The sequence below is a fragment of the Vulpes vulpes genome, chromosome 1 (assembly GCF_048418805.1).
Source record: "Vulpes vulpes isolate BD-2025 chromosome 1, VulVul3, whole genome shotgun sequence".
Taxonomy (NCBI): Eukaryota; Metazoa; Chordata; class Mammalia; order Carnivora; family Canidae; genus Vulpes; species Vulpes vulpes.
Window position 1 is genome coordinate 26,927,377 of NC_132780.1, and position 143,673 is coordinate 27,071,049.

Consider the following 143,673-nt stretch of genomic DNA (forward strand, 5'->3'; position numbering starts at 1 on the left):
GGAGAGAGGTTAGGGCTGAAAGCCACACTTAGAAGTCAAAACTGACATGCCCCAGTTGAAGTCATGGAGTGAACGAGCTCTGCTGAGGAGAGGGAGCATCAACTGAGGTCTGGATTCTGAATCACCCTCGCCTTTAGCATTATAATAGTGGCATTAAGAGAAAGGTCACGATCCATAAGAATCATGGAAACCAAGAATGAATTCTTTTCACAGAATATGCTCAATGATATCCAAAGGGTATTAGCAGTAAGTAGCTGAACTAATCTAATTCTTGGGATCTGATCTAAGCTACCTTTGGTGTGATAACAGGTTTCTTGGAGATGGGTATCATACCCGTGCACAACTGGTATGGTCCACTTCACAAGCTTGGGTACAAATAGAAGCATTTCTCAGTGATGTTTTCAATCACGTGTGTAGCATCCATACTTTGCTATTAGTGAGGAATTTAGTAGTTCCCTTTTGGGCCTCCGTCCCTGCACCTTCTCCCTTTGTCCAAAATCCCAAGGTGAGATTGGGTTTGCACATTCTCAGTCCAAAGGGCAGAGGGGTCCACCTCCAATTCCAAGTCTGAGGGGAAGAACTAAACGTGCACCCCACCCACCGTCTCCACAGCTTCTGTCCCTACAAATGGCTGGCTGTGTACAGATCCGCCACACTTGCTCACTGCTGTGGGGGTCCTTGTGGCTTCCCATGCTTAGACCTCAAGGTTATGCTAAAAAGAAAAGCACAAGGACATCAGGGTGGTTGAGCCTCTGCCTCTGGCTCAAGGCATGACCCCAGGGTCTTGGGATGGAGTCCCGCATCGGGCTCCCCGCAGGAAGCCTACTTCCCCCTCTGCCTGTGTCTCTGATGCTCTCTCTCTCTCTGTGTCTTTCATGAATAAGTAAATAAAAACTTTAAAAAAAAATAAAAGAAAACCACAGACTCAAAATCGAGTCATTCGTGTTAGAGTCCCAGGTCAGCAAACCGAGAGTTGATGTTTGACCAGCCTGCAGTTTGGAGCCTCCAGAACTGTGACTTTCAACCAGCCCTAGTGGAGTGGCCTGGTCAGCACGAAGGGCAATCCCTTCTGTTCTCCCTTGGAGGGTTCACCTCCCACTAAAACAGTGTGTTCCTTGCTGGTAATCTCTCTCCCTCCACTCCCTCTGTGCCTTTCAAAACCTCTCCTTTTCTGCAGCCCCACAGAGCTCCCCTCTGCTTGCTGGATGGCATACTGCCTGATTCATGAATTGTGTCATAGACCTAATTAGATCTTCTAATTTGCTTGATTGAATTTAGGATGGGAAGCAAACTGCTGAGAGCATTCGGGGCCAGGAGAAATGCAGGCATGGTGCCCCATGCACCCTTGGAGTCGGCTATGGTTCTCACCACTTCCAGAGCTGGTGTTGGTCTCCCGATCTAGGGTTGCTGGGACAGTCTGGACTGACAGGAGCTCTGGGTTTGGTCCTCAGTTGGGCCGTCGGATGTTGGAATCCCTCTCCCATTCTCAGTCTGTGCTCACCCTAGCAATGGGGTCTGCTGATTTTGTGCACAGAATTGCTGGGACCACTGCTGGTACACACAAGGGCCTGTTAGGCACCAGCCCAAGTTGACTTCTGAACCCCAGGCCTGGGTCTGTGTCAAACCCCACGGGGGGACTCTTGCTCTCCATCTATTTGGAATCGGTCCACAGTCCCTCCTCTGTGGGGTCCACTGGTTCAGGTCTATCCTGGAGACCTGGTTCATTGGTCGCTGCTGCTATCCACAGTTTACTTCCTGTGTTACTGTGAGTTTCTGCTGGTGGGCATGAGGGGTAGAGCCTGATGGCTAATGGAGATCTCAGAGGTCAAAAGGCTACAGAAATTGATGGGCAAGAGTCAAGCCTTCAAGAGCTGTCAAAGCGCTCCACACCCAGCTCAGAGACTTCTGGTTGGCCATGGAATGGGTTGAATTGGCACTACGTCACCCACCAACCTTCAGGAAACTTCTGTGTGGCAAGGTACCCTGTGAAACACCACCAATCCCATGCCTGCGGCACGTCCCTCTAAGGGGATTAATCTGGCTTCAAGAAACTCAAAGGCTTAGCTAAAAGAAAAATAATAAATAAATGATTGGATAGAGGAATTAATGAATGAATAAAGAAATACATAAGTAAGATCCTTAAAACACAAAGAGTGAGGCATGCCTCCTTCTGGCACAGCTGCTTATTTTACATCTCAGAACTCTGGTTCTGGAAGCAATGTGTGAATATCTGCAAAAAATGGCACAATCTTACTAAATTTGTGTTTTGTCCTAAATAACTTGGCCTGGTAACTGTCAGGTTTGGGGCCCCCAAAGCTGAGGCCAGACAGAGTCTGAGCTGCACCCCATTTGCCGCTATGTGTGTCTGGACAGATTTATGGGTTTATTCCATTTGTGATCGCCACTTCTCAGGGGAATGACAATGCAGAATTCCAATGGCCATTATAAGGAGCATTCTGCATGAGCTAAGATTCTTTAAGAAGTGTACCGGAAAGCAAAATTTTCAAAATTCCAAAAACAGCTTCATGGAAAGTTTCTCTTCCAAAAGCTGGTTTTAAAAAAAAAAAAATTAAAGAGGCACAACAGATCCCTGATAGGGAAGAAAGTAAAACCAATGTCATTGTCAATGCTTCCCCATCCTCTACATTTGTTTTTTTTTTTTTTTAAGCTTTTATTTATTTAATCAGGAGAGACACAAGCAGAGGAAGAAGCAGGCTCCCTATGAGGAGCCCGATGTACGACTCGATCTCAGGACCCCAGGATCATGACCTGAGCTGAAGGCAGACACTCAACCACTGAGCCACTCAGCCGTCCCCCATCCTCTACATTTGAACACTCGTGTACTTACCTCTGTCTAAACTACCTTTAACACACATAAACAACAGTCCAATGAGTTAATGACCTTGCTCACCACCCCCACCCCCTTTAAAGGAGGCCCCCATGAACTCCACCTGGAGTGGATGGGACTCCGGAAGATTCTCTAGTAAACTTCTATTTATTCCCTTAGACAGCCAAGACAAACCTAAAATTAAAATATATTTATATATTCCAACACAGTTGGTGGGTCATGTCAGTCCTTTAATGTTTAGACCAGAAGCTAATTCTTTGAGGAACTGAAAACTTAGTATCTTCCGAATCATTATAAGACTAGAAATGCGGCCAGAGAGGCCCCTGGGAGTCCATTACCCCCGAAACCTCCCCCATTTAACTCAGAACACTTGTAAATTATGGGCCTTAGGAAACCAAATTCCTTCTCTAAGGAGCTTGCATTCTTTCCCTGTGACTTTGAGATAAAAATATGAAAAGTAGGAACCCCAGGGAGGTAATCCTTATCAGAAGTAGAACAAAAGGAGGAAAGGTTATTTGAAATTTAGACAAACGAAAGACCCCATGGCTTCTCCGCAAATATTAATAGAAAAAATTTAGCCACCTCAGCAGGTGACCTTCACTTACTCCACCTGCCAGAAAAATAGCTGGGATCCAACTGTTCTTTTATAAACTGGAGAGTTTTGCATCTCACAGTCTTCTTAATGCTAAAATTTTTAAAACAATCAGTCTATGGTTTTTTGTGTGTTTATTGTAATGTGTGACATTTTCTACCTCCAGATGGTTATTACCAAAATTAATGTGTAAAAGAGCTCTATTTCACAGGCTTAAAGAAAACCCTGTGCTTATACAAGTTTGGTTTTCATAAAAATCCTCAAAAATAAAATAGGAATTTAATCCCAATGAATTTCAGGTTCATATGATCTAGGAAACATTTGGTATTAAAGCTAAGTTATCGTCCCTGGTTTGATTAAAATAGGCATCGAGAGTCATCAGTTTTGGATCTAATGCAGACACACCCCTTTTTGGTCTACCTGGTTTATTAGCCAAATGGGTTCATGCTATCTGTGTTGCAAAATTTGTCAGCCAAAAAATACCTTGGAGTGATGGCTGATTTTGTCTGATGTCTTCTGAAATTTTCATGAGTAATTCAAACATAATTTTTGGAAGCAAAAAAATCTACGTGGATGTAATGAGTTTTTAAGTGAACTTTTTAGCAGTAATTATGTTTGGTGGCATGTGTACTTGAAGATAGTCTCTGGGATATTTTCCGTAATCTGAAACTGTACAGCTTTGCTAAGTTAAATGATGGGAATTCACTGAGTGCCTAGATCATTTCCAAGTAGGATAAAATAATGAAATGTCAATTCCTTGAGCTAGGATTCTCTACTTTGGGGTTCCTCATTACACAGAACCTAAAAATAAACTTAGGTCTATTAGTGAACATTTTTCATGCTTTATTGAAGGATTGTGCTATGAACAAGTATATGTTTCTAGAAATTATGAAGTGTATTTCTACAGTTCCCAATCTAAATAATTCTGGGTGCAGACATTTCACAATGGCTTACTACTTCATTTTCACTAGAATTCATTTCTGAGGATTAAGAATTCTAATTTCTATATGTGGCTATGGCTACTAGAAATACTAAAGGAAACAACTCTGTATATAAGGAAGGTAAGATAGGTTTTGGGTAATAAGAGATATGAGAATTTTTATTAAAAAAGAAAATAATTTTGTCCTAAAGCACTGCTGGTTATTTAAAGAGAGAAGATATGGGAAAAAAATGAATGCAAAAAATAATAATAATAAGTTGTAGAAGGTTTGTGCAAAAGGAATCTTTGAAAGGACATCTTAATGTGTGATCAAGCTAGCTAAGATTAACATAAATCTATTTTTAAAGAATTTATTTAAAAATTAATTTTAATATCAAAAGAATATTGGTACAAAATTAGAATTTGGGTTTTTTTCTCTGTTAAAAGGATAAAGTTTTCTTAGATTACTTGTTAGGTCCTGATAAGAAATTATAAACAAAAGTTTTTCTTTACCTAATTTAATCCACCTAGAGAAACAAAGATTCCTTTTTATGGCTATTTAACTTTCTGCTTTTGTCTGAAAAGTCTTTAACGGTCACCTTTGGTTAGATGGGTAACCAAGTAACATGTCACAGTGACCTATGACCCTACGTGACCAAGTGTTTTAAAACCTTATTGATATTTTTGACAAACTTTCAAAAGCCCAAATTCTAAATAAAGTCTTTTTTGACCTTTAGCTTTGAGTTTTTCTAGGGATTTCCTGCAACATCTCAAAGATTTGTTTTGGCTCCTTAGAAAAAGGAAGCTATTCAATGAGATCCGCTTACTTGATAGGTTAAATTACATGGAAAGCATAGTCAAATAAGAAGAAATACTAAGCCTTCTTTATACTGTGCCTGTATAAACGTTCCAGGAACCATGCAAAATTTCTGGAAATCTGTTATGTTCTAATATAATAATAGCTTGTAATTCTAGTTAGTATCTTAAAATGTGCGTCCCCCCAAAATAGCTGAATTTCCTCTTCATTGGCCTCACAATGAACCTCAACAGATCTTGAACCATGGCCGTCTTGACATCTTTAGTCATTTGCATTGCTGTCCTCTGAAGCTTTCTCAGAAGCTCCCTGCAAATGTGTCTAATCTTCAGAGAAATTCATGGGAGGAAATCTGGCACATAGTCTAGAATACAGATGTCTGACAACCGTCCAGCCAAATAACTGAGCTGGGAGGAGCCAAAACTGCTCTGAGCATCCTTGAAGGGACTGTACCAGGTCCTCTGCACCCCACTCACCAGACAGCGGCTGGACTTCAGGGACTTCGGCCTTGAATCTGAAAGCATTGGGACAAGGCTCCACCTGCTTCTACAAATGCCAGAGGTCCTCAAGGCAAACTGACAAGGAAGAGGAGTAGCAACATGGAGGTAGATGGCTTCCCCCACGACACTAGGTCACAATGACAGGCTTTCCTCTTCTCTTTCCTCCCTTTACTCGGAGGATGCCATTGTCTGCCTCCCCCCAACCACTGATAAAGGGTAACTTCACCTTCAGACTACCGGAGGTGTCCTCTAGAACCCCTCTGTCCCTAGGGGATGTGGTCTGTAGAGTCTGTCTGTCTGCAGGTGGCCATCCTGTCTTGCACATTCCACTGTCTACACGGCTGACACATGGCCAGGCAATGCCTCTTGTACTGTCTAGCGGTGCCCCCAACTGCACAGGTGCAGCGAGACATCTCACTGGTCCATTCCCCCAGGTTTGCAGCACCGAGTTAGAAAAAAACCTACCAGAAGGCATGCATGACTCAGGATTCACTTCCTTTGGCCCTACTCTCCTGGTTAGAAATAAGACTGTGACCAGAAACCTCTCAAACAGATTGCAAGATGCATAGTCCAGATTGGCAGGACTACGTGCCCAATAAAGACCCTCTGACCCTGGCCAGAACTGCCCTCGATAATAAAACAGCTCCTGGTTATCTTTCCACCAGCAAGGAGCTATCTGTGCTGTAGCCAACACTGCCTGCTGCGCCTGGATTAACACTCCTGGGAAAGCTGAATCTCGGTTATGTAAGAACACTGAGCAAGCCACCGAGCAAGCCACTGGACTTTAGAAAGTAACTCCTTCAGCAAGGTCTTTCTTTGACGTGATTGTGATCGGTTTGGGTCTTGGGGACCATGGCTCCAAAGCAACCCCCGACGTTGGGAATGTTCCTACTTGTAATAATCACAATAATCTCCCTGGTGCCTTATAGTCTCTCAAAAGCTTTAAGTGCATATTCATGACCTCTAACCACCAAGCACATGATCCCCCCTTACCCCCCGAGACGGCAGCATCGGGAAAAGAACAGAGAGGACAACCGACCCAACAGTAGTGAACCTGAAGTCCTGAGCTGGGATTATCACAGAGAAGGAACAAAACATTGCATCCCGTGAACACCCCGCATGCCAGGAGCAGCAGAAGTGGCAAGGACCATGGAGCAAAGCGGACAGTGGTGCTGATGCCTTCACATTGGTCACATCTCGGGTTAGCTGACAATCTGATTCAAAGGGGGGATTCGTAAAAAGCCAACCCTGAGACCAGAATAGAGTCACTCATGGGGGCACCTGGGGGACTCAGTGGGTGAAACATCCGCCTTCTGCTCAGGTCATGATCTCACAGTCCTGGGATGGAGTCCTGCATCGGGATCCCCGCTCAGCGGGGAGGCTGCTTCTCTCTCTGCTATTCCCCTCTGCTCATTCTCTCTCTCTCTCTCAAATAAATAAAAAAAAAATATATATATATATATATATATATATATATATATATATATATATATAGTCGCTCATGCCAGGGTCAGTTTAACCCCCCCCAGCAATGTGACCTTTAGCCAGCCAATCTGGAATTACCTGGTCAGCACTGGGAGGTGACCTACTGATAGATCCCTTCTAGTTCCCTTGGCAGGACCAGGTAGGGGGGAACCTTGCCCAAAACAATCCGTTCTGTACTAATTGTTTCCTTCTTCCTGTCCCCTCTCTGCCTTTACAAACTTCATTCCTACACAGCCTGATGGAGCTCCCCTCCCTGCCGAGACGGGCTGCTGCCCGAATCATTCAAGCCACTTGGATGCTCAGGTTTACTTGGATGAATTCTGTGTGTCAGCGGTTATAACTCTCCTGGGCCGCGTCTGTGTGGTGGGCGTCCCACCAATGCACAACAGGGCATCCGTGGCCAGTGTTAGTCATCCACACAGCGCGGGCAGGTGCACGCCCCTCGGGGTCCGGTGCCTGGGACCCCGACAATCACTGCACATGTGTCTGTCTCCAGAGGTCCACTCAGGGTGCTCTCTCCACTCACGGCCCTGAGCGCGTCACCAGATCCATGAAGCCACGTGAGGAGGGTGCTACCAGCCACTGCGGCTCTTGGGGAGGAGGGCAGTGGTCACAAGCCCACAGGCAGCTTCTAGAATGAAACAGATTCTCCCCTGGACACTCCGGAAAGTAATGCCTCTTGCCCACACTTTGGGTTTAGCTTAGTGAGACCTATGTGGGATCCCTTAAACCTCAGAACTGTGCTCCTGTGAGCCACTAGGTTTGTGGGAATTTGCTGCAGCAGCTGGAGGAGACGAATGCCTCTCATCTTCACATGATCAAGAGGCCACGGAGGGGCTGTTTGCAGAGCGGAGGATGCTCTGAAGTCAAGTGACCATCGTCATCAGCGCCCACAGCTTCTGGTTTCCAACACACGCACCCATGCTTACATTGAGGTGTTTGCAGTATCTTTTCTTTTTTTTTTTTTTTTAACTAAGTCTTGAAAACAATAGAATGGGTTTAGAGGTGAGGTCCCAAGATCACAGGTTTCAACTTCTTATCAAAAGCCAGAACTGGTATTTGCTTCAAGGGTTCCTGCGCTCCTGCTGGATCTGTCCCCCCCACCCATCATGACCGCTGAGCCCCCAGGGAGGGCTACCACCTTGTTTTAAGAATATCTCGGGGAGAAGTCTTCAGCCAATCTGCGCTCCCTCCGCACTCGTCTTTGTTATTCACATATTCCAGTGGACACAGAAGAAGCGTTTGCTCAGCTGAAATGGGGAAGTGCTGCATCCTAGGGGGTGGCAGCAGCCTTGCTATTGCCATGACAATATGGATGGTTCTACAAATACCAGTGGGGTGGTGGAGTAAGCGGTGCCCTCAGTCTGAAAGGGCTGCTTTCTACACTCACTTAATGTGGAAACTCCTCAGACTTTGGGGGGGCGAGAAACCAAGACGCAGCCTCTTACAAGAAGCATAGTTTGATGTGGGAAGCAAAGGCAGGAGAGGGATTATTAGAATCCCTTCCTCCCTACCACCCACTGACTGCCTTGGACACAAGCAGGGGACCCTCCTCCAGGGACTCAGCTGCCTCAATGTGGACACTCTGCTGAGGGCGAAGGGAACCTTAGCCTGACCCCCAGGACCCTGGGAGTCTGCTCTAGCACAAAAATTCCTTTAGAAATTCCCTTTATCTCTAACCCCCCCCCCCAAGATACATGTTGGTGATCATCTCCCAAGCACAGGACCCACCGATGTACACCTGAAGGGTCTCCTGACTCGGGTTTTATTAGATGGAACAAATGACTTTTTCCAACAATAGCTGGTCCTCTCAGGGTCCTGGAGACCTTGCTTCCAAATTCCTTAGAGACTCACACTCTCCCTTAACCCCCCTCCCAACTTGACCACTCCTTGTGACCCCAGGGCAGCCCTCTCTGCTCACAGGTCCTGTCCCCCTGCTTTAATAAAACCACCTTTTCACACCAAAGACCTCTCAAGGATTCTTTCTTGGCTGTCAGCTTCAAACCCTAACTTACATCCTACATCAGTTTACCTGAGAAATTAAGGGGCTTTTTTCAAATGTTTTGAATACACAATGACAGCAATGAGCCCCTACCTGAGTTTAGAATGCAAAATGTGGGGAATATAAGGGAAAAATTGGTGGTGGGGGGGGCATCCCTAGATGTTCTCGGGGGGGATTGTCATTGTTTTATTGGGATATTTAGGCTGAGCAGAGTGTGATCCATGAGGGGTGTAGGAGTGCTGCTCCATCGGTACAGGTGGTGCCAGCCATTTCAGGGGATGACCCAGAGGGAGGAATAGTCAGGAAGAAAGGGTATCTCAGTCAGAGAGAAATGTTTGGAGGGCTGGGAGTCCAGAGACATAGTCAGGAGATGAAGGCAAATATTGAATCAGAGCAAAACAAGAAGAAAGACAAAGGGAGAGAGGATGAGATGCAGAAGGAGGAAGAAAACAAGAAACTGTCCCCCACGTCGAGTGCTGGCCCTCTCCCAGCAAGACGGACCAGAGAAGGGCAGTCTGATGGCACCAGGAGGGGCCTCACATGTGGGGTCAGGGCATAGCCAGGGTCTGGGGGGTCCTGGTCGCCCAGAACCAGTAAAGCAGCAGAGAGAGGAGACCTTACACTGGCACTCCTGCGGCCTCTGAGAGCGTGACCTGCATGCCCAGTGCTCAGCTCACCCTTGTGTGGAGAAGCCAGGGTGTCCCCAGCTGATCCCTGTCTCCTTAGCACTTGTGTGCATCAAAGGGACAAGCCTGGGGTCACCTCAACGGACAGGGTGGTCACAGAGCACCCACAAACAGCATCCTTCCCTTGGAGACTTGGGAATTTTTTTTTCTACTCTCCCAAATTCCCTTCTTATGGGGGCCATTATTCTGTAAACCCAACAGCATCTCCCATTGGGAGCAGTGGACAAATGGCATTGGGACTTGGCCCCCAATCAGCCATGGGTGAGCTCTGGACCCACTTGTCATTTGTGGGACATTTACCAAGGAAGTAAAAGCTTGCTTTTATGGTTTTCCCCTATAGAATGGGAGTAATGGTGATTTAGAGGTGGTCTAAATGAGGGACACATGTAACCCCCCCTCCAGGACATAATAATGTGTGACCTATAGACCAAGCTCCAAGAGGCTTAGCTATGGCACCATAATGAGTTTCCTATAGTTGCTGCAACAGACTGTCACATATCTAGTGACTTAAAACCACATGAAATGTCTCATCTTATAGTTCTGGAGGTTAGAAGTCGGACATGGGTCTCCCTAGTCAAAATCAAGGTATTAGCAGGTCTGTGCCCTTCTGAAGCCCGAAGGGAGAACCTGTTTCCAAGCCTTTCTGGATTCTGCAGGCTGCCTGCATCCTGGCTCCTGGTCCCACATCAGGGACCTCTGCTCCTGCCTCTTCCTTCCCTTAAAAGGACCTTCCTCAGCCTCTGGGCTGATTCTGGGCCTGTCATAATCCCACACTGCTTCCAAGAATTCATGGGGACATTGTCGGGGCCATTATTCTGTCTTCAAGGGGTATGCAAACAAAGTGCAAGAATCCTGAGGCTTGAGACAGCAGAAGCACAGGCCTGGGTGGGAAGAACTGACATGGGGTGGAAGGGGCAAGCCTGTGGTCCTACATGGGATGCGGTGGGGGGCCCATGGGGGCATCTGGGGTGACATCAAAATGGACCAAACAAGAAATATGGTCTGAAACAGTGACTGGAAAGCCAGTAGAGAAACAAGAATTTCTGCCAAACGTGGAAGGAAATGAAGCAAGCAAGTAGAAAGAAAGAAAGAAAAGAAAAGAAAAAAGAAAAGAGAAAAGAAAGAAAAGGAAAGGAAAGAAAAAAAAGAAAAAAAAGAAAAGAAAAGAAAAGAAAAAAAGAAAAGAAAAGAAAGAAAAGAAAAGAAAAGAAAAGAAAGGAAAGAAAAGAAAAGAAAAGAAAAGAAAAGAAAAGAAAGAAAAGAAAAGAAAAGAAAGGGGAGCTAAGACAGCTCAGGACTGGGGCTGAGTGGATGTATGAAGTGGGAAGGAACAGGACGGAGAGCCCAGGACAGGGGCAGACCTGTGGAAATAACCGCCCCCCGCCCCCCCCCCCCGGCGGAATTAATGATTCTCTCTTGTCTCATGAAATCCCCTCCCTGCCTCCCTTGCCCTGGTGGTGTCTGTCCGTCTGCTGGTTTGTGCTTTCCTTTCGGGAAGCACCTTTTGGACCACCCCCCACCCCCCCATCCCACCCTGTTCCTTGCAAATCCCCCTTTTTTGCCTGCAGGAAGCAAGGCTGCATCTCTTGGAAATCCAGGAGCCCTAGTGTGCGTAGTGTGCGGGCCCAGGACGCCCTTGGGGGCGGGGGGGCGGTCCCTGCACGACGGGTGGTCCAGGCGGGGACTACCTGGCCGGGAAGGTGCACATGCTCCGACCGTAGTCTGGGACCGGGAGATGCGGGGCGTCCGGTGCACTTTCCTGAAACTGGAGGCGCGAGCCCCCGGGGAGCAGCTGGTGCTGGCACCTGCACGCCTCCTGCTCTGGGGTGGCCCGGAGCACCGGCTCGGGAAGCAGCCCCGGAGGCCGTCCTTCAAAAACATTCTCTTTAGCATCGTCTGCATTGATTTGCTCTTTTAAAACCGGTGAGGTGCAGGTGTCTTCCCGGAGAAGGACATATAGGGGAACGCTGCCCGGGGTGCTCCTCGAAAGGGTGAAGCGTGAACAAAGGGAGCTCAGGAAGCTCTTCCGCCTTCCGTGGTGTTCCCGTCACCGGACATGGGGGGGGGGGCAGGTGCCGCGGGGGCCCTGGCACAGCAGCCCGTGTGCACAGCCGGGCGGGCCCCGCTCACCAACCTCAGTGATGCACATCGCAGACCCCGACCCTTATTATCAGGGGGACCACGGTTCAGAACCGACCTGTTAACTACCACCACCATCAACCACGTGCCCAGCCCAGGGCCGAAGAGTGGGCATCAGAGGGAACAGGCTTGTCGGCTCTGAATCCAAGCAGGAGAGACTCTTCCCTCCAGATACACCTGTGATGTGTGCCCCGCCCGGAAGGTGGGCCGCCCAGCCGAGAATGGGGAGCAGGTGCGGCAGCCGGGCCCCACAGCCGGGCCCCACAGCAGCCAGGCCCTGCGCTACAAGCACACAAAAGTGCTTCCTGGATCCACCATCCGGCACTAACCACAGGTTCCTTGGGGCGGGATGGGGAGGGAGGGGTCCTGAGTGAAGTGACTTGGACCCCACACCTTAACCACTCAACAGGGGGAAAACACTGGCTTCCAGCAGCGAAATCCAGAGATCTTGTTTCTCTTCCTTGGATTGTGATTTTTATTAGTGTTTCTTTAACTGACTGTAGCTCTCCTCCCAGACTGTAAGTCAGTGCCCATAAATCTTCTGACATCTTCAGAAAGGTCCCAGACACCTGTTGGATGTGGAGACCCACTGCTTGCCACCCTCCTTCCCAGGGCAGGTGGTTTCTGGCAGGTACAGGGCACCCAGCAGGGGTGTAACAGGGAAGGGAAGAGACCGGAAGGCAGCAGGTGAAGGGCATGACCAGGTTGGCATCATGTAGGTCCCTGGAGATCCGCCCGACCCGCATATGGAGCCCCCACCTCAGCCCGGCCGGGGACACGGGCATTTGTTCACCAACTGGCAGTGGGTCAGCTGGGAGGCACTGCCAGGCTGTGAATTTAGTACTCAGACCACATGGATGTGGACAGAGGCCTCCTGAGGGTCAGGAGGGGATGCTGGGCAAAGAGGAAATGCAGGTAGAATTGGGACCAAGCTCATAGGCCAGACGCTGTGTTGGTGAGTCACCAAAAGCTTCTGCATGATCCCCGGGTCGTGGGATCGAGTCCTGCATCGGGCTCCTTGCAGGGAGTTGCTCTCCCTCTGCCTATGTCTCTGCCTCTCCCTCTGTGTCTCTCATGAATAAATAAATAAAATCTTTAAAAAAAAAAAAAGGTTTTACACAACAGCCTATGATGTGCATAAATTCTTTAACTTGGATTTCGAGACATTAGCCATATCTAATGCTTGGCAACAGGGTGCCAGTGTGCTCTGTCATCCGGTTACCGTCCACTCCAGTGAAGGCGACACTGCTTCAATCTCAGGCATGTTAATAAGATTTATAAATAGCAGTGAGGGAAAGCACAAAACCTTCATCACTTCTTTTCATGCATGAAATAGAACAAGAAGTCTTTTTTTTTTAAGCATTTTTCTAAAGCCTTCCAAGGAACGATGTTCAAATTGTGTCTCCTGATAAGACAAGATCTCATCCGAGTCTGCTAGCTGAGCCCTCTTGCAAATCCTCTCCAGATTCGGCCTTTTTCAGTGGAGACTGGTTTTTGCTGGAAGCGGCTAGATTTTGGCAGTTCCACCCAGGGAAGGCAGAGTGCAGGTATGAGCCTGCCCTGCCCTCTGCTGGACGCTCGGGCCAAGGTCAGGCAGGGAAATTCATTGTCCCTGTTGATGAAAATCATACAGGAACTTTGGGTGGAGAGTAGAGGGAGGCTGTTACAGTTGCACAGTCTCTCATCTTGAGAGGCAAACAGAGGAGCTCAGTGGTGCATTTGGAGCTGGAGGGACCATAAGACTTTCAAGGACAGCTCGGTTTCAGCTGGGCCTGTCCTAGTGGTGCCATCTTGGGCATGTTGGTTGACTGCTCTAAGCTTCAGCCTCCTAATCTTAGAAATGGGATAATCCATAAGAACATCCCAGGATTACAGAGTAAAATGTGGTGCAAATTGGTTTATTAGAATGTTTAATAAGCGTTGGTTATCATTACTCCAACCTCCTTAAAAAGGCAGAAACTTGGAGCACTTGGCCAAGGGTCCCAAGGTCATCTATCTGCTTAGGGACAGAGGAGGGGAAAGTCCAGGCCAGAACCTTCCACCCTCCCCCAGTCTCCCGTCTTGGGCTCCAGTGAGCTCCCTGGGCTCTCTATTGCTGCCTCCACAGACGCTTGGCCTTGACCATCTGCCTGAGCAGCCGCGTTGCCCCAGCAAGGAGATGTTACCTCTCTTGGGCAGGGCAGTGCACCAGGGGTGCCACAGGCTCTGTTCTACAGCGACCCATGTAAAGCTAGCCCAATTCTTAGGGTAGGGAGACATTCCCATGCACCCTGCACAGTCGGTTTGGAGCAGTGGGGTCCAAGAGCAGGGACCATCAGCTGATGGAACTTACTGAACCATACAAATGTTCACTCGTTTACTTTATATTCATTTATTCACAATATTTATTAACAGCACTTGCCAAGCAAATCTTCTTGGCGCTCATGTTGATGGGGCTCCAGATGGCTTCTGCTACGCCCTCGCACACCTGCTGGGTGGACTGGTTCCCCTTTCATGTGGTTTGTCACAGCCTCAGGACTGTCTGAAACCCCCCAAGGCCTGACCAGAAGATCTGTAAAGTGAACGGTCCCTCCGTAAACAAGTGAAGCAGCTGAGAGTTCATGTTGACTTAAACCATATGCCACCCAAGCCACATACGTGCTAGCATGGACCATCCAGGCAGTGTCCCAACAGCAGGGTTGTGCTTTCAATAGATCCCATAGGCACAGTGAGCCCAGCGCCTCGAGCCCTCCCGGCACCTGGGCATTGCACAAAGATGGATCTAAATCATCACTACTCGTGGTTTGGGTTGGAATTCCAGAAATAATCCCAGCTGGGCCACCTTCAGCCAAATTTAATTTTTCTTGTCTCCAGCTTCTCATCAGGCCATGAGAATGATAATTTTTACCTTGCAAAATAATGGTAAGAAATAGAGACCGTGAGTGTCAAGCCCCTGGTTGCCCACCTAGAATGGGCACTAAATAAGTGGTAGCCACCTGCTATCATTTCTCACCCACACAAAATAGACACGTGGACTGTGTAGCATAAGCTCATACACATATACACTGGTGCAGATAAAAACATCCATGAGAATTTCTGATTTTTTTTTAATAAAAGTTTTACTGACACTGGAGAAGAGGAGAGAATATGCACTCTTGAGATTTTAAAGGGTAAATATGTTTACTTAACCAAATGAAAAATTGAAAAGACATTGCTGTTGGGGCATGAAGACAGTGGCTTTCTCATCTCTTGAGGCAAGGGAAATGTATTTTATGGAAAGGTGTAGAGATAACCACTATGTAAAAATGATATTTAAACTTGTTTTAAGGAATAAAATCAATGTTTCCCCTCATTTGTCTTCTTCGGTATCCTGAGGAAATAAAAGAGAGATCTCATCTATGGGAATATATTTTAGTTTGACTGACTTACATTGTTTGCAGTGTAGGACCTTATAAGCGTGCTGTAGAAATCCATTGCTCCTGACACACTTAGAAGTCATTGCCTCATCACCCCCAAAAGAAGGTGTTGTGCAGGAGCACCTGCTACTTTCAGATGGACAAGTGAAGGCAGAAGGGAGTTATGATGACTGCAACCTCATGCATGAGGTCACAGGGACAGCCAGCCTATGATTTCAGGGGCCAGACTGTATGGTTCTAGCACTTCTCAGCTGTCTGATCTTGGGCAAGTTCCCCCATCAACCTCAGATGATGGTGCCTCAGTTTCCTCTACTGTAAAATGGAGATGATAACACCCCAACCTTATTTCAAGATTAAATCAGTTAAGACCTAGCACATCATTGCTATTGTTTTTGAAATAATGCTCTTGATTTTACTGATATTTTAAAGCCCCTTCAACTCAAAGTAGATGCCAATGCCTCTTGGAGAAGTTACTCTTGACAATACAAAAACTCTCTCAATCAAGAACACAGAAAACATGTAGCTGACATCATGCTTAATGCTGACATAAGGAATGCTTTCCCCTAATGCTGGGAAGGAGATAAGAATGTTCGTACTCACCAATTCTACACACTGTTGTATTAGAGGTTGTAAGTATTGCAATGAGAAAGAAAAAAAGGGAATAAAACATATTTATAAAAAGCATAAAGATAGGAAAGGAAAAAATATAACTGCCTCTGCTTGCATGTGATGTAATTGTTTACACCAAAAATCTTAAGGAATCTACAAAGCAATTATCATAACACACAGGTGAATTTACTAAGGTTTCAGGACACAGAGTAAATGTACAACTTGCAATTGTATACCTATATACCATTAACAAAAATTGGGCAATAAAACTCACAAGAACCTATATAATTTTATACTACTACTAAATGTTTTGAAATACATAAAGCTGTTCAGGACCCATTCACTGAAAACTATAAAACACTGCTGAAATTAAAGAGGTCTCAACTAATAGAGAGATATATACTATGTTCATGAATTGGGAGATTCAATATTGTTAAACTGTCATTTCTTCCCACATTGATCCATTGAGTCAATTCATTACCAATCAAAATCTATGGAGGAAAAAGTAAGCTAAATGTTTATATTCATGTGTTTTAAAGATTTTATTTATTTGTGTATTTATGCATTTATTTATTTGCCAGAGAATGAGAGAGAGAGCACAAGCAGGCAGAGCAGCAGGCAGAGGAAGAGAGAGAAGCTGGCTCCCAGATGAGAAGGGAGCCCAATGTGGGACTTGATCTCAGGACACTGGCATCATGCTCTGAGCCAAAGGCAGATGTTTAACCAACTGAGCCACCCAGGTGCCCCAAATGTTTACATTTATATGGAAATGAAAATGACCTAGAATAACTCAGACAATCTCAGAAAACGAAGAAAATCAATGAAGAAGTTGCAGTCTATGCTTTTTCTTACTATTGTACAGTAAACATGAGGTATAGTATTTAAGGATAAATAGATCATTAAAGTCAAATAGAAAGTCTAGATATATATGGTTAAGGGATTTTTGGCAAAGATATCAAAACAATTGAAAGGGGAAAAAGAAAGCCCTTTCAAGAACTGATGCTGAAACAACTGGATCTTTGTATAGAAAAAAAAAAAAAAAAAACCACCTGAACTTCTATCTTACAGCATACACAAGAAGTATTTCCAGATGGATCAAAATTTGATTAAACCTAAAGCTATAAAGTTTCAAAAAAATCTAGGAGAATATCTCATGAGGTTACAGATTTCTTAGACCAAAGCCAGCACCAATCTTAGAATAAAAAACTGATCAATTTGACTTAACATTAACAAAGTCTGTTCTTTTAAAAGACAACAATAAGAAAAGAAAAAGAAAAAAAATTTTGTCACATGTATGTCTGACAAAGGACTTCAATCCAGAATATATTTTAAAAAGTCTCACAAATCAATCATCTGAAGATGAGTGTGTTAATATTTTTAATGGGCTAAACATTGGACAAGCACCTTATAAAAAAATAAAAGAAAGGTTAAAAAGCACCTAAAAGTATGTTCAATAATCATTGGTAATCAAAGTGACTAAAATCACAGCAAGATTCCATTACACCCCCACAGGAATGGTTTAAAGAAAGTCAGGTAATATCAACTGTTGGCAAGGATGGGAAGCAATTGGAGCTCTGCATAAATCTTATACATGAAATGAAACAATTTTGAAACTTCGTTGGAAGTTTACTTTAAAGTTCAACAGACGCTATGATTTGGAGTTTCCTCTAGATCCTAGAAAATTTACTCAAAATAAATATAAATGGAAGTCCACAAAAAAGACTGATACAAGAATGTTTGTAGCACCTTTATTCAGAATAGCCAAAAACTGGACACACAACTCAAATATCCATCAATAAAAAATTGGACAAATAAATATATATTTAATTTTAAAAAATGGAAAGCCAACATGGGTGAATTTTAGAACTTGACATTGGAGAAATGAGGCCAGATATACATGAGTATATAAATGTATGATTTTATTTAAATAAAGCTTAAGAACAGGGATAACTATTTGAGGTGACAGAAATCAGAATTATAATTGACTCTGGGAGAGGAAAGACTTGCTGCGATGTGGTAATTTCTTGGTGACGGAAATTCTCTATATCCTCACTGTGGTGGTGGTTGTCTATGTACATTTATATGTGTTTGTCAAAACGAATCAAAACAGGCACATGTGGTTTGTGTATTTATTATATGTGAATTATCCCTTGATTTTTAAAAATTTTTATTATTGAGATAAATATTACTAAAATAAATAAAAATTGACATAGAATGTTATATTTATCTCAGGTACACAGTATATGGATTTGATAATTCTACACATTACTCAAGGCTCACCATAGTAAGTGTAGTCATCATTTATCACCATACATTATTACAATATTGATTATAGTCTCTATGCTGTACTTATCTCTGTGACTTATTTATTTTATAACAGAGTTTATACCTCTTCATTACCTTCACCTACTTGGGGTCTTTCATGATTCCATACAAATTTTAGTATGATTTTTTTTTCTAGTACTGTAACTGTAAAAATGCTATTGGTAGTTTGGTAGGGATTGCATGGAATCTGTAGATTTGTTTAGGTAGTATGTCCGTTTTTAATAAAGCTAATTCTTCCAATCCATGACAATGGGATATCTTTCAATTTGTTTGTGTCATCTTCAATTTCTTTCATCAATGTCTTATGCTTTTCAAAGTATAGATCTTCACCTCCTTGGCTAAACTTTTTCCTAGGTATTTTATTCTTTCTTGGTGCAGTTGTGAATGGGATTTTCTTTTTCTTAACATCTCATTCTGCTACTTAGTGTATAGAAATGCAAAAGATTTCTGTATATTAATTTTGCATCGTACAGCTTTATTAAATTCATCTTTAGTTCTAGTGCTTTTTGGTGGAGTCTTTAGGGTTTTCTATATAGAGCATCACGTCATCTGCAGATAATGACAATTTTACTTCTGCCTTACCAATTTGTATGTCTTTTCTTTTTCTTGTCTAATTGCTATGACTAGGACTTCTAGTACTATGTTGAATAAGAATGGAGAGAGTGGACATTCTTTTGTTCCTCATCTTAAAAAAGCTCTTAGTTTTTCAACTTTGAAGATATGATGTTAGCTGTTTGGCTTTTCATATACGGCCTTTATCATCTTAAGATATGTTCCCTGTAACTCAAATTTGTTGATTTTTTACATGAATAGATGTCATATTTGTCAAGTGCTTTTTCTGCATCTATTGAGATAATCATATGATTTTATCCTTTCTTTTGTTAATGTTGATATATCACATTGATTGATTTGTGAATACTGAACCATCCTTAACATCTCTCTAATAAATCTGACTTGATTGTGATGAAAAATCCTTTTAATTTTCAATTCAGTTTGCTAATATTTTGTTGAGGATTTTTGCATCAATAGTCATCATGGAGAGTGGCCTGTACTTTTTTGTTTGTTTAGTTTGGTTTTTGTTTTCTTTGCAGTTCTATGCCTGTTTTTAGTATCAGGGTAATGTTGCCTTTGCAGAATGAAGCAGAGGTTTTCCTTCTACCACTGTTTTTTTTGGAATAGTTTGAGAAGGATAAATATTAATTTTTCTTTAACTATTTGGCAGAATTTACTTGTGAAGCCATCTGGTCCTGGACTTTTGTGTGTTGGGAATTTGTTGATTACCAATTTAATTTTGTTACTAATAATCCATCTGTTCAGATTTTTACTTTTACCTCATTCCATTTATTTTTTTTATTTTTTTCTCACTCAGTTTTAGAAGACTGTATGTTTCTAGGAATGTATCCATTTCTTCTATGTTGTCCAACTTGTTGGCATATAGTTTTTCCTAGTATTCTCATATAATCCTTCATATTTCCATGGTGCTCATTGTTATTTTTTCTCTTTCATTTTTTAAATTTTATTTATTTGGATTCTCTTTTTTTCTTGGTGAGTCTGGATGAAGGCTCACCAATTTCTTTTTAAAGAACGAACTCTTGGCTTCATTGATGTGTTCCATTGGATTTTTTAGTCTCTATTTCATTTATTTCTGCTCTAATCTTTATGATTTCCTTTCTTCTTCTAGTTTTGGGCTTTTTTCATATTTTCCTAACTCCTTTAGGTATAAGGTTAGGTTATGTATTTGACATTTTTCTTCGTCCTTGAGGCAGGCCTGTATCACTATGAACTTTTGTCTTAGAACTGCCTTTGCTGACTCCTCAAAATAGCTTTTTTTTCTGTGATTTTTGTCTTTTTCTCTCATTGAGGACATATTTTTCTGTCTCCTCATTTTGTCTCACTCTCTGTGTTTGTTTCTATGTATTAGATATATGTCAGCTACATCTCCCAATCCTAAAAGTAGTGGTCTTGTGGAGCAGGGATCCTGTGGTTCCCAGTAGCGCGCACACACATGGTCACCAGAACCTACCCCATGGGAAGTGCATGCACCCTCAGGCTATCATTGATGTGAGCATGCTGCTGGGTAAGGCTGGCCTTCAGCTGGCCTGGTTTCAATGAACTGATTCACTTGCTTGGGTGCACTGGGCAGGATTTGCCACCTCCACTGTTGAAAGGCCTGGTTGGAGCCATCATGGGCTCACTGATGGGTGAGCTCAACCTAGCTGCCTGCATCAGCTAGCCTGTGTGACCCCCGCAGGCACACTGAAGGGCAGGGCTTGCTCCTTGTGCATCCATCTAAAAGGTCTGGCTACAGAGGCACAGGTACTGGTGTGTGGGGCACACCCCCACTCCCCAGGGCAAGACTTCCTTTGGAAATGCAGTGGTCCAGGCTGGAGTTGCCTGATGGGTGTGGTGGGGCAGGAGCTGTTTTGGAGGAAGTCTGAGAACCAGGCAGGTTGGATGGGAGATCATGGGGGACTGCAAGGGGAATCCGGGGTGGGCACATCATGCTGGTGAGGTAGATGGAGAGTGTCAGTGCTGGCTCCTGCAATTGTCCAGCTCTCCAGGCTGGGGGAGGGCAGGAAACATGACGCCCACCAGCGCTTTTGTCCTGGAGAAATCTCCTGCAGACCCCTGCCCCTCCAGCACACATGCAGAGATTGGTCAAGGAACCTGCTTCACACGTTCCCCGGATGCTTTTCAGACTGTTGCTCTTGTGCTGTGTCTCAGGCCCAGGTATGTAGCGTGCCCACTTTCCAAGGGCAGGGACTCAGTTTCCCATCACTCTCTGGCTCTCCTCAAAGCTAAGCCCAGCTGGTTTTTACAGCTCCCAGAGTTAAACTTCATGGGTTTTCAAATCCAGACATTCTGAGGATTGTTTTTCCCAGTGCAGGTCCCCAGGGCTGGGGTGCTTGGTAGGGGGCAGGACCCTTCTGTTTTTCCGTGTTCATGATGTTCCCTGCTTGGGATTCATCTCGGGCTGAGGTTTTGGTTCCTGGCCAGGTGTCTGCCCTCTCACCCTTTGGGTGAGGCGTCCTCTCCAGCCCTAGCTACGGAAGCTCAGGTCTGCCAGACTTCAGACTGTGTGTCCGTGGGACAGGTGAGCTCACGGTCCTCCTGCCCTGTTCTCTTGCCTCTCCTTCTAAGACACTGATTTTATAAACAGGTCAAGGCCAACCCAGTGAGATTAGAATTTTATAAGGCCTCAGTTTCCCGGGTCCAGTAGTTTAAAAAATAATCAGATGAAGCCCCCACTCCTTGTCAAAACCTTCCTATGGTTTGTCCTTGACTTTAAGACAAAACCAAAACATTTGCTGTGATTTACACGATGAGCCTGATCTGGCATCTGGCCTGTGCACACTCATCCCCAGCCACTCACCCTCACGCCCACGCTATCCCAGACACCCTGGCTCAATGTCCCTGCACACCACCCCCCTCCACCCAGCACACGCTTACCCCACGCTGTCCCTATTACTTTGTGAATTAATTCATAGTGATGAGGCTTTGTTTTTTTTTTTTTTTGAGGCTTTGTTTTGAGCTGTAAAAATATATTACAGATGTTCTGAAAGCATCGTCTGCTTATTCCTGAAAACTGTTCTCTGGGTTGCCATGGACACACTTTCTGGTCCCCAGGACATCGAATAACAAAAATGAGAGCAGGGCTCTAGGAGCAGAGAGACCTGAGCTTGAATCCTGGTTCTGCGACCTCCTGCCTGCATGACCTTGGGCACGACTCCTCTTCCTCCTCAGTGTCCTCATCTATGAAGCAGATATGCCCACTTCATAGGCCAGGCTGAAGGAAATAGTGCATAGTACCTGTAAAGCAAAGTCCAAAGTTAGCAGAGAACAGATACACGGAACAGCAGGGCAGACAGCAAGGAAAGTGGGGGAAATCAGAGCCAGTGATCAACCTCTAACTGGACTAAGAACAAAAGACAGAAAACAAGTAAATAAGGTCAGAAATGAAAGAGGAGATGTGACAACTGATGTCAAAGGAATGAAAAGGTTGGAAGAGGGTGACAGCAGTCTCCACACTGTGGCATCGTGACAGCGGAGGGTTAAGTCTGAGCCCCAGGAGGACACAAGGACCGAAGTCTCAGGAAGTGGAAGTGTCAATCAGCACAGGAAGGAACTCTGCAAAAATTGGAGTTCCCCCCAAAAGTGGCACAGAAACCCTAGGGCTTCTTGGGTTCTAGGCACAGCCTCTTGGAAGGAAAGTGCTAGATGCACCTGTGCCCCCTGCAGGGAGCAAACCCCTAGGGCAGAGTCAGGAAGGGGTGTCCCCAGCTAAGCCCAGGCCCGCCCCCCTCCCCCGGGGTAGGGGGAGCACTCTGAAGGCAGAGACAGGGCTCCAGGTGCCCCCTCCAGGCCTGGCACACTGGCGTCTCCGTGATGGGCTGTGAATGCATCCCTGCTGGCTGTCCCCAAGGTCACGGACAGAGTGGCAGCTGCCCGGAATCTGCTTTCTTCAAGCCCAGTTTCCTGCACTGATAGAAAAACGGGAAACAATTTCAAATATAAGAGCACGTGCTCGCCCTGAAGGCTCAGCGGGCACAAGGAAGCTGGTGTGTGGTGTAACGGCCGCCGTTTCTAAGAAGTCTTTTTGGGGGGGATTTTCAGCATGTGTTTAGGTTGCAGACGTCTGGCTTCCATTTCCAGGCATCTGCAACCAAACAAGCTGGGCTGCTTCTGTCACTGCCTGAGGCTGACCTGAGGCAGGGACACCACCAGCTGCAGGGCCTCGCCCCAACTCGCAGGGCGAGAAGAACCCCGCGAGCCCGGGCCTGTCTGCCTCCTGCCACAGCCCGGGGACCACCTGCCTGTGGTCCTTGCTCTCCCCTCCGATGGCCACCAAGCGCGCCACCAGGTCCCCCATCCTCAGGATGGGTCATACAAAACCTGTGATCCATCTTTTAAAATACTTTTTTTAAATTTGATTTTCCAACATCTTGGGTATCAGCCAGGGTTCATCCTCCCACGACACACTTTTAAGTATTGTAAAGATAAACTCTGTGCTGTTCCTGCTCCATTAGATGCCCGAAGAAGGGATTTCACTTGGAATTCAGGAAGAACTCTCGAGCCACGGGGGTTTGGCGTCTCTAAGAAAGACAAGAAGGGTTTCCTTCTATCGTAATGAGCAGGACGTCTGTGCAAGGATCCCAGGTTGCTTAATTGCGCTTAAACGTAAGCAGGGCAACATTTCATCTCTTTCTCTCATGTGGTTTTTCTGTATTAGAATCAAAGAAAATCAGATCCGGAAGAGAGCTTCCAACACAGGAGGTCAGCCTTCCTGCTTCAAAACCCGAGTACGAAGGCGATCGTGTCGGTGGTGAACACGGAGGGATGCCGAGTGGGCATGGGGCCCTGCTGGGGCAACGAGACAGGAGGAGAAGGTGTGTGGAAAAGCCAGTGACATCCAGCCAAGCTCGCGGGGCAGGTCCCAGCACCAGGCTGGTGACGGCCTTCAAGGACCATGAAGGTGGGTGAATGTTGATGAAGGATCGTGAGATGCTGGCGAAGGTCAAGAAACCTGCAGAGGGAGGCCTGACCATGGTCTGAGCCACATCTGTGCGACTTCTCTATGAATGAAATTATTCCAAAACTCGGGACGCCCGGGTGGCTCAGGCTTCAGCTCTGCCTTCAGCTCAGGGCAAGATCCTGGGGTCCTGGAATCAAGTCCTGCATCGGGCCCCCCCTCAGGGAGCCTGCTTCTCCCTCTGCCTGTGTCTCTGCCTCTCTCTCTGTGTGTGTCTCTCATGAATAAATAAATAAAATCTTTAAAAGAAAAAAGAAATTATTCCCAAACTAAACATTTACCAAAAACAAAGGACAGATGGGTCACCTATCTGGCTGGCTCAATCCGTAGAACATGTGACTCTTGATCTTGGGGTTGTGGGTTCAAGCCCCACATTGGGGTAGAGATGACTTAAAAAGAAAACCTTAAAAAAAATAAAGGACAGATTGCCATGTATTTATAGATTTCTGAGTCAAATTTGTTGTCTGTACTGAGTAATAACACATTTTTCATCCTTGAATGTATATGTAAATCCGTATCCTCAGTCAAGATTTCCAAAGGTTAAACAAACAAACGTCTTTCTCATTGTTGTCCGTGAGAAAAAAAAAAAAAAAAGGGTTCGAAACATTTAAAAATCTTAATATACCTCAGAGGTCAGCACCCCAGCTCTGCAGGCAACCAGCCAATAAAAATGTGAGGTTTTGAGGGCCACTTAGAATCTCTGGTCCATGGTCTCCTTCGTTCAGGCTTTGTGTGTATTTTTAACAACAATTTAAAAATGTAAAAACCATTCTTGCCGTGGGGAGAGCTGTTCTTGCCACAGGAGGCCACTGGCCAGACTCGGCCTGTAGCTGTGGATTGCCAATTCCCTGATGGCTACCGACAACATCTTTCATTTTTACGATTTATAAAAATATCTCAAAGGAAAAACAAAATGACAAGACCTTGTTAAAAAAAAAAACAAAACACCTTTCGGTGAGATGACAAAAGATCCCTAGATCTACAGGAATCTCCTTTCTTGGGGCAGGGCTTCTTCTGACCCTGGGCCTCTGAGTTTCAGGGCAGGAAGTCTGTGAGCTTGTGGGGTTTGTGCAGACAGCAAGAGGCTCACACCACCACTGGTCAAGGACCTTCATCCAGGCCTAGAGGGACCCGGGGGCTCGCCAGGCTTTGAGGTTGGAGGACCTGCCATCTCCCATCACACGTGGTGCTATGAGTCTGAAGGTATTCACCTGCTGCTCACTCACCTGAGCCTAGTAGCCAGCCGCCCCCCTGCCTGCCCTTCCCTGCTATCCCCTGTCCTCCCCATGCCCTCTCTGACCCGTTCGGGCAGCAGCACACCAGGAAAGACCTTCAGAGCTCTTGTTGCTGCTTCTCCACAGAGAAGCTCCTGAACATGGGGGATGCTGAGACCAGGTTGACAGCAGGGGACTGTCCCCTCCCAACAGAACCATCATCCCTTGTCCCTGATCACTGATGGTGAGTTGTTCCAAAGCTCAGGGTGCTCGGGATGAGTAGGAAGAGGGCAGGGTGAGGGCTGTGTTTGGGATGTCCCAACCCACACCTTACAGGGCACCAAAGCCGATGGTGCCTCCCCAGGAATGGGGCAAAGATGCAGGACAGGGACGCACCTCCTGCCTCCTGCTGCTCCAAGCTGCCCGTCTTCTGATTGTGACTTCAGGCACTATCCCTTCTAAGTCCTCAAGGGTCTCACTTCACTCCAAAATGCACCTTCTCTAACCCAGAAGCTAAGAGTAGATCTCGTGTTTACATGTCACCTTGCAGGCTGTGGTCCTCTTGACTGAAGAAGATCCACAGCAGTGAACTTTCAGTGCTTGGGTTCTATGTGGCAGGTACATTTGTTTTATTTAACAGAAAGGTTGCTCTGGTCTCACTTCCTATCAAGGAGTCTCTATCATGTCAAACACTGAGAGGGGGAAAGTTCGTTAAATAAGTTACTTGAAGGGACGTCTGGGTGGCTCAGTGGTTGAGCTTCTGCCTTCAGCTCAGGGTGTGATCCTGGGGTCCTGGGATTGAGTCCTGCATCTGGCTCCCCACAGGGAGCCTGCTTCTCCCTCTGCCTTGTGTCTCTGCCTTTCTCCGTGTGTCTCTCATGAATAAATAAATAACACAAAATCTTAAAAAATAAGTTAGTCAAAAAGACAACCATTGGCCTCTGGATTACAAAGTCAACTAACATAAACTCATTCTCTATCACAAATTATAGTGTAACAAACTTATAATAAATATACACGTGTCCAGCTGGATCTGTACAAAGACAACAGGGTACAGAGTGGTCTCTGTTTGTTTTTTTAGCTGCTCATCCTAACGCAGGTCACCAGAAACATCGGGAAGATTTAGCGCTCAAAGTAGATCACCGGTAGAGAATTGTGATGTGCCTCCAGACTACCTGAAAGCCACAAACTGGACAACAATGCCCCTTCATCTCCCTCCTCTACCTCCTCAGATTCCAACAGAATTGGAGAATCTGTCCTAGCATATTAGACAGATGATGGAAACAGAACAGAAAGGCTAGAAATAGACCCAAGTGTTTATGCAATTTGGAATTTGATAAATATGGTATTTGTCTTTCTCCATCTGAGGTGCATCCATGTTGTCACAAATGGCAAGATTTTGTGACTTTTTTATGGCTTAATATGGCTCCATTGTATATAGATCTCACGTGTTCTTTATCCAATCATTCATCGAAGCACACATAGGTTGTATCTCTATCTTGTACAGTAAATAATGCTGCAAAAAACACAGTGGTCCATAAATCTTTTCAGGTTAGCGTTTCCATGTTCTTTGGATAAATACCCAAAAGGGCAATTGCAAACTCTCAGGGCAGCTCTATTTGTAACTTTTTGAGGAACCTCCATACTGTTTCCCACAGGGTACATTCCCACCAGCAGTGCATGAGGGTTCCTTTTTCTCCATATCCTCACCAACACTTGTTGTTCCTCGTCCGTTTGATGATGGCCATTCTAACAGGAATGAAGTGACATCTCATTGTGGTTTTGATTTGCAATTCCCTCACGATGATGATGTGGGGCATCTTTTCACGTACATGTCAACCAACTGTACAAATGAAAACAATGAAGATTTTTCATTCTTAACTGAGTTTCAAGGTGGCAACCTCAACCTTGGATCAAACCTGAACATTAAAATCAACCAAGTTGCAAGCATTATCGATAGAGTAGTTGCATGGACAAGTGGGAAATGCCCATTCGTGGAAATGAAACATATTGTGAACCAGGAAACATCATTTCTGTTCTTTGTCTCTAAGCATATTTTTTCTGGGTACACTTAAAACAGATTATGACTCACAGGGTAGCACTATTTAATAGGACTACACACCAATTCACTTAATGCTTTACATTGGGAGATTACCCTAAAACAGCCATATATTGAAGAATCAGTATATCAAGTTCATTGCTTTATCAATATATCAAGTTCATTGCTTTATATTTAAGTACATTTAATTGAATTCCAATTAAGTAATTATATTTTTGAAGAGTAGTCTTTTAGCCAAATACATGGTCACCTGTCGGAATAGTTGATCCTTGTTGATCTCTGGTGCTTAGATCATGCCTAGCAAGAATAGACACACAGCAACTGTCTGCTGATTTGAATTTCACTGAAAACAAGAAATTAGAGGCACACAGAGGAGCCACACACATCTAGGGAAATATCAGGACAGGAGCCCCTGCTTTCTTGCCCTGGCCAGTGTCATCAGCACTAGGTTTAAACCCATGCGATCTGTGTTCAAGTGCTATCCTTAGTCATTAAGTGACTTTTTATCTTTTTCTTTTTTTTCTCAAAACCTCACTGGCAACAGAAAATGAAGGAAGCCCACCATTTGCAGCTCAAAGGTCACTTTTAAATCCCAATTGAATTGGTGAAGGAGATCCAGAGGAATGATGTTTCTCCTGCCATGTTCTGTAAAAGCGGTTCTGCTGATGGGTAGATGTGATCCTTGGTGGGAAGTTGCTGAGATTCAGCAGCGTTGACTTCTCAAAATTAACTTGCTTCATAAGACAAGATAGTGAATTATTTCATTTTAAAAAGGTATCCTTCCCCCTTGAAACAGTTAACATGGTGAAATGCTGCGTTGTGTGATTTTTCTTTTAACTTAAAATAATCTGTATTAAAGTTCACCCATCCACCTAATACTATCCTAACTCTGGAGTTTACTCTTTTGTGAGCCAATAAAATTTTATGATTTCAAGAGCTAGAGCTGAAGAGTCTTTTATTTGCAACCTAAACCATCTTAACAGATCACACGCAACTTGCGTTTCTGAATTTGAAAGAGATGAAAAATGTGGACCTTGCATTCTAAATATGAAAATGTATGATGTATACCCTGCACATTCTGTACATCTATGGTTTAAAAATGTGGGTCAGGGTACCTGGGGGGCTCAGTCGGTTACGTGTCTGCCTTCGGCTCAGGTGATGATCTCAGGGTCCTGGGATCGAGTCCCGCATTGGGCTCCCTGCTCAGCAGGGAGTCTGCTTCTCCCTCTCAAGCTCCCCCTGCTTGTACTCCTTCTCTCTCTGTCAAATAAATAAATACAATCTTTAAAAACTATGTGTGTGTCATTAAATTCTGGATAAAGGCACTGAAATCTTCACTGCCTAGAAAAAAGAAAAAAGAACCCTCCCTCCCCCTCCCATGGCTCCCCAAGAAAAAAGGGAGGGGTAGAACACAAAAGTGTAAAAGTTACCAAGAGTCACCAAACAAGAAAAGGAGAACCACTCTGTGAGACGAACTCGGCTTATATGAAAAACAGAAGTTGGAGAGTATCATGGTGAGGTCACACTCCCACCTCCCTGAAACCACATCTCATCAGTCTACAAAATCCTGACAGCTCTCACTCAAATCTTGATAGGATAAAAAGGAGTCATTACATATTCTTAGTTTTTGGAGTTGTTGACTATGGGGTAGCGAAAATGGCCGTGGTGCAGATGAGGTGAGAAAGAGAAGTGTTAGCGCTCCAGCCCAGCTTTGTCACAAGTGTGAAGATGCCACGGCCCACAGAATTGGGGAACCGACCTGATGCCCAATGGTGCCTCCAAAGGACTAGGCTCTTCTTCCCTTTCCTTCTGCCAGCGAGAAGCAGACTTTCTGCATCCAACCCAGTGTCCTGTGGGTGGGGGTAGGGAGGTAGGGGGACCTCCCACTGATGCAGCTCACCTTCAGCTAAGCCCATCCCCCTATGCTCAAAAGTTATAGAAAATTAGGCATGAAAGGAATATGAAACCTTCAAACTGTGGTCCTGAAAGAGAAAGGATCAGCCGTGAGGATCAAGGAACCATCACCCTCAGAGGAGGAGAGCAAAAAGAAGTTCTGGAAAAACTGCCAAGCCAGGGCAGGTGAAAAGAGCAAAGCAGTCGCTATGTTCACAAGGATGAAGAATCAGAATGAAAAGACAAAGAATCAGAATGGTTTGGATTTCTTGACATCAACACTTAAAGCAAGAAACCCAGAGAATCTTGACTTAAAAGTTGTAAAGAGAAATGGTTTCTGAGCTAGAATTCTTTACCATCCAAACCATTGAACTTGAGGGTAGAACCTTCTGAATAGATATGAAACTTTTCAAAGTTTCAGGAAACTAAGGGAAAGCATGTTCCTCCAAAGTGTTGCAGTGAACTGCCAAGGAAGAGGAAGACACGGAACACAAGAAACACAGACTCCAAGATACAAGGAAAATGAGAGGAAGCACAGAGAGGGAATGGAAGAGATGAATCCTTGAAAGACTGCAACCATGCAACCACAAGTTGACCAAAAGTGTGCCCAAATTTCCAGCCCAAATTCCTATCACCTAGGTGGTCCAAAGAAACCATAAGCTGAGAATTTACTTTTAATTGTCCAAACATTAGTTTTACCCTAGGCTTCTGACCAAAGCTAAGGCAAATTGTCTCCGAAAGAAAACGTCTTCTTCCTAGACCTCAGGGAATGTCCACAAATAGTTTTTCCGAGGTGGCGAGTGGATCCTCGGTGCTCCTTGGTGGCAGCCAAGTTTACAAGGAAGTCTGCCACCATGAGCCAGAACCAGTGGAAACACACAAGGCCAACAGACAGGAGGTTTCAGATGTCAATGAACACAGCAACACCAGGAAATAGAGTTACTGTTCTTTTTTTTTTTTTAAGATTTTATTTATTTATTCATGAGAGACACAGGGAAAGAGGCAGAAACACAGGCGGGGGATAAGCAGGATCCCTGTGGGGAGCGCGATGTGGGTGGGACTCGATCCTGGGACTCCAAGATCACACCCTGGGCCGGAGGCAGATGCTCCACCACTGAGGCACCCAGGCTCCCCTAGAGTTACTATTCTTAAAGAAAAAAAATAAAAGATACTGCAGGGAACAGGAGACTTTAAAAAGTAGCAGTATGGGGAGTCCCAGAGACCATCAGAGTACAGGGTTTCATGGGGGAGGGGGGATCCAGGACTCAGACGATAATGACAGCTAAGATTTACTGGCTGAAGGGTGAACAGCAAAGCCATTGGAGGGAGAAGACCATGGGGAGAAGGAAGAAACGCTGGCAGAAATGTATTGACTTTTTTTTTTTAATTTTTATTTTGAAATTGTCTTTTTGAAAGGTTTTTTTCCTAGGTATTTGTGTAATGACTTTAACATTTTTTTTTCCCCAAATCATCATAAGCATTCTCAGTCACTTAAATGCCCCAAAGGTGAGAGGGACCACACAGCAGTGCAGGAAGGCATTGTGTAGGGACCGATCTAGAACCTCATCGCCATTAGCTGCCCCTAGGGAAACACGTCATCTTCATCATCTTCATTAACACCAGGTTTGTTCTTCTCACGCAGATTCAAAACAAATCCCATTTGTCCATTTCCAATGATATTACCCACTCTGGAAACCTCCTGTGTACATGTTTTGCAGCTTCTGTTTAGAGAATGCTGGCTATTTCACTGGCTGTTTGAAGCAAAATTTAAGTCCAATGCTTATCAAATAGAGCCATAATAAAAATCCCTCACTTGACTTAAAAATGAATAGAAGAGAATGTCCAGGTGGGAAAGACTGAGGGGCCGTGATGAGTGTCCATACTCCCTATCACCTCGTATTTCTCCATGGCAATTATAATCTAACACACTATATATTTCACTTTGATTTTTGGGGCTCAGGGCACAGCCTTTTAAAACACTTACTGCTACCTGTTACCAAGAATCTGAGGATCTGGGCACTGTTTTATGGGAAAATTTTAAAGAGGGTTCCCTGATAGAAAAACAAGGAGAGGGGATAGGGCATTTTACAAATATTTTTTTAAAACTACAGTAAATAAAAAAATAATAAAACTACAGTAAATATATTTTAAGATGTTATTTATTTATTCATGAGAGAGGCAGAGACACAGGCAGAGGGAGAAGCAGGCTCCCCGGGGGACATGATCCCAGGAATACAGGATCAGGACCTGAGCCAAAGGCAGACATTCCACACTGAGCCACCCAGGTGCCCCAATACTACGGTAAATATTAAACTTAATTTATTTAGGTCCAGGCATAAGAACCGGTTGTGTGCAGAAGGGAGCAAGTTAAGGTCACTGTCAAGAACCTTGAAATCACCAGAGCCCTCAGAAAACAGGGCGTGGGACAAGCCGGGCCCATCCAGCAGAGCGCAGTGAAGTCCGATGTGCACCTAGAGCCTAACTCTAAAGGCAGGGTGCAGAGGGCCTTGGGGTCACAGGTCAGCAGGAGCGTCTTGGGTTGGTGAACAGGAGGGAGTCTGCCCCGCAGTGAGCAACAGTCTCTTCCCACGCCAGGGCCCTGCGCGATGGGCGCGCCCTTTAAGCACTGCGGGTGGTTCAAAGGACCAGGTGGCAGGTTGGCAAGGCGGCCGGAGGTTCCTGTTGCTGTCAGGGCCCCTTGTGTAGATGAAGACCCCTGGGGTGGGCCTTCTGGGCCTGGGAGGCAGGGCGCAGGGGGCTAGGGCCCTCGCAGCCTGTCCTGGGCGCACGGGCAGCAGGCACGGCGTGGGGTCCCCGCAGGCACTCCGGGTGGGCCCGGGGCGCTGGGAGCACGGGGGCACGGGGGCGCGCCCGCAGGCTGGCGGGCGGGTAGGTGGGCCCCGGGCGCGGGGGCGCTGGGGGCACCGGGGCGGGCGCGGGGTCGCTGGGGCGCACCGGCGGGCGGGGTAGGCGGGTCCGGGGCGCGGGGTCGCTGGGGCGCACCGGCGGGCAGGGGCATTGGGTCTGGGGCGCTGGGGGCGCCGGGGGCACCGGGGCGGGCGCGGGGTCGCTGGGGCGCACGGGCGGGCGGGGGGAGGCGGGGGGGGGCGGGCCCCCGGCGCTGGGGCGCGGCGGCCGGGAGGAAGTGCGGGGCCTGCCCGGGCGCGTTAAGGAAGTTGCCCGAAATGAGGAAGCGCCCCGCGCTGGACGGCTGAGAAGACTCCGGCGGCGGCGGCGGGAGGAGCGAGGAGCAGCGGGCGGTCCCGTGCTGCGCCCCGAGCCGTCCGGGCCCGCGCCCCGCGCCCCGCGCCCCGCGCCCCGCGCCCCGCCCTCGGCTCACCTGGCACAGGTAGGTGTGGCGCGCGCCCCGGGCGGGGCAGCAGGGACGCGGAGCCCCAGGCCGCCGGAGCTGGGGACGGCGGTTGCCCCCTGCCCGCCCCGAGCCCGGGTCTGCGCCGGGCCCTCGGCGGGGCAGGTGCGCTCAGGGCCTCGGGAGGGACAGGCTGAGCGAGTGTCTGGGATCAGGACGGGCGGGTGCTGCGGGCCTCGGTCCTCCACCGAGCACTCCCGGGGTCGGGTCGGCGTCGGGCCTGCCGGGGCACGCGGGGCGGGGCGCCCGTGGGGCGGGCGGGGGTGCGGAAGCCGCAGGTGCCGGCGGCGGGCGCGCGTCCGCGGGCGCAGGAGGCTCACCTGGTGCTTTGGCCATGTTATCGCTGCCTGGGAAATTCCACCTTGTGGATGAGGGTGACTCCAGGTGCCAGTGCTCCTGGGCCTGCGGAGGGTCCAGCGCGCGCACGGAAAGAGCAGTTGTGTAGAAACAAGGAACTTCCCGGGCCACCCCCGGGATGGAGCAGGGTCGCTGGTTGAGACGCGTTTTCAGGGTACGGGGACTTAGTAAGTGACGCCGAGAGCCCGGTGCAGTGCGATGCCCGCCCGATGCCCTGTCAGTTGGAGTTTGGCAGCATAGCTCCCAAGCCATCAGCCCGCCTACCTAACTGAACAGAGGCGATTCAGTTTGGGGTTTACTCGAATGTTCCAGAACTAGGAAGACCTAGTCTGGAGAAGTCACGGTTTGAGGCTTTTGATGTTGGAGACAGTGTTGCAGGTTATCTTTATCCATTTGACTGAATGACCAAAGATTCCGTTGATCCCTAGCAAACCTTGAGCAGCAGGTGTTCTTTCCTTAAGCCCTGGAAGCGCTGTCAGTGGGTAGTTTGAAAGTTGGGGATGCCCCACGTCGGAATTTTCTAGTTAAAAAAGAGTTCATCTTTGATGACTTGGAATTCTTGGAAGGAATGGAAATGATTCTAGCATCTGAAGCCTTTTTTTCTTTTTAGTATGAAGAAATTCATTGCCACTAGGAAGGCAGAATTTTAATTACACAGAACTAAATTCATTGATCTGCTCTCCCCCCCCCCCAAAAAAAGTCCCTATTGTGCATGAATATATTTATCCTTGAGCTAACACCTTTAGAAAGGTGTAGAGTACTAGGGGTTTTATTTTTTTTAATATTTTATTTATTTATTCATGAGTGAGAGAGAGAGAGGCAAAGACAGGCAGACGGAGGAGCAGGCTCCATGCGGGGAGCCCGATGCGGGACTCGATCCTGGGACTCCAGGATCAGGCCCTGGGCTGAAGGTGGCCCAAACCACTGAGCCACCTGGGCTGCCCCGAGTACTAGGGGTTTTAAATGAGAAATCTTCTCCGTTAAAATTTTTTATCAAGTCATTTTGTTCCATCTCCATTATACTTTTGTTTTGTTATGTTTAGAGGAGATTTTGCAGTAAAATAGAAATAGATTTCTAGTCTCAGTATGTGGAGTGCTTTCATAGGTAGGATTTTATAAATAGGCTTAGTAACTAGAATGTTTGTAATGTTTTAAGCTAGGATAAAAAAATGAGGCGTATACTTTAGGTCTTAACCTCTGCTAAGGGAAGAACTTGACAAATAATCTTATTGCTAGATCTGTACTTAAGAAATAACTCACTTTCACCTTCTTTAGGCTCATATTTAATATCCTAAGCACAAGTCTGACCTCTCAGTTTTATTTATTTTCCTTTTTAAAAAAATTTCTCTGCTTTTAAACCAAAGACTCCCTAGTACAGTATCTACTTTATGCAGCACATAGCACGTCCACAATTATTTTCCAAAACCCATGTGCTAATATATGTTTTGGAATCCTGGATTTTTCACAATTTAGAGTTCAAATTGGGAAGCTAAATTTCAGCATTGAGAAAAACATTTCTCAGAATTTAGAGAGGTACGTGTCCACACTGTCGCCGTGTAGGAGAGACTCTGGTACACGCTGGGCGGCCTCCCATACTCCCACCCGTTCATATGTCTGCACAGACACTGTGACTTGTCGCATTTAGTGGAATAAACACACTATAAATAGCTGTGTGTCCGTTTAGGACAGATGTCACTGAGTGAGTTCCCTAAAACTTACCTCAAAACCTTATTTCTCAGGGGTTTTACGCATCAGGACGTTTGGGACCATATGAGACTCCTAGGGCCTTTTGTTTACTTTTGGAAATAAATCGCATTTCTCCTGTCCAGTAACTATACCTTCCGTGATTAAATGGGCAAATTGCCCCTTTTCAGGGAGCAAGACCTCATTGAAATTTCAATGATAACCATCACAATACAGATCCAAGTGAGAATAAATGATGTTATTTTTTAAGATTTTATTTATTTATTCACGAGAGACAGAGAGAGGGGCATGTAGGACTCCATCCCAGGACCCAGGGGTCATGCCCTGGACCAAAGGCAGACGCTCAACCCCTGAGCCACCAGGGGCCCCAAGATCGATGATTTTAGAGCAAGAATGCAGGGAGGTTACTGCCATCCTTTGTGCCCACAGTATGTTTTTGGAAGAAGTAGTATTTCCTGTTCCCCCCACGGCAGGCTCACTGTCTCTGTGTTATCTGTCCCTAAGGAATGGAAGAGCACTTTTTTAAAATCCAAGCTAATTCTTCCTTTATCCTCACCCTCCCCCCCTTGCTCCCCATTTGCAAAGTTTTAACATCTTCTATTTCTGGATTGTTTTGGGTGCAAATGAGTAGAGAAACAATTAGCCCTTGGGAGAGGACTTTTTTTTTAATGTTCATGCACTGAACTTTTTTTTTTTTTCTTTTAAAGCAACTGAAATCAAAAGGCAAAGTCCTTAGAAGAGCCTGGAATTAAATTGTCTGAATTAACTGTGTCTCATCTCTTGCTCTTCCACCTTGCGTTTCAATAAGTTGGTTCTTTTTCACTTAGAAAAAAAACAGGTTTTTGTTTTGTTTTGCTTTTGACTAGGCAAAGATGAGTACACAAGGAGACAGAGCGGATTTGAAAGGAGAAGTTCATTCATTCATTCTGGTGTTCCATTAGCAGGCACGTTTCCTACGAGCTTATAGTTTCATCTGACAAAAAAAAAATTAGCTTGCGTTCTTTGAAACCTGTTTGTCTTTATAAATGAATTCTGTTAAGTTTTGCCCTTTGGACCTTGAAAAGTTGAATTGGCATCGTAAGTGCAGTCACATCTAGTTGAGGCCAACGAGACCAGTCCAGGGAAGAGTATTAGGGCTAACGAATCAGAAGTGGCTCGCTCTGCATCTGTCCATTTCTGGAAACCACCAGAAATGTTTTTTGGAGGCTGCCAGAGGCTGATGGTAGGAGGAGGAAGTGAGTATTGAGGGAGTATCAGTTAACACCCTGATTACTCAGGAGAGGGGGCCCTGACAGCTTTTATGGTGGCTGGTATCTGGTGAGTAGTATCCCCTGTCCCAGGGTGCCTCCCTCTGACACAGGGGGTGCTTGGACCCTGGAGCTGGAAGGGTCACCACCTCCCAAGGCTGTGCTGGAGCACTATAGGGGGCCCAGGGCCAGAGGGTTCTGGGCTCCTCCCCGATTGGCCCACGGTATGGGAGGCGTTGATCCCAGTGCAGGCTGAGCTGGCAGGAAGGTCACAAGGCCAGCGGCAGGGTAATGGAGGCGCAGGCCCAGGGATGGTGAGGACGATGAGTTGGGGGGAGTGAGGAAGGATGGTGAGGGCCCAGTTTTGGGAAAAGCCACAACTTAGATATTGGCCTGTTTATCTATGCTCTGTGTGGCTACAGAAAGCATTGGAATTTCCAGCATGTGACCATCTGCTTTCCCACTACAGTTGTTTGTCTTAATTGATAAATCATCATTCCATTCTGGTCAGTCTGATAATTTCTCAGGGTGGTCTGTTTCTGGGATGCCTGGGTGGCTCAGTGGTTGAGCACCTGCCTTCAGCTCAGGTCATGATCCCAGGGTCCTGGGATCGAGTCCCACATTGGGCTCCCCACAGGGAGCCTGCTTCTCCCTCTGCCTGTGTCTCTGCCTCTCACTGTGTCTCTCATGAATAAATAAATAAAATCTTAAAAAGAAAAAGACTGTTTCTGCTGACTTGTCATGGGGATGTTTTGCTGTGGCCAGAGTTAAATTTTACTTTTGCGAAATTCTAATTTATGCCAATACCTTCCCACCCTCTACAGCTGTTCCCCAAAGTGATCTTTTGACCCTTGTAGCTATTTCTTCTAGAATTCTCCACCTTATTTCCTGATGATAGGCTCATTTGTTCTTGTTTTTGATGTATCGGTTTTAGACAGTGTCTGTCAACTTCCTGCTGTGAGAAGGGAGCCCGTGGCAGTGCCAGGCCACCGCCTCCACCCACCCCAGTCCTGCTGTAACCCCCGGGGATGAGAAGCCCATTTGGTATTTATGGTGATCGTAGTCACTGCGAAGGCAAGGTGTGCAATATAGTTTCAGTGCGTTTCCTGGAGCCCTCTGTCACTTTTCCCGGGTAAACTCTTTGTGTCTACTTGGTGACTCTCTGCCTGTGACAACCGTCTCCCCAGCTCTGCGACACAAAACTAACCTCCCCACTGGAGTCTGATCACCGCTCTGGTCTTCACTACACACACGTTCGTGAGGGAAACCTGTCCTGTCCCGGGGAGAGGGCTGACTGTCCACATTGTTTGCAAAGTGCCTGCCAGACCTCTGCTCCACCCTGTGGCGTCTTCACACACAGCTCACAACCGCATTCACGTGCAGTTGAGCCATTAGAAATCCGCAGTAATAATTGTCAAAAACATCTCCTCAAAACTTTATATTTCTAGGATGTGTATGTACAGATGATCTGTATGTTCTAGATCATACATAGGAATTCCAGCGTGGGAATTTTAAATCAATCTCAGTCCCGCTTCTGTATTTGCTCTGACATGGGTGTTTTCTTATCCAATCGATGGGAATGTATCATTTCCCCGGGCACGGGGAGGGAGCCCGCAGTGCTTTTTTTTTTCAGATGCTCTGGCCTGTATCCCTTGGTCCTGGAGCAGGTGCTGTTTGATTTTAAATGTTTTCCCCAGAGAAGCTTTCCTTGCCCCAGTCACAAAATGCTGGACCAGATGAGGTTTCATGAGCAGATAGTGGCTGTGGGCGTGGAGGTGCAAGGAGTCCCTTGCAGGTGACTTGCAGGGGAGAGCACCTGTCAGCACACTCACACCTCCATGGCCACAGGTTGCATTGTCCTTGGGGCATCTGGGGGACCAGAGCTTCTGGAGTCCACTCTAGTGAAGTGGTTGGCAGCCTCCTGCTGCCTCTGTACAAGAGCCTCGGGTGCAGCCTGGGTGGAGGCACAATGCTGTGGTTATTTTCATCTTGATGCTAAGAATATTTGAATCGGTTGATTGCAATATGTCTTACTGAGTATCTTTATCAATGGTGTTTGAGAGTAAGGGCCTGAAGTTCCTTCGGGTTCAAGTCCTGTTCTCTTTTAAGCTTTGGTCTCTGTGAATGCACCAGTACAGGTAAGAATTCATTCATTCATTCATTCATTCATTCATTCATTCATTTTAAAAGATTTTATTTATTTATTCATGAGAGACACAGAGGGAGAGGCAGAGACACAGACAGAGGGAGAAGCAGGCTCCCTGCAGGGAGCCCGATGCAGGACTGGATCCCAGGACCCCGGGGTCACAACCTGAGCTGAAGGCAGGTCCTCAACCACTGAGCCACCCAGGTGTCCCCATTGGGGAAGAATTCAGATGTGATGAACACCACTAACACTCTCCTTGACCGCTCCCTCTGCCCCAGCCCACTCTCTGGGTGGGGGGGAAGGGAGGTGTCTTTTATTCTAGCCTTTGCTGCTGTGCGTGAGCGTGTGTGTGTGTGTGTGTGTGTGTGTGTGTGTGTGTTTGCATGTTCTTAACACCAATATTGTTTTGCAACTTTCTTTTTCTAATCAACCACATCTCTGTGACTGAGGAGGTCTTCCTATCACTGATCGTTGTGTTTTATTCCACAAACTAGAAAATACAATCATTTACCGACAGACATTTAGGGTCGCCCTCACCAAATTTTTGATATTAATACCACACCTCTAACCAAGCAAGCTGACTGGCTACCTAATTTTTATAAAGAAAGTTGCAGTGAATGCACTTTTTCTTTCACTTTTTTCCCTCTTTTTGCCCTTTACATCGTTTCACAAGACCAGCATGTTACTCCTCATCTCCAGAAAGATCTTAGCCCTGTCCATCCTGTTACCAAGTCCATCTACAAGGGCTGTTATATTCCAGCAAGCAGGGGCTTCATTTCCAGGGAATGTAGTTAATCCTTTATTTTTTTTAGTGATACCTTGGGCTTTTGTGGTTTTTCTTACTGGTCCCAGTGGGGGGGGACCATGGCCCCCAACTTGCTCCAACTTGCTCTGTCTTCCCTTGGCATCAGCTCATCTGGTTGCCTTTCCTTTATGGGGTGAGCTTTCATGCTGTGCTTGGTGTTTCTAGGGTGAATCCTGGTCTTTTTATTTTCAAGCAGCCCCAGGAGTTCATTTCCTGAGTCTGCATTTGTTCTGTGGCTCTCTCCTAAGCTGTCCCCCATGAGCTCAGAGGGGTGGGGTGTGCACGGGCAGGGGGAGCCAGGATCCAGGAACCAGGTGGCTGGCACAGAGGCTGTCTGCCCTTCGCAGACATGGCCATGCCCTGCCTCTCCAGACACATGTCCTTCCTGCACAGGGCCTGCCGAGGAGCTGGGGAGCTGTGGGCTGCCCCGCTGCTCTGCTCCCCTTCCCAGGGCGCTGGCACCCCCAAGGCACCGCACCTGAGGGCCCGCTTCCACCTCGCAGCCCACCCCTGCCACCTGCCTGCACATGGACCGTGATTTCCCTCTTCACGCTGAGCCCACCTTGCTTCATCCCCTGGGGTGGGCAGTAGTGTGCAGTCCCCTGGCACCCTGCCTCCTTCGCTTCCCATCGTGCTCATGGACTCCTAGCCTGCATTCCTGTTTTCACGCTCTTTCCTTCCTCTGTGTTTATGGCTGCTGCCCAGGCTGGGAGAGGAACTCCACCACTTCCTTCTCTGAGTAACCCCAATCAGCTGATGGTCATAGCTGCGTGAGGATGTGACAGCGGACGGTGGGAGGGGGTGGGTGGAGCTCGCGAGAACTGGCTGGGTGGCAGGCTGGGGGTGGCTTTGGCGTCCCCTGTTGCCCTGGGCACTGTGCCAGCCACCCTGGCACTTGGGCAGCAAGTGTGTCCACAGAGAGGGCCGCGGAGTCCTGTCCACGCGAATGGTTAGGGTGGGGCGGACCCGAAGCAGGACTTGCTCAGAGGCACCTCTCAGGATGCCCAGGGTGTTAGGGTGGAAGGGACCTTGCAGAGCATCTAATTCACCTGTTGAGAAGGTGAAGTGACTTTTCCAAATGCTAAGGGGTGTTGCTGGGTTTCAGAGCCTCAGACTTGTGTGCCGCTCCTCCAGAGCAGAGATTCCTACCTACTGCCCTGATAAGGAGTGTAGATGGATCTGCCGTCGTGCCGTGTGGGAGGTGGCACGTCCTGCAAGGGGACACAAGGAAGCCCAAGAAGGCAGAGCGAGGACAGGAGCTCTTTGTGCCATGTCCTTACTATTGTCGTAGCTTTGTGTTGGGACATTAAGCTCATTCAATAGGAATAGGGCAAAAAGTCTTGAATTGGTGAGAGGCTAATAGGAGAACATCGGATGCTTTTATACATTTTATGTCCTTTCCACACACGTTAAGCCTACTTCCCAGGTCTCCATCAGAGTGAACCGGAGCTCCGGGAAAGCAGGCTCGGAAGGATGCACTGAGCTGCTGTCTGCATGTCCACAGCGCAGGCTGCCCCGCCAGGGGTAAGTCCTGTTCCCCGCACGTGTTAGTGTCACTGGGGCTGGGAGGGGCTGCTCGTGGAATAGAGCAGGGGAGAAGGAAAATATTCCAACTCAGTCGTGTTGTGTCCCATTGTGGAAACATTTGTGGTGCAGTCGGGACTCTGGGATTCAGCCAGAGGAAGGCAGCTTGAGAGCTGGCAGGAAAGGATGTGCTCTAGAAGGAAGACAGAAAGCTATGGCCAAGGAACCACCGGTGTCTGCAAAGACGCATTAGCTGAAAAGCCAGCTCATCCTTCCAGCTTGTCTCTACTCAGAAAACTCTGGAAACCATGTGGGTACCTGTTGATAGAGGAATGGTATTAGTTTGCTAGGGTTGCTGGACAAAGGACCAAGACCAGGGGGTTTAAATAACAGTTTTGGAGGCAGAAGGTCTGAGATCAGGTGTCAGCAGGGTTGGTTTTTTCGAGGCCTTTCTCTTTGGCTTGTGGATGGCGTCTCCTCCCTCTGTCCTCACACCTTGCCTCTGTGTGGTAACTCCCCCCATTTTATGCAGACAGCAGTCCTATTAGATTAGGGCCTATGGTAATGGCCTCATGTGAACTTAATCACCTCTGTAAAAACTCTGCTTTCAAACATAATTGCATTCTGAAGTCCTGGCAGCTTAGGACTTCAGCACACGAATCTGTGGGATGTGATGGGTCGGCCATCACAGGTGGTGACATGAAGCCTGGCCCCTCCTCATGGTGGCCTTGCTCTGCTGCCATTAGAAGCACAAGGGAACTCTCCAGGCCTCACCATGAGAAGACCAAGGGACACAATGAAACAAAGGGTGGGTAAGGGGAAACAGGATCCCCAGGGTCTTAAGGTATAGGTGCAGTGGATTGTGGAGAATCAAGTGTGGAATGTTAGTGCAAGGCAGGCAGGGCAGGCAGGGCACCTGCCATTAGTCAGGGAAGGGAGTATGGGGTGTTAATTAGGGGTCTTGGAAAAGCTTTACTTCTTATACCAGAATACATTTCAGGCTGAGCAAAAAATAAAAATTAAAATATAACAGCAAGAGGCTAAAAGGGCTATAAGAAAAACTGGGGCAGGTTTTTAAACAATTATGGTGTGAAGAAGGCCTTTCTAAATATGTTAAAAAATGTGAAACCAAGAAAAGGATTGATGAGTATTATTTCCTAAAATTTTTAGCAAATCTCTATACATATGGAAAAAAAAAAAATTCGTACACAAGTGGCAAAAACCGTATGAAAGGTATTTGTGTTCAGTGCCAGTGCTGAAAGACCAGTAGCTTTGACATGTAGTGAGTTCTTTCAAATCAATGAGAAAAATGAGCACAGCCCAATAGAAACCTCCGCCAAGGATACACACAAGCTGTTAAAAAGGACAGATGAGCCCAAAGTGCATGGATGTGCCCTGCCCCTCCAAAATGAGCGTTGATTTAAGGGTCTGCTCTGCGACAAGGTGTGGGGAAGAGAGACACTCACATAGGCACTGGCAGGGCTGTCAGGCATCGTCTTCTGAAATTTAAAACCCACATGTGCTTTGACTATGCAGTTTACTTTTTGGAACTTCTTACACATATAAATTCACGAAAATGAAGCAATATATATGAGTACAGTAATTCGTTGCAACATTTCATTTTGTAATAGCAAAAAAAAAAAAAAAAAAGAACAGGAAAGGAAAGGAAAGGCAAAAAGCAATACATATCAGAAGGTCGGGGCGGGGCGGGACCTGTCTGAATAAACTGGTCTGTTCGTGCTTTGTGATCCCGCGTGATGGTCTTTTTGAAAATGTGCAATCTTCATAGACCAACACATAAAGATGTCCAAGTCACCTCTTTACTCTGCATACTCTTTACTCTTTGGTATTTAGGGTGATCATGATAAAAGAAGGCCTGAGCGGGATGAGGCTGGAGGAGAGCTAGAGCAAAACAGAGCATCAGCTGTGACTGGACATGGGTCTCCCCACGATGTAAGTGAGCCTCCAGGGGTTGGCCGGCTTCGGGAGGTGCTGCCCAGGCTCGGCCTGCCCGCGGCTGCTCAGGCTGCCCACCCTGCACATTCGAACATGGTCAGGCAGGTGGCCTGCCTTCGGACATTCGTGAGGGCTCCTGCCCCTTCCCCTGCCAGGTGCAGCAGCCCAGGTCGAGACCAGGTTAGCAGGGCTTTAGAGCACACAGGCACCTCTTAAAGCCTAACAGAATTGCCATCGAGTTTGAATTTAGGGGTGTGCTGGGTATAACAGCAGCCGTGCTCGCCTCTGACAGCAAAGACCCTGGTCCACCCCTGCATGTGCGTGTGCGTGAAGAAGAGAAAGAGCTCACCTGTCTTCACACCGTGGACACTTCCTTCCTTTGCACTTGTATCACAAGGCCTGGATGTCGGGACCTGGGAAAGAAGGGATGTGAGCCCCGTCAGTGCGATCTCTGCATTAGCCATCAGACTTGTAGGAGGTACAAGCAGACAGAACGATCCCCTGAGAAAGAATGTGCGCCCTGAGCTGACAGAGAAACTGGCCTGTAGCATTTTCTACACCAGGGCCTGGAATGATTTCCATCTCCAAGATGACTCCTTAGCATGACTCCAGGTCCCCTTACTTACTTGAGATGCTTTGTTCTCACGAGGACAGGAGCAGTTTCTCTCCGAGGGAGCTGGGGCCATGGTTTCTTGGTGTCTGTGGCTTGGCTTTAGGGCCTCACCGTCTGCAGCGGATGATGACAAGGGGGCTGCTATCGCAGTGGGCCATCTGGGGACAGTCTGCGACCGTGGCCTACCGGGTCCTGACTCTGCCCATCCACGTACCCTTTTAGGCACAGCACTAGACTCCCGCCGGGAGCTCCCAGGCCTCATCCCACGTGTCCAAGTTTATGCTTTGTAATACAACTTTCTCCCATAAATGCCCAGTTCCCACGAGTGGTCCTAAAGCCCCTCTCTGGGGGCGGCATGCTTGGTAGAGGCAGACCAGGCACATGGGGCTGGATGCCATCATCCACTGAGACTTCTTCAGCTCTTGGCAGCTCATCTCCACAGCAAGGCTGGAAACGCCTGCTCTGGCTGCAGAATTCTGGGGCTTGCAGATGCACCGTGCAGAGCACCCGCGGTCTGGCTTGCAAAGAAGCCGCCTGCAGAATGGTGGTGGCTCGGTGTAACGGGAAATGCAGGAGCTACGTAGCCTCTGTTCACCTGGGGAGTAAAAAAAAGGGAGGGGTCTTTTAGGGGCAAAATGATTTTTGAAGACAGTGGGAGGGTCACAGAAACAGGGTGGCCTTTACCCAACGGTTTCACTTTGACTCTGAAGCAATCCAGCTGTTCTCTGGGGATGCATTTGGAAAGCCTGCTGGGTTTTACCAGGCGGCATGTAGGGAATGTCAGTGGACAGGGACCCCCCTCTTCACCGGCTCATGGCCTCCCTCCTCCCCTGAAGCACTAAAGCACTTTGTGACATTATTTTGGTCCTTGTCATGCACTTTTAAAGCGTCCATTTGGAGACTGTAGACAGACATTTTTGTGTGTTCTGTGCTCCCAGCATGGCCGGCACCTGGCGCTCTCACTGCCTCCCTTATATTTCAGTATATCACGTATGATTTGGATCCAGTGAATATTTGATATTTGGAGTAGGTATTTGATCTAAAATGTGTCTCTCCTTCATAAAAAGAAACCTAGAGCCCACGTTTGGCCTCAGAAGGAGAAGAGATGTCTGGAAGGGAGAGGTGTCTGGGCCACACAGCCCATTCCTCCAGGTATGAAATTGTAAGATGATCCCAACAGTCCCATCACACTGGTCCCAGGGGTGTGCGCACTGTTCCGCTGCTGACACCTGACCCAGGTGGGGACAGAGGCCTTTCTCCAGTGTCCCCACCAAGGATCTAGAATCCTGTAATTCTGTACATGGTCACCAGCCATGTGTAGTCATTTACATTTCAAGTACTTAAAGGGAAATAAATTTTTATTTTTATTTATATGTTTTTAAATATTTTATTTATTCATGAGAGACATAGAGAGAGAGGCAGAGACACAGGCAGAGGGAGAAGCAGGCTCCCTGTTGGGGAGCCCGATGTGGGACTGGATCCCAGGACCCCGGGTTCATGCCCTGAGCTGAAGGCAGACTCTCAACCACTGAGCCACCCAGGTGCCTGGAAATAAAATTTTAAAATCAGTCTTTGCCACACTTCAGGCCGTACATTCAAGGGCAGTAGCCACACGTGGCTCATCGCTCCATGCAGAACAGAGTAGAACAGTCTTTCCATCATGACAGCATGGTCAAGCCCCACACCGTTCCTTCCCCAGGTCAGGGGACCCATGTTCGACCCCCAGCACCCCCCCCCAGGGCTGCCTGGGGAGAGTGGATTGTAACTCTTGCCACTTGTTCACATGTGGACCTGGACGCCTCCCATTTCCTTAAAGGGCTCTGACCACAAGGCGCCCACATCCTTCACATGAGACCCCGAGTTTCGTCCACAGGATCTGGCCTGGCCCTTTCATCTGCAGTAGTGACATTTCCTACTCAATATTACCCGACACACACATGCACACACACATCACACACATGTATAGTGCACACACCGTATGTGTGCATATTAGCATGCATGCACATATCACACAGGGGCATACACACATACACACATCACACAAGCAGAACACATGCACGTGTGCATACACACACGTCTACATACACACAACACACGGAACACATCTGTCACACATGCAGGCGCACACTCAGACACATACACCCATTTAGTCTAGCTTAGTGACGGGTCAGTAATGAGTCACACAGAGACTGGAGTGGTTTCCAGTGGTTGCTCTGGAGCCATCCATTGGGAACACAGCCTTGGAGGACAGTTCTAGCCAACACGTCCTTGGGTTAAACACACTTGGTTCGGTGTAGTTTCTGGCAGAATAAGCTAGTTTCTTATTCAAGACGATTTTGAGGTAATGGAGAAAACCTTAGTACTTGTTCATTTCTCTAAAAAAAAAAAAATCCAACTTTGTTTTCTCAAAATATTTGGGATCCGAGGGATGCTTGTCTGGAGAGGGAACACATACTGAGGCAGGATGAAGGAAATGCGTGTAGATCTCATGACACGTTGTACCCTGCCATGCAAGAAAGCTGGGTCTTTGTCTCCGGGAGTGTGGACAGTGTGCTCACGTGCGAGCCGAGAGGCGGGTGTCCTGGGGGACGGGGCCTGCGGGAGCCCATGAGGGCACAGGTGACCATCCACCAGGTGCATGACCCTCTGCCAGGTGCTCCCGACCCGCTGGGCCAGCTTGTCCCCGTCCCCTGCGCCCCCGCCTCCCTCTGGGCAGCTTGCCTGTTTCTGGATTTCCTGTGCTGCTCATTGGGAAGGGAGATAAAGCAGCAGGGGAACAGCAGCTCTGAAGAGCTTGGGAATTCTAGAACTTTCTTTCATGCGTCAGCCTGTTGTCAGGATGGGGAGCACACGCACCCCGTCTCCTGTGCACCTGCCTGTGCCGCCGCCTCTGAGGCCTGCAGGGCCAGGTGCCCTCACCTGAGGGCCTGCACTCGCTGGGCTACTGTGGCTGAGGACGTGGGCGACGATCGATTGTGTGGGCAGAGGGCTCCTCAAAGCTGCCTGCACATCATCGCCACTGCTTCCCCAGCCTGGTTACTGCTCACCCCCCAGGGCAGTTCTGTCTGGGTGGGCTGGGAGCCCCAGAACCCTCCACCAAGAGCAGCGGTGCCCCCACCTGGCCAGGTAGGTCACTGGAGAGGTTCCAGAACCCCCTTCTCCCTTCCACAACCCCCCCCAAGCTCTGAGCAATTTTGGGCTGAAGCTCCATCACCAGGCACCTTACACAGTGACTGACCCCGCTATCCTGAGCTGTAGTCAGGGTGGAGAAGAACTGTTGCCATCTAGAACTTTATTTGTTTTGTTAGGAGCTCAGGAAAGTAGACCTCTTTGGATTTCTGGATGAGGAATCCTGGGACGTCTACACCGCTGACATGCATCTGGAATGGGTCTGAAGCCCATGTCTTCGGTGGGGGGGTCAGCCCTGCTCTAGCCTTCCGACCCTCGGTAGGCCATCGGAGCCTCCCCACCTTCCACAGTACTGTCATCCTGATGCTGGAATCACCCCCAGCCCCCCAGCCCCGAGGCCCCTGGACCATCTGGGACAGGCTCCCATCCTCCTCCGGCCTCGAGGGTGGCCAGGGAGAGGTTGAGTTTGCTCAACTAACAGGCTCCCTAACAGGCTCCTCCCCAACTACAGAGTCCAGGGGGAAAGTCCTCTGGTTTCTGAAAAGTGACTTTATTCCTTTTAAAGATTTTATGTATTTATTCATGAGAGACACAGAGAAAGAGGCAGAGACACAGGCAGAGAGAGAGAGAAGCAGGCTCCCTGAGGGGAGCCCCACGTGGGACTCGATTCCAGGACCCCGGGGTCATGCCCTGAGCTGAAGGCAGATGCTCAACCACTGAGCCCCCCAGGTGTCCCTGAAGTGGCTTTAATTAAAGCTCTAGACATCTGTTCCACTCCTTCATGGAACTTCTCTGCCTCAGGAATGTTGATCTTGCATATTTGGCGTCTCCTCTGTCCCTCTAGTACTTTTGTGCGGAGCTCCGTGTGGAGTTCCTTTCCATCCTTCGCAACCTACGCCACCCTATTCCCCTTGCTCTCTCTGACTGCGCACCTGTCCCCTCTCCACTGTTTGAAATTGCCGCCTTTCCCGCCTGCCCCGACCTCTGACTTCTCTGACTCTTGCCTCCTCACCACCACCCCCCCCACACCACCACCACTCACTTTTGTGTCTCCGGTTTGAGCTACTGTTTTAACCAAGCAATGATCCCAGTAGGCCCTTGGCTTCCATGGCTGTATGTGCGGCCATGACTTTATGGGCCTCCCACGTGTCTCTCCTATGGCTTCTCTCCTTTGATTCTGTCCGTGTCACTGTGTCGACCAGGGGTAGGTTCCTCCTCTTGGAAAAATGAGTCATGTTCGGAAGTGGCCCAGGATGTGTGCCAGGCCCACAGAGTGTTTTCCTCATTCTCAGTAATGCTGAGAGAGAGAGAGGGAGGGAGGGAAAGAGAGAGAGGAGGAGGCGGAAGGGGGGAAGGGGGAGGAGGAGGAGGAGGAGGGAGACAATTGGCTTAACATTTACTTCTTCCCAAGGAGGCTGCCAGCCATTCAGAATCTCCTCTCCACCCTCAAAAACTGGTTTGTACCCCACCGCTCCGTGGGCTTTGCCGGAGGTCTGCCCTGAGCCATACTCATCTTCCCTGAGGGTCTTCATGCTCCCAGGGTGAGCCTCGGCTGCAGTGGGTCCTGCTCCCTGCACACTGTTGTTTGGGGTTAGAGGAGTCCACTAATTTTCTGGCATTTCTCTCTCCTGTTCTTGTTGTGAGTTTGTTTCAGAGAGGAGGCAGCCATGGCCTCTCTACTCTGCAACAGCAAAGTTATCTGATGTTTTGGTCTTTGTGTTACAGAGCACCTTAAAGCATTTGTTATTTTCATTGAACAACCAAGTTTCTGCAGGAACAGGGAAGAATGAATAGAAGACATGATCAGAATGACCACAGACGTTCATGTGGCACCCTCTGCCTCTGTCAGCCTCTCTGCTCTGAGTGGCCAGCCAGGGCTGTTTCCTTGCCTGGCTGTTTGATCCATTCAGCACGTTGATTTATTGGTCACCTCCTGCCAGCCAGGAATAGTGCTAGGTGCTGGGACTATAGCAGTAGCCAAGATCCTTCCCTGTGCTCTCACCCTGTTTCTGGTGAGACTGAAAGAAAGAGCAGGAGCCCAGCCCCAGGCCTTGAGCAGACATGACCTCATGTGTTCCTCATGACAACCATCTTTTGGGGGAAATTTTAAAAGTACAGAAAAGTGCAACCACACTCACAGTAAACAAATATTGACATTCCCCCCACCCCTTGTTTTTGCCCTTATTTCTCCTAAAAGGACATTCCAAATAAAGTGAAGGCTACTTCCTTTTTATGGTGAGTAATTTGCCCGAGGCCAGAGAGCTGGTGAGCAGCAGGACTGATGTTTCAAGCTCAGGTCCCCCCGGGGGCAAAGGCTGTGCATTCTCTTGTTTACTTTAACGGGTCTCTTTTTAAATACACATTGGTGATGCCCTGTTCACTGTGTGGCTCGCCTGCAGCAAATATCAACACCTGTAACAGAGGACCAGACAGACGTGCTTCCTGACTATTTTTTGATATATGCATATAAAAGCTCTATTTTTGAGGATGCCAGGAAATTGTGTAGAGCCAACAAATACAGTGGGATGGGGTTGTCAAGAGCTAACACTAATAAGATAGAAGTTTTGCACATATTAGCATCTATTTACCATCATATGAATTTTACAATAACTGTACTTTCACATCTCTTTTGTGTACAAGTGACCATGGATGCTCTTGTGAACATTCTAGAAATCACTCAAAATGGGTGAAGGATGAATCTAACACATTTAGCATCTGATATAAGGTAGTGTACACTCGATCCCCATTATCCGCAGATACCGTTTGCAAATTCACCTACTCGCTGAAATGGTCTTGCGACTGCATAGCCAGAGCTCTGGGCACTTCCGCGGCCCTTTGTGGAAACGCACAGAGCATCAGAGCGTTGATTCGCCCCTGAGGTAGATGAGGCGCACTCTGCCTACGTGTCATTTTTGTGTCAATCGCATCCCACGTTTTCAAAACTTTTCTGCTTTTTGTTGGTGACTTTGCAGTTTAAAACCACCCGTAACCATAGTGCTAATGTGCTGTGTGGCGCATAAGGCTTCGATATGCCTTCTGGAGAAAATACATGTGAGATGGGCTTCCTCTGGGCAGGCGTTGCGGTGTTGCTGGTCATGGGTTCAGTGTTAGTTAAGCAACGATAGATGTTAAATCACGTGTCTTTGACCAGAAACACACTTAGAACAAACCTGTGCATTGATTGGCTGATGGCAATGTGTGACCACAGACTCCCAGGAACAAGCCTGTGTTTCCCCTAGAAGCAGTGGTTCCTTATTCACTAACGCAGTGTTCAGGGAAACTTTTTAGGACATAATTAGCACACGTAATGAGAATTGACTGTATTTTATTTTATTTTTCATATACAGCAGGGAAATGATTTTAATTTTTATATATATTTTTAAGATTTTATTAATTTATTCATGAGACACACAGGGAGAGGCAGAGACACAGGCAGAGGGAGAAGTAGGCTCCCTGAAGGGACCCCAATATGGGACTAGATCCCTGGACCCTGGGATCACGCCCTGAGCCAAAGGCAGATGCTCAACCACTGAGCTACCCAGGTGCCCCGGGAAATAATTTTCAAAACCAAGCTGGATTAGATGGGTTTTATAAGAGACATGATTTTGAAACAAATGAACTGTTTTACAAATACAGTGAAAATCCCTTAGTCATGCATTTCTTGTTCATTAATTGACAGATTTCTCTTGAGCTCCCACAACATGTCTGGCACCAGGCTCGTACCTGGGACATCAGTGAACAGGTGCAGAGGTCAGATCACAAACACCAGGATTGAAAGCAGTGTAGACAACTTGGTATTTCTGTTTAAATTTGTAACAAGCCCAATGAGTTCCCCAAACAAGAATATTCAAATTCTCACACAAATGTTTTTCTTATGAAAGAATAGTTTTTCATAGCCAGGATTTTTTTAAAAGGATTTTACTTATTTATTTGAGAGACAGAGTACAAACAGGATAGGGAGGAGTGAAGGGAGAACGAGAAGCAGGCTCCCCACTGAGCAGAGGAGCCCTTGACGATTCAAGGACCCTGAGATCATGGCCTGAGCAGAAGGCAGATGCTTAACAGACTGAGCCACCCAGGCGCCCTCATAGCCAATATTTCCAAGTAAATATTTTTTTAATAACCGGGGAGTAATTTTATGGCTGGTTTACTTCCAACTCCACAAGCTGGCAACTGGCGATGATATAGTAAATTGCACCTGTGGTGGGGTTGGGGGTGGGGAGGGGCTGTGGCTCATATTGTTCAGACCTGCAGGTCATCGGAGGTTATGTTTGTCACAGGCTAACTCAGGTGTGAGGCCGAAATCTCGGGGGCACATAAGGGCAGCAGTGGGCTTTTTCCTTCAGTGCCTCTGTCCTGCCTCATACAGCTCAGGTGCGAGGAAACACGTCCATACCTGGAGCGTGCCCAGGTCCCCACCACCCGTGACCTTTTGAGTTCCTCCAGTGCACGCGCAATTTATAAACTAGGGGATAGGACAGGAGCTTGTAAATGGCCATTTTGGTGACTCTCTGGAGGCTGAACGTGGACTAATTTGAGAGAGAGAAACTCCTCCGAGATGCAGCCTTAGGAAGGCCTCCGCTTGCTTGGTTTTTATCTCTAAAAGTCTCATTTTAAAGATACCTGGAAAATGTTTTACACGGGTATGGTAAGACACACTGACACGATTGTCATGGAGGAAGACGTTTTTATGCTCACAGATCCGTAGAAACAGGAGGTACCGTGTGCATGGCCACATGGGGAAATATCAGGGTTGGTAGGGAGGCAGAGGGAAAGGGAGAAGGTGGGCAAGAGCCCTTGTTGTGGTTTCTGCAGGAAAGGCGAGGTGAGGCAAGCAGGCTTGAAACAGGCTCCTCTGAACAATTTCATTGGGTTCTCAAGTGTGAGGGCTGTCCACTGTGGCCTGGCACCTGGCCCTAGGGTGTGAGGGCCCAGTCAAGTAGGGGATGGGGGATGGGTTGGCTCCTCATTTGTAGGAGAGGCCACTACTGTCTGCAGAAATTGTCCATCCATGCAGGGGGAAGTCTCTCTCTGGGATCAGCAAGACCCAGGCATCAAAACATCAGAAATACAGAAAATAAGAAAAAGAATAAAAAAAACGAGAAGAAAATGATATATACACGCCTCATGAGGTCATGAGGTTGTCATAGTGACAACGGAGAAAGCACCCCTTGTGACTGGTAGGGGGAGGAGAAGAATCATTGTGAAATGCACCCAGAGCCTTCTCCACAAGAGGCTCCTCTCCAAGGAGAAGATCTTGTCACCACTGTGTTCAGCTGAAGCAAAGGGATTCCTTGTACTCCACCTTGTGTCACCTGAAGGACAAAACCCCACACACCTATAATTAATGAGAGTAAGGCTTTAGGTAAATTGATTGGAACATAGTGGGCAGGAAAGGGAGTAGGGGGTTTGGAGGAGAAGCAGCTACACCACTGGAGAAACACTTGGACAGGTCACAGCCTCCTGGCCTGGCTCACTGAGAGCCTGAGAGTTAATGGCAGGGTCCTGCATGCCTCACCTCCCCAACAGTAGGGCATGGCATAACACTGGATGGCAGCTGAGAGAACAGTGGGCATACACTCCTCTGAGAAGGAGTAGTTGGGGAAACCCAAAGACAAGTGAAGACACAAAAATAAGACCGAAGAATGTGAAGTCTCACAAATGCAACGTGAGAAAACATGAAATCCTAGTAGAACGTCAGGTAAATCCTCACATGAAGGGCTGTTCACCACTTCCTATTATCTGATTCAACACTGCCAGGGTTTCAACAGCAACAACAACAAAAAGCCAAACACGTCCAGGTTTCAAAAAACATTACAAGGCATGCTAAAAGGGAAGTGAAAATACAGCCATCACAAGGATCCAGAAAACTCACAGAAAGAAACTAAACATAGAGAGAAAATCTTGAAAAAAGCGGGAGAGGGATGGAGACCCTATGCACAGTGGAACAAGGATCAGAGTTATTTATGGAAGACTTCTCATCTTAAACTGTGGAAACCAGAACTGGTGCTGTGAAATATTTTAAGTGTTGAGGGAGAAGAAAACACAAGCACCAACCTAGAATCTTATATCTAGCTCAAGTATCCTTCAAACGTGAAAGAGAAATCAAGACTTTCTTGAACAAACACACACTTAGAAGATTCCCCACTAGTTGGTCCTATGAAAAATATTACAAGAAGTTTTTCAGATAGAAGGTAGAGGATATAGATCCAAAATTTAGGTCTGCCTGAAGACAGGAGGAGCATCAAAGGAGGAAAAAGTCAATTAAAATATTTTACTTTTCTTATTTGAAATTGACCTAAAAGGCAGATCATTCATTTAAAGTAATAAAACCAAAAGTATACTAGTGATTCACACTGGTGAATAAGTGGAAGGAGTGGAAGCATTGTCACAGTTGTTGGGAGAGAAGAATGGGAATGCTTTTATTTTCATTTTTTAAAAGTTTTTATCTATTTATTCATGAGAGACAGGCAGAGACACAGGCAGAGGGAGAAGCAGGCTCCCTGTCAGGAGCCCGATGTGGGACTCAATCCCAGGACCACAGGATCACACCCTGGGCTGAAGGTAGATGTTCAACCACTGAGCCACCCAGGCATCCTGAATGGGAAGTAACTGTACCATATATGAAGTGGATAGTGTTATTTGAAAGTTAGATTTAAAAGTTAGATTTTAAATGTATATTTTTAACTCCAGGGCAACTAAAAATTTTAAAATTTATGCTGGGAAGATCTGCAGTGGAATCTCCTAAAATGATTAACATAAGAGAAAAGAGAAAAAGAGGAGAACAAAGAGACAACAAATGCAATGAATAAAAAAGTTGCAAATGTGTTAGACATCAATCCAACTAAATCAACAATCACTTTCAACATAGATGGTCTAACTACACCAGTTTAAAGTACAGAGTTTACAGGAGTGAACCAAAAACATGACCCAGGGCAGCCTGGGTGGCTCAGTGGTTTAGCACCGTCTTCAGCTCTTCAGCTCACTGTGATCCTAGGATCCCAGGATCGAGTCCCACATCAGGCTCCCTGCATGGAGGCTGCTTCTCCCTCTGCCTGTGTCTCTGCCTCTCTCTCTCTCTCTCTCTCTCTCTCTCTGTCTCTCATGAATAAATAAATAAAAACTTAAAAAAAGAAAAACGTGACCCAACCATATGCTGTCTACAAAAAAAAAAAAAAAAACCCTATCTTAAATGTGAAGACACATATGGATTAATGGTAAAGAAATGAAGAAAGTCCCTGCTAACACCAGTCAAAATAAAGATAGAATAGCTGTATTAATTTTAGCTAAAACAGACTTAAGAAAATGGAGGGCTATCAGGGATAAAGAGGAGTGTTACATAACCATAAAGGGATCAGTTATCCAAGAAGATGTAGCAATCTTCAAAATGTATGCACATAACAAAGAATATCAAAATACAGAAGGCAAACACTGAAAAAACTCAAAGGAAAATGGGCCAATCTACTATTGTAATTAAAGATCTCCATCCCCTTCTATCAATAATTGATAGACTAAGTAGATAATCAACAGGGTACAGATGACCTGAGTAGCACCTTTAATCCCATTGATCTACTTGACACTCATAAAGTATTCAATCCAACAACAGAAAAATGCACATTCTTCTCAAACGGACATGGAACATTTATCAACACAGAGCATGTGCTTGGAAAACATATGTAAAAAAAAAAAAAGAAAACATATGTAAACATTCTTAAATGAATAAAAAATAATATAAATTATGTTCTCAGAATATGGTGGAATTAGCCTAGAAATCAGTAGTAGAAAGATAGCTGTAAAATCTCCAAATATTTTTAAATTATACAACAGACTTTTAATTACTTTGTGGGTCAAAGAAGAAGTGTGAAGAGGAATGTGGAAGCATTTTTGAACAGAATAAAAATAAAAATGCAACCTAAAATTTGTGAAATTTAGCAAAAATAGTGCTTAGAAGGAAATTTATGAAGTACGAAAATTAGATAAAGAGGAATATATATAATCCACAACCTATACTTCTACCTTAGAAAACTGCGAAACAAAAGTGCAAATAAAGACTAAAAGTAAGAAAAAAAGCAATAATTAAAATGAGAGCAGAAATCCTTAAAATTAGAGATGGTAAACAAAAGAGAAGAGACAGATTCATTAGTATCAGAAATAGGAGATATCACTACAGATTACATGGACATCAAAAAGAAACAATGACCCACTAGTGTGGAAGAGTCTGTCCTCATCAATGTAATGACACACGTGAAACAGACTAATCCCTGAATGACAGAAACTACCAGGACTCATAGAAGGGAAAATAGCCTGAAGAGTCCTGACTTTTCAATTTAAGTCAATAATTTAATAACCTCCTCCCTGCCTGAGGAAAAAAACAAAAGACAAAAAACAAAAAACAACTGTGCTCATATGATTTCCTTGATGAATTATACCATACATTGAAGGAGGAAATTATACCAATTTTCAACAATTTTCTCTTCCAGAAAATAGAAGCAGAGGGACAGAGACCTCGATGTGACTTGATGTTTAGGTTGATATAGATCCAGATGTAGAAAGAGAGAGAGAAATCCTGCAGATAGTGCACATGGACGGCTTAAGTGTATTTGTATGTTGACTTCCTTTCTCTGTCATCTGAGAAGGTCTGGAGGCAATGACATCCCAGAGCAGTGAGCACACCTTGTGCCCAGATCTTGGTCTCTGATACCACTGTCAATCGCAAGGGACAGAGAAATGAGAGAGTGTAGAAGTGGAGTAAGAAACATACTTGAGACACTTGCTGTATCTTTAGTGCCAGAAATAATGAAGTGCCCCCCAAAACCAAACCAAAACAAAAACCACAGTGATAGAGCCATTTTAAAAAGGGCCCAGGAACCAGCTAGGAGGGTTCCTAGTGGGCGTACTGGGACAGTCAGCGTAACAGAATAAAGTAGTATTGGCTTAAAACCTAAAGTATAAAATAAATACCTTTGAGTCCACACCTACATAAATAAATGATTGAATAAATAAACAGGAAGGGAAGAATAGATACATCTGCTCTGCAGAAGAATCCTGAACAATTTATGTAGATACTCAAGAAGGTGGAACATACCTTCCCTGCACGTGGAGAACCTCTGCTGTGAGGGGACAGAAAAGGGACTCCATGTTTGGCCAGAAGGCCTCGCGGAGGTCCTGCTTGCACTCCCCTGAGGGCCTCGGAAGGCTGAGGCTAAGGAAGGGCTGGCCTCAAGCGCTGGCTCCACCACGACTCCTATGGTCCTGTTACCTGTGAGGTAACAGGCCTCCTGAGCCTGATGCCAGGCCCGATGAACCCGGGTACCACCGCCTTTAGGGATGCAGCCAAGCCAGCTGGTGCCCTGTGACCCAGTGCTGGTGAGCTTTCTGTTGCCATCCTGCCATCTGGGTCATCATCCACTGTCACTCTCACGGCTCTCACCGGCCAGGCCAGCACTAAAGGTGCATACCTGGCCTTTCGGTGGCCCGAGTTTGTCGTCTGTAAGATGGCAATGCTTCTTGTGTAGAGCTGTGGCTTCCGTAGGCTTGGGGTGCAGGTTGGCTTCTGTTACTTTTCCAAGCACATCCTTGTGCGTCTCCTGGCCGCACCAAAGTAAACCCCCACCAGGGGTGGTCTCTCAGTGTTGCACCTCTGGTGATGCTTCGGAGTGGAGTCTGGCCTCCCCCAGCTCTCGTTCCAAGTGTGGGGGATGGCACAGCCTGGAGTGTGACATTTAAAGCCATGCTCTTTGCACGGAGCATGTGTGTACAGATGTTTGGAAAGTACCTCCCATCTCAAACGGCGACCCTTGTAAAGTTGTGTCTCCCACTGGTACTGCGAGCGGCTGCCCCCAGGGGATCTGCGACGGGGCCTGAGAGAGCTCTGACTCCACACATAGGCCCTCCTGACTCGAAGACCACATCTGCTCAGCCTCGCCGGCCCCCTGCCGGGCATGGGCATCCTGATGAGATTTCTCTAGGATTCTTCTCCTATTTGATCCGGCCTTACAGGGGAATTAGATACTTATAATGTCTTTGGGCTTTTTCAAAAACGTTTAAGGTACCCACGAAAATTTTGGTGTACCCTGCTTGGCACTTAGGTTCCTAAAGTAACACAGGGGTCGTTGAGTAAGAACTCCCGGGGCACTGCTTGTCCCCAGGCACACAGCGCAACAGGCCCAGCAGTGTCCACTGGCACCCTCAGAGGTGAGTCTGTTCCGGCGGGATCCGGGTCCTGGGGGTTGGCTGCATCTGAATGCACTGTTGAAGGAAGCCTGTGGCATGGGGGATCTGCACTTCTGCTTTCCGGTTGGGTTTGTGTCGAGGCTGGAGGTGGAGGCCCACTTCCCTAATTACAGACACTGTGCAGCAGTGGTGTGAAGGCCTCTGGCTTGTAAGAGGCCGTGTCTTCTGCTCTGTCTCATTTCCGCTCTTTTCCCTTTGACTGCTCCTCTCCATTCTTGTGGGCTCCCCCTGCCACACACCCTCCCACACACATACACTCCCTGCTGGCCTGGACCTCTGATTCCAGACCTGCCTTTGAATCCAGGAAAGGAATGTAGGTTGCACATGTGGGAGTCAAGCACACCCAGAGCCCCAGCCTCCCACCCTCCTGGGGTGTCTGCAGGAAGGGGGCCACTCACAGGTTTCAGCAGGTCCACAGCTGCACCTGAGTTGCTCCCCGAGGCAGCCCGAGCTCTCCCACCGAGTGCATGCCTGTGCCATTCCGTTCCCTTCCTGCAGTTGTCAGGTGGCCAAACCATGCTTCTTCCCATCACATAACCTTTGCCACCTACTCAAGCACAGAGTATACTTGTGTCACAGGTTTATGACATCCAAGAGCACCGGCCAAGGCTGCTGTGATGTGGGGCAAGCATGAGTCCCCCACAAATATCCTTCCACAGACTTGAAAAAGGTGATAGTGACTTCTAATATATATCAAGTGACTCTTTCTGTGGAGGTCTTAACCCAGTTTAGTGCATCCTTGCGTGTTTACATCAGGTGATTGGGTTTCTTGCTGCCTCAGGGTCCCTGTGTTTATGTGAACGAGGTGCAGGGATGAGAACCCCAAAAGTAGTGTCCAGAAGCTGAAAACCTCAGCCAGGGACCTCTGGATGGGACAGGAGAAGCCAAGTCTCTGTGGGATGACCGGGGCTTCCCCAGAGGGTCACCAGGAGGGTCACATGGAGCAGAACCAAGGAGAGTGTGGCTGTTTCACTGTCTGTCCGGCTTCCCTGTGTGGTTTGCCACGTGAAGAGGCCGCTGACAGCTGTCAGTCGTGATCAGTGTGCTCTCATGCCTATTACTTCATTGTTTTTATTTTTCCTGCTTTCGGGACACAGTGGCTGGGTGTCCAGAAACCTGCTGGCTACAACCCCACCCTCTCCGTGCTAAGCCTGCTGGGCCTGAGCTGGGGCGAGACCCCCACTTCCAGGGTTGAGTCTGGGCCAGGCCTCAGGACCACATATGGCCAGTTCAGGGTGTAGGTGAGTAGGAGCTCCCGCTGAGAAGCTGAACCTGCAGCGACTTCCAGTAACACCAGAAGGCAGGACAGGTGTAGAGGTTCTCATAGTCTTGGGGTTAACTCTGGGCCCCTGGAGCAGACTCCTGCTCCCCGGAGCCACTTCTGGGGTGCAAAGAGTCTCTCTTTCCCACATGGCACCCAGAAAAAAAAAATCACTTGCACATAGTAGATGCTCAACAAACATAAAGAGTGAATAAATGATTTATATTTTAATGTTAAATTCACTTAGGGTGGGCTGGTCTCTTGCATGCAACCAAATATGTTGAGAGTTAACATTTATGTTGACGTCAGCACATAGTATCTGTGATTTGTGCTACTGGGTCGAAGAGGAAGCATCGCTTCGGCTTGGAAGCAAGGTTCTCTGTGGAGCCTGAAAATCTAGGTGTTGGCTAAGATGCATCAATCTTTCCTCCATGCGTCGTTAGGACCTGAAGTTTGGAGGCATCAAAAAAGAACGCAGGTTGGAAGGTTTGGGTGGTATTTTCAAGTATTGAAACTTCTCCCTCTCTTTCTAAATTTAGTAAAACACACACACACACACACACACACACACACACACACAAAGCACTTTCTCCAGCCTTAGATTCACCTTTTGTTTCTGAAATGTGTGTCTTTGTACTCTGGGAAGCTGTGCTTTCCCACAAATGCAGAAGGGGGGCGCGGGGCAGAGACGGCATTGCAGGGCTCGGCCTGGGGAGACGGCGTCTGCAGCAGCGGCCAGCGGGCGGGCAGGCCTCGGGACGCTGGGCCAGGGCTGCGGCGCGGCCCCCCGGAGGGCGAGCCCCTATCGCTCAGGAAGCCGGTGGACACGGGACTGACTCAGGCGGGGCGCCATGGGTTCTGTTTCTCCATGTGTGGCCACAGCGTCTGTGTCCACGTGTTATCTCCCCCGCCCCCCTGGAGATCCTGCTGCAGGAGGCAGCGCCCACCGCCCGCCCTCTGCAGACCGGCCCAGGGTGGTCCTCCTCTGGGGCCTCCTGGGGCGGGGGTCCACACTGCACCTGCCGGGCCTGCTCACGTGTCCAGTAATCAGCCAGCCCCTGCCCCGCCCGCTAGGCAGCCCTATTGACCCTGCAGGCTGGGCTCTTTCCTCTTTTTTATGTAAATGAATCAAACCCGCAGATGAGGGTGTTCTTTTTATATGCGTCCCACACTTAGTTTTTTGTATGTTGGTAAATTGAACACCAATAAAAATTAATTAAAAAAAAAATTTTCTCAGCTGCAAGCAGTGGAGGGAATTCCCAGGCAAATTTTTATCAGGGTTGCTTTGCATTGAGGGGGGCAGGCTGTGTGGCTCTGAGTGTCCTAAGCCGAGGTACCTCGTCACCCCTTCCTGATTCTGTTCCCCCGCCTGCCCGGCAGGACTCTGGCAGAAATTGTCTCCAGATATTTCCCCAGACTGCCATTCGCTTCTGCCACGGTCACCTCTGCGCATTATAGGAGGCTGTGGGGCTGGGGGATGTGGACCGGCCACATTAGCATGCTGAGCGCCGTGGGAATCGTTCTCTGCAGGAAGTACAAGGAGCCGCGCCTGTGCGGTAGAGAGCACAGCTTGGGCAGGAGCCACGCTTCAGTGGGTCTTAAGCCCTGGTCTGGGCCCCCTGAAAACCCGGACGGATAGGGCTGAAGAAGAATGCAAGCACGGAGACCCGGGCGAAGGTTCAAGGCCCTGAAACAAACACGGATTCGGGGAACGGGTGTAGGACCGTGGTCTCAGCCCAGGCAGCGAGTGCATCTCCCTCCGCAGCGATGGGTCCTTGCAGGGGCAAGCGAGCAAACTCGGGCAGTCAGGACTCATTATTTTCTTTTTAATTATTTTTTAATTGGAGTTTGATTTGCCAACATATAGTATAACACCCAGTGCTCATCCCGTCAAGTGCCCCCCTCAGTGCCCGTCACCCAGTCACCCCAACCCCCCGCCCTCCTCCCCTTCCACTACCCTTCATTATTCACAGTTTCCACAGTTAGGACTTCGCCTTCTCGCTGAGCTGTTTTCACAACCTCCAGCCAGTGCTCGCCTCGTCTGCGTGGTTTGTGGACACGCCGAGCAGCAGAATGCAAGCTTCCTGACACACCCGCTCCCAGCTGAGGTCCAGCGAGGCCAGCCCCTGCCTCCTTGTCCGGGCTCAGGCTGCACACAAGTGTCCTCCTCGTGGTCGATTTACTACCATGATTGGTTGATTGATTGATTGATTTTTCTTTTCTTTTCTTTTCTTTTTTTTTTTTTTTTGCACTTCTTGCCGCTTTTGGTTGGTGATTTTGTTGAGGATGGCCCCAGGCTTTGTGCCGTGCGCCATGCCGTGTTCCTAAGTGACCCAAGGGTCAGTTTCATTCTGGGTGAGCCAAGTAAGCCATGACATTGAGCAGTCAAGTGGTCAAGAGTAAAGATAATGGAACCAGAGTGTCTGGATTCAAAATTCAAACCCTGCTTTTGCCACCTGGCCTGGAGACCTGATGCAGTTAAGAAACCAGTGCTTTGTTTTCTGTTAATTAAATGGACATGATACCACCTACATCTTCAGGTTTCAGATGGGGACCAGGACCTGCTACATAATAAATTCTCAAAAATGTTACTACTGTGAGGAGGAGGATTACTGAAGGATTACTCCAGATTTCTCTTCTGGCACCTTGACCGCCATGGGACTCTGCTCTTCCCCGGCCTTCCCTGTCCTTCGTTCACAGTGATGATGGCAGTGAATTACACCAGGGGACATTGGAACCTCCAATTCACCGCTGAGGATGCTAATGCAGTGGAAGGGACGTGTCAGGCCAAAACCCAGGTTTCCAATCAGGGCGCATGGTGGAGGAGGGCATTGCCCCAGGGAACATTTGGAGACATCTGGAGACAGTTTGAGGTTGTCACTGTGGGGGACTTGGGGGAGTGCTACTGGCATTAATCAGTGGAGGCCAGGCTGTCAGGACAAGACAGCTCCCACATCAGAATGACCTAGACGGAACATCCGGAAACCCTGGGCCAAGGTCATGTCGGGTGACGGATGCGAAGAACCAAGAGAAGGAGTGTGGGGACGTGCTTTGGCTGCTGTGCAAGGGCATCATGCATTAGCTAGAAGCCCAGTGGGAATTCTGGGGTGCCAAGGCCACCCACGGTCATGACTGTGGATGCCAGGAGCAGACCCAGGGGTGGCCTGCGCCCCTGCTTGTTGAGGTCTCTGCGGTGGTGGCATCAACCCTGGCTGCACTTTGAAGGGGGTCTCAGAAGAGTGACATGGAACTGTGTGGGCGAAGTGCCCAGAATGGTGAACGCTCTGGAAGCAACATCGGGGGGCAGGGGGGAGGACACTGAAGTGCCAGCAGAGGGAAGATCATCTGGGGAGGCAGAAGTACCTGCATGTCCTGTCAGCAGATGGGGGGCTGGGCAGGAGGAAGAGAGGCCGGAAGTCGGGCACACAGGTGCCCCCCACGCGGGAGCAGTGATCCAGGAGGAGTCTGGCCTGTCCTCTGGGTTCTCTGGCCCTGGCTCGGTGCTGTCTGCCTGGTGAAGTGGCTGCATGTTGGGGGTCATGCGTTACTGCAGAAACTCTAAAAGAAAGAGAGATGGGCATGCTTCCCTCTAACAGGCATTCTGAGAGCACCTAGGAAGCCCTGGGGTGCTGGGGGACCTGGGGAGCTCCCGTCTTAGAGTGGGAAGACCTGGCTCCTGGGGAAGGCAATGATGGAAATAAACTGTTTTATGAGATAAAGATGAATGGGGGCAGGTCCTCAGCTTACACCTCTCTGGGAGGTGGCCTGAGCGGAGACCACAGGCCTGAGGAGGGATGAGCAGTGACCGGCAACAGGGAAGGTCTCTGCCCATGAGGACAGGAAGGAAGGGTGGATGGCCAACGTGGGCAAGGTGAGAAGCGGCTCGGGCCAAACCAAGTAGGGTTTGGGATGGCACAGGAAGGTGACCTGCCCACATTCCCCCACCTGCCGTGTAGGGAGCAGACCGTTTGGAGGGCAGGTGGCAGGAGGAACTGGTAAGACCCCGCAACATGTGCTACCAGGGTGGCGATGGGAGTTGGTGAGAAGCCGTGGCTGTGGGACGTATTTAGAGGAGAACTGAGGTGAGATCCCCGGAGGTCCCTGGTCCACCCTCCAGCACGGAGCTCACTGCTTCCTAAAGGAATGGACACCCCAGGGAGTGAGCAGGCTGGCCCCCGCCTCCGTGGGGCTGTGCGCTGTTACAGGGAGGGCTCTGGAGACTCCAGGGTCTTGTCCTCAGCTGCTGTTTAAGGTCGGTGTCATTTCCCCGGTTAGGGCCGGCCGAGGGAGGGATGCGCCTGAGCAACCAAAGCCCCCTCAGGGGCCCTCGAAAGCTGAGCTGTGTGTTGGACGTGCAGGTGGAAATATCAGGGGCGCGGTGTTCAGGTCAGCAGCTCAGTGGGTGCAAGTGAGTGTGCAAGTGCTGGGCCTGCCAGTAGCAGGGGGTGGGGGGCATGTGCAGGGGGAAGATGAGGCCGGAGACCCAGCCCCAGCACCCAATGGGTGCAGAGTAACTGAAGGAAGGAGCCACGGAAGCTGGGGTCTGCAAAGGAGAGAGAAGGACCCAGGGAAGCGCAGGGGCTGGGCTCTGTCCAGGGCTTCTGGAGGTTGAGCCAGGTGAGGCGAGTCAACAGGCTGCGCGTGTGGGTCTTGGATGCAGGTCCAGCGAGGGGCATGGCAGCCACCTTGTTGACACTGGGGGCCACATTCTGATGGCACAATGCATTCTGCGTTTTGACGGAGCCCACATGACGTGCAGCGTGGGTCTGCAGGCAGATAAGCTGGATGTGCATGCGGAGAGTGGGGCCCTGAGAGCTCCACGGCACGGGCGGAGCCAAGTGCAAGGATGGTGTGCCCAGGGGCCTCTCTGACAGGGGGCAGTGGCCCAAGAGGGGAGACCAGTGCCATAGATGGGGGTGCCTAGAGGGAAAAAGCACTGGAAGAGAAATACTGCTCCTTCCCAGAGAGGTCTTGTTGTTAATGGCACCCTTGGACATACGTGCGAGTATAGACAGGATGTAGCAAAGCAAACCTGGCTGAGACAGGAACTACTAGAACCCCGACGAGAAAAAACTTATGATTTTAGTCAAATGCAAAAAAAAAAAAAAAGAGAAAGAAAGCCAGAAAATTGTTTATATCATTACATTATAATAAACCTGATTTTTTGGGGGGTGGGGCTCACTCAGGAGAACAGATTTGCAGTATTGGCTGGAGATAGTCATTACCTGTGTCTGGCAGGTATTCTCGTGTTTGATCACTGCTTGTCGGGAAATCTGTGTTGTGGAGACGCTGTATTCACATGGCCGTGTGCATGTCTGTGGTGTGTGTTCTGTGCGCGTCCGAGTGTAACACAGAGGGGTGTGCGCTTTCCTCCGTAGGTGTACAGACAGAGTTACCCAGGTAATTTTCCATTGGTGACCAGCCCCTTTTGGTTAAAATATAGGCTTCTTTGGATATTTTTTGGATAATGGCATATTCTGTTCTCATCTACAAGCACAACTGAGGGAACATGCCCTCCCGGTTACAGATGCAGCCGCTTCCTCCATGCCACTCTTCTGAAGAGCACACGTCCTTGTTGTGCGAGGAGCAGCTTCTCTGGGACAGGTGTCCTCATGAGATGCAGAACCCGCGCTGGTTCTATAATATCAGCCACGCACATGGTGCATGGTGGGTGCCAGGAAGTGGTCTGCAGAAGGACAGGGAAGGGACAGCCGGCCGCCCAAGGCCAGAGGAACCTGCGGAGAGGCTGTGCCTCTTCATCCTCGGGGTGTGGGCTTGCAGTCCTGCCCCTGAAACCCCCCACCCCCCAACCCTCCCAGACGGGCATGCATGGGCTGTGGTGCCGGCCATCCCACTCTTACACAGTATGTGAACACGGCTAGTGCCTGGGCTGTCTGGTGAGGGCCTACCAGACGAGACCCACTCGAAGGCCAGCGTCCAGGTACAATAGTTGGGGAACATCTTTGCTGCCCATGACCAGCCATGCGTGTCTGTGACGGCTGTCTCCATCTCCCAAGGCCGCTGGGCCAGGCTTTCCTGGGGTCTGCGCTATGCACCTGCTGGCCAGCGGGCCAGCGTGCAGGCCATCTTCCCATGGGATTTCCCTTTGTGATGTGTCTCTTAGAATTATCTGTCCCTACCAAGAAAAAAAAAAGAGGTTAACCTGGTCACATTTGTCTACTGCTCTGTATTGGAGCTTGATACTAAGAGGGCGTGTTTGGAAATTGATTCTGTGCAAAAGATGGAAGGATGGGAAGGACCTGGTTCCACCGCCAGGTCCCAAGAGAGAAGAGCTTCCTGTCGGGAGGGCCTGGCCCGGGTCAGCAGTTGAGCAACCTGACCTTGCTGCTCAGGTCCTGACCAATGTCCCATCTTCTCTCCTCTCCTCTCCTCTCCTCTCCTCTCCTCTCCTCTCCTCTCCTCTCCTCTCCTCTTCTCTTCTCTTCTCTTTCTTTTGTTTTCTTTTCTTTCTTTTTTTTTCTTTTTCTTTTTCTTTTTCTTTCTTCTTTTTTTTTTTTTTTTTGCCAGGAAGACCTCCACGCGTGCCCTCGGCCCCTGACGGGGAGGTGCAGGCATGGCGGGAAGCATGGCCGACAGCGCCAACCACCTGCCGTTCTTCTTCGGCAACATCACCCGGGAGGAAGCGGAGGACTACCTGGTCCAGGGCGGCATGAGCGACGGGCTGTACCTGCTGCGCCAGAGCCGCAACTACCTGGGCGGCTTCGCGCTGTCGGTGGCGCACGGGAGGAAGGCGCACCACTACACCATCGAGCGCGAGATGAACGGCACCTACGCCATCGCGGGCGGCAGGACGCACGGCAGCCCGGCCGAGCTGTGCCACTACCACTCCCAGGAGTCCGACGGCCTCGTCTGCCTCCTCAAGCAGCCCTTCCACCGGCCGCCCGGGGTGCAGCCCAAGACCGGCCCGTTCGAGGATCTGAAGGAGAGCCTCATCAGGGAGTACGTGAAGCAGACCTGGAACCTGCAGGTGCGCCTGGGGCTGCGAGAGGACGGTCCCCCCTCCTGGGGGGGTCACTTCAGAGAGGGCAGCCTGGCCTGTGGTGATGCGGGTCACCCAGTCACCCAGCTCACACGGGGGGACCTCCTGACAGGCATCCCAGGTGTCGGCTGCTTTTATGTACCTGAAGGGGGGCGCGTGGTGCGTGCTGATGGGCTCCTGGTTCTGTAGCTTCTTCCTACCACATCTCCGTTAGAACATTCTGGGTGAGCGTGCACGTGGCTGCAGCACCTGTGGCTGGCTGACCGCCTGGTGTTCCCTCCCACGCCCTGGAGCGCACCTCCCTGGCACCCAGTGACCGGCACTTAGTGACTCCAGGAACTTCCCTCAGCCCGTCATTTGCAGCCCCCGGGCACGATGACCCCCAGCACGGCGGCCAGCCCCAGGGAAGGCACAGGTGTTGAATTAGCCAGACTGACAAGTCGTCCCCCGGAAGGGCCCCGGATGGTGAGGCAGCTCGGCTCACCGCTTGGACCTGTGTGTGCACGTATTTCTCTTGCACTTCCCTGTGTTGGTGGTGCTAATGCACGTGGGTGTGAGATGGGATAGGTGCTTGGAGGGTTCTACACAGTGACTGCTTTCCCTCCGTGAGTGGGGTCGACACGAATTCATGCTTGCAGGCAGGTTAGCAGGACTCTGGTCAGGAGTTGTCATTAGCATTTATTAGATATGCCTGAGACCATCTTTTTTACGTTTTTCGAAGTCAGACAGATCTGATTTATGGAGTTATAACCTATACACAGTGATGTTAAGCTTTTAGGGGTACAGTTCTATGATTTTTGACCAACACAGGGCCCCATGTAGGTCCCACCACAATCAAAATGAGCTGCTCCCAGCCCAGCTCCCAGCAGCCTCCCTTTGGTCCCACAGTGATTGTCTTTTCCAGAACGTTCTATAGGAAGGGACTCACAGGCCTGTAGCATTTTGGGCTGCCTTCTTCCCCTCTGCATGATGATGCATTCGCGACTCAGAGCCAAGTAGCATCCCGCTCCTTTCCCTTTGAATGGCTTTGTTCTGGCTGCTGCTCTGGGTTGCACCTGTCACGATTTCTGTGTCTCAAGCCACCTGTAGCAGGACAGATTTTCCATCTCCAGCTCCTCCCTGTCCTCCCTCCTCCCTTCCCGCGTCTAGATTGGGTTCCTTATAATGTTTACCTCCTCTTGTCCTCATCGTAACTTCCAATGATCCAATGTAGGGTCTTCATTCACAGCTGCGGGGGGTACCTCACTCTCTCCACTCCCTAAGCACGGTTGGGAAGGGAGGTCACCCAGCTGTCAGCCCCCTCCCCATGTGTTTTCCACGTCATCCGTGTCCTGTGGCGACATCTCCTGCAGTGTGAGGGCTTGGAGGAGGCCTCGGCGGGCAGCCAGGAAAGCCATGTGTCCTTTGTGGCACATGTCCTGGGGCTTCTGAGTGGTCGGAGGGGTGGGGCTCTGATGCAGAGCCATCAATTCATGCAGGACTGCCATCCCTCTGGACCTCGGGGATGGTGCCAGATGGTTTCTAAAGCCCTGTTTGGCTTAAAAAGGCCAACCTCCAGGGATGCCTGGGTGGCTCAGCGGTTTAGTGCCTGCCTTTGGCCCAGGGCATGATCCTGCAGTCCCGGGATCGAGTCCCACATCGGGCTCCCTGCATGGAGCCTGCTTCTCCCTCTGCCTGTGTCTCTGCCTCTGTGTGTGTGTGTGTGTGTGTGTGTGTGTGTGTGTGTGTCTCATGAATAAATAATAAAATCTAAAAAAAAAAAAAACAAGGCCAACCTCCCAAAATCTACATTGTGACTTATACACTCAAAGGTACTTAAATCACATCTAAGAATCTTACTGGTCTTATTCAGAAAATGAATGAATTACCACTATCAGGACTTGGGACAGATTTGAAATGATTTATGTGTCATTCTTTTTTTCATTTTTACCAAGTACCACTCTGCTTCCTTCTCGTGGCAGGGTCAGGCTCTGGAGCAGGCCATTATCAGCCAGAAGCCTCAGCTGGAGAAGCTGATCGCCACCACGGCCCACGAAAAAATGCCCTGGTTCCACGGGAAGATCTCACGAGTTGAATCTGAGCAAATTGTCATGATAGGCTCCAAGACAAATGGAAAATTTTTGTAAGTATGCTGTGTTTTCCATTCAGCTCCTATGGCTGGGCCTGCTTGGACAGCTGGGGCATCTCAGCTTCCCCATTGCTGGAGCCTGAGGAAGACGCGGGCCCACTGAAAAGACATTCCCAAAGCCATCCCTTATAACTTGGCATCCGTTTTACCCAATCCTACCCCAAAGGAAACACTCTTCTTGGGTCCTGAGGGACATAACATGGAAAGAAATGTTACTCCGCCACATATTTTGCTTTTCGTGGCAAATAGAGGGTGTGTTACGATATCTGTGGCTGTCCCTCTGAAGTAAAAGCACTGCGGTGGCTCGTTCACTCACAGACCCCCACCCCGAGATCTCAGACCTGACTTCTCTGGTGTCACGTGGAACTAAATGCCTGTCAGGTAGATACCAAAGAAAATTTGCTGAGGGTTTGAGTAGTTTCCTGTGATGGCTTTGATCACAGGCAGGTTTGTGGACTTCGGCCTTACAAATTCAGAAATGAGGGTGTGCATCCCTAGCTGTGTTCGTTATTACCCTAGTGACTGATGGACCTCGGTGCTCGAGGTCCTGGGGACACAGGCCACCTCGGGGTGGGGCCAGCAGTGGAGGACGGTTTGCGGCTGTCTTAGGCAGGTGCGGTGGTAAGCCAGCACGGGGGTATGGCTGGCAGGGGCACATTCACCTGGTGAATTCCACAGGTGCTAGCTGGGTGCCCCAAGGGATGGTCATCACATTCTTGTCTTGGACACTTATAAACAACACTTAGCTCCATGGTCAGGCATGTGGAGTCACCCCAAGTAGTCTGTAAACTCTTATAAAAACAGAAGTGTTTTTTGCTGAGTACCATCCACGAAAAGAATGTCTATCAGACTCTACTGTAATATCTTTTATTTGAAAAAAATTATCTTAAACACAATACTCTTCTTTTAAGAGTAAAACAAGAACAGAGTAGCCTGGGTTGGCACACAGTGGGAGCCAGGATGGCGATTTAGTGGGTGCAGTGGCAGCCCCCAGCAGAAATCCTGCAGGGGAGGCTTTTTTCCTTGTGTGGCACCTGTTTGCTTATTTTCCCCTGAGGTTCGGACTTTTACCATCTTCTAAGGAATAATTTCCAGCACAAATGTCATGAAACCGTCCACTTAGCATCCCGATGTGTGACGTCAGCCCCAAGCGGTGTAATCCAAAAAGTGAGCTGGTTCAGACACCTGCTCCCAGGCTTGCTGGAGAACCTCGTCTGTGGCTGCCCACTCCCCACTCACACGGGGGGCCCTAGGACAGCTGAGGGCTCAGCCAGCTGCTGGTTCCTTCCCCGGCAGTGTTCTCATGCCTCATCCATGCTTCCCTGCAGAAGGTCTTTCCTGCCTACTTTCCAGTCATTGGAGCTGGCTTCCCCGTCCGTGAGCCAGCATCCTCTAGAATCCACATTGCAGTGACTGCCGGCACCGTTCTGCATGTTAGAGATGGAGCCACACAACTGTCCACCTCCTGAGCCCAGCATCTTGGGAGAAATGGACACTGAACAATTGAACAGAAACCGTATAGTAGGTTAGAGCACAGAAGTAAAGGGATAGAGCACTCTGGGATGGGGATATAGGGTTCTGTTTTATGCTGAGACAAGGGGCCTTGCTTCAAGCAGAGACCTGAAAGCAGTGGGGAGCTGCCGTCAAGGAAGCAGCATGTGCCTTGGGCGGGGCCGGGCCTCAGAGGGCCGGTGGGCACTAGAAGCATCAGTCAGTGCATCTTTGGGAAAGAGTTAGGGCAGTCAGCTGAACCCGTCTGGCTGGCCAGTGGGACCTGTCTGGCTGGCCAGTGCAGACGTGCAGGAGTAAGCACGCTTAGAGGCCACATGGTGCATGTTCATGCTTGAACCCAAGTGCGATGTGAGTTTTCCTGCAGATTTCAGGGCCTCTCTGCCTTCTCATGTCTGAGCACAGGCACTGTGTGTAGGGCTTGTTGGAAGACAGTGGTGCAGTGGCTCCAAGGCCCTGCTTCATGGCTCTGCACTGTGCTCTGTGCACCTGGCTGTGGTCAGGGCCAGAGCTCTTCCCTGTAGACGTGCCCTCGGTATGAGCATGGCTCCCCTGTGTCCTCTGGTGTCCCTGGCATGAGTTTCAGTGAGAAGGAAGGCAGGATTTCAGGTGGGGATGGCCATGTGGGATGCTGTACTTGATGAACGGGCCTCGCGTCTACCCTGTTTCCCCATGTTTACGGTTCCTTTTTTGACATCGTCTTGTGGCTTGATTTTCCCCACATGAGGCTGACCTCACTCTGCATTGTTGGTTTCCTACACTGATCTGTTCCCAGCCCTTCTAGGGCATAGTCTGGCTGCAGTCAGAGGCCTGCTGCATGCTCCCCACTGCCTCGCTCAGGGCACTTGTTTCCAGCATGACCCTGTCTGAGACTTGCCACAGCCAGCCTGCCCTCCCTGGGGCCTCCCAGAGCACCTGGCAAAATGAGAAGAACCAAGGAGGCTCTCAGATCCAGAAACAAAACCTAATTTTTGTGACTCTTAATACTGGACATCCACAAACTTGATTTAATGCATGTCAGCGTGTGGTGCATCATGTCTAGCTCTTTGCAGAATGCTAATAAATACAGATCTTCCTCAATATATGTTGGGGTTATGTCCCGACAAACCCTTTGTAGGTGGAAAATATCATAAGTCCAAAATGCATTTAATACACCTACCCTACTGAACAAACACCACAGCTGAGCCGAGCCTGCCGTAAATGTGCTCAGAACCCTTCACAGGAGCATGGAGTTGGGCTAAACCATCATACAAAGCATATCTGATAGTCAAGTGTGGACTGTCTCATGCAATTTATGAAATGCTGTGTGGAAAATGATGCACAGAATGGTTATCAGTGTGTTGGTTGTTGCCTGGCGGCTATGGCTATCCATCCCAAGGTCACATAGAGGACTGTACCGCATACCACCAGCCCAGGAAAAGATCCACATTCAAAATCCGAAGTATGGTTTCTCCTGAATTCCTATCACTTTCTCTCCATCACCATAAAGCTGAAGAATCACAAATCAATTCAAGAACCGTCTTGAATTGGGGACTGTGTTTACAGGCTGGTTTGGGGTCTTGAACGAACAGACTGTTGAGGCCAAAGGACACCCTTGGGCAACACTGAATGTTTGCAGTTTCCACTTAGATAACAACATGGACAGTCAAATGAGGAAGTGCAAGAGTTTGTCCTAGAACCTCTATTTTACATTACGGTTCAATGTGACAAGACCCCTCTCTTGGGAAAACACACACTCCTGTGACCCATAGAAGACACGGATGAAAAGTTAGCATGTTTTTAAAAGTGTGAGGCCTGCATGAGGCAGTGAATCTTCATGGGAACAGCTCAAGATGCAGGATATAAATCCCAGAAACTCCTCACCTCCAGGCTGGGGCATATCTGGGGGATGCTGGCCACCTCAGGACCAGTCTTTTCTCCTCATGAATTGGTGCAATGGCAGAAGACTTGAGTCGGAAGGCACCTTACTGCTCATGGGTGTAAGTCCTTGATTTTCTGAAGAGGAGCTTAGACAAAAGGGAGTTTGCCTAGGGTTGTCAGGGAAGTAGGAGATGAGAGCCCAACCAAGGGCTCTGACAGATGGGTCTGGACTGAGACAAATGCCCAAACTACCAGCAGCTCCCTCCCCACCCCCAGTCCCCATGAAAAGCATGGCACCAGGGCATGTCTACAGGAAATGTCAACTTTTCTGTGTCCTGTCTCCTGTCCACACAGCCTGCTGGCACCACTCAGGGGTTACTTTGGGAAAATAAGTGTTGGGGTCTTTGCACCATACTCGAAGAATAAAGGGTGTAGGATTGGAGGCTCTTTACTGCAGAGATGGGCCATGTGGGTCTACTGACCCTCTTGTGAAGTCATCTGTGGTGTTTCTAGAGATGATTATGCATCATCTGCTGCTATAGGCTGAACATTCTCCCCAAATTCAAATGGTAAACCTGAGCCAGTGTAGCAGCGCTTGGAGGTGGGCTTTTGAAGGTGGGTGGGGTTAGAGGAGGTCATGAGGTGGCCTATGAAGGGTTAGTGTCCTCTTAGGAAGAGGAGGATAGAGGGCCTGATGCGTACACATGCCCGGGCATGGCCCTATGAGTGCACAGCCAGACAGTAGCACCAACCAGCCAGGGAACACGCTCTCACTAGACACTGAATCGACCACACCTTGACTTAGACTTCTGGCCTCCAGAGCTGTGAGATGCCAGTGCTTCAGCTGGTGTTCTAAGACACCTGTGCGTGTCTGGGGTCTGCCTGGCCAGACGTGCGGACAGAGATGCCCCACATTCCCCGTCATGGGCCTGCAGATAGGGGTCAGGGCTCTGCCTTCCTGGTGACACCAGGGACCAGGAGGCTGCAGGCCCTCGGCTCTCTGAAACCCCCAACAGCAACATGGTTTGCCGCTTTGAGAAATTAGTCACAGCTCGAGTATGACTGAAAAATGAATTTGTGAAAAAATGTAAACAACTTACTTTCCAAAAATTACGTATCCCCCACTCCCAAAAGAAGGACCCAGGATTGGTGGGGTCCAAAGCATACACAGTTTGGAGACCTGCATTAAAAAAAAAAATAAGAAAGAAAATTAGGTACAAAGTATATTTTTTAGAATTAGAAAAAAATGCAATAAGTGGCAATCTTTTTAAGCTGGGAAATACAGCAAACATACAGAATTTAGAAAACACTCATGTAATTTTTGATCTAACCACCCAACACATCTCTGTAGTACCTTTTATTTTCTACATTTTTCGACAGTGTAACATTTGACTGCCTCTTCCATGGACAAAAATGCAATAATGTTATTTCCTACATATGCAGAAAACATAGTCCTTCCTCTGAGTGGACAACTCATTAGTAGCAATGCAGGCACATCTGCAAGATCATTGTCAACCTCAGGGTAGGAAGTCGAAATGGAGGAAAGAGTGGTCTTCTCTGGTTGTGATTAAGTGTCTTTTACAAATCATAAGGAACCCAAGGCTGCGCGGTCACAGTGCTGAGCCCCTCCTGGGTGGGATGGGCGTGCAGAGGTGCTTCTCAGCACATGGTGCAGCCTGGGCAGTGTCAGCCCCCGTGCATGTGCCCTTCCTTCATCATGTAAAGTGTCTGAGAATGCAAACAATCCCAAAGTTCCATATTCTGAAAAAGAAAAAAAGATAGAACCATCACTTCCTCAGGTTTGGTCCCCAGGTAAGTATTTGATTGTGGCTTAGAGTCCTTGCAGTTCTTAACAGAGTCAAGAGCCACTTCAGATGTCCTTTACGGTACACAGAAGGTGGCTCCCTGAATTAATTTTACAAAGAAAAGATAGTATTTCGATTTGTCAAAAGACTTGTCACACCAGTCAGTCTCCAGCACCACATGCACCATAGCATCTCTTTCCTGATTTTAGATGTGCGCTATTGAAAGAGAGAAGCTGTGAAGGTTGTCATTCATTCATTCAACAAAATGATGGTGCATTCCGCCAGATAGGTGCCAGGCTCTATAGAGGGGCTGTGGAGACCACGGGAGACAGGACGGACGCCGGCCCCCAGCTCACCAAGCTTGCAGGCGGGGGGCTGATGTCCGACTCGGAAAGATACACAGACCGCTGAGTGTGTGGTGCTCCATCCACCACGGTCACCCCGTGTAACCTACGCACACTGTTGACACTCAGTATGTTCTTGTGTTTCTGTGCACGTGCCCATTGTTCTTCAGCCCCCACTTCCTCTGACTGCCACTAGTGCAGGGATGGTGGCTGCTATTTCCACGGGTGGAACCCGAGTGCTCACAGCAGGGCCTCCCCGGGAGCCCTCGTTCTGAAGAAAGGGACATTTACGTGTGCCCTGAGCAGTGAGGAGAAGAGAGCTGGTGCAGGAGGGAAAAAAGTGCAGAGGGGGGCAGCAGGAGGCGTCCGTGCAGAGCCTTAGGGCCCAACCCAAATGACCTGAGTGTTGCAGCCACACGGGACAGGAAGCCCCTCCTCATCTGAAGGGCGGCCTCTGAGCAAGTGCCAAGTAGGAGTGCAGCTTGCTCTCCAGACCTCGTTTCCAGCCCTCCTGGAACAGCAGCTTCCCCCCACGTGGCATGCTTTTACGTGCCTTGCATCTGAATTTCAGGTGCCCCCTGACGTTCCTCCCCTGTCCCTTCCAAGGAGAAACACTTTAATCAGAATCATCCCCACCTTTTTAGCCATTTCCAGGTAGAGCATGACGCTTCCATTATGTCTCCCTTTCTCTTATCCCTTCCCTTCCCTCCCCTCCCATGCCATTCTCCATCATACTACACCCTTCCCAGCCTCCCTCTCCCTTACACATATGTGCACACGTGCACATTCATGTCTCTCCCATTCGTGGCTCCATGAGAGGTGCTGCAAGTGAAGCAGTGAACAACATGCGTGGAGGGCCCTGTGAAGGTGTACAGCATTCTGGGGACTAGAAGTTTCAGTGACTGTGGCTGTCTAGAGCAAAGAGCTGCATCCAGCCAGAACGCAGGGTGTGCAGATCAGAGCCCTGTGGCCTTTGTCTCATCCAGACCCAGCTTGGGGATACCAGACGGCGCACCTGTCACCCTTGAATATTAGTACCTTTCACCAGTTCTCTGCCCCCCCTCCCACCTCCCCTGCCTCACCAGGTAGACTGCATGGCAGGTGGTGGAGACCTCACCTTGGAAGGAGGTATTAATAATGTTTTTAAATGCAAGGACAACTTTTTGCCACTTGAGAAACACATATTCACAGTATGGTACATTTGTCAGACACCAGGATAGCGTGTAAGGGTACACGTTCGTGTGTCCTGAGAACAAGGAACAAGTGTGACTCAGACGATTCAATTTACCTCCCTGAGTTGAGATCACTCAATAATAGGATGGAGAAGGAAGTTGACGTTTTACCTGAGTTGTTATGGAGACAGAGCAGATAACATGCGTCAAGCTAAGCCAGTGGCACTCGTGTCTGTGCTCCCTTCGACTGTGATTATTTTCTTTTGTCAGTTCTGGAAAATATTCAGCCATTTTTCCTCAAACATTAATCTTTTTCTTCCATTCATTCCTTTAGAGGCTCCTTTTAAACACGTAGTAGACCTTAATTCATCCTATATATATTCGACCCATATATAGTCCCTTATTTTCTGCCATCTTTTCTCCGCGTGCTGGACTGTGTGATAGCTTGGATTTGTCTTCTAGTTCACTAAATGTCCCTCCATCTGTGTCTCATCTGCTTTTCAACTCAATCACCATTTTTCCCCCACCAATGGCATTTTCTTTTTAATTTCTAGCCATTCAGTCTGTGGTGGTGGTTTCTCAGATATTCCTGAGCACATTAGAGTATTTTCATGCCTGCTTGATACCATCTTCTGTTTCCTTGAACATTTCCTACATCAACTGATATTCCAGTGATTGATGATTCCCCTACAAAAGTCCTTGGAGGCATAAACCTGTCTCCTCCGCTCTTTCCCTCCCTCCCCTCGTTTTCATAACTCATGCTTCCTTAGGTCTTCATGATATTTGTGAGCTCATGTTTGATTGATATGCACTTGTGGGAATCCTGAGTGTCCTGTGTGGGGAAGGTGGTCTTCCAGAGTCGAAGAGGGCTGCAGCAGTGGCAGCAGTAGCTGCTTTTCCTCCTCCTCCTCCTTCTTCTTCCTCTTCTTCCTGTTCTTCTCTCCCTCCCTCTCCCCTTCTTCCTCCTCCTCCTCCTCCTCTTCCTTCTCCTCCCCCTTCTCCTCCCCCTTCTCCTTCTCCTTCTCCTCAGGGACTCAAGTTTTAGGGCCCACCTGCTGGCCCCATCCACCATAGCACAGATGCTGGTGTTTGCCCTTATGCCAAACTCACATTTTTATTGTTGTTCTTATTTACCACTCACTTTCTCCTGCTCAAGTCTCACCTTCCTTTTTGTGATATACTTAAATTCCAAAAGCAAAGTGTGGGTTCAGAAAAGCCCTAACCTTCGTTCGTTGATGAGTGAGGTTGTGTGTGGCTGGCCCAAGCCCCACATGCCACAATGAACACCCAGGACTGTCTACATTCTCCAGTGCCCCCATCACTGGTCAGAGGGCAGCGGGCTGTTTGACATGTGTGGTTCCGTGGGTCTAGGTCAGCGTTGAGACAATGCTTGTCTGCAGTAAAAGTTCAGGGGGGTTGTGCATTGATGGCAGTAGCAGCTCGTTGATCTGACCGAGGTCCCCGTGTAGCTAAACGAGGGAAGTGTGACCTAGTTGTGCCTCATGAACTAGAGTAGAAGGAGAGGCAAGGGCCTCAGGTGGGGACCCATGTTCTGTGCCAGTCCTGCTTTGCATGGAACATACATGTGCCTCCTCTCCCAAGAGGAACATACACGGTCCTCTTGCTATGGTGCAAGGCTGCGGTGCCCAGAAGGTGTGTATTCTTTGGTCTTTTGTGCATCAGTAGGGCTCCTGTGTTGGGCTCAGAAGGCCACTCATAGAACTCCCTCCCTGCTCTCCTGCTCTGCTCTCTAGAAGCCACTGTTCCCTGGATGGTTGGCTGAGAACTGGCCCGAGGCCCCACCGAGGACAGCGTCCACCCTGGACAGGAGCACAGGCCTTGTGGGAACCCTCCTGGTCTATCCATACAGCCCACCCCAGCCACAGTGGTTGTCATGAGTTATCCCAGCCCTCCTTCCCCTCCAGCCAGCCATGCTCTGTGCCACATGCTAACAGCACACAGGAGATTGAGACTGATAGGTTGGCTGGGCTGTGCCCTGCTGTTGGGTTCTCTCCGCAGCAGACACAGCACAGTGGCCCAGGACCTGGGGAGTGGGGGAGGGGCTTGAGAGTCTTCACCTCCCTGCCAGGGCCTGGGCATCACCAGTACACGTTCTCTGACCTAGGAGACCGTAGGAGGGTGGACAAGGGGTTCTGCTCCTCCAGGCTGTGGATAGCACGACTAACGCTGCTCCCCACACCGCACCTGTGCTTTGCCATCTGTGAGGTGCAAGGTGGTTCATCACAGAGCCTAAGACATCCACCCTAGGAAGCAGGGTGTCCGCCCCACCTGATTGAGGACATTCACCAAGCCATGCAACATCGAGACAGCCTTAAGACCAGTTAGGACAACTTGGAAGCATAGCTATGGTTCAAAGCACTGAAACCCCACATTCTGTGATAGCAAAACATAAATGCATTGTGAGCTTGCTTCTTCCAAGAGACTCCCTGGGAGGAAACACACTAGGGCCTCTGTGAACCTTCCTGAAGTTAGCTGACCCCAAGGGCAGGAGGAAGAAGAGAGGAGCTGGAAAATTATTAGCCTTTGCCCTTCCCTCTGTGGGGGTCTGTGTGACAAACCTGGTGGGCATGCTGGGGCAGAGGGAGCTTTCCAAGGAGCAGGAGGGGGCCAGCAGGAGGGGCCACTTCAGCTTCCAAAGCAGAGTATTCCAAGTGTGTTAGATTAAAATAGCCCAGCCCAGGAGCTGCCCGAAGCCAGCAGCCTCTTTACAGTTCCTGGCGGTTACTGTCACCAGGACTCTGGTCCTTGCCGCCTACAGAGGTAGGGCCTATGGGTTTCCCTTCTCTGCGACTGTTTCCTGTCAGCTGCTTCGGGGCTGCCAGGCAGCAGGTCTGCTGTCCCTGGAGTGCGCTCACCGGGTAGCTGTCGCTGCTGGCAACCCGGGAGCTGACACGGCTGCCTGGCTGGAGCTCCCGGAGAGAGGGACTCCCCTCCAGGACCTCTGCCCTGGGGGGCCGTGAAAGAGGCCTTTGCCGACACCACTTGTCCAGAAGAAGGACACGCTGTCTTTCTGCCTTGCTGCAGATCTGTTTTTATACCGTTTTTATCGTGAAATCTAAAACACACGAAGGGAGCACTTGGGAAGCTCAGTTGGTTAGGAGTCTGCTTTCGGCTCAGGTCCCTGATCCCAGGGTCCTAGGATTGAGTCCCGCATTGGCTCTCTGCTCAGTGGGGAGCCTGCTTCTCCCTCTCCCTCTGCCACTCCCTCTGCTTGTTCTATTTCTCTCCCAAATAAATAAATAAAATCTTCTAAAAAATAAATTTAAAAAATGCATGAAGGAGTACATCAGTCCTTGGTGCAGGCTCATGAATACTTACAAAGCAAATACCCTCAGAGAAGAGATATAAAGCACCAAATATCACAGGACACCCTCCCCACTCACACCTCCAGGACACCACCACTTCCTGGATTCTCGTGTCCGGCGTACCCTTCCTTTTTCAATGCTTCTTTTTTGGTTTTATCACCTAGGACTTAGGTGTACATCTCTAGACAGACCATTTGCTCTTGCCTGTTTGGGAACTTGTGCATATAGAATCGTGGCCTGTGTTTTGTGTGCATGGGAGTTACCTGAGTTTTGTGTCACTGCTATTTATTCTTACTGTTCTGTGACATTCCATCACATGAACACCCCAGGATTGACACACTCATTCTGCAGTCGGTGGACATTTAGGATGTGTGCAGTTTTTTGTTTTGTTTTTGGCAATCACAGATAGAGCTGCTGGTAAACACACCAGCCTACTTTCTGGGCATGGGGGGGGGGTGCATAAATTTTTATATATTTAACAGATATGGAAAAGGGTGTAGATATAGAGGTATTTCTGCCTCACGAGGATCGACAGGCATGATGTTCATGGAGAATCCCAAACTGTCTCCCAAAATGGTCAGATTCACACTCCCACGGCAGCACAGAGGGCACTCATTGCCCTGCTCTCCGGCAACACTCAGTATTAGCATCCTTTTTAATTTTTGCCAGGGTGAAGGGTGTGCCCAGGTATTTCCATTGTGGTCTTCCTTGGCCTTTTTTTTTTTTTTTTTCCAGATTTCTGATGAGGTCATTGCATGATCTCACCTGACAACCTGCCATCCTCTGTCTCAGTTCTTGATTGAAAAGATCAATCAAGGCATAAGGCAAGGTGTAATGGTGGAAATCGGGCACAAATTCAGAAAACCAGAGTTTGGATTCCTTTCCTTTTCTTGTTTCCAGGACCCTGAGGTCAAAGATGGGAAAGCCTGTAAATCAAGGAGAATGATATCTTCGTGAGCATCATCTTCCCGCCGTCACCTGACGTACACGTTGGCGGAAGTTCTTAATGCTCAGTGTTTGTTTTGTGTAGTTCCTCCAAACTGTCCTCTGCATTGGGCACTAATGCTTATGAAATGCACAAACTATGAACCGTCATCCCCCACTCCCAGTATAAAATAGCTTCCTATAGAATAGCCTTAGCTCTCCTCCCATATGAAAACAGGTCTTACGTTTTCTATGTGGTGGCTTTTTATTTTGACAGCAAGCAGCCTCACCAGCTGTGGGACTCGTGAAGACAGGTTCACACCTGGGGTGCTGGTGGCCTGGTTGGGTTGGGAGGAAAGGAGCATTTCTCAAGGTGCAGAAGGTTTCAGAGGCGGCCCCACGGAGGACACGGAGGGTCTGGGCAGCATCCTTCCACCTGCTCCAGCTGCCCGAGCAGTGGGCTGGGGACGGAACTGTCCCCTGGTGCACAGCCACGCATGACTGTATGAGACCGTTATTCTTAAAACAGCTCCAGCCCCACAGTGCTGGCTCAGCCCTCTGGCTCAGGTGGCCTTTGGAGATGAATCCATGGGCGAGGACGGTGCAAACACGTCTGTTTCCAAAGCCCACCTCGGGGCTGTGACCTCTTGCAGCCCAGATGAGTTGAACCCTTCCTAAAAATGCAGTGCATTGGAGCATCTGCTACACATTTTGGGGTCTCCATGTTCTCAGGGCCAGAAAGGCTTTCTGGAAGCGTCCTGACTCACACTCTCTCAGAGCTGATGATTCCTGGGGGGCTCGAGATGCTGCAGGGAGTGGGGGGAGAGGAGACCAAGAAGCTGAACTGGGGGAGGGGCTGATGGCCAAGTCCTGCCTTTGTAGCCCCCACCTGGATCTGGCCCCCCAAACTCTCAGGCCTCCTCCTGGGCCATCTCCTCCCTGTGGGCGTGGAGGTCCCCTCCATGCACCGCAGCGGGCGAGCATGGGCTCCTGGTCGGGCTGGCGGGTCTGTTCCCAGGGAAGGGGGTGGCACCCCAGAGAGCCTGCAGGGACCTGAGAGCAGAGCCTCGGGGTCACCAAAGCCCTGACTCGGCTCGCTCGTCCCCACCCGCGGTGTATGGCACCTTCTCCCTGTGACATCATGTGGCAGCATCCTGTGGGACAATGTTCTAATTCCAACCCCACCCCACCCTGCGTGCAGTGGGACAATGGGAGGGAATGAAGGGCCTTGGGGTGGGGGGCCCGCACCCCCTCCATCCATGGTCTGGAAGCTTCACGGTGCAGGGCTGACCAAGCACCCACACCCACCCCTAGGCCAGCAATGGGGAGCTGCGGCTTCTGGGAACGTGGCCGTCAGGGAAGGGAGGTGAATGCACAGTCGGTGTCCTGTGGGTCTCCTGTGCTGGTGGCTCCAGGGGAACTGAGATTCACCTGCCAAGCTCAGGCTCCCCTGCTGCCCACCCATGGGTGAAGGCCATCCACCTCCACAGCACCTCCTGGTTGAGAGCTGCCCAGACAAGCGATGACCCACCCGTCGGGAGAGCCCCTGAGCGCGGGTGGGAAGGGTGGCTGCGGCGGGGCAGGTCCAGCTGTGATGCGCGGTCTCCTGTCTTCCAGGATCAGGGACAGGAATGACAACGGGTCTTACGCCCTGTGCCTGCTGCATGAGGGAAAGGTGTTGCACTACCGCATCGATAAGGACAAAACGGGGAAGCTGTCCATCCCTGATGGGAAGAAGTTCGACACACTCTGGCAGGTAGGAGCAGCCCTCACAAAGGAGAAAGCCCACCGGGGAGGTGGGGTCCCAGGCAGGGACCCAGCCAGGCTGAGCTCCTCTCAACCCGCAGGTGCCTAGAGGCCTCGGGCCAGGGGGCAGGGGTGTCAGGGGCACGAGGCTATGGGAGGTCCAGGGCTACTGAGCCCTGGAGGAGCCCATGGAGGGCCATGCTCCCAGGTGAGCCAGGAGCCCTGGCTCGGGAGCTGGGAGCATCTCTCTCTGTCCAGGAGCCTCACTCACCTGCAGAGGGAACCTCTGAGAAATTAACGCAACTTAGAAAGTGGCTCAGCACTTTCTGCTCTTTTTTTTTTTAAAAAAAAAAGATTTTATTTATTCATGAGAAACACAGAGAGAGAGGCAGAGACACCGGCAGAGGGAGAAGCAGGCTCCATGCAGGAAGCCTGATGTGGGACTCAATCCCGGGTCTCCAGGATCACCCCTGGGCTGAAGGCAGATGCTTAACTGTTAAGCCGCCCAGGCATCCCCACTTTCTGCTCTTGTTGAGAGATTTTTCAGCTCTGGTCTGAAAAGGGTTTGTTCTTGAACCAACTATTAACAAACTCCAAAACAGCTCCTAATAGGGGAGGCACATAGGGACAGAGAGGTGGAGGACTGACACTGTCGCACTTTCCCGTGGGCCGAGGCGAGCACATGCAGCTCATCTTCACTTACATCACAGCCATTATTGACAGTGGCCGTGGCCATGGCCATGGCCGTGGCTGTGCTGTGTGCACCATCTCAGCCACACTCCCTATAAATAGCTGGCCTGAGCGACAGCTACGCAGAGCTTCACGTTCCTCACCTGATCGGGCTTGTGTACATAGGTTCACACCCAGCACCTCACATGTGCTCATGGTAGAAAAGGGCCCCACTCAAAATCCATCTGTTTAAGCATCGAGAGCAGGGATTCTCATTCGCTTGAAACAGTGACCACCACCTGCTGCGTTTTGGTTCTTGATGCTATAGTCAGAAAAAAAATACCTCTTTTCTGCACACTGGGTATTATAACATTTGTTCACGTTAGTCATAACCCTGGCATTGACTTGTGCTGAGTGGCCCGTTAGCGTGTGGCTCATTACCGACCGCAGGCCATGCTTTACCTTAGTGGCATCAATTTGAGCGAGTATGCGACCTGTCGGTACGAGTGCCCCGTGCAGGTCAGAGATGAGGAGGGGACGTTGCATGGTATGAATGTCCTCCCGAAGTCTTTCAGGTCCAAGAGTCATGGATGGTGTGCGTGCACGGGCCCTGGTCCACCTGCCACACGTGTGCTTACAAGCTCCGGCACAGCAACCAGGAGAGCCACCGGGTGTCTCCTGAATGACCCTGTCTTGGTGTGAATTCACACGCAGTGCCAACGTCTGCACGCTCCCTGCGGCGTTACCTGTCTCTCATCATTGGAAACTTCCTGCCCAAGCCTCTCCCAGACTTACCGATTCCTCTGGCCTATCGTGATTGTCCAGCCATAAAACTAAATCCTTCCTGTTGTACATGTTCCAGCCCCAGGGTTTAAGGAAGAGCCTCCAGATGCCAGCACTACCTTCTGTTTTTATAAGCGTGACTTCCTTGTTTTTTTCTAGAGAGCACCATGAGGCAGCTTGTCCCCGGCCCTGCCCCAAGGGCCCGGGGCTATTCCCCTGCGAGTGGCTCCTGGCTGCCCTTGGTGGAATTCCTTACTTTGGAGAAGGAGTCAGCAAACCAGGAACTCAGTCTGGCTGCCTGGCCTGTTTTGGTGTAATTCCTGAAGAAGTGTTTTGTTTTGTTTTTTTTTTTTTTTTCATTTCAAACCATGGGTTTTTTAAAAATAAATAAGTAAAGGACTGTGTGACCAGGTATGAGGCCTGGAGAAGCCCGAAATAGTGGCATTCAGCCCCTTCCACTGATGTCTGCCCGAGCAGGGAATCCTCACATGTATGCCCACCTCCCAGGCACCCCCATTCAGCACATTGTCAGAAAACAGAAGATACTTTTTAAATATTTTATTTCTTTATTCCTGAGAGACACAGAGAGAGGTAGAGACACAGGCATAGGGAGAAGCAGGCTCCCTGTGGGGAGTCCGATGTGGGACTTGATCCCAGGACCCCAGGATCATGACCTGAGCCACAGGCAAATGCTCAACCATGGAGCCACCCAGGTGCCCAAAAACAGAAGATATTAGAATGACACTGGAGAGCCAGGTGGGGCACCTCACGGCTCTAGGGACCTTGATACCTCCAGCCTGAGAACACACGATTACACTCAGCAGAGCAGGCAAGGCTTCCATGTCTTCTTCAGAAGCGTGTTAGGGCCAGTCACACTGCAGTGGCTGTTTAGACAGTAGATCCTACCACATTAAAAGACAACTTTAAAAAAAGACAATGCTTCCTGGAAGGATGAGATAGATTCACTCAGGGGAACCTGGCTGGCTCAGTCGACAGAGCATCTGACTCTTGGTCTTGGGGTCATGAGTTCAAGCCCACCTTGGGCATGGGACCTCCTTAAAAAAAAAAGATACATACTTTTTTTTTCATTCAACAAATATTCACCCAAGCACATAAGTTTTAAGAGGAGAGAAGATTCGGGGGCAGGATCCTTAACTGAAAAAGGAACCAATAAGCAGATAAGGAAGAGATACCAGATACGAAGCTTCCAGGTTGTCTGAAGAGGAAATGTCTGTAAGAAAATGGGAAATACCCAGACTGTGTTTTTATTGTGTAAGTTTGAGGAAGTATAAATACTTACTTGCCAGTCATTAATTTTTTAATGAACCAGTTGGACATCATGTGTCAATTTTCTGGGAGCCTTCAGCCAAGAACAGCCACGTTCTGCCCCTGGGTCCCAGCTCTGCTGTCTTCTCCCTCAGAGTGCCTCAGGAGTGGGCAATGTGTCTCATTCACCTTCCTTTGCCTTCGGTCCTGTCTGGAGGCTTAGAATGTTTGTTGAACGTCTATGTAAAGGAGTAAGTGTTAGCATGCAGAATTTGTTTTGATAACATCGCACAGATGTAAGAGAAATAAACAAATAAATGGAACTTGCTACCAAAAAAGAAAAGAGGGAGGGATGAAGACATGGATGGAGGGATGGAGAGATAGATGGAGAGATGGATGGAGGGATGTATGGAGAGACGGATGGAGACATGGGTGGAGGGATGGGTGGAGGGATGGATAGAGAGATGGATGGATGGATGAAAGGAGGAATGAATGGAAGGATGGATGGAGACATGGATTGAGGGATGGATGGAGACATGGATGGAGAGATGAATGGATGGATGGAGGGATGGATGGAGAGATGAGTGGATGAAAGAGGGATGTAGGGAGAGTGGGGCAAAGTCCAAAGGGGAGATGGTATGTGGACTCCGGTCCAGGATGTGAGTCCAGGGCGGGAGAGGCATGAGGAGGGACCAGGACCACCTCCCAAGGAAGCATCTTGTATTGTTCAGGGTGTCCTCGAGTCACATTTAAGATCTTAAAGGAGAGTTGGCTACTCCAAGTAGGATTTCCCCACTTCTGCCTCTGCTGTTCATGGCTCTTCTCTCTTCTGTTTCAGCTAGTGGAGCATTACTCTTATAAACCAGATGGGCTGCTAAGAGTTCTCACAGTTCCATGCCAGAAAATTGGTGGGCAGCCAGGTGAGTCCCTGACCTTGGTGCCTCAGTCTCTGGGGTCTTGACAGTAACCAGCCTAGCTTTACATTCAGCCTGTCCCAGATCCAGGTGGGATGAGGCCTGGTTTTTATTGGTTGATAAAAGATGATGTTGGATCACTCCAGTTAATCAAGCTGGAGCTGATCGCTCTTAGTTCTCATGGTGCAGGTGAGGACGTGGAGTGAAGGAGGATGAGGAGCAATGGCTTCTTGGGCGAGGCTAGCTGATGGTCAGGCTGGGTGATCTGCAGCCGGGGAGGGAGCTGCTGGATTTTGGGGCTTCAGCCATAACTGTCCACATTCTTTCCACCCAGGAAACATCAACTTTGGAGCCCGTGCGCCCCTCCCCGGTGCCCATCCTGCGGTGAGTGTCACTAGAGCTGGCCCCGCAGTGCAGCTGTATGCTAGCTCAAGGAAAAGCACGGTTTAGGGCACAGGGTAGCCGTGACTGTTATTTCTGCCACACTTGATAAACTGGGACTGAGGAGCGTCAGCTAGAATCAACTTACTCTCAGTTCCAGTCTAGCCAAGTTCATTTCTTCGTAGGTTAGACCCAACTACCCAGTATTATGCCTCCTGGCGGGTCTGGGAAATGATGTGCACGATCCAGGAGACCGTGCGCCTGGTTGCTGGAGTGAGTCTGCTGTGCCAGATGTCCCACTGAGCTTATCCGCCCGGCTCTCTTGGCTAAATCATTGTCAGCAGGAGACTCGACCTTTTGGGTGGCACGGGTTTGATGATAGTTTAGGGTAAGAAGTGTGGGGTGGGGTTGGGATGCTGAGCAGCATCAGATGAGAGAAGCCTCTGGAGAAGGCTGAAACTCACCTCTCCCTCCGTGTCAGTAGGAGGCCAGAATGTGACCTATCCCAACACAGGCCCCCAAGGAGAGAATTCTGCTTCCACAAGCTGACACACAGATTTATACTCAGAGGAGGAATTGGGTCCTGCTCCTTCCTGGGGACCTCAGTGTAGACGGTTGGTGTCCCTGAATGCCATCTATAAAGCATGAAAATCCCCGTCATGAGCTGTGTGCTCCACATCTCCCTAATTGCCAACTAACCTTAAAAAACAAAATCTGCAGAAGCGGGATATATATTCTGCCCTCAGGAAGGACGATTGACAGCGCACAAGCTGCACCCACATGGAAGCAGAGAGGATCTCCGGGAGACAGCACCCATGCCCAGATGGGGGGAATTGGAATTTGCTAAAATCCCAGTGAACTTTGGCACCAGCATCTAAACTATAGCACCTGTGTGGAGTCATCATTTTATTTTACCCTTTATGGGGCTTTGGGCTGGGCAAGTCTACTGGCACATATAAGCTCCATGAGACAGATTTATTTTCCTCCAAGGTGGTTGAACGCCTAGGGCCGGGAACTCTTTTTTTTTTTTTAAGATTTTATTTATTTATTCATGAGAGATACAGAGAAAGGCAGAGAGAGAGGCATAGGGAGGAGAAGCAGGCTCCATACAAGGAGCCCTATGTGAGACTCGATCCTGGAACTCCAGAATCACGCCTTAAGCCAAAGGCAGACGCTCAATCACTGAGCCACCAAGGCGTCCCAGGGTCGAGAACTCTTACCAGAGTATCAAGCCCAATATGCAGCCGTGCATCACCCAGTAGTTTCAAGAAGTTAGATGTTTTGGAAAATCTTGTTATTGACTGTATATCAATACATACGGAAAAAAAACGCGCATGCGCTATGTGTCCAAATCAATGAATTTCCCCAGATGCCATGGAACCAGGACCCAGAAGGAGTCACAACATCAGACACAGAATGATGTTCTGGCTTGAGTTTGTGATTTAGTAATCTATATGAAACAGGCTGTCCAATGTGACAGCCCTAATTTTATAGCTTTCTATGGAAAACATAAACCAAAATATGTGTCCAGATCCTTCTGCTCAGGTGGTAGGCTTTTCCTGCCGGAAGCATCCCTAAGGATCAAGTGTGGCCGGCGGCGAATCTCCCCAACAGAGTGTAGAGGGGGGTTGGCCGTGTGATCATAAAGCGAGATGAAGTAGCGTATCACCTGTTTGCTTTTCTGAAACACTTACTCTTCCTCTTTGCCGTTATGGTTTCTAGACATGGTCGGCGGGTGGAATAATCTCAAGGATCAAATCCTACACCTTCCCAAAGCCTGGCCACAGAAAGGTGCTAAAGCATCCCCTGTTTGCTGTCCCTGATTGAGTGGTAGGACTGACTCATGCACAGCGCCTGCGCCCCGACCTGGCTGTCCTCCCGGCTGCCCTCCATGTGCGCTGCGCTGACCCTGTGTCCTGCTGCTACGCTCCCGCATCTGCCATGTGTGGCCCCTCCAGGCAGCCTGGCCCAGGCACTCCCTGTGCTTTCCATGTGGGTCCTTGTCCCTGCCGCCCATCCGCCGCCCCCGCCTGCGTGCTCTCTCTGCTAACTGTGCACATGCAAGTCACTTGGGGTCGCGTGGGAGGTGGGAGCTTCATGTGGGAGATCCTCCCCAGAGCAGGCCAAGTGACTTCCGCTGCCAGCATTGCAAGTTGCGGTGCACGGTATAGCTGGTTACATAAACTACATACAATGGGAGGGGTGCTGGGGTTTTGTGGATGCTGCACAGGGGGGCACTGCAGGCTGTTTATTTTATTTTGTGGGTACCAGGGGCCACGGCACCTGTGTTGTGCCTATAGATTTAGAACACGGAGCTTTCTATAGAACATGTATAAAGACAAATGTGGAATTTGAGGATTAGAAGCACCTCGTTTCTTAAAGAGGCAGTTGGGTTAATCTGTGATGCATTTTTGTGTTTGGCCAGGTGATTAAACAGTAAGGGGAAAAACGAAGGGTTTTTTTTTCAATGATTTTTATTTATAATGAATTATCTCCACATATATGTGTGTATATATAGATAATATGCATGGATTGCCTTTCTTTCCCGTTGTGCTTTTATCATTTGTGGTAGAAAGTCGATTCTCTTATTAATAATTCTTTCCGTGTTCATACCAATTGGCATTTTTTCCAAACATATCCATTGCACAATTGGCATCAACTCAGTTGCCTAAAGTACTTGCTGGGAATAACATCCCTGAGATTTTATTTAGGAAGAGTTTTCCACGTGGCCAGTCAAACTCAAGGTCCTCCCAGTTTGACCACAGAGCAGACAAGAGGGTTTACCCTGACAGTGGAGGGCAAGGTCTCTGATAAGCCAGAGCGGAACGGTTGTCTAGTTGAACATCACATGGCCAGGTGATGTGGAAAGCTCTCAGGGAGCGTCAGCTAGGATGTGGCAGGGCTTTGGGGGAGCACCAGCGGGACTGGAGTGTTAGGACCGGGCACCAGGTTGTCAAGGTAACACATTCCCTGTGTCTGGTGCCCCTTCGGCCCCACTGCTTGGTGTTTGTTTGAAGCCACCAGGACCAGTAGGTGATTGAGGCTGTGGCTCTGAAGAGGTTGACAGCCACCTTGCTCCGCAGCAGAACTCTTGGCCTGCCACCTTCCAGCCTGTGGGGCCCAGCAATCCTGTGGGCATTTGTCCCTTCCCTTGGGAGAGGGCTCCATGCACTGCCAAGACAGCACCTCATAGGCCCATGGCCCAGCTGCAAAGAGCTCAGATGGACACCTGTCAGCTGAGGTGATTCAGAACATCTTCTTTTCAAGGTGGTAATTACAAATTTCATTCTAATTAGTGGCTTTGCTCCCATGGTTTGGCAGTCAAACAGAAGATGCAGGAGTGTTTAACTGAATGTGGCATTGACAGTTTCAGAGAACAGCTCTGGAAAGCCTCAAGTCTCCCCAGAGGACTCTCAACTGATTAAGCCAGGCCCACCCAGGATTGTCTCCCTAACTTAAATCAACGAATTAGGGGTTTTAGTTACGTCTGTAGAATCCCTGCATAGCAGTAGCAGGATGACAGTTTTTTTTATAAATTTATTTTTTATGGGTGTTCAATTTGCCAACATATAGAATAACACCCAGTGCTCATTCCATCAAGTGCCCCCCTCAGTGCCAGTTTGATTCGATCTTGGAGGACCAGACCTCAGACTAGCCACATGGACACATCAAAAAATCAGGAAACAGTAACCCAGCCTGGCAAGGAGACAAGACTCACTGCCACCCTGTCATGGTTCCGAGTAGGCTGAAGCCAGCTTACATCACTCACAGCAACTGAGGAATATCCAGAAAAGATGTAGTAGATGTTTACACTAAAGTCTATTACACTACCTAAAGTATCAGTAAGACCACCTAAAATTAAAGAAGTATCATCAAAGGAAATAATAAACTTGGAATAAGTATCGGCCACAGTGATACTCTGCAAAGTTAAGATCTTAAATATATAAAGGAATTTTTACAAGTCAATAAAAGTCTTCACGGGGAAATGGCAGAGGATGTCAGTAGGTCGTTTTTAGCAAAAGCAAATATAAATAGGAAAAATGTAGGAAAACATAAACATAGGAGAAGCTGCTCCCTTTCATAGTATAGAAATGCAAGCTAAAACTAGGTGCCCCATTACATCCACCTGGGAAGTGGACCCAACTAAAAGTGACAGGTTGTGCAGCAAGAGAGTGGTGAGCAAGCCACTCCCGCTTGCTTTGCTGGAGAAGTGTGAAATGATGCAGCCTCCAAAGAAGGCAAGTTCATGACATCCATCCCAAGGAAAATCACGTGTGGCTTTTTGACTACGATTTCATTTCTAAGTGTATTATTCTCGCACTTGTGTGGGATCATGTGTCTAGGAAGGTGTTTATTCCAGCCTGGTGTCCCTGACAAAATCTGGAAACCAAAGTCTGTCACTGGGAGACAAACCCACGGTAAAATTCACATCATGGGAGGCAGCTGAGGTCTAGAATTATTTCCAAAATCCAGTGCTAATTACAACAGATATGTGCTGATATAACGTAAAATATTCTGCAAGAAATACAGAAACACAGCGGTAACGGTAGTTGCTGTGAGAGCACAAAACGGGGGTGTCAGGGAGACTCACATTCCTGTAAACCCCACTGTGCCTTTCTAAATTTGTACCTCTAGAATTTAATCAATTTTTTTTAAAAAAAGAATGAAATATTAGAGAGTAATAATCTGGTTAGTACCACAAAAATACTTTTCTGGCCAAAAAAAAGGTTGTTGCCTATTTTTAAATTTATAACAACTTTGAAATATGCATTGAATTTTCATAAATGCTGACAATATCAGTCAAAGAAGGATTGCATGATGGATTTAATGTATTTTAATTGTCAATCAGAAATATTTTAGAGGAGCTGGTGTGTTTATGTTTTTGCAAATTAATTAAGCAGTCGTGAGAAAGAACTTACAGGAATTGTGTCCGAGAGCCCATCTGTTCAGATAAGGTGCAAATGACTCTCTTGAGTGTGTTTATTTGATCACTGTACATAGTTGTTTTTAATAATTCAGGCCCAAAAAGGACCCACCAGGACTTGAATTAATTCTAGTGTGTGGGTAGCTACTGAAAAGTATGTTTTGACTTGAAGAGGATTGTTAATTAGATATTAGAGATTTCATGATAAAAACTTAAGGGCAGGTCTATTTTAAAGTTTTCCTTAAATATTAGGGACACTTTGATCCTTAAAAAACTATAAATGAAGTTAACTAAGGAATGTAAGTATGATTCACCCGCTCCCCTTCCCTGCAAATACTCACTAAAGACTGGACGTCCTTAGCTGCGTGAAGGCCCTCCCGATACTAGGATGGGAGCATCCTTTCTTGCTTCGTGAAGGAAATTGGCCGAGTGTGAACAACAGCATCTTTATGGATCACACACCAACCTCCTATTTCAAAGGCGAGCTCCCTGTGATGCAACACAGCACTCACCTATAGCTCAGTGGTGGAAATGTGTTCCAGAATTTCAAATTAAAGCCCATTTTTCATGCTCTAATCCAACACCTACATGGATGATTGGGTTGTTTTAAGGCTTGTATTTAAATGCACAGTTCACTGGGTTCGAGTTGGAAGAGCAAAAGGAGGAAAACCGAGTTGTCAAGTCAACACCCAAGCAGTAGGGCAGACCCTGGAGAAAATGTGTCGCCAGGTCATTATCATTCGCTTAATTAATTTGCGAATACATAACCTGCTGCCCTCTGCTCCTCCGGTTAGGAGACGATGGTGGAGGTCGGGTGGTGGTTTTTGTGGTCCTGAAGCAAACTCGGTATCATTCCGTGCCCTTGGCCGTGGAGGGTCTGCACTGGACTGTGGGGCCTCGTCCCCATCCCCCATCCCCTGCCTTGGGACCACGGCCACTCCAGCAGAGACCAGAGTGGTGTACGGCACGACAACCCGTGTTCTGAGCCCACGGGCTCTCCATCGCTACAGCTATGAGTCGGATGTGTCATCTTTGCTGCTACTCTGCGAAAGGTCTGTCAAAAAGCCCAAGAGTGAAGGTCTAGAGATGGATATTAGGACACACCACGATGCTCCAAGATCGGGAAGCTGAGTTACCTGTTGTCTCCAGTGGAACATCTGGTTCACTTCTGAAGCCCGACTTAAAACATAGGCACCTGGGAAGGGTGGAGAAAAAAAAACAAAACAAAACATAGGCACCCAAAGGGTATTTGTTGAACACATTTCCATTTGCAGTTAAGCCTGGCCAGGAAGAGGTCAGAGATCATAATTGTGGACCTAACTTGGTCCTTTTATTATTATTATTACTCTGTAATAACTTATTTTACCCCAATTTATAAAACTTGAGAAAAATCACGAATTGTTCTTTGGGAGGGAGAACACGAAGGTAGCCAGTGCCATCTAGTGGCTGCCTGTGGGTTTGACCATCAGTGAACATGGGAAAATGCACCTGCTCCCATTACATTCACACCTTATTCTCTCCACGGAAAAGGTGATGGTATCGACCGGGGGCATAATAAATCATCAACTATAAAGCAGAAAGAATAACGACAAAGGATATAATAGACCAGCAACGTGTTTTTCATTAAATGAGAATTTCATTAAATGTTAACGCTCATCAGTAGACTTATAATTCAGCATCATTCTTTGCAACGTCTTTGAATTGTTTTCAACGGGGCACTCGATCCCAGAGGCTGTTTGGTGCCGTCCGACCACGCGGCACATCCATCCAACACGTTATGGCAGACGGAACTTGTGTTTTGCACCTTTACCTTCATCTTAACGTCACCGCCACCCTGTAATTAGGCACAACAGAAAATCTTCCATGTCTTGCAAAGAACATTCTCCTGAGAGTGCTGCCCAGGGAGGGGATCCGGGGGCCTGAGGCAGGGAGTGGATGTGGTCAGTGAGGGACTTGTAGGGCTCAGCCAGGCTGCGGGGGCTCGTAATGGCACAGGGTCTGTGCGGGCACTTTGGCTGGCAACGGGCTTGCCTGACCTTCCAAGGGAGACCTCACCCAGGTGACCCAGAGCCAAGGGTGAAGAGGGGTGAGCGCCACGCTGCCCATTGGAGTGTGCTTGACCCTGTCTAGGGCTCGAGGTTCAGTGTGTCTACTGCTACCAGTTCTCACTCACTCTTAATGCTCTGGTGGTATCCTTGTCACTCTTTTGCACACTCCCACCTCTGTGCTGAGGTCCTTCCCTACAGGTTTCCCATGTCAGGTCATTGCATTCTGGCTTGATCTGTGCAGTCCTGCTGCTCTGGAGAGCACTCACGCAGGGCAGGGCAGCAGCAGCCCCAGATACCCTATCCTAGCTGGGCAGGGGGTAGACCTCAAGGCCAGGAGGAGGGGTGCTGGTGGCCTCTCCTTGTCTATGACAGCCAGTCCTGGGGTCCTGAAGTCTCATCTTTGGATCTCAGAGTTTCCTCCCTACAGACATCAGAGACCTTGAAATGATTGTATATGTGAACCTAACAGAGGCTATTTAAAAAAAAAATGAATACTGTTTCCACCTTCTTGGAGTTTGATTGCAGCTGAGCAGAGGGTTGATGGGAAGCCTTGGGATCCCCAGTCTCCCTGAGGACGGTCCTGTCGAGATGGGGTAATGATCTTATAAATGCAAAGTAGACTCACAGGACATCCAGTTGCCCTGTAATCACAGGCCAGTTTTATAAAAGAGGCGGATCATCATTTGGGATCATCCATGCCTGTTTCCCTCCGGGAGGATGGAGACTGGAGGGATGACTCATTTTTTTTAAATCATGCTGACGTATAATCCACATCTCCCAGTTTTAAGACATTATACCCATTCATTCATTCACATTCATTCATTCATTGAATGGAGGTGGGTGTTTGGCACATTTTTATGGAGCTCCAACGGCAGACAAGGCAAAGCTCAAGTGCAATGAATGCGTGACCGTGCCGCTGGGATTTACACTGTTTTCGCTCCTATGGAGGGTGGAAGGAGCGAGGTGGGAACACCAAGAGAGGCAGAAAACAGGGAAGCACCAATGTCCGTTAACTCAGGAGAGCAGATGCCTATAGGCCGGGCCCCTGGGCCTTAGTTCCGTACACAGCGGCTCTGCGGCGCTCGGCCGATGGCCTGAAGAAGGGGGGGCCAGGGTTTCGGAGACAGGTGGTGGCAGTGGCGCCCCATGACTCCGTCACTGTACTTCTGGTTTCTGGGCCTGTGATGTCAGGAAGGCAGACGAGGACTCCGTGTGTGCCTCGAGATGAGTGGAAGTGTGAGATCAAGCTTGATGTCTGTTTCTTTAAATTTCTCCAAAACCTGGTGGTATCTCATTTCTTCATGGCCAGTGTTTGAGCCCAGATAAGGTAATCGGGTTTGTGGAACTTCTACTCAATTATACCAAAAAAAAATTTTTTTGAGTTATGATTTCTTTTTCCACAAATCAAATTTAGCAGCAGTACCCTTGTTTTATGTTGAGGGGGTAAAAGGTCACCCAGGAAGACTCAAGATAGAGACTTTCAAAGGGCAACGTTTATAGGGATGTAAGGAGTAGACTAACGGGGCAGGGGGAGCGTAACGGGAAGATATGGGCACAGAAGCAAAACAGACTTTCTCCCCCTTCACGGGGTCTGTGATTAGGATCATGAGCAGCAGCAGCAGGAGCAGCGCTGGGCTTGGGCTGGTGGCAGCCACTTCCGTGGGGGTCCCCTAGCTCACAGCAGGTGCCATCCTCCGGCATCCTCCCCACATAGCTAGGTCTCTGTGGAAGGTAAAGTTCAGGCTGAAACCAGGACTGTGTAGATGCTTTGGAGGCAGCGAGTGGACGGGGGAAGCAGCCGGTAGATATTCAGTGTTTTCTCCTTACGTAACTTCATAGGACATAAAATTGAACACAAAGAGTTGATGGAAGAAAACGAATCCCAGGGAATCGTTCGTAGGTAGGGACCTCTGAGCACGGACACTCTGAGACCTTGTAGCCCGTCGAACAACAGGGGCTCGTATAACCCCCGTGGGGTCCAGGCAGTGGCCTGAAGAATGAGATAAGCCATGGTCGTTATTTTCTGTCTTTTTTCCTGATTCTTTCCTTTGTCTTATGCACCTAAGTTGAAATGTGGTTATTTGAAAATGAGAGTAATCGTGCAGATGAATTACTGTGATGTGTCGTTGTGTGCTGCAGGCTGCCTCGTCTACAGGGAGCCGGCCGGAGAGCTCCTTCAATCCTTACGAGCCAGACAGGGGGCCCTGGGCCACGGACAGAGGTGAGAAATGCACGGTCAGTGAGTTCCTGGCCACTAGCTCCCCAGCGGTCCCAGGAACCACAACGTGGGTGGCCACCTCACCGTGGCCCCATGACTTATTGGTGCTGCACTGGGGTGACGCAGCCCCAAGGTGATGCTGCTGTGTGGCAGCAGGGAGTGGAGGCCCCCCGTCTGTGCACAGTGGCCTGCTGGTGCCCAACATGCTCTCCAGAGCCTCACTCTTGGGGAACCGGCCTCCCTGGAAGGGAGCTTCCGTGCTGCTGCTTCACAGTAGCTCATCTCATCCCACCGATGGTGTCCGGAGGCACAGGGCTAAGATTGTGTCCTTGCAGAGGGGGTGTGTGTTCACTATAAGCCAGCAAAATGGGCAGGTGTGCCTGGCTGGTCAGAACTGGAGCAGTGTCTGGGTGGCTGGGGGAATTGCAGCAACTCTAGGGCAGGGACGGTGCATTTCAGGGAGAGCCACCCTCCATGAACCCTGTCGCCCTCTATAGAGCTTGCCATCAGAAGAGGCCGACTTGCCTCTGCAGGACCTCCTTGGGTTCTCTGAGTGACTCTGGGTGACTCCGGGTTACATTTTTTTTGGTGATCTTGGTCTGTCTATTGATACAAAAACAACCTCCAAATGCAGTAGCTTAAAATGACAACAGCCATTCAGTGGTCTCTGTAGGTCAGGACTTCGGGCCAGGCTGGGCGGTCGAGGAGGCTATGGTGAGGCCAGAGCATGGGGCCGGCCACATCCCCGACTCCACTTCGATGGGGTGTCTCCATCAGTCTCCCCTGGAGGGCTGGCTTGGGCTTTCTTGCAGCACGGGAAGTGTTGGGGCAGCTGGACACCTTGCATGGTGTCTGAAGCTCAAGAGCCAGCTTTCCAGCTGACAGTGGGGAGGGGCGCGATCCTTTATAACCTGGCCTGAGTATGTCACGAGTGTCACTTCCAATGTATTCTATTGGTTGATGCAGTTACAAAAGCCCCTGGGGGTGGGTGGGGATGGAGACATAGGCTTCGTCCCCAATAGAAGGAATGTCAGAATGTTCAGACAGTTGAAAGCCGTCCATTAGGGAGGCTTCCTCCCTCTTGGCCCCTGGCATGAAAGACCCTTTCTCTATGCACATTCGTGCAAGAACGGGGTCCTGTCCAGTGGGGACGGGGATTCTTGCTGCCCCCCTAACAACTGGGAGGGAATGTGCCTGAGTGCTCACTGACCACAGAACCGTCCGGGCCGACCAAGGTCTGCAAAGGTGAGGTGTAGCCCGCAGGAGGCAGGAGCAGGAGATGGTGGGATTTTCAGTAGGGACCCAGCCCTAGGGTCGTGTGTTTCTTGACCGCACTGCAGACGCCCAGAGAGAGGCCTTGCCCATGGACACAGAAGTGTATGAAAGCCCGTATGCCGACCCTGAGGAGATCAGGCCCAAGGAGGTCTACCTGGACCGCAAACTGCTGACCCTGGAGGACAACGAACTGGGCTCTGGGAACTTCGGGACCGTGAAGAAGGGCTACTACCAGATGAAAAAGTAAGTCGTGGCTGCGCCGTCACACCACACATTCTCCTGCAGCTGCAGTTCTAGAAACCAGCACATGACGTGCCCTTCCCATGCATTTAGTCCGAGACACAGGATCAACCCAATACGCCTGAGTCCTTCTGTGTCAATGTGTCTGGTACAACTGCCATGAAAGCATCCATTGTGTGTATCAACGCTGTGTAAATCAATGATATATATTAGTTTGTGTCTAGTAACTGTACCTTTTTGAGCATTAGAAAGTGTAAACAAGCAAAATAAAATGAGAACATTGTATTCATCCCACCCAGATACTGCTACCCTTAACTACGAGTAGCATATATATATTATTTAGGTCTTTTCACCAACACACAGACACACATGTATTATTTAAGTAAAATGCAATTTCTCGGTGATGACCACACGGCATTTTTGGTTATTTTATTTTATTTTTTAAATTGTGTCTCATTTCTCTTACCCAGAAAGTTGCTGGTTACAGGTATCATTAGTGTAATTATTTATTTGATTTTCCTTATAGTTTCAGAAAATAACACACAGCACACAATAATTAGAATTGCTGTGTCACTGAAATCTCTGTGCTTCATTTACTCTTTAGAAGATGTCCTGCACAGAGCGTTCAGTAAAAGTGCTGGTCTATACAGTCCTCTGAAACAGACACTAATCCTGAATATGTATGTTTGAGTTAATATGTTATTGATATGAATACAATTGGGTTTAGTTGTTTGATATTATTTTGAATTTAAGACATACATTTTTTTTTTCCTGATTAGGTAAATATACATTACTCAAGTGTCAAGAATGTAGGCAAAATATGCACAGAAACTCTTGCTTTCAATCCCATTTTTTCTGGGTGCGTGTAATTGACTGATATGCTCATTTGAAAATCTATGCATGCATCTCACAGTCATTTGTGAAATGAATATAAATTACTCTGTATTAAGGCATAAATTTCTTTAATTAGTTCGTGACACTTAAATTCCTTGCTTAATTAAATACATATATTAACACAGACAGAACTATGGATATGTAATTTCAACTATGTTTGGGGAAAGGAGAGGAGATGTTTTTAATTTTATTTTTTAAAAGATTTTACTTATTTACTTGAGAGAGAGACAGAGAATGAACTGTGGGAAAGGACAGAGAGAGAAGGAGAAGCGGACTCTCCACTGAGCAGGGAGCCCAATGCGGGGCTTTATCCCAGGACCCTGGGATCATGACCTGAGCCAAAGGCAGATGCTTCACCAACTGAGCCACCCAGGTGCCCCAAGGAGATGTTTTTAATCATGAATATGTATTATAGTTTATTGAGTACTTGTTTTCCTCTGCTGAGATGACCTTATGGTTTTTCTCCTTTATTGTGTTTATGTGAAGTCAATGATTTTTAGATGTTCAAGCCACCTTGCATTCCTGGAATAAACTCATCTAGTTTGTGAATTAAATACTCTTTCTTTTTCATAAATTACCGAATTGAATTTACTAATATTTCTCTTTGAATATTTGCATTTATATTCACAAGAGACATCAGTAAATTATTCTCTTGGAAGTTTGTTTGGTCTTGGCGTCAGGGTAATAATGCGGGCCTCAAAATGATTTGGGAGGATTCCTTCCTCTTCCCTTTTCTGGAAGAGAAATTCTTCTCTGGGGAAGAATTGAAAAGTTTCTCTCATTCATTTTGACTCCTACCTCGCATGGTATACAGAACCAGTTCCAGGTGGAATGATAGACAGAAATATGGAAAGGTAAAGTGATACACTGTCTAGAGGGAGCATAGGGAGGTGGTTCCATGGTTGAAGGAGGGTGACGGGGGCTCCTGGGGCGCTCATGTAGGAGTTACAGCTTGCACTCAGTGTGGAAACACTGGTTAAACTCTACACCAAAGTGGTCTGTGTTTTTGTGAATGTATGTTAAACTTACTCCATTGTTCTCTTATTTTACCTGTTTTTTTGTTTTGTTTTGTTTTGTTTTTGTTTTTGTTTTTGTTTTTGTTTTTGTTTTTGTTTGGACAGTTCTGTTTTTATTCTCCTGTTTCAGAGTTCAACAAATGAAATGTACTTCTTGCATGTGTGGGAATTCTATCATAGAGAAATGCAGTTTTTTTTTTTCAAATGGCACACAGTTAAGTTCCATTCATTTATTTATTTAAGTCCCACTATATCAGCATATTTTCAGGAGGTGATCATGACCTATGTAATGTTTTTTGATAAAGTGACAATTTTTTGCACGCTTGTTGAAACTTCCTTAAATCTATCAATGCTCAGTTTTAAAAAGTGTTTTGTAAATTTTGAGCTCTAACAACATATGGTTTTTAAACTCTGTATCTGGAAATTCATTTTTAACATATATCAAAGGAATGTTATATTCACTTACATTACAGATAATCTGAGATGGTACATCTGAAAATGCTGCAGGAATCCATGCATGTCACAGTTTGTGAGGTTTATTTGAAAGTCATTTACATATCTTGCAATATTGAGGCTCTGCTTGGTTGGGACATTCTTCAGCACCCCCTCATTATTTGTAAATCAATGCAGTGCTTCTCTCTTTGTCTATAAGAAGAGAGAACACAGTTGCAGGTATCTCCATTACATCATTTCTACCACAGCATTTATGCTTCATAATTACCTGGAACTTAGATGCTTTGAAAAGTTTCTTATGAGGGTTATGATTTCTTATGCAGAGTCGTGAAAACAGTAGCTGTGAAGATTCTGAAGAACGAGGCTAATGACCCTGCTCTTAAAGATGAGTTGTTAGCAGAAGCGAACGTCATGCAGCAGCTTGACAACCCTTACATTGTGCGCATGATTGGGATCTGTGAAGCCGAGTCCTGGATGCTGGTCATGGAAATGGCAGAACTGGGTCCACTCAATAAATATTTACAGCAGAACAGGTATCTTTAAGTCCCCCAGAAGCTGATACTGTGATAGGGCAGAGCCCTCCTGCCCAGTGTACGTAATAGCTTTAATTTCTGTGGGAGGCTCTCTCTCCCCCCATGCCTTCCTTGTGTTGGCCCAAACTCAGTGACCTTAAGGGTGGATGGAAGAGAGTCGTAGTCTTTGGATCAGATACTCTTTTAACCCTTATTGTGCTAAGGAAGACTCTAATCCTACAATTTAGTCTTCATTCTCCCTTGCTCACTCTGTATTGCCTGGTGATAGAATCAGCCTTAGAATATCTCAGTAATCAGTCTCCCCTCACTAGGCAGATCATGCCCACCTCAGTGAGAGAAATATTAAAATAAACATTTTAAAAGGGGTAACTAGTGACGTCTTACTCATCTAGCTGACCTCTACATTCCCATGAGTAATTCCAAAAATAATCTGATGCTATTAATGGATTACAACCATTGGTAGGATATTCACGCTGTGCTCATCTATAGCCACTGTTGAGATGAAGGAACTCACATGGAATAAGTCATAATAATAACCACTGGTTACTTTGTCCAATTTGATACATCACGTGTGTACTCTACTTACATCACGTGTGTACTCTACTTAGATTGTGTATCTAATCTGCACAGAAGAGAGGTGCCATTAGTCCCACTTTACACATAAGAAACTGAGACTCAGAGTTGGTTTTGTTATCAGTCCAATATTGAAACAAGGATTCCAGCCAAAGCCTACCTGTCTGTGAGTCAGGTCTGTCCATTCCATTATACTACTTTTCATGTAACTCAAAGCACACCTCGAAAATCGTACCAGTTGAATACCAGGTTAATGATGCACGGTTTTGAGCAGCTGTAAGTCAACAAGGTTGTTTGTCACCACTTGTTACTCTTAAGAAGAATAGGAAATGAGTGGATCCCTCTGCCTACACAAGGAGCGCGATTGGTTGGTCCCAAATGGACTACTGTTCACCAGCACTAATGACACATCTGTAACTTTCAGGCATGTCAAGGATAAGAACATTATAGAGCTGGTTCATCAGGTTTCTATGGGAATGAAATATCTGGAGGAGAGCAATTTTGTGCACAGAGATCTGGCTGCAAGAAATGTATTGCTGGTTACTCAACATTATGCCAAGATTAGTGATTTCGGACTTTCCAAAGCACTCCGTGCTGATGAAAACTACTACAAGGTAGGAATAACTTAGCCAGTATGCCAAGCAGCAGGTGGTGAGAATCTGAAATGCAAGTGTTTGTGTTCTTTATTTGATTATGGAAAGGGTCTCAAGAAGCAATTTATCTATGAAAAATACGTAAAAAATATTCTTGTTAAGCTTTGATTATATTGTTTTTAAAAATGGTAATACTCTAAAATATCATGAACTGGGTTCACTCAGAATATTAGCTTTCAAACTATATTCCTGGAAACAAAGAAGAATCAAGGTATTAATTGATAATTCATTTAAAGAAAACAAGAACAGAATTCCTTCCTTAAATTACTTTGGAAAAATGGGTTGAACAGGTTGATTCTTGTAGGATATCTCAGAGCTCCTCCCTGACCCCATAAATGAACTGATAGTAACTAAAGGAAAGGAAAAACTTAAGAAAGCCCCATATGAACTCAGTTATAGTGTATGTGAGTCTATGTGGATCAACTGGAAAATGTAATGGGAATGGAACCTAGAAAGTGGAAGAGGGAGCCAAGGACAGATTTCCAACTCTCCAGGTCCCTGGGAATGTCCAGCATCCTCAGGAATTGATGGCACACCTTGAAGTCTCACTTGTGAATGGCAGGATGGCGGGTGGGATTGGCCTGAGCCTGAGCATCACTCCCACATTGTGGAGTGCCTGGTACCCCCACTCCCCCAACCACTGGCTCCTCTCTGAGAGGGTCACCATGCATATGGCAGATGGGGATAGCAGACCTCAGCTTGGGGTCAGCATGAAGGTCAGACAGGAGCAGAGCTGTCTGGAAGTACTCCATTGTCCATAGAGAAGCTGGTCCCAGAGCACAGCCCCTTCAGTGATGAGCCAGGGTTAGAAAAAGCACCGAGTGAGCCATTTGCAGAGACGGCTGGGAACTGGAGCAAAGGAACCAGCAGAGTGACAGCCACAAGCACATGCCAGAGAGATGTAGGTTTTCCATCAGGGGGCACTTTGGAAACTTTCATCATGATAATTAAAGAGAGAAGAAAATCTAGGCACTGAAACAAAGACTCACAGAGGACATAGAGAAGTGGAGATAACAAATTGTCCCCAAACTTAGTGCCTGAACACAATACCAAGTGTTAATTTATCCATAGTTCTGCAGTGTGGGCGTGGCTTGGTGGGAGGGCGCATCTCCGCTGCGCACAGTGTCTCAGGGGCTGTCCCAGGAGGGTGGAAAGATTCATACCCACTCTGCTCACTCACACAGCTAGAGCCTGATCTCACCTGGACTGAGGCCTGGGACCTCCGCTGGGGCGGACCCATCCATTACTAGCTCACCAGCACGTGGCCTGTCCATGCCGCCTTGGCTTCCTCACAGCATGGCGGTGACCGTGGGTGGTCCTGAGAGTCAGTTATTCAAGAGGCAGGAAGTGAGGCCACCAGACTCCTAAGGCTGGACCCATGAATTGGTTCAGAGTCACACCCACCTCATGCTACACAGGTCAGAGCATCCACAGCCCAGCCAAGATACAAGGGAGGGGGAAGGACAGACCCCACCCCTGGTAAGGACAAAGGTTAACATGAGGGCCAGTATTTCAAACTGCCATAGATATTCAGCAGCACACTGTTGAAAACTAAACCAGTGAATCTCTGAAAACTAATGAAGAAGAAGAGAATATTGAAGACACTAAAAAATAACAAGCCAAAAGATCTGGATCAAGATAGTGAGGTAGGAGACCTTGGCCTCCATCCCACCAAAAGGTCAACAATTAGACAGCCATTCTTGAAGGAGACACCTCTAGGAGAGTGTGGGAATCCACTTCAGAAGCTTCTGGGGCAACAACAGACCAGAATAGCTGCACAAAGAGAAAGGAGAAGAGTGTCATTTTACCTGCACGACACCATCTCCAGGCTGGCATCGCTCAGTATCATGTGAGAACAGCCACCTAGAAGGAGTTCCTCCCATGGAGAAAGGGAGAGTGGGGTGAGCTACCAGCCTCCCCAGCCTTTAAGGGCATGGCCTGAAGGACTCGCTTCCTGTCATCCCACCCAGACACCAACAAGGCTGAGGCCTTTTGGAGACAGCTGGGAGCCAGGAGGAATGCCCGGGCTACCCCTGTCGGCCACACAGTGGGAACAACCATGGTTCCTGGCAACCTACTCTGCAGAGGCCCCCAGCAGCCTTCACTGCTGAGGACTTGTGGCTGTCATGGATGTCCCCAGCTTTTGTCACTGAGGATCCCGTTATGGGCCCCAACAGACTGCTCCACAGAGGACCCCAGATGCTTTCCGTGCTAAAGAAACCAACAGCAAGCACAGCCTTTGCAGACTCCTGGCATATTTCTTTTTTCTTTTTCTTTTTTTAGATTTTTACCCCACATATTTTCACATTCACAGAGAGCAGATGCCTGATTCCCTCCCTGCTCCCCAGCCCATCAAGGAATCCACATCAGCAGCCAGCTCTGTCTGCTGCAGCTGCATGGGTGCAAAACACCAACCCAGACCCCCACAGCTGACCTCCACCTCCATGCACACATTCATTGCTATCACCTGCATCTCTGCACCTGCATGCTGCAAGCCCACGTCCACTCACTGGCCTCCCTGCTGTGCCTGTGTTTGGAATGAACCCGTGCAGCTGCAGGAGTACACACAGACAGCCAACACCCTTAAGGCTTTTGTGGGCTCAGATCTGGCCTTGTTCCCTGTCACTGGGCTGCATTGCTGGGCTCACCTGCCGCTAGCGCCTGCATACTGCAGCCCAGCTCCCATCACCAACCTCTACAGCCATGCATGTACTAATGGCAAGCCCCTGCAGCTGTGTAAGAGCTTTCCAATAGCCAGAGACCCCATAGCTGCTAGTACATCTACATTTGGCCCCAGCCCATACTGCTGGCCCAGCCCCACTACGTATGTGTCCACAGCTGGCTGCCATCACTTCATGGGCACCTGCAGGTGGCCTCCACAGGTGAGTTTGTGCATAGAACTGACTCTAGCCACCATCACCACCTAGCCTGGTCCCTACCTGCTGGGTCTCAAGGTGGTGCTGGGGACCCCAACAACCAGTGCAGGCACTGCAGAACCACAGCTATCATTAAGGATCATGCAATTATTATTTTTGTGGACCTCAGAGACCTAAGTCAATGAGATCACACACGGACCACAACCTGGACCTATCACTCAACCTACACTTGCCACCTCTGCGCCACGAGACCCAGAGTCAGAGCATACTTTAGTATGTTCCCACCTGCAGGTGAAAGTCTTTATTAAAGTCAGCCCATAAAGTCTGGAAGAGGTGACTGCTTCTTCAGATGTGCAGATACCTACTCAAGACTACAAGGATCATGAAGAATCAGGGAAACACAACACCATGAAAGCAACACAGTAAACTTCCAGTAACTGACCCCCAACTGACTCCAAAGAAATTGAGATGCCTAAATTGTCTGAAAAATTATTCACAATAGTCCTAAAAATGTTCAGAGTGCTACAAAGAACGTAGGTTTAAAAATTTAAAACAAAAATTGGGAAAATGATACAAGAACAAAATGAGAAGTTCAATAAAGAGATAGCATAAAAAAGAACCAAATGAAAATTTGGAGCTAGAAAATACAGTGATTGAACTGAAGAATTCAATGCAGAGTTTCAACTTCAGACTGGACCAAACAAAAGAAAGCATCAGTGAATTCACAGACAGGTCATTTGAAATCATCCAGTCAGAGGAACACAAAGCAAGAAAAAATGAAAGGGAGAAAGTCTACAGGACTTACAGGACACCATTAAGAGAAAAAAGTCACATATTATTAGAGTCCTTGGAGGAGAGGAGAGGGAGAAGGGGGCCAAAAGCTTATTTTGAAAAAAACTGTGGCTGAGAATTCCCAAATCTGGAGAGAAATTTGGACATCCAAGTTCATGAAGTTCATTGGTCCTCAAATAAACTCAGTTCAAATAGATCTTCTCCAAATATTATGCAGAAACCTTACAGGCCAGGAGGGATTGGGATGATGTATTCCAAGTGCTGAAAAGAAAGAATTGCCAACCAAGAATAGTTTTATGCACCAACGCTCTCCTTTAGAAATGAGTAAAATAAAGACTTCTTTTTTAAAGGATATATATATATTTTAAGATTTTATTTATTTATTCATGAGAGACATGGAGGGAGAGAGAGAGAGAGGCAGAGGGAAAAGCAGGCTCCATGCAGGGAGCCTGATGCGGGACTCGATCCCGGGACTCCAGGATCACACCCTGGGCCAAAGGCAGGCGCTAAACCACTGAGCCACCCAGAGATACCCAAATAAAGACTTTCCTAGACAAAAGCAGAAGGAGTTCATCACCACTAGACCTGCCTTAGAAGAAATGCTGGAAGTATTTCAAGCTGAAATAAAAGAATGCTAATTAGTAACATGAAAACATATGAAAATATACAACACACTGGTAAAAGTAAGTATATAATCAAATTCAAAATACCCCAATACTGTAATATAGTTTTGTGTTAATCACTTAACTAGTGTAAAGATTAAAGGACAGAAGTATTAAAAATCACTATAGCTACAATAATTTGTAACCGATACATAGTATAAAAAGATAAAAATTGTGACATCAAAAATATAAAATATGGTGGGAAGGAATGAAAAGGTAGAGTTTTTTATACAATCAAAGTGAAGTTATTATCACCTGAAAACAGACTGCTGCATACGTAAGATGTTTTATGTAAGCCTCAGGGTAATCACAAAGCAAAAAACCTGCAGTAGATACACACAAGATAGAAGAGAATCTAAGCATACTGCTATGGAAAACCATCAGACCACAAAGGAAGACAGCAAGAGAGGAATAAAAGAGCAAAGGAGCTACAAAACAGCTGGAAAACACATTTATAAGTTTTTATCTATCAATAGTTACTTTAATTGTACATGGATTAAATTCTCCAACCAAAAATAGTGAGTGTCAGAATAAATTTTTTAAAAAAAGACCTAAACTACATGCTGCTTATAAGAGACTCACTTCAGTTTTAAGGACACACATAAACTCAAGGTAAAGGGATAAAGAAAGATAGTCCATGAAAATGGAAACCAAAAAGTAACAGAAGTAGATGCATTTATAGACAAAACAGACTTTAAGTAAAAAACTGTAACAAGAAACAAAGAAACTCACTATATAATAATGAAGGAGTCAATTCATTAAGAGGATATAACAATTTTAAATATATATGCACCCAACGTTGGAGAACTTTCTTAGTATAACCTGAATAAACAAATACTAACATATATGAGAGAGAAATAGACAATAATGTAAGAATAGTAGGGATTTTCAGGACCCCACTTTTTAACTATAGAAAAGTCATCCAGACAGAAAATCAATAAGGAAACATTAGACTTGAACTATACTTTAGGTCAAATGGACCTTAACAAAATTCACAGGTGAATTCTATCTAACATTTAAAGGAGAATCAATGCCAGTCCTTCACAAACTCTTCCAAAAATGGAAAAAGGAGGATGGTTCAACATCTGCAAAACAACAAATATGGTACTCTGCATTAAAAGAATGAAAGATGAAAATCATATGGTCATCTCAATAGATGCAGGGAAAGCATTAGAAAAAATTCAGTATCTTTTCATGATGAATACTTTCAATAAAGTGGGTATAGAAGGAACATGCTCTAAAATCAGGAGCAAGACAAGGATGTCCACTCATACTACTCCTATTCAACATGGTATTCACTGGAAGTTCTAGCCGGAGCATTTAGGCAAGAAAAATAAATAAAAGCATCCATGCCTTAAATAAAATAACATTGTCTCTATTTGCAGTTGATATAATCTTACATATAGAAAACACTAAAGACGCTACCCAAAAAATATTACAACTTATCAAGAAATTCAGTATAGTAGCAAGATACAAAACCAACTTGCAAAAATTTGCCACATTTCTTTGTATCCACAATGAACTGTCTGAAAAGAAATAAAGAAAAACTCATTTATGATCGCACCAAAGCAACAAAATACTTAGGAATAAATTTAAATGAGGAAGTGAAAGATCTATGCACCAAAAACTGTAAGACATTGGTGAAAGAAACTGAAGAAGACAAATAAAATGGAAAGATATCCTGTGTTCATAGAGCAAAAGAGTTAATATTGTTGAAGTGTCCATATTACTCAAAGCCACCTGTACATTCAATGCAAATCCCTAACAGAATTCCAATGGCATTTTTCTCAGAAATAGACAAAAAAAATTCTAAAATGCTTATGGAACCATAAAAGACCCCAAGTAACCAAAGCATTCTTGAGAAAGAACAAAGCTGGAGGCATCATGCTTTTTAACTTCGAACTACACCACAAAGCTATAGGGATTGAAACAATATGGTACCAATGTAAAGAAAGAAATGAAAAAAATAAAATAAAAATAAAAAATAAGAAAAAAAAGAAAGAAACGTGGGCTGATGGAACAGAACCAAGAGCCCAGAAATAACCCTATGCATACATGGCCAACTAATATTTGATAGGAAAGCCAAGAATATTCAGTGAAGAAAAGACACTCACTTCAGTAATAAATGGTGCTGGTAAAACTGGATGTCCACATGCAAAAGAATGAAATTGGACCTCTATATTGTTCCACTCATAAAAATCAACTCAAAATGGATTAAGGACTTAAACATAAGACCTGAAGCCGTGAAACTCTGAGAAGAAAACATACAAAAAAGTCTCCTCGACATTGGTCTTGGCAATGATTTTTTTTTTTAATTTGACACCAAAAGCAAAAGCAGCAAAAACAAAAATCAGTAAGTGGGATTATGTCACACTAAAGCGCTTTTGTACAGCAAAAGAAACAGGAGTGGAAAGGCAACCTATGAAATGAGAAAAAAAATTGCAAACCAGCAAATAAGGGATAAATATCCAAAATATATTTTGTAAAACAATAGCAAAAAAAGAAAACATCATATTTTAAAAGTCACAAAGGACTTGACTAGACATTTTCTATTCTCTTTCTATATTTCCGTAACCAAACAGGATATCCAAAGGCCAATATAAAGGATCACCAATCGTCAGGAAATGCAAATCAGAACCACACCTGTCAGAATGGCTAGTATCAAAAAGACAAGAAATAACAAGTGTTGATGAGGATGTGGAGGAAAGAGAACCTCATGAACTGTTGGTGGGAATGTAAACTGGTGCAGCCACTGTGGAAAACAGTATGGAGGTTCCTCAAAAAATTAAGAATAAAACTACCATATGATCCAGCAGTGTCACTTCTGCATATTTATCTGAAGGAAATGAAATCACTATCTGGTAGAGCTATCTGCATTCTCACGTTTATTGCAACATTATGCACAATAGCCAAGATATAGAAACAACCTAAATACCAAGCAACAGATGAATGGATAAAGAAGATGTGATGTGTGTGTGGGGGGGGGGGGGTGTATATGTATGTATTTGGCTTAAAATGTAGGCATGGAAAAATGCTCAATATCACCAACACCAGGGAAATACAAATCAAAAACCACAATGAGATACCACCTCACACTGGTCAGAATGGCTAAAATGAACAATTCAGGAAACAACAGGTGTTGGTGAGGATGTAGAGAAAGGGGAACCTCTTACATTTTGGGGGGAATGCAAGCTGGTGCAGCCTCTCTGGAAAACAGTATGGAGGGTCCTCAAGAAGTTAAAAATATGGCTACCCTGTGACCCAGCAATGGCATTTGTAGGTATTTACCCAAAGGATACATACACAGTGATCTGAAGGGGCACCTGCACCCCAATGTTTATAGCTGCAATGTCCACAATAGTGCACATATGGAAAGAGCACAGGTGTTTCGAGAGATGAATGGATAAGGAAGATGTGTGTGTACATATATACAGCCATCAAAAAGGATGAAATCTTTTCTTTTACAACAACATGGATGGAACTAGAGGGTATTATGTTAAGTGAAATAAGTCAGAGAAAGACAAACACCATATGATCTCACTCATATGTGGAATTTAATAAACAAAACAGAAGATCACAGGGGGAGGGAGGGGAAAAATAAAGTCAGATGAAAACAGAGGGAGACAAACCATAAGAGACTGAGCTCTAGGAAACAAACTGAGGGTTGCTGGAAGGGAGATGGTTGCGGGGAATGGGGTAATGGGTGATGGGCATTAAGGAGTACATGTGATGTGATGAGCATGGGGTGTTACACGCAACTGATGAAATCACTAAATCTACCTCTGAAACTAATAATACATTATATGTTAACTGAATAGAATTTAAATAAATAATTTTTTTAAATGTAGGCAAATATATGGGATACCAATCATAAGAAAGGAAGGAGATGCTGCCATTTGCGACAACATGGATGGACCTCAAGGGCATTAGGCTCTGTGAAAAGTCAGACAGAAGGATCACTATTGCATGACCTCGCTTATATGTGCAAACTAAAAAGCCAAACTCATATAGACAGTAGATTTGTGTTGTCGGGGACCAAGGGGAACAGACATGAGAAGATGTTGGTCTCAGAACATAAACGTCTATTTATCAGAGGAATAAGTTCTGGGGGTCTCTGTATCCTATGGTGACCATAGTCTACGGACTGTGTTATATACGTGGAAGCTGCTGAGAGAATACATCTTAAATGTTCTCACCAGAATGACGACAAACAACGGTCATTTTGTCAGATGAAGGATGTGCTACCTAACCTTATTGTGTGTAATCCTAACATTTTGCTATATGTATGTGTCTCAGTCATCATACCGTACATGTTAGGAGCAGAGAGAATGCACATCACTGAAAAGATGGGGACTTGGGGGATTTCTTGAAGAAAACAACATGAAGTGGCACAGAATCCAGAGTAAAAGTGTTAAAGAGAAAGGATACTGATACTGATCGAAGCAGATCTGTATGTGGCCCCATGACCTTGCACCACACCACGACCGTAAACACAAAGGCCCTCTGATCCCACAGGTCTTTGCCCTGCCTGTGGCACAGACACACACTGTCGGTCACACTCGTCCCAGCAAAAATCAGGAAACTACGTAATGTGCTCTCAGTAGGAGGCTGGTTAAGTCGTAGTAGATTTATAGGAAGCATGCAATCAATGCTTCTAAAAGTGGACAACGTATATCCCTAGCTTTCCTACGTCCCCAAAGGTATATATTACCCCCCTGTACTTGGATATAGATTTTTCTGGAGGGATTCAGAAAAGATGATCAAACGCGGCCATCCCAATGGCTGAAGATGTGTATCACCTCAAAATTCAAATTAAAATGGAAAGAGCACGCATGACTATATTGTTCATAACTTTTGAAAAATCAGAATCTAAAAATGATGCATTATATGATTGAGACAGAAGTGTAATCAGTGTGTCATTTAGAGACTTGCCTTGGTGCCTGTCCTCCCAGAGCAACGTCCCAGGGTTGCACCCCACTGACTTACCATAGGGCAGGCCATCTCTCCTCCGCCCCAAGGGTGCTGGTTAGAATGTCCTCCACAGGACGGAGCAGGACTTTCGTGCACCAAACTCCAAACCCTGGAGGAAAGGGTTTTTGCTGGGCATAGCCTCAATCTTTTTACTACCACTTACTTTTTTAAATTAGAAAGTTTAAAAACATTCTTGAAGTGCTTGGCTATCTCAGTTGGTGGAGCTGTCACTCTTGATCTCAGGGTTATGAGTTTGAGCCCCACATTGGGTGTAGAGATGACTTAAAAATAAAATCTCTAAAAATCTTTTTTAAAAAAGTTTAAAACATTTTTTCCAGCGATACTAATAGCCTGTGACAAAATAATTAACATTGGCATAAAATCATAGACAAATACATAGTAATAGTTAAATATACTTAGGAATAGTCCAGTATTTCTTGGAGCACAACCATGAAGGTAATATTCGGGCTTGACTCTTCAGTAGTTACAACAGGCTCCATGAAGCTATGAGTCGCCAAAAGAAGAGGTAAGAGAAAAAGACAAAAAAGTATAAGAAATATAGTCTGAATCTTTAAAAATACAATTGAAACTTAAAATTTATTTTTTTAAGATTTAAATACATATTTTTAAGCTTCAGAACAAATACATACATGCACACGTGCACAGGGCATTCTGTGAGTCATTTTATTCCTGTTTTTTCTAATTGTGGTTAATATACATTAATTTCATTTGCTAACCTCAATTACACCGTCTTAACTATTTTTAAGGGTGCAGTTGAGTAATGTTAACTTCATGGTAAGTTAAGTTGGATTAAGTGTTATTCCCTGTGGGTACGACCAGTCTCCAGAATTCTCTGACACTGTGTCCTCATTAGACAGCTACTCCCCATTCCCCCTGTGAGCCCCCTCACCCCAGTCCTTGGCAGTCGTCTCTGTGAATAAGACCCGTGTCGGGGCCTCAGGTGCCTGCTTTCATGCACTATTTGTGCTGTAGGGACTTGACCGGCTTGTTTCACTGAGTGTGATGTCCTCAAGCTCCATCCACGGCACAATGTGTGTGTCGTTTAGAGACCTGCCTTGGTGTCTGTCCTCCCAGAGTGACCTCCAGGGTCAGGCACAGCATCCCCTTCCTGTTTAAGGCCCAATGATACCCTATTGCATGGATATTGACACTTTGTTCATCGGTTCCTCGGGTGATGGACGCTTGGTGGCGCGCACCTGTTGCTGCTTTAAGCATGGGCGTCCGCAATTCTGGTGTCATGGAGAGCCTCTGTCTGCTTTGCTTTCAGGCCCAGACCCATGGGAAGTGGCCCGTGAAGTGGTACGCCCCGGAGTGCATCAACTACTACAAGTTCTCCAGCAAGAGTGACGTCTGGAGCTTCGGGGTGTTGATGTGGGAGGCGTTCTCCTACGGGCAGAAGCCCTATCGGGTGAGCCCCTGCTCTTTCATTCCAGCCGTGTGGCCATCGGGACAGAGAAGCACCCGATTGTTGTTACGAGGTGCTGAAAACTCATAAAATGATCAAATCTGGGCTCTCTGTTGGAGACTTTCTCTGTCTGGTGACCCTGAGCGGTTAATATGACCTCAGTTTAATATAGACTGGAAAAATGTATATATTTGATATTAATTGCACAGTGTACTTCTTTTCATTGTCCATTACACCTGTAAATATGCATAAAATAGATCCAAGTCAACATTCATTAGGGTGGAAATAGAGATATTTCATCCTGGCTATTTCCAGGATTAAATTTACAGTTTGGTTAAATATTTTAGATTTTTAAAAATCAAAACATGCATGCCAAAAAGTGCACATGTGCTAGAATACAGCTTGATGAATTTTCACAAATGAGGTGTGCCCATGAAACCTGCCCTCAGGTGATGAAACACAACAGCACCCCAGGCACCTATAGCCTGTCCCACAGGGTAACCCCATCTGACCTCTAGGTCATGGGTTAGGTGCTCCCACTTTTGTATTTTTTATTCGTGAAATCATGCCCTCTGTTCTTTTGCTCTGTTGTGTTGTGTTATGGTTGTTATGTTGTGTTGCTGAATGCTGCCTTTAACAAGCTCGGGTGTGTTCTGCATTTTAGGGCATGAAAGGAAGTGAAGTTTCAGCTATGCTGGAGAAAGGAGAGAGGATGGGGTGCCCCGCAGGGTGTCCAAGGGAGATGTACGAGCTGATGAAGCTGTGCTGGACATATGAGTGAGTACCCAGCATGGCCTGCAGTTCACGCTAAGGCCCTGGGGCAGATGGGAAGGCACAGAAAAGAAGCTCCGCCTCTGCCTTTTCATGAACCAGGGATGTGCTCTCTTCTAAACAAAGAGGAGTGGAGGTGGCTTGCTCCCTGGACCATGCACTCGTATTCTTGGGTCCAAAAAATATGTTTAGACAATTAACTCTAATCCAGTGTATCAACATTTAAACGTGGATCGTATCACCGGGGGGGGGTGAGTGTGGTCAGCGCAAAAGGTGTCCCTGGGAGTCTGGGCCGACATGGCGGGGGAATGGGGTGCTCAGAGCCTGGGTCTAAGTGTACGTAGTTAGATGTGCTCCTGGATGACAAAGCTCCGCTTCCTCGGGCATGGCCACCAGGGAGCCTCAGACCCCAGGAGATGGCCTGGCAGCAGGGCCCTCCCCGGGGATATCGGGGAGATGCCCGTCCCGTCCCGGGCAGCCTGCAGCTCTGTTCCAGCCAGCCTGCCCTTTGGTTCCATGATGTGTCCTGGAGCGACGAGGTGGGGGACAGAACCCACCTCCGGGCGTCTCCCTTCCAGAGGAGAATAAGGCACTCGAGGCAGCACCTGCAGAGGTCACACGGAGGGCAAGGTGCACGGACAGAGCCAGGCAGGGAAGAGGGGCCCCCATGAAAACAGGGAGCGGCAGGGCTGGGGGCTTCAGTCATGTTCTACAGAGTCAGTGCCTGCCCTGTAATTAGGGGTGCCAAGGGGGAAAGCCCTTGTGAATCAGGAGAAGTTGGATCTCTTTACCCTGAAAATGGACTTCTGCCCAATGGAGAAAAGCATGGACACTGAGTGTCTCTGAGGTCAGGAATGATCTAGATGGGACCCAACATGCTGCTTCAAGATCAGTAAACATGAGCAACGGGGTGACATTGCCTGGACCATCATGAGGCCTGCCCCTGCATCCCTGCTCTGCTCAGTGCCAAGTCCATTCCCTCTGAGCACCTCATCCTCGGAGTACCTCATCCCTGAGCACCCCATCCCTGAGCATCCCCATCCCTGAGTACCCCATCCTTTGAGCATCCCCATCCCTGAGCACCCCATCCCTGAGCATCCTGTCCTCTGAGCACCCCATCACTGAATGCCCCATCCCGAGTGCCCCCTCCCCTAAGAGCCCCAGTCTTGAATTCACTATCCCTGAGAGCCCCTCCCCTGGACTCCCAGCATTCATGCATGCAAGCCACCATCCCTGCACCTGGGGCAGGGGTCAGCAAGCCTCACAGAACTGCCCTTGGGGTGGGGGACGACCAGGCAATAAGTGAGCTAAAGAATCCATGCCCTCTAAGAAGGTGATGGGTCCGATGGCACATCAGCGCTGAGGACAGGGCCCTGGAGGGTGTGATTCACATGGGGTGGGGATGGGGTGTCCCAGGACACCTCCTGTGGGGAAGCACTTTCTCACACAAAGAGATGCAGCACCCGCCTGGCTCACAGAAGCACAGTGAGCTTCCAGAACCTGGTGGGGTCACCAACATGAATACAAACAAACCCTATGTATTCTTCATGCTTTTTGAGGCTTTTTTTTTTGTTCTAAACATTCAACTAGATAGATGAGTTGGTTAACATATGATAGCTGCATAGACAGATGATGGATGGGCAGATTGGGAGATGTTTAGACAGACATATACGTGCACACTTTGAGATTTATCACTGACACATCCCATTGACCACCCTCCACGTACCCACCCAGTCCACCCGTTGACACTTTCTGGGTGGAGGTTACAGCCCTAGGCTGGCTGTGCTGGAGGATTGGGTGTGTGGGGCAAACATACCACACATTACCCCACGTCAGCCCCACTTTAGCCCATGATTACATATTTGATGGCCATAGAGCCACTGTCAGGAATCATGGGGGCTGTCATTAGAGGTCCACGTGGGCCTGCGTTAGGGAGTAGTGTTCCACCTGAGGACCCCAGGATTGGGGGCGGGGTGCAGGCAATGAGGAAAGAGGGGCCACTGGCACGAGGGCCCGAGCAAAGAAAGCCCCCCAAGGCCTGGGGAGGTGACACAGACAAGTGGGGACGGGAAGGAAGTGGGCACACGTACAGGGCGCTTGGCCACACTGACTAATGCTCAGTATCATCCCAGGGGCGTAGAGGAGGGTCCTCCCCACCCTCAGGAAGCCTCACAGGGTGTCTCTGCTATCCCTATATTGGTTTGTGTGCTCAGTGCCTGGTTGCTGAGTGGCCAGAGACTCGGGAGCTCTGTACATCTGGTCCCCAGAGTGGGAGAGGGACACTGGGTTTTGCAAAGATGATGGGGTGTGTTCTGTGTAAAAGGAGGGAGGCTGTCCGTCTGGGTCGACATGGGTCCCACCCAGGCTCCTGCACAGGGCATAGCCGCCACCCCATCTTCCTTGACCACAGCTTGGTGGCCAGAGTCACAGCCCCCACCCTGAAGCCTGGGGTGGCCCGCGTCCCCCGCCATGACCACAGACCTCTGACAAAGTCCCGCAGTTCATCCTGGATTTCGGGAGCTCCTGAAAGCTGTAGGTGAAACCATTTATTTTGATGCCATTTGACAAAACCCAGTTTGGTTCTGTAGAAACAGAGCTTCCTCCCAGTAGTAAGTGATTCTGGGTCCCCGTGAGCCTGGCCCCCTGGGCTGCCCTACCAGACCCGCGCTGGGCCTTCCACCTCTGGAAATCACAGTCTGAATGTGCATGCGGCACCTCGTGGAACCCCAAGTTCTGTTTCACTTACTGGGCAACTCTACCCACTAGCAGGAAAGCCCCAGATGCCATAATGTCAGCAAAATAGCTTCCATGCCTGAGTAGGTTCTCACAATTTTAAGACATACTTGCTTCCAGCCAGTCCCATCATGGGGGAGCAAGCGGAGAAGTCCATACAAGTTCATTCAGAAGTTACGAATTGTTAGAAATGTTTGCACATCATTGCTTAGGTCGTGACCTGCCCCCAACAGTGACATAAAGTACCACCCTGCTGTGCTGAGCGTTGTAATAGGGGGCCCACCTCTGCGTCTGCCGTGGCAAGTTTTGAGATTTGTGGGGTTTTTTTTTTTTTAAGATTTTATTTATTTATTCATGAGAGACTCACAAAGAGAGGCAGAGACACAGGCAGAGGGAGAAGCAGGCTCCCTGTGGGGAGCTCAAAGTAGGACTCGATCCCAGGACCCCAGGATGATGATCTGAGCCAAAGGCAGATGCTCACCCACTGAACCCCCAGGCATCCCAAGTTTTGAGTTTAATACAATCCCGTATCAACAGCACGTTTTCAGAAGATCCGGAGCTATCTTGTCAAGGAGAGGGGGGAGTTCAAATTGTGCCCATCCATTTTTAACAAGAGTCGGAGTACAACTTGAAATATGGGCCTGGGGCCCACTGACCCAGTTGGTATGTTTAGGTGCTTTCTATTTTGCTGGATCAGCAGGAGAGAGTCTCCAAACTGGGCGGGTCAGAGCTCCTAGCTTTGAGAGCAAAACATCTCCCAAGGTGAAGACCGACGCGCATCGCGTGGCGATCCCGTTGTGTGCAGGTTGGGCCCTGCAGGTCGGGTGGGCCTGACTCTGTTCTGCAGGGGCTTCTGGTCACCCGGTGTGGGGAGCAGGGACAGAAGGTACCTTCAGGGGGCATGGCCGTTGGCACCTGCTGCCCTGTTGGGGGCTGGGGGGCTGGATCCCAGAGCAGCGCAGACACCAGCGCTAATGCACCTCTTCCCTTTGCAGGGTGGATCGCAGGCCGGGGTTTGAAGCCGTGGAGCTGCGGCTGCGCAATTATTACTACGACGTGGTGAACTAATGGCCCCACACCCTCCGTGGCTGCCAGGGGTGAGGGGAGCCGTCACAGCACAGCCCGCCCAGCAAACAGATTTTGAGAGCGGCCACCTCTCTGTGCCACAGGAGAGCCAGCCTTGCGCACAGCATGCCCTTTGACTGTTGCCCCAGAGCCTGTCCTGGAACTCGCCCTCCCCCGACAGCCTGGGCAGACAGACAGACCCCAGGCCCGGGGGCCCGTGGACGGCTCTGTGTTCCCTGTGTGTGCGGTTGGCCTGGCAGGTTGGTTCCCTTCGGGCTGTGTGTCTGCCTCCCGACGTCCCGCAGCCTGGAGGTGTCCCGGGTGCCCACGCCGCCTGCAGTGGACGGGAGGGGAGCAGACGGGGGCTCAGCTGCCTCCAGAACGTGGCTCCAGCAGGTCTGAAGATGGAGTCCTGCCACAGGACAGCTTTCCTGGCGATGAAAGCGCTTTGAGGTTTTAAAAAAGAAAAAGAAAAAAAAAATTCAGGCTGGACCAGCAGGGTTTCTAAGCGTGGGGTCAGTTCATGGGGAGTACAGGTGTGGGTCGCGCCTTTGCTCTGTGCCTCCAGAGACTCAAGACGCCCGTCCACGTGGAAGATGGGGCCGTCGGCGTGAGCTGACCTGGTGTGCCTCCCCGCTGAGGGCCTCCGCCCAGCCCACCCTCCCCGGTCAGGGCTTGCATGGAGGTGGTGGAGAGGGGCCGTCTGTCCCCTCAGGCCTGAGCAAGGACAGATGGCACCGTGCAGCAGGCTGTCCTCTCCTTGGGGAGGCCCCAGCTCCGTGTCCTGGAGAGACGGTGCCGCCAACCCCCCCGACTCTCTCTGTGTTCATGGTGTGGGGGTGAAGGGGACAGCCCTGTGGCCACGGCCACCACAGATGAGTTTCCTAAGCTTGTTTCTATCCATCATAAAGCCACAGACCCGGCGTCTCACCACGAGCATGCCCGAGTGGACTTTGGGGCAAAGCCACATGCCTGGGAGTCCGGTGCTAGTCTCCTAGCTCACGCCCCGTGAGCCCTCGAGTAGCGAGTGAGCTCATACATGCCCTTGGCCCACGAACGCCAGTTTGAAAGAATCAGCCGTCGTTCCGAGGTCCCTGACCCCACAAACTTGGGCCACCCTTGGACATCGTAATGTGCACGTCCATGCTGTGGGGAGACGACTTGTCCCTCCTCGCACCCCGGGGGCCAGGCAGGGGGAGAGGCAGAAGCTGGCACCCCTGCTGAGCCAGAAGGGGACCTGAGCCACTCATCAAACTGGTGGGAAGAAGCGTTTAGAACCCACCCAGACTTTTCGGGGTCAAGCTCCCTGGCAGTTTAATCGTTTTGCTGAATAGGAAGCCCTGGCGTGCCGAGCACGTACTCAAAACAGTGGCAACCTACACTCGGAGTCCCTGAAGTTAAAAAGGTGAGTGACCGGATCTCTGCGGCCAGGCTGTATGTAGATTTGCTGGAGTCGTGCCCCGGAAGGGTTGGGACAAAGCACCGGTGACAGCCAAGCAAGAGGCCGTGTTCTGAACGGCTTCCTGCTGCCGCCGGGCCGTGTCTCTGGCCGAGGCCGCCACGGGAGGCTCCGCGGTGTGAACGGGCAACGTCTGCGAGGTCCGGATCCTCACGGGGCGCTGGCCAGGGCTGGACCTCCCACGCTCACCGCCCACCCGACGGTTCTCTGCCCCCCACGCCCCCCGGGCCCCGGGCCCATTGCCCACTCCTCGTTCAGCCAACAGATGCGCCACTCAGGCCAGAACCAATCAGTGCCGATGCCACAGACACCATGTCCCCACCGTGGGCTTGGAGGCTCCCGGAACACAGCAGTGATCCCTGCTGTGGTGACAGGGTCACAGGGACTGTTTCAGGGGCTGTCACGGGCCTTGGCTTTCCTGTTGGACGGCGGCTTCCCACTGACCCCAGCCCAGCGACCACGGCTCCGCCTGGGTGTCCGGCACAGGGGTGACTGCTGCGTCCTTGGGGCTCCCTCCCCTCCCTCCCACAGAGCACGCACCACCGTTTCAGAAGAACCACATTTTTTTTAACTATGATTTTTTTTAAATAAAAGTTTTTAAAGTAGCTTTGTGATGATTTTCATGGGTGTTACTAGAATGCTGTAGGTCGCACCGTCAAATAAACAGTGTTAAACAGCATCATTAAATGCGAGGTGTGGTTTTTTTTGTTTATTTTTAGTGTTAGGTGCCCAGGTGAGTCCTAAAAAGCTGGATGCACACAGATCCCCGGGAGTAGGTCCGTGAGCTTCTGTTGTGCAAAGGCATGCCGAGGAGGGCCCTGGCTGGCTGTTACCCCTGTTCCTGGGCGGGGTGGGGGTCTGCCCGAGGAGGGCCTCACAGCCTGCCTCATACCCTCAGGGAAGGGGGGGCATGATGATCCCACAGATCCTGGCAAGTGCCAAAGCCCGGCTGGGGGTTGTGGGCTTTCCCGTTCTATGTGAGGACAGCTTACGGGGCTCTGTGGGGAGTGGAGGAGTTCTAGATCACAAACCCCGTCTCCAGCTGTTTTAAGGGGGTCACCCAGGCTCACATACCACGGATACACAGCACAGAAATACACACACGACACATGTTCCTACATGTCACAGGTGCATATGCACATGCCACAGACACGCATAGCACACGAACCCACACACCACACGCACTGGGCCTCACCTCCAGGGACCTCCTAAGTGCCAGCGTGGGGCAGGTGTCCTGCCGGGGGGGACGGGGGATGCGCTGCTGGCTGTACTCACTTCTCTGCCGCCGCCTGAGGCCTGGGACCACAGGTCAAGGGTCGGTGCCTCTCTAGGCCCCAGCCTCCCTTGAGGTCCCACTGATGGGCCTCCTGCCAACACAGGCAGAGATTTGGAGTGGGCTGACCTCACGCTCCCTCGGCAACCCTGACACCAGGACAGCAAGAGATGGGGTCAACACAGAACGCATCTGTTATTCTGGAAGCCATAGGGGCACAGAGCAATACGGTCGGCTTGTCCCCAGCACCGGCCAGGGGTGGGTCCCCTGCAGGCAGGGGAGGCTCACCCGCCACCTTGTGCCTGCACTCGTGAGTGCAGACGCAAAGACCGGGGGCCCAGCTCTGAAAATGTCGGGGGAGGCCTCACCGCGTGGGGACCCGCGGGCCAGCGGGGTGGGAGCTCAGGAAGCCAGGGACCTTGACCTTGAGCCTTCGACACCAGGGAAGGGGCAGAGCCACAGCCAGGATGCAAAGCAGCTGTGATGCTGAGTGAGCTCGGGCCAGGGGGGCCTTGGGGCTCGCACCTGTCATGCCCAGGTCCGTAAACGCGCCCTCGGTTCAGGGAAGGCAGACGCCTTTTCAAAAGTAGGAATGGGTCCTGCTGTTGCGTGTGCTGTCCTAGTAGGGATGGACGGTGCTGGCGGCTCCGGCGTCGTGCTTCTCCTGGACACTGCTTGTGGCCGTGGGCGGCCAGGGACAGCGGGCCCTCCGGAGTCTCTGCATTTTCCCGGGTGATGTGAGCCAGACAGAGGCAGCGCCCCAGCCCTACTTCAGCCCCTTCCCCCTGGCATGGCCCCGGAGGGGCCAACCCGCACCCGTGAGTCTGTGTGGTGCAGCCGGCACTTGCCCCAACAGAGCAGTTTGGGCAGCAAGGGTCACTCCTGCCCCGGGAAGGGCCCGGGAGCCCGTAGCCCACTCGGACTGGAGGAGTTCCCTAATAGACACCACCTCATGCATTCTCGCCAGCTCAATGTTTCCCCGGCTTCTCTGACCACAGCCCCGCACAGATTGGGGGACACAGGCCGTGGGTATGGAGGTAATTCTGTCCCGGGTGTCAGTGGGGGAGGCAGTTAGCTGTCCTAGGAGGTGAAGAACCAGCCCCGTTGATCTCAAATGTTGGTTGTTTATGCACCATATTCTCTCTCTCTCTCTCTCTCTCTCTCTCTCTCTCACACATCTACACACATGCACACCCCCCAGGACACCTAACAATCAATCATGTCTTCAAATAAAAAAAAGAAGAAGAAGAAATGGTAGCATGTCGAGACACCTGGGCTGCCCAGGGCACATAACTTGGTGTTTCACTGCTTAGAGCTCTTTCGTGGGCCACTTATGATTTTAGAGTTTTGCAGAATTAGCCTAAAGGGGGCAAAAATAAAAACCACTTTTCTGGAACAGCCGCCGCCCAATCCAGTAACATCCGCCTGGACGCCCTGCACATCCCGAGCGGATTCCACAGGTCTGTGCTTGTCTGACGACCGTCTGTCTCTCTGGCAGGTGGGGGTGGGGAAGGCTGCTGGTCCCTGCCCCCTTGCAGGGCGTCGGATGACCAGGTGACGCTCTCTGCCCACATGCCGCTCGGCCGGGGACGGTTCCAGGAGCTATTTGTTTAGCTAGGCGTTATTTGACCAAAGCCGTGAGTCACAAGATGCTATGCCTGGCAGTCTTTGAGGTCTCGAGATGACTCAGTTTTCCATGTCATTAAACTGTGGAACAATGAATGGAAAATGCATATGTTCATAAGCAGCTCTTCCTCGTTCATAAAAATAAAGTGCTAGTGTGTGGTACTGGTTCCAGGTGACATCACGCATTTCCGTAAGCCACTGAGGATTCTGCTGAGCATGCTGGGACCCGGCGACCCGGGGCTGCAAACCTTCCCCGCTCGGGCCTGGCTGCAGGGGAGGGGGACCTTCCCTCCCGGACACAGGGCAGAGGGGAGGAGGCCGCAGCCACGCACACAGGGGACAGGGTGGGGGACCGTTTGGCTAAGTTGGGGCCTTTACCACGTGGCTGTGCCAGAAAGACAGTGATTTTCATAGAGGAGGCGAGCCACCTGCACCCAGGCCCTGATTTCCCATCACATGGCACCCCTGGAAATCCACAGACAGCGCCCACGTACGGGAGGGTCTGGTGGGGCAGACTTCTGGACACTGGCCGTGCTCCCACAGCTGCCACCTGCGCAGGCCTCCACAGCCGCACGCTGTCATCCAGGCCGCCGTCACAGCCACGGGACCCGCACCGCCCCATAAGCAGGCTCCCCACGTCAACCCTGCAGAAAGAAGAAGCCAGATGCTTGCTCTTCAAGTTGGTACCATGTGCGAACACACACAGGGCAGGAGAGTCCAGGCAGAAAGCCACACACGCACACACACTCACACACACACACACACACACACACACACCCAGCATCCACACTGACTCAGACGCCAGGCTGGGCCAGGGGACACTGGGGAGATTCCCCCAAAGGGAAGCCTTGCTGGTAACAGCAGCAGTGAACATGTAGCCATTTCGATGGACTTATGTCTGCCTCCTAAGCATTTACACATTTGTCCACTCGGGGACGGTCTCCCATTAAAAGGGGTAACACAACCCATCCCTTCACATTCTGCAGTGAGGTCCTCCCTGGAGGTGGCTGTTGTGATGGGCACCCGCCTCCCACCTCCTTCCCTTCAGACTCCCTGCTTCTGCTGGTCGCTGTCTGCAAACCCCAGTTGGCCAGTGGGGCCCCCGTCCTTCTGCACTGCTCCCTCAGGACTGTGTGTATGTGGACGTGTGTGTACAAGCATGTGTGTGCTCATGTGCGTGGGCGAGTACATGCACACAAACGAGTGTGTGTGTGCGTGCGTGTATGAGACCGTGTTAAGCACTGTCTTTCTCTTCCTAAGCCTATGGTGGTCCATATTAGGACCCCCTTCAACGTGACCATCACTTTCTGCTGTGAACCCCCTTGGTCCCTGTGCCCCCAGGTCAGTCCAGCACATGCAGAACAGGGCATGCACCCCGCCCTGCAGAGGTAACCCTCCCCAGGGCAGGTCTTCCTATGCAAGGGCTGCCTCCCTGTGCCGCTCAGACACTGACCGCCCGCTCTGGCTCCGGGGAGGGTGTGGGTGTGGGACGCAGAGGCCCAGACAGGGGGCCTTTCTCTGCACGCCTGCAGGAATTGGACTTTCCCTACAAGGACCAGCCCTCCTGGCCCAGAGAAACCAGCCTAACTGGCAGAGCAGGCTTTACAACAAATACTGCATCCCCCACGTGCTCCCCTGAGCCGCTGAGTCCCAGAGGCACTCCCTGCACTGCTGGCTGACAGGCAGGGATGCCTCCCAGGGCTGGACCCGAGCCCTAGGCCTCCGGTGGATCCTGGAGGCTTCACCAGGAGAGAAAGCAGCCACCCACCCTCGTCCACGGCACTTGAGAGTGGCCTTAGAATCTGTGGATGCCACAGTATACACTCTCTCCACTCTCAGCTTCCGGAAAGCACCCGGCGGAGCGTTCGGGGGTCAGAAGTAGGGATGCCTACGTGATGCCCTTCAGCAGGTGGGCCAGGCTCTGACCACCGGCAGACCTGCGAGCAGGGGGCTTTGTGCTCAAAACAGCACACAGGGTGTGAAGGCCCGAGCGTTGCCCACACATGCCGACCGTGAGCTGGTTTGAGACCTTGGACCCATGGATGCCGTGTGGTGGACTCTGTCACAGATCTTTCCTTTGTACATTCCACAGCTGGCAGAGTGTTTTCAGGTTTATTTGAGGTCTGAAAACAACCAACTTTTGAGACAGCTGTCATTAATTCCTCATTTTACAAATAAGAGGCCATGATTCAGAAAAGAGGCTGACCCAGATCTCTTATCTCACACCCCTGGCTCTTAGGCCTGACCGCCCCATAGAATCTTAAATGGAACCTTAAGAGTGCAGGCTCCCAGGCTCTATTCCTAGAGCATGGCCTTGCTGGTCCAGGTGGGGCCCAGGCCATAGGCCATGACGGTCTACACAGAGGCACCAAGAAGTAGGTGACTCACCACCCTGCTTCTTGGGGCTCTGACCTGGGGCACACAGAGCCACCAGGGATGTGGGGCAGGATGGTGAGGGTCACAGCCAGACCTGAGTTCCAGCAGGTTGGCTTCTCTGTTGGAAGCCAAGTGGTGCTGACAGCATTTTTATGCTGGGTCCTCGAGTGAGGCCCGCAGCAGTTCCACCACAGGTCAGCAATGAATAAGGGTCTTGGGTTCTCTTGACTGATAGAAATTGACTAGAAATCACTAATTTTCACTATTAAACCTCATCACTGTTGGTGACTTAAGTTCCAACATTTCGAACAGGGAAAGGTATAGCATGGAAAGCTCAAAGTCTGACAAAGGGGTAAACCCTCAGGGGAGAAGGCATCGGAACCTCGCTCAGCCCAAGATGACACCAAGGAAACTCTGGGACCTGGGCCTTGCTCGGGAGAAGAATCCAGGAGACACCAGCCTCGAAAGCTGCAACCAGCACCCATGCCCCTGGATGGTGTGGGGATGCCGGGCAGGGAACAAAGGCCAAGGTAATTTGTACCTGAAGCCATGCTCTCACAAACATCTCCCGGAGCCGTCACCAATCCTGGGAGCCTCATGTGAAAGACTCCCCTGAGCAGGGACTGAGGATCTCCGATGGCTTCCCCAGAGGCCGGGGCAGGGGCAGGCTGCGGAGTCTGAAGCGCGCACAGGATGGCAGAGTCAGCTCTGAGAAAGCCCCTTCCACAGGAGCCACCAGAGCCGGCTGCAGGTACGCGCGGAGCTAAGACAGGGCCTGGCCCCTGCGGAGACAGACAGTGTGCGCCTCCCCGACAGACGGCCCTGAGTGCGGCACGGCTGCAGGTTTGGCTCATGAGAATGGAAATTCTGGTAGATTCCATTCTTTGCAATCTCCATGGGAAAAGAAAAGCAGGAGCACAGTGCGCCTATGATTGTGTAACTTGTGTCGGGCCAGGTGTGTGGCCGCCAGGGGGTTCTCGATGCCAGGTGAGAACGTCCCTGCTCACACCTTGAGGGAACGTCCATAGTCACGAGGCCGGCCCTGCACGTGGCCACCGCATTCCTCCCGCACGTCCACAAGGGCGCATGCCACCTGCCCATCCTGAGCCAGGTGTTCAGGAAAGTGGGCGGTGGTCTGGCTGCACCCAGCAGCTGGCAGAAGCTGGAGATGCAGGAGGCCAGGTAGACACGGCCCCAGGGCTCAGGCAGTCTGCACCCCAGGGCTCAGGCAGTCTCCCGCCCCATGGCCCAGTGGTCTGCACCTCAGGGCTCAGGCACTCTGCACCCCAGGGCCAGGCACTTTGCACTCAGGCCTCAGGCACCCTGCACCCCAGGGTCGGTGGTCTGCACCTTAGAGCTCAGGTACTCTGCACCTCAGGGATCAGGCGCTCTGCATCCAGGGCCAGGCAGTCTGTACCCTAGGGCCTAGGGGTCCACACCCCCAGCACATCTTTCCTTTTCAGAATCTTAGCAGTGCTGCCCCGGGAACCATGGAGGGGAAGGAGACAGCCATCTTGAGAGGTTGCAGATACAGTATCTTCCTCTGGGAAATCTTTTTTTTTTTTTCTTTTTTATATTTTTTTTATTGGCATTTGATTTGCCAACACATAGTATAACACCCAGTGCTCATCCCATCAAGTGCCCCCCTCAGTGCCTGTCACCCAGTCACCCCAACCCCCCACCCCCCTCCACTTCCACTACCCCTTGTTTATTTCCCAGAGTTAGGGGTCTCTCATGCTTTGTCTCCCTCTAATTTTTCCCACTCATTTTCTCTCCTTTCCCCTATAATCCCTTTCACTATTTCTTACATTCAGCTTATGAGTTAAACCATATGATAATTGTCCTTCTCCAATTGACTTATTTCACTCAGCATCATACCCTCCAGTTCCATCCGCGTAGATGTCAATGCTGGGTATTCATCCTTTCTGCTGGCTGAGTCATATTCCGTCGTACATACAGGCCACATCTTTATCCATCCATTGTCGGAAGACGTCATGGCTCCTTCCACGGTTTGTTTATAGCAGCAATGTCCTCCAGGAAATCTTATTTTCACAACACGCCTGCATTATTAGGTCCTCTCCCAGGACCTCGGAGCAGCCCTTTCCAACCCTGAGCACTGAGATACCTTGTATTAGCTTCCTGGTGAATCGTCTCCACCAACAGAATCGTCTCCACCAACGGCCAACAGGAGAGTGAGAACCTGAGTATCGTTAGAGAGACAGACAGACAGACAGGGAGAAAGAGAGGTGGTGAGGAGGGAGGAAGACGGGACAGGGGAGGAGGGCAAGGGTGGAATTGAGTGGGGTGGTGGGCATGGAGGCAGATGGGAAATGCCCAAAACAAGGAACAGAAGTCACCTGCAGGGCCATGCCCACACACTAGTGTGAGTTCTGTCTGTGTCCCTACCCCGTCCTGTCCGCTCCCCAAGGCTGAGCCCTGGTCCGTAGTCCTCATCAGGGTCTCAGAAGGCCCCTCCACCCGCACACCGTCTCTCCAGCTCCCCTCCCACCACCACCTGTGGTTATCCCAGGGCCTAGAGGCTGGATCGTAGGTTCCCAGGGCCCTGGACTCGTCTGGTGCGTGAGGGAGGCTGGGGTGGGCCTGACGGAGACGGGGCTGTGCAGGCCTGACTGCGTCGGCCCACCGGGGACAGCTCTGCTGCACACCTTCTTGTGCATGCTCCCCATGCAAGTGGGCCCACGGCCCTCGCCGTCAGCGCCCGCTCCTACCCTCCCTCTCAGGGTCAGCCTCCCAGAGAACCACCTGCCTGGAGGTTCCTTCCGAAGACCCCAGTACCCACAGCACTTCACTCACATGCGCCCCGCGTGGCAGTGAGTATGCACAGTGCCGGGCGCTCATAGGCACATGCATTTAGATACTGAGAGCTGTTGCCCAACAGTTGGTCACTGAGGGGGTCTGGTCTGTCCCCCTGACTGCCTCCCACACGTGGGGGCTTCCAGCAGCCTGAGCAAACTGAAGAAATGACCTCGTTCCTATAGAGCCCCTGAGCCTGGAGGCGTCAGGGTTGGGGTCAGGGTCAGGGTCTGGGTCAGGGTCTGGGTCAGGGGTGTGGGGGTGGAGCACCACGCCGCAAGGATCCTGCCCACCCCTGCATCCCAATGCCCAGTGCCAGGCAGCCTCAAGGCACCGTGCTGAGTGCTGGGGTGTGTGTTGGGAGCCAGGCAGGCCAGGACGCCTGTCCCTACCCTGCCACCCCCTCCCACCCCGTCTCCTCACTTGCCCTCAGAACTGGCAGAGGCATCCCCACCTGTGCAGACCAGGGCTGCTGGCCACTGTAAGCGCTCCCTATGGCGGTCCCGGGGGTTTCCAGTGCGGTCACCATGTCCTGCATGTTCTGTTCCCCCTCCACGGGGGCTGATCTCTGCTCAGAAAGTCTGTGATTCAGCCCACCTCCGACCTGATTCCACTTGTGTGAATAAATGCATTTTCACCAGGGGTTGTTGCTTATGACTGTCAGCTAGAAAGTTCTGGCAGGACAGGTTGGCCCTGCCCTCCAGGACACCCCAGGTGGGTCCCGGGTGCTCATGGCCAGAGAACTGGAGGCCCTTGAAGGCTTTGATCTTTCAACACTTGTGTTTCACAAGCTAGAGACACCCTTTCACAGCCAGATGGCCCTGACTGGACCCCGGCGGGCACAATCCACCTTCAGCCAGCAGGGGACAGCGGTGCAGGTGCAGCCAACAGAGTGGAGGCAGGTGCCACAGTGACCTGGATGAGGAGGGGGCTCTGCTGGAATCCAGGATGCTTCCTCCTGCTTCCTCGGGTCTGGCCCACACCGCACGGGCCCCTTTAGAGACAGGACTAATTACCCAGGTGGAGGCCTGGACAAAAGAGTAATGACCAGATGGACAGCCAACTCCTCCCACGGCCATGTCCCCACATGCCGTGGCTCGCTGGTGTCGTCATGGTCTCTGCGTGGGTGTGTCCAGCCAGGTCCATGGAGCAATTATGCCCGACCTGGTCAGTGTGCTCCAGCTTTGCCCTCTGACCCGCGGGGCCCCAGAAACCGGAGATTGTTCATTCTCACCCCACCTGCAGGCCCTGGGGTGCAGCCCCCTGCCCTGCAGCCGGCCCCTCCTACGTAATACGACCTGAAGGCACTGGAGGTCAAAGACCCTGTGCGTGTGTGAGACAGAGACAAAGAACTACAGAAGACAGGGGTCTCCGGGTGGCTCAGTCAGTGAAGTGTCTGCCTTCAGCTCAGGTCATGATCTCGGGGTCCCATCTGTGGCTTGTGGAATGGCGTTCCCACTTCATTGTAGGACACCATGCTCTCCCTGCCCTGGCAGGTAAACCAATTGGAATCCCTGCACCTGCGCCTGTGGGCACCCGGTGGCGGGGGGGGGGGGGGGGGGGGGGCGGGATGGGATGCTGTCTGCAAAGACTGATGGGGGCACAAGGCAGGAAGGGAGCCCGGGTGGGACCCTCAGTCCCTCCCCAGAGCCCGCCCATCCCTGCCCCCCCCCAGCCAGCCTGTCCCTCCAGGTTCAGATGGTGGCTCTGCACAGTGACCACGCTCAGCGATGGCACCTGCCTGGCAGGTGGGTCCCTCTGAAGCCACCAGGGGACAACTTGGTTAGGCCAAGTGCTGGGGCCTTGTTATAGGGACCTAATGGGCTGGAGGAAGGAGCAGGGAAAAGTCACAGCCTCCAGGTGAGCCTTATTCCCGAGATCCTGACAGGGAGGGGGCTTGCCTTCTGGGATGGAGCAGAGTGACCCTGAGTCCTGGAGCTGAGTCCCCCTGTGCCAGGCCATTCCCAGGGTGGTGCCCGAGAGTGGGCAGCAGCCCCCCTGCAATGAGAAACCTTGACCCCTGCAATGGGAGCTGCCTCCGCCTCTGCTTCATTTCAGGGGCTGAGCCTCTTCCAGGAGGCGGAAGGCGAGGGAGACAAGGGGAAGGGGAAGGCTGGCTGGTCCGACCACGGCTCGCCATGTCCCTCCCCGAGCGCCCACTGGGGGGCAGCCGACACCCGGGCAGCGGCCCTCCAGTCCTGGCCGTGCATCCAGACTAGGCCTTACTTGCACATACGTGTGAAAGCCGCCAACTGGATCCCCTCCTGGAAATCACATGGCGACAGGGGTGAAAAGACCGTAGTCAGTGATTTATTTTCAAAGTAAGCAGCTGGCAGCTGGCTACTGGATTCGGGGAAGCAATTGCTAATCTTTGCCATTAGATGTTGGCCAGTAAAGGGGATTTGAAAGGTTTCTTTATCCCCTCTTGTTAAAGAGCGGCCAGGCACATGTTCACTCCTGCCAGCCGGTCCTGGCCATGTGCTCACTGTGAGTGCGGATGCTGCATGTTTGAGCCGGAAGGGCCCCTCATCCAGGCCTGGTGGTTTCCTGCCTGGAGCCCCAAGGAAAGTGAAAGACACATTCCATGTCCCTGGAGAAAGCCACCAGGACCTCAGAAATACTGGGGCACCTAATGGGACTTGAGCAGTCCAGGCCCTGACGAAGGGCACATCTGGAAGCACAGACTGTGACCCCGCGGTCAACACCATATGGAAGACCAGCCCTTTCTGAACATGGGGCCTCAAGCAGGAGCATGAGGGGCTCCAGTCCGATACACCTTGTTTTCCAGGGGAGGCAACTATGTTCCCCAAACCTGAGGCACCCTACGACAGGGATGGATGGTCACAGTGGGCCTCACAAGCAGCGGCTGCCCGAGCCCTCTGCACCTGCCCCGAATCCCAGTGCCAGGCCAGCACCTGCCTTCTCTGGATTCCCAGACAGGAAGCAAGGCCATGGCCGATCCACCCTGAACCCCCAGGAAAAGATTTGAGAAAGGTCGAGAAGAGTGGCTGTTGAAAAGCTATGTATTTCTGCATATCTGCTCGCCTCCTTGCAGCTAAGTAGCGGCAGTCAGGGACGCGCCACTGAGACACACAGCAGGGACAGAGCCCCCAAATGTGTCTTGTCTCCAGCCCCGCCTACCCTCCAGCGCCCCTCTGTGCCGCATTCCAAGCGACCCCCAACGAGAACTGAGTTCCAACCATTTCACTTCCCAGCAACATTCCCGGCCACAGGCAGGGAAACGGGGTTCGGAACCTCTGCTCGTGTTCGGCGTGGCACGAGAGTCTGCGGTTAGGGCTTGTGCACCGGGCTGAGCCCGGGGGCAGACCCGATTCGCCTGCTCCCCCACGGAGGGGGTGGTCCAGACGCATCTGCCCCCTAACTTCACAGCCTGTGCCACATACTCGCATCAGCATTTCTGGACCATGTTCTGCTGAGCGGACAAGCAAACGTCCGCAGCTCAATACTCAGAAACCTCTGTAGGTCATGGTCCCCGCCCCTCTGCCCCACCCCCAGAAGATCCAGAAAGCAGCCAACATTCCTGCAGCGTGGAAACCCATGCAAGGTCCTGTTACCCTGAGTGTCCGGGGTGTCTGGCCGGGAGCTGTCCTGCAAGCCTGCCCATGAGGGTGACCCATGTGCCCACCCTGGCTGCTCTCTCCTGTGTGGCCCTGCACCTTCCCCTCCTTCCACGGCTGCCGTCCACTCCCTGACACTCCCTTGGCTCCGCAGGTCCTAGACTGCAGTGTCCCCTCCCATCTGCATGTTTGATGGACATCGGGCTGCACATCCTGTGAGGGTGAGAGTCGCTGGATGCAGGCGGTGAGCGGGAGCTGAGTGAGGGCCAGGCTGGGGCACCCCCCCACTCGGTTGCCGGGTGTCTCTCCTTCTGGATGGCGAGGGTGGCTTTGCTCATCAGTACCCGTGCCAGGGGACCCAGGGGAGGGATGGGTGGCAGGACCCAGGCTCCCTGCGTCCTTTGCCAACCCTGATGTTGGTTGGCTGGAGCAAATCATGCATGTCTGCATTTGAAGAGCCAGAGGTGACATTTCCATTCTTATGGGTGTCTGCACGTGTGCATGTGTCTGTCCTCATATCTACAGACGTAAGTGTGAATGTGTGTGTATCTGCATGTGCTGCCCACCTGTTCTTCAATCCGGGGCACACAGACACAGTCCTGGCCTTGCCTCAGACACAGGAAACCTGGCCTGCGTGTCCCTCAGTCCTGGCCACGGCCTCCCCATGCCCCTTCCACTCTGGCCTGAGCTGTGGGGCCCGGGCGCCCGAAGACTGGGGTGCTGTGTCCCAACAAGTCGTCAGGCTGGGCCCGCCAGCGGGACAGCCCAGCAGAGGAGCTTCGTCTCCACCTGTCCCAGAGCCTGGCCTCCCTCCAGAGCCTGCCCTGCCGGTTCTCCTAGGCTATGCCCCTGGGGGGGCAGAAGGGGGGACACAACCAGCCCGCCCACTCCCCCCTCAGGCTGCTGACTCCTCCACCATCTCTGCTTCCCCTGGGGAGCCCTGGGGAGGGGCCCCCCAGCTCCCACACAGCCAGCTCCCCCTGGCTCAGTGCTGTCAGTGACAGAACACCCTCGCTCAGCCCACCCTCGCCGCAGTCCCTTCCATTTCTTGTAAACGGACTCTTCTGTCTCTGGAAACCTCAAAAGCTCCTCTTTACCTCTGGAATTCCAAAACAGGAATTTTAAGATTCGTTCTGCTGTGTGTGAATGTGCCAGGCCTTCACAACAGGGCCACGCACCTCATTTGCAGGACTCCGTGCAAAATTCGACGTGGTACCCTCGTTCAAAAAAGCAGGACAACTGTGTATTTAAAGCTTCCAAAGTAGAAAACTTGCCTTTCCCCCCCAGGCTTACCCGACCTGTCACAGTGCATTTGTCATGGAATGCCAGCCCCGACACAGAAAGATGAACGTTTTAAAGGCCTAGCGTGAATCTCAGCTCTCACCCTTATAGTGTGCGGGGCCAGCCTCCACGGCACGTACAAAGAGCCACTGAAGGCGCAGTCTGCATTTCGCAGCTGGTCCGTGCACCCTTCCCAAGGCAGCAGAGACACTCCCCCCCACCCCATTCATGAGCGCCCCGAGCCGGGCACATCCCACCAGCGGACGGCCTTCAGCTTGCCGGGAGGTAAGAAGGACCAAAGAAGAAAGTGCGATGGGTCTCTTCATCCTTCCTGCTCTGATGACTTCAGAGGAAGCAGTCACTGATGCAGGGACCTCCAGGGTGAGGAAGGACAGGATGGTGTGTGTCTCGTTGTCTATGTCCGGTTCAAGGACAGAGTGTGGCTCCTAAGAGCTGCCAGTGGTCCACCTGCGCAACTGTCCGGGTGCCACGCGCCCCTGTACCTGCCTTGAGTCCCTCGGAGCGCCCCACATGCTGGGTCCACAGAGCGCTGTGTTCGCGAGGCCATGTGACACCCGAAGACACCAGTTCTGCACATTCTTCTGTTCTTGCGCGTGCTCCGGTGTCCCAGGAACCTCACTCGTGAACACACACTCAACGATCACATTACTAAGGATCCCGAGATGCTGACTTCAGCGTATCTAACCAAGCGGGTCCCGTCCGAGAGCGTAGGGGGCACGTGCCCGCAGGCCACACAGCAGGAGGCCGGCCCTGCCGAGGACAGACGACATTCTCACGAGCGCTCCTTTCTTCCTTACTCGATCCTTTCCATCCAGACTTTTCTTCTTCTCGAATCCTGGCAAATACACGATGAGACTTCCAGCTCTCCTCCCATGGCAGCTCTTCTCTCTGATGTTTGTTTCTTTGTCCTTAGGTCCCTATTTCTATGTCCTCGGTCTTGTTGTATGTCTACATCCTATGTCCTTATGTCTACATCCTGTGTCCTTGTCCTATGTCTACATCCTATGTCTTTATGTCTATGTCCTATGTCGTTCCTTGTTCATGCAGCGAGAAGTCCTCAGCCAGCTCTGGAACGCATTATCCAGCTGGCGAGCCTAAGAACTGAGGTTCCATTAACGGTTTATTCCCTCAAGTGCAAAGTTCTTTGGTTCTTTTTCATACCAACCTCTTCTGGGTTTGTGCATAGTGCACAGTCTCCAATCCCTTTGAGATCCTAAGTATAACTACCTGTTAGACTTCAACCTGCCATACTGCCTTTTCCATGGGTTGAATCTGGCTGCCGCTTTTTCACGGCAACCGTTTTTGCTCCAATGCTTGGAGGCCCTTGGTGCTCCACTCACCTGTTGGTTTGGGAATCCACGATTGGCATGTCCCCCGGTTTTCTCGTTTGTGAAATACAGACCTCGGGGAGGTCGGCGGTTCTCCACTCTTTTTAGCTTTGGTAAATGTTGTTGAGGGTAAGCATATCTGTGGAAGCACTGTAAGTCAATGTGTAGGAGGGCAGGGCAGGTGCCAACCCTGGTGGCACGGCTGCTGGGCCCATGACCCTGTCCCTGTGCAGCTAATGGATCAACAGATCCAATACTGTTCGATTCCTTGTGGGTAATCCCCAGACTTGAGTGTCCATGAAATCCCATCCTACACACTCATTCTGGCATTCTGATTCTAGAAAGGGACTCACACACCCTCACACTCTGGATGGGAACAGAACTCCCAGATAAAGTCTCAGCAAAGGAGGTCACACATAGCAGTGGTGATGCATGTCACCAGGGGCCGAGTCACACATTTATTTTCCTTAAGTGGACCTCCTGATTGCAAAGGGATCGTTTCCAGAAAAGACTGGGCTAAGCTCCAGTCTTGGCCTCTGGATATAGCATCAACGTAGATGCTATAAATTAGTCAATTCTTGGCATTTTATTCATGAGAAGGATGAAACAGCCCTTTCTGCTGGACCCACAGCTGTTTTTTCTCAGCCACCGTGCAGAGCGAGCGCCAGGTGGGGTGGGATCATGGACCTGCCGTCCCATTTCTGATCTAGAAATAAGTCAAAGCACCAATGTGCAAATACCTGCTATTCTTAAAATAGGTCTGTGTGTCTTGGTGGGGTTTTTTTTTTTTTCTTTTCCTTTCCTTTAAGCTACTTGAGATTCGGCAGAGGGATGAGGAAGTGAGAGTTTTGAATTGGTTTGTCTTCTTTTATCGGGGGAGCATGGTTCTTTTTTTAAGGGTTTCTGAGAGAGAAATTGAATTGCTTCCTCTTAAGAGGATCAGTTTTGCATGAACCAAACTACTACAACTTACTATTGCTACCACCACTACTAATAATAGCAAATACTGGAATATAAACCTCAAAGAGTTTGCAGCAGGAAACCTGTTTCTTGGGCTCTGGTTGGCTTCCAGCTTTATTTCCCACCCCCAGGTCTCTCCTCCTTGAGCCGTGGGATCAGGGCTGCCCCTCATGCCTCCGTTTCCTCTCACATGCTGCTCTCTTTGTATGGTAACATACATTCTAGAAAAACCCTGGATCTTCCGCTTCAAGTGCCAAGATGCTCTTGGGGGTGCTCATTGCTCTGGACAATCTGGGGTCATCCTGTTGGAAATACCCCTTATGTTGGGGACCTCAAAGCCATGACCCCACCTTGGGGGCAATCAGAGACACCACCTCAGTGTACGCTGGCCATCCCTGCCTGTCCCCAAGTGATATAGGAATGAGTTAGGGGCAGACAGGGCTAGGCAGGAAAAGAGAAGGGCTACCCATCCCAAGAAGACAAAGATAAGTCAGTAAAAACAGAAAAAACAAACCTGGCTCCCTAGCTCCAAAATGTGAGGGAGTCTCCCCCTTTAATGGTTACTAAGTAATCACAGAAATATGTCATTAAGGGGTTATCAGCAGTCCCGGCTCACACCCAGATGGCCCAAGAATCTCAAGGCCATGGGCTCCCTGACTAGGCTCAGGGAAACCCTGGCTATAGCAACATAGCATAGGGGAGAAACTAACCAGAGTGAAGGGAACACCTGGTCCCGGCCCTTGATATTTACCAGAACATCCTGTTTGTTATTATGATGGTTCCAAGGTCACCATGTTTGTTCTAAATGTAGACATGATATTTATGATCCACCCTGATATGGACAAGAAATTCACCAAGTTCCCTGGTCAGTTTCCTATAAAAGACAGACCCTAAAAGCCCCCAGTGGCAGCCCTGTCTGGCCTCTCTCACTTCTGAGAGAGCTTTCTCCATATCTCTGCTCCGTCAACCTCTATGGCTCTGATCGCTCTCTGTCGCCCGTGAACTCAGTCTTCGCCTCCATGGGACGAGAACCGAGCTCTCCTGTATCACAAGCGCATCGCGTGCAGCCGCGGGAAGGAGACACCGTCCAGAGCCCAGGCCGGAGAGAAGCAGGGCTGGGCGGAGGAAGGTGGCCTCTGGCCAAGGCCTCTCCAGCTCTGCTTTGCCTGCCACCCCCCCAACCCCCAACCCCCGACAGAGGCAGCCCTCGCTTTTCCTATTTTTAAATCTAAGACACATTTCCAAAGTGCTCAGGTAGTTGGGGCTCGCTCGGTGCTGCTTATCCCACGCTGCAGCCCCGCAGAAGGCCACCGCCCGGCCACATGACTGCGCCGGGGTCACCCTCACCCTGACTTCTAACAGCGGGACACGGTCTCCCCTGACTTTGTGTGAGTGGAATCATGCAGCTTGCACCTCACTCTCGTCTCCCAGCTCCTCGGGTTAGGATGGCGCCCTCAGGATCCCCATCTGTTCGTGCCGGGCACTTGTAGGGCACCGTGTCCTCGCTGTCCCTGGGGCTCGCTCCGGTGGGCGGTGCATTCCTCTGATGGTGGCGCTCGTGTGTGGACTTCTCCTCCGCCGGGCGACGGCTGGCAGTTTCAAGGGTACTTTCACATTGAAATGGCTGATATTGTCTCCAGAACGGAAGGAACCAGCCAATCCAGTCCCACAAGTGACCGGTTGTCAGCGCAGGAGGAGGATAAAGCCCGGGCGGCGCGCTAAGAGGCAGGCAGTCACGGGAGGCTTCCACGGGGGAGAACTCCCCTTCCGAGCGGGTGTATTCTTGGTCTGGTGCTAACAGAACCCTCTATTACAACTGCTGTCGAACGCACACTAGCCACATGCTATTATGTGGTATTCCCAGGCTCCAGGGCGGGTTATTCCCCCCCCCCCCCCGAGAGAGCACCATTTTGTCAATTCACCCAGCAAACCCAAAAGTCAATGGATGTGTTTAATGAGGGAGGGAGTTTATGTTCGCAGGTTCACCTGGCCTCCAGCTGGAAATCTGGTTGAATTTCAGGATGTGATTCACTCCCGACTCCAAGGGCCATGCAGTCCCAGGGGCATGGCCAGGTCTGATCTATTCCCAGGATGTGCCCCATTCTCACACAGGAGTCCCGCTGTCCTCTTGCGGGCGTGGGCTTGCTGTCCTCGGGTCAGTGCCCGTCTTGTCCATGCCTCCTCCCGTCACTCACAACCACCGTGGCTCCTGTCTCTGCGACACCACTGTTTTTCTCCGCTGACCCCAAGCCAGAGTACAAAATGATCAACTCTAGAGAGCCATGTTTTCAGACTGAAAAATAACATGTTTGGAATATGTTCCTGACTTCCAAGCCAACAGTGAGAGCTAAGGGGCAGGGTGGTGGTGCCGCAGGAGGATTGAAAAGCCTCTTTCCTTCTAAACCTAGTGGATGGAAGGCCTCCGAGGAAAAGCAACAGAAGGATACCGGCTTTAGTCTAACAACTGAAGCAGCGTCAGACCACCCACCATGTAAGAACGGAAGAATCTGGAGAAACCATTCAAGCTCCCATCATTAAAAGCATTATCAGAAGAGGAAGTAAATGGGGTGAAAGCGGAAACACAAGGATTGGGGGGGGGAGTGCAGAAATCCCTTCCAGAGTGACATGCATTGTGACGTGTAGACCCGTCAGAGAGGAGAAAACCCGCCAGGTTGCACTTTATCTAATCGTGCACAGGATTGGAGCTTCATAAAAACACGAAATACATAAGGGGAATGAGGGGGGCAGAGTGCTGGCTGTACATTCGAAGGTGCTCCCCTTCCAGGTGGCAGAAGCGTCCCCAGCCCCAGCCTCCTGCAGGGAGAGCACGTGCTTGTATTACCAGGTGGCCTTTCCTTCCCCGCATCTCCTTTCCCTGCCTCCGCCTGCCAGACAGGTTCTCCAGGACGGTGACTGCAGAAGGAACTTACCAAAGAAGGAAGAGCCACAGGCAGACTCTGACTTCCCACTGGGAAGCCCACTTTTAGACAACAGCATCCACAGCCAAAGCTTTCCTCTGCAAGACAAGAGCGTGTTAACCTGAAGAAATAAACACCTGAGGGACAACTGGGTGGCTCAGTGGTTGAACGTCTGCCTTCAGCTCAGGCCATGATCCTGGGGTCCTGTGATCAAGTCCCACATCTGGCTCCCTGCAGGAGCTTGCTTTACTCTCTGCCCATGTCTCTGCCTCTCTGCATGTCTCTCATGAATAAATAAATAAAATATTTTTTAAATAATAATGATCACTTGAAAGAGCCTGACATTCGAGGGTTCATGAAGACACTTCAGCTGCCCTCACACTGCTTACCCCATGGGAGACGCTCTCGGGGGGCGCCCAAACCATGGTCAGCATTTCTCAATAATCCCGTGCAGTCTGGAATGTTTCCAAGCCCCCAGAACAATGGGTGGGGCCCCGAGATTGAGCTATGGAAGGAAAGAAAAGTCCTGGTGATAATTCATTTTATGTGTCACCTTGACCTCGTACAGGATGCCAGGATGAAATGTGATTCCAGGTGCATCTGCCAGGGTGTTTCAGGAAGAGATTAGCATTTGAACTAGTGGGCTCTGTAGAGCAGATCGTCCTCCCCAGTGTGGGTGGGCCACATCCAATCAGTTGAATGCCTGGAAAATAACAACAACAAAAAAGCAGAGGAAGGGCCAATGCTTGGTGCCTGAGGGTCCTGGGTGGACACTGTCTTCTCTTGCCTCAGACCAGGACCTGCACCCCACAAGTGAAGCTCAATGGTGGTGACTCTTTGCATGGACACTGCTAGGTGTGGCACTGATAGGAACAGTGCACCTGCTTGACAACATTCTGGAAAAATCAGGCAGAAAGTTCATTAACCACTTCTCTGGACTGACCCCCTCAAGGGCTAGCAGACAGTAGAAAGAAATTCTGAATAATTCTGTCAGTAGTATTAGCTGCCCTTGGAGAGAAACCCTGAGTTCAGTGGGGATGATATTTTCCCAAAATCTTTGCATCCAGCAGTTGTGGAGCTGGGTGGAACCTGAGGGGAAGTACCAAGTGGGGTTCGCCTTGTACTCCTTCCACCAGGGATCTGGAACCCATAAATCTCCCAGCTCAGGCCAAGAACCCTTAACAATGAAAGTGAAGCTTACAACCCACTAGGACTGAGCCACAGATGCCACTGTAGGTCTCAAAGGGCTGTGCCTGAAACATGCTCAGCTCAGGGACACCCACCTCCTGGACCTATCTCATTGCATCTTTCCTGCCCATCAATGCTAACAAGATTTTTAACTGTGAAGTCAATACCCCAAGGGGAAGAAAATCCACTGCTTTCCCCTGTGTAAGACCCCCCCTTGCCATGACTCCTCTACTGGGGCCTCCCAGGGTCCCTGGGAAGGATGGTCCCGGGCTTCTCAAGCCAAGGCACCGGTATCACCAATACCATTAGCATCAATGTCAAGAACTAGAAAGAAATTAAAATTCTCGGGCCTCTCCCAAATCTCCTGAGGCAGAAACTTTGGGGGTGAGCCTAGAAGTCTGGGCTTTAACAAGTGTTGGGGCAATTCTCACGGCTGCAAAGGTTTCACCTCCACAGCGTCCTCTGTTCATATTCCCGAGATCTACACAAGTCCCTCTCTTCCTCGTGCTACAATAACCTAGCTACAGACCCCATCGGAAGCCACATCACACAGGTGCAATGGTCCTACTATCTGCATCCTGGAAGACACCCTCTATGGTTCCCAAAACAGTGCTGGACCACAATGAGCAGAGTGTTACGGGCTGAATTGTGTCCTCCAAAAATATACTGTTGAAGTCCTCACCCCCAGAATTTCAGACTGTAACTGTATTTGGACACAGGACATTTAATGGGATAATTAAAATAAAATGAGGCTCATTAAAATAGGCTCTAATCCATTATGACTGGTGTCCTTTAAGAAGAAGAGATGTGGACACAGAGAAACAGGCATGTGAAGACACCAGGAGAAGACAGCCATCTGCAAGCCAGTGAGAGAGCCTGGCTCAGATGCTTCTCTCCAACCCTCAGAAGATACTGACCCTGCCAACCCCTCAATCTCAGACTTGCAGCCTCCAGAAGGGCCCAAGAATGAGTTCCTCTTGTTTTAGCTGCCCTTCTACAGTCCTTTGTCACAGGAGCCCTGGCAACATGCCACACAGCAAACACCCACTGGCCTTGTAACAGGGAACTCCCATGTGCAAAATACTCCACAAGAGGGAGCTTCCAAGTTAAATAATATCTGAAGAAAAGAGGGAGCAGAGTGTCCCTGACCACCACATATGATGAGGATGCCTGCCCGCTGTAATGAGCCTACAGGTCCCACACCTATGGCATAGAAGCACCTGTTACCCAACCCAGGAGCAGAGGGACAACTTACGCATAATTGCTCCCACTTTGGACAATGAGTTCAACCGTATAATTAAATAAATTAAGAAGGCATGGCCCCCAGATCAGATAGCTTATCCTTAGATTCATGAATATATTTGCTGAGAACATTAAGATGTGATAGGGCTGCATAATCCGAACTTTTGTTGGAAGCCATGTCACCACAACCAATTCATTAGGAAACCCAAAGTGCCAGTGAGACCTCGTAGGTCCGCTGCTGTAGCTTCATGAGGCTATGGGGAGGAAAGCTGTTGGGGCTGGGGGTGGGGGAGCTTGCCAGAGGGCAGCTGACACCCCTAAAGTTTAGTTGTCCACCCCAGAGTCCCATTCCACTGAAATTGGCCCATTCTGGTATTGCTGACTTGGAGAAAAGGATGCATTTTTCCACCTCATTTACATGGGCCAAGGCCAGGTGTTTGAAATCCAGCCTCTGGTATGGGGAGCTTTACTGACAAACTGCTATAGAGAAGCATATCCAGTGAGCACCCCATCCAAGGATGCATCAACTCATCACATTACCCTGAACTGTTTCCTGTTTGCAGAACACAGAAGACCAGCAGCCTCAGTGGCTCCCTACTTCTGAAACATAAAGCTGATTTAAACCAAATTATGTTGCTGACATCTAACTTGTAAACATATCTGAAACTTGCCAAAAATTAGAGCTAGCTTCCCCATGTGGATTAGAGTCCCAAGTGCATTTTCAGGGGGCTGCCCACAAGGATGTGCATCATCTATACACCTGTCTGGAGGCTCGTCAGTACATGGTTTGGGCCACACACAGAGGATTGTGGGGTGAGGGGGTTTGCCAAAGATGAACCGTAAGAAGCACCCACTTTGCAGTGGGCATTAACTTTTAAACAGCAAACACCAGGAGTGGAGCACAGGTGGACACCAGGTCAGCAGGTCTGCTTGCCTCTGCACTGGATGTGGTGTCACCCCGAGTGGAGTTGTCTCCAGTGTGTACTTACTCAAAGGGTGGCAGGCAAAGTCTCTGATAATCCAAGTACCCTCTTTAACAACTGCCCCAGTGCATGCCACCAAGCAGCTAGGAGACAGCTAAGAGGAGGGAGAGAAAGGGGCCCTTATCAAGCTCTGGACCTGATTCTCATGTCACCCATATACCGACAAGGGGCCAGACACAGGTTGCACGCCTCCTCTGACGAGAGGAACTACATGAGACATGAGTGATCTGACTTACATCCACCTGCCCCCAGCAGTCACCAATGTCATTTGCTTTTTTAGAGAAATGAGACTTTACTCTGGTAGCCAATCCCCGAGACCCTGTCCTCCTGTCATCCACTAGTCCTGTGATGAATCATGGCTGGTGTGTATATGGTGTGTGACATGCAAGGCCACTCAGGAAGGATGTAGCAGCTTCCTCCCCGGTCTCTCAAACCTTCTGCTCTGGGCTGCTGGCCACCGTGTCATGAGGACCCTCAAGCAGCCATGTGGAGAGGTCCATGGGGGAGGAACCGGGGATCCCGCCACTTCAGGAGGGCAGCCTCTGGCCCTGCTTGATCCTTCAGATGACTGCAGTCCCAGCCAACACCTGACCACAATGACAAGAGGGAAATTAGAACCAGCCACACTGCTCCCAAATTCCTGACCTGCAGACACTGTATGAGATCATAAATGACATTTGCATTTTATTTATTTATTTTTAAAGATTTTATTTATTTATTTGAGGGAGAGAATAAGAGTGAGAGAGAGCACGAGCAGGGGGAGGAGCAGAGGGAGAGAGAAGCAGACTCTCCGCTGAGCAGGGAGCCCAACTGAGCCACCAACTATTTACACCATTTACATTTTATTCCACTAAGGTTTGGGGTAACATTTGGCACAGCAATACATCATTAATACACATCTAAACCTCTTTATTTCCAGATATGCAATACAGTGATGTCAGGCATTGGCGAGATACCACCAGTAAAATCAAATGGTGAGCAAATAACATGCCCACCAGCTCGTTATCAAAGCACTGGACCCTGAGGGGCTTGGCAGTTCCAAGCTTGTGATGAGAAAGACCATCGATCAGGCTTCTTTCATCCATTGGTTGTCATCATCTCATTGCCACCTCCTTCCTACACTATCCCTTCTAGATGCTCAATTACTTGATTGCTCCTCCCCACGCTTGTCTTCTCCATAGCCTTTCTGATACTTTCATTGTATACATTCATTTATTTCCCTCACTGTCTCACCCGCCCCCATATCCTCGGCACCTGAAACAGTGCCTGGCACATGGCAGCTGGTCAGTGAGTGCTGGTTGAGGGATTGAGGGAGGCGAGAGGTTGTCCAAAGTATTCAGATGAGAAAAAAAAACCAGCTCTTCCATGTGTTGGAGCAGAAAGGGGAGCGGAATGAAGGGGCTGTTTATGTTGCTCCATCTTGACACCGATCAAAACTTGTGGGGTTGGTGAAACAGCTTGTACCTGTGCACCATTTATCATGCACAAAGGATTCTAATGAACAAGGCTTCGTTTGACCTTCACGACATCTATGAGACAGAGCAAGCATAAGCTAGCTATTGTTGAAGAACAAAGCATCCCAGACTCTACTAGCTGCAAACAGCATCTATTTAGCTCAGGGTTGAGCTGGTTGGCATCGAAGGCTGGGAGTGGCCGGGTGGTCACAGCACTTGTTCTCTCCTTTGTATCTGTGGAAAGCTGTGGGCCACTGAGCAGAGTGCTGGGGGGGCCCCATGAGCTGCCAGCCACGCACCTCAGCTCCTCTCCTAGCAGGCTGGCCCAGGCCGGCTCTCGGGCAATGATAATGGAGCAGAGGTGAACAAGGGGACCAGCCCTTCAGGGCCCGGCCTCCCAGATGGCTCCCTGTCATGCTGTGGCACTGTGTGGACCAGAGCCAGCCACATGCCCCCGCCACCCCACCCCCTCCCCGGTGCAGCTTGCAGGGAGATAGGCTGTACCTCTCAGGGCCAGAGCTGAAAAGTCATACCAGCCAGGGCGTAGGTACAGCCAAGGGAGGGGCAGTTGGAGTCAACTTCACCATTGATCCCTCACATTCACATTTTACAGCAAAGAGAGGCTCAGAGAACACTGAGTGACTTGGGTCCCAGGGCTCAACCTGAGACGTGAGTTTACTGACCCCTAATCTCACTCTGCCCTTCCCAGCACAAGCCTGTCCCCTGCCCTTTCTTGGTCAAGCAGCTGAGGGCTAAGTATTTTCCCCTTCTTCACCTCTTCACCTCTACTTATGGCAGCGACTTGGATCCACTCAAATGTTGACCGACCACAGGCCGGGAGAGGCAGAGGGTGTTTCTCATTGAGCGAAAACATCCAGCTTTGATTTAAATGTTGTTGCCACACGAACAGTATGGTGCTTCTGGCTCAAACATAATATAATTCTCCACCGCAGATGGTGCAGGCGGGCTTTTTGTTCTACTTCAGTGACGCTCAGTCAGCACCCTTACCACACCTCAGAACCGTGTAGGAGCTCCGGCTCTGGGTGCCAGGGAAAACTGCAAGGCCAGGCGGATAGGAAGATAGTGGGTGACAAACGGGAAGGCCCACAGTCCCCTCAGAGATCGTACAAATAGGAACAGAAAGAGCTACCTCAGTCTGGCCAACCCATGGTGTCATTCCATTGGAAATTTTCTGGTGCACTTAACGTAGGCAGCAAATTGGACCCGAAGAGCAGGTGTTTCATATGGTGGGGAGGAAGACTGAGGCTGCCTTTCCCCTTTGTTGGCCAACTAGAAAGAGATTAAGATGTAATGCATCATGTTTACTAAAAATGGAAGTAAAAATTTCATGAACCAGTGTTTAGATCAAATAGCGAATTAAGGGGCACCTGGGTGGCTCAGCAGTTGAGCATCTGCCTTCGGCTCAGGTCATGACCCCAGGGTCCTGGGATTGAGTCCCACATGGGGCTCCCCCCGACAGGGGACCTGCTTCTCCCTCTGCCTGTGTCTCTGCCTCTCTCTGTGTGTCTCTCATGAATAAATAAATAAAATCTTTTTTTAAAATAGCGAATTAAGACACAAGAACAATTCAGCACAGTTTCCCCAACATTTTTCTCCCGTAGAAAATAGTATTACCTATTGGCATAGAGCAGGAGCTGGTGAGCTACAGCCTGTGGGCTGAATCCAGCACTCTGCCTGCCGTTGTTGTTTTTTCTTCTTCTTCTTTTTTTTTTAGATTTTATTTATTTATTCATGAGAGAGAGAAAGGCACAGGCAGAGGGAGAAGCAGGCTCCATGCAGGGAGCCCAACGCAGGACTCAGTCCCGGGTCTCCAGGATCACGCCCTGGACTGAAGGCAGCACTAAACCGCTGAGCCACCTGGGCTGCCCCAATGCCTGCCGTTGTTAATTAAGGTTCATGCTCACTTTTTCTTTCTTTCTTTCTCTTTACTTCTTTTTTCTTTCTTTCTTTCTTTCTTTCTTTCTTTCTTTCTTTCTTTCTTTCTTTTCTATACACAGATGTTTATAGCAGCTTTATTTATAATTGTCAAAACTTAAAAACAATGAAGATGTCCTTCAGCAGGTGAATGGGTAAATAAATGTGGTATATATGAACAATGGAATATTACTCAGCACTAAAAAAGGGACTATCAAACCACAAATAAAATCTTTAAAATCTTTCTTTTTTCTTTCTTTCTTTCTTTCTTTCTTTCTTTCTTTCTTTCTTTCTTCTTTCTTTCTTTTTCTTTCTTTCTTTCTCTCTTTCTTTTCTTTTCTTTTATTTCTCTCTTTCTTTTCAGATTTTATTTATTTATTCATGAGAGACACAGAGAGAGAGGCAGAGACACAAGCAGAGGGAGAAGCAGGCTCCCTGTTGGGAGCCCAGTGTGAGACTTGATCCCGGGACCCAGGGTCATGACCTGAGCCGAAGGCAGATGCTCAACCGCTGAGCCTCCCAGGGCCCCTATGAGCACTTGTTCACTCACATTTCTCTGTGACCATTTTCATGCTGTAACTTCAGAGGGCTGAGTAGCTGAAATGCAGAGCATTTGACCTTCGATGTCTAAATTATTTCTACCCAGATTTTTACAGTATAAGTTTGTAGGGCCTTGGTCTGCACTCTTGAATACCAAGCTCTGCAGAAGGTCCTAGAATGTGAACATTGGAAAGTCTGTCCAGTTCGTGAGGTCAGCGCAACAGGCTGAGCTCTGGGGCTCTAATGCCAGGCGTACTATGTGCTGGGCTAAAGGGAGAAAACGGACACCAAGCTGATGGTCTGGGTGAGGAGTGTGTGGACCGTGACTCCCATTGGTCCAGCCGGCTAGACTCCAGAGGACAAGTTCCACCCAGGTCCCGAAGATCTGCCCCAGCTCCTCATGAAGCAGAGCTGCAGCCCTACACCTCCATCCGTTCCAGGGCGCCTCCGAATCCCAAGCCTGCCCAGACCTGTGCTGCCAGGATTAAGACCCCATGGGCTTGGGAAGGGCCCCAACTTTCTAGACCAAAGCTCATGCTGGTCAGCCCTGCAGGAGGCTTAGCTTATCCCGGACGCCACACCCAGGAACATCTGTGCCCAGACTCGGGTGCAAATGGTCTTCTGGGCCCAAACATACCCATGCTTCGGAGTTGCTGTCATCTCTGATGAATGGGTGTATCTGAAAAGGCTGAGTGACAAGGAGACCCTCAAGCTTGGTGTATGCCAGGACTCATGTCAGTCTGGGCACCTGGTGGAATGTTCCAGGTGATGAAAGCAGGTAGGGAGGGGAGGCCATGCTAAGGGCACCTGGCCCAAGGGCCAAGTGCCTCTGATGCCCTGCCTCTTGCTTGGTGGCTGTGCTCAGCCTCCTGAATCTTCCACGGGCATCCTTCCTCTGTTCCTCCCCAACCATCCTGCCCTTCCCTGACCCCGGGGCTCTCGCCCCCAGCCTGTGCGGCCTCTCCTTCCCTCTTGTCCTATCCAAACTTGTGCTCTTCTGACCCACCCCCCTCCCCTACTTCCCAGGAGCCCGGCAGGTATTGGGGGGAGGCTGGTGGGCACACCTCAGACCCAGAGAATGAGTCTCAATCCAGCCCTTCCAGGAGTTGGGTCAGGCATGGACATTCCAGATCATTCTGTCAGAAAGGCAGGAGGAATATCTTCTGGTGGCCTCAGAGGAAGGCTGTCCTGGCCGCAGAGACACTGAGGAAGGGGCAGTGCCTCCCCTGTCCCCATCCACCCCCTCACTGGCTGTGGACCGGGTGGCAGCTTGCATGGATCTCAATAGGCAGGGGGAGATGGATGGACCCCATGTGCTTGGCAGCACCAGGACATGAAGCAATCACCTCTGGAACCACCCCAACTCCAGAATTCGAGCTATGTGAGAAAATCCCTCCATGTGTCATCGAAGCTATTTTGAATTCAGCTTGTGTCACATAAGCTTAAACAGGCATTGGAGGGCCTGCCGCCTGGTGAACACCCCTCCACGGGCCCCCGGCCTTCCCTCCACTAGGCTGGGCCTGGTGGCGGAAGCCTAGCCTCTCCCTCTTGGTGCTAAACCCCAGGGGTACGTACGGCACCCCCAGCGTGAACACACTCCCTGAACCCATGGCGGGCGTGTGCCCCAGTGAGAAGCCTCACGCTGGCCTGGCCAGGTCCCCTGCTTTCTCCTCCCGGATTCAAAGGTCATCCTGATGCATTGAAAACCGAGCCAGCCGACTTCTGCTTCCAGCTGTGATGAACTGGGTCATGGGAAACAGAGCTGCCGCTGGGGGCAGGAGAAAACCTGGGCACAACACGGAGACGTGGGCCCAAGGGTGCCAGAGACCTGACAGTACAGCCGAGACCTGCGGTGCCAGATCCCAGGGAAGAGCAGGACCCCACAGGTGAGCTCAGCTGGGTGCCCTTGCCTGGGGGCCCTTCCCCGCATCGCAGCCGGCAGCACTCCCCACACCCCAGAGTAGTAGCTGGTGTCAAGGCAAGAACAGAATAGGAAGCCCAGGAAACGCTGGCCTGAGTGGAAGAAAAGTCTTTCCAGCGGTTGTGTTTGGGGGCAGCCGGAGAGCCACCTGGAAAACAGGAAAACTGGGCGCTGGCTTCCCCCACGCCGCAGCCGCACACCACAGATCCAAACATGAAAGGCAAAACAATAAAGCTTTTCGACAAAACTATTAGAGGATCTTGGATGTGGGACAGAGAAAGACGAATCCAACAAGATGCAAACAGCACTATCTGCAGAGAAGACTCGATAAATCCTTGTATGAGCCTGGTCAGACCCTCTGGTCACCGAGAGACGCTGGCAAGAAGGGAAGAGACAATAAGCCAGGAGGGGCGAGGGGTATCTGTCTGTGGCACGTCGACCTTGCCCAGGGCCCTTTCCCAGTGTAGAGGAGGGTTTCCTACGAATTAAGGAAGAAAATGATGATCAAACAGGAGCCTGAGCAACAGCCTGTACATGCACAGTGTGTCTATGAGCAGGTGCTTACGGAACCGGCATGCGAGCAGTGGCCAACATGGACAGCCCGACAGCACAAGGCTCTGGTGACAGCTCTCAGAGCCAAGGGATGGCCTCCCATCCGTCGTCTGCTTTGGACATTTATGAAAGCCAAGGACAAAAAAAAAAAAAAAAAAGCCAAGGGCACGGACCCTGTGGGAACCAGCACGTTTACCCCTCGGTGCGTTACCAGCAGAACCACATGAAACACACATCAACGTGGTCTACGCAACCATACTCCTTGTTGGGGTCTTCGTCACAGCCCTGAAGTGGAAATAAAAGTACTTCAAAGATGCAGATCCATTTGTGAGGTGCATCACTAGGGAAGGAAGGAAAAGAAAGGCTGCAGCTAAATTGAGCAAGCCAGATACCGAAGAGTCCTCACTGTGGGCTTTATTATTAAGATAAAAATCGGGCCCAACGAAACCCAGCCACAGCATCCCATTGTTAAAGGAAAGCAAGAGAGTGATTCCCATCAAAGTCAGGATAATAGTTACTTTCAGGGGCAGGGACAGAAGCGGGGGAGGTCCACGGGGAGTGGCTGCATGGGCCTCCTGGACCTGGGGACGGGCCACGCGGGTATTTACACGCCGATACGGGATCTCAGCTCTGCACCCTTTCCTGGCCAAGTTTCATATTTCACGATAAAGGCAAGATAAAAGGAAAACTCGCACTCAGCACCGCTCAGTGAAGCCTGCCGGGCCTCCAACTCTTCAGGCCTGGCATCCGCATGCAGAATTTGCACTCAGCCACGCAGCCCACTGGGCCTATCATTTTTTTCTCCCGGACACCATGGATCTCCTTCCCATTCACGTCTCCTCGTTTGGTCCCAGTCCCCGAAGCTCAGCACACCTGCTAAGCCGCGAGCCGTCCTGTGAGCCGGCCTTACTTTGTTAAT

General features: G+C 49.4%; 1 protein-coding gene and 1 long non-coding RNA gene across 5 annotated transcripts; one reads left to right on the forward strand and one right to left on the reverse strand.

The window, feature by feature from the left end:
* The first annotated feature begins 32,223 nt into the window (after positions 1-32,223).
* On the forward strand, positions 32,224-115,443 carry SYK (spleen associated tyrosine kinase). Of its 4 annotated transcripts, none has more exons than XM_072761294.1 (14): positions 32,245-32,359; positions 63,888-64,343; positions 66,317-66,477; positions 79,041-79,179; positions 82,726-82,807; positions 83,136-83,185; positions 84,905-84,973; positions 92,294-92,375; positions 93,713-93,890; positions 96,574-96,783; positions 97,781-97,970; positions 108,599-108,739; positions 109,401-109,513; positions 113,236-115,443. In XM_072761294.1, the coding sequence occupies exons 2-14, from the start codon at positions 63,930-63,932 to the stop codon at positions 113,306-113,308; spliced, it is 1,902 nt and encodes a 633-aa protein (XP_072617395.1). In that variant the 5' UTR covers positions 32,245-32,359; positions 63,888-63,929; the 3' UTR covers positions 113,309-115,443. The 4 variants fall into 4 exon arrangements, with proteins under 4 accessions (XP_072617396.1, XP_072617395.1, XP_072617390.1 ...); XM_072761289.1 differs by having other exon boundaries at positions 32,251-32,359; positions 63,884-64,343; XM_072761295.1 differs by lacking the exon at positions 84,905-84,973 and having other exon boundaries at positions 32,224-32,359; positions 63,884-64,343.
* Positions 65,014-65,707, reverse strand: LOC140595213 (uncharacterized). The gene is made up of 2 exons (XR_011996733.1): positions 65,528-65,707; positions 65,014-65,438 (listed from the first exon to the last, which is right to left on the reverse strand). It is a non-coding gene; the product is annotated as an uncharacterized lncRNA (long non-coding RNA).
* Positions 115,444-143,673: the final 28,230 nt, after the last annotated feature.

Coding starts and splice junctions, on each gene's coding strand:
- SYK (XM_072761294.1), top strand. CDS start 63,930: ATGGCGGGAAGCATGGCCGACAGCGCCAACCACCTGCCGTTCTTCTTC. Junction 66,478..79,040: donor AAGACAAATGGAAAATTTTT/GTAAGTATGCTG, acceptor CCTGTCTTCCAG/GATCAGGGACAGGAATGACA. Junction 82,808..83,135: donor GAAAATTGGTGGGCAGCCAG/GTGAGTCCCTGA, acceptor CTTTCCACCCAG/GAAACATCAACTTTGGAGCC.